The sequence below is a fragment of the Anastrepha ludens genome, chromosome 5 (genome assembly GCF_028408465.1).
Source record: "Anastrepha ludens isolate Willacy chromosome 5, idAnaLude1.1, whole genome shotgun sequence".
NCBI classification, from domain to species: domain Eukaryota; kingdom Metazoa; phylum Arthropoda; class Insecta; order Diptera; family Tephritidae; genus Anastrepha; species Anastrepha ludens.
The window spans coordinates 75504089-75647268 of record NC_071501.1 but is presented as its reverse complement, the minus strand read 5'-3'; the positions used below and the strand labels follow the sequence as shown (position 1 = coordinate 75647268).

The 143180-nt window shown below is 37.1% G+C and overlaps 12 protein-coding genes and 1 long non-coding RNA gene across 23 annotated transcripts; 6 read left to right on the top strand and 7 right to left on the bottom strand.

Moving 5' to 3' along the window:
• Positions 1-11718: 11718 nt before the first annotated feature.
• LOC128863594 (endonuclease G, mitochondrial-like) lies at positions 11719-14039 on the top strand. The gene is made up of 2 exons (XM_054102827.1): positions 11719-11949; positions 12008-14039. The coding sequence occupies exons 1-2, from the start codon at positions 11788-11790 to the stop codon at positions 12845-12847; spliced, it is 1002 nt and encodes a 333-aa protein (XP_053958802.1). The 5' UTR covers positions 11719-11787; the 3' UTR covers positions 12848-14039.
• Positions 14040-16133: 2094 nt separating this feature from the next.
• On the top strand, positions 16134-22074 carry LOC128863056 (protein transport protein Sec24C). The gene is made up of 11 exons (XM_054101955.1): positions 16134-16743; positions 16940-17347; positions 17406-17861; positions 17922-18145; positions 18209-18450; positions 18649-18764; positions 18829-19077; positions 19144-19593; positions 19660-19828; positions 19907-20697; positions 20768-22074. Exons 1-11 carry the CDS (start codon positions 16480-16482, stop codon positions 20906-20908), a joined length of 3510 nt encoding a protein of 1169 aa, XP_053957930.1. The 5' UTR covers positions 16134-16479; the 3' UTR covers positions 20909-22074.
• Positions 22075-29170: 7096 nt separating this feature from the next.
• LOC128863461 (uncharacterized) lies at positions 29171-29559 on the bottom strand. The gene is made up of 3 exons (XR_008454604.1): positions 29503-29559; positions 29315-29442; positions 29171-29237 (listed from the first exon to the last, which is right to left on the bottom strand). It is a non-coding gene; the product is annotated as an uncharacterized LOC128863461 (long non-coding RNA).
• Positions 29560-34912: 5353 nt separating this feature from the next.
• Positions 34913-49873, bottom strand: LOC128863574 (Golgi phosphoprotein 3 homolog sauron). The gene is made up of 5 exons (XM_054102804.1): positions 49204-49873; positions 36589-36716; positions 36277-36395; positions 36045-36220; positions 34913-35979 (listed from the first exon to the last, which is right to left on the bottom strand). Exons 1-5 carry the CDS (start codon positions 49420-49422, stop codon positions 35731-35733), a joined length of 891 nt encoding a protein of 296 aa, XP_053958779.1. The 5' UTR covers positions 49423-49873; the 3' UTR covers positions 34913-35730.
• Positions 49874-51153: 1280 nt separating this feature from the next.
• On the top strand, positions 51154-53735 carry LOC128863198 (uncharacterized). The gene is made up of 5 exons (XM_054102218.1): positions 51154-51470; positions 51533-51691; positions 51767-51905; positions 51979-52787; positions 52856-53735. Exons 1-5 carry the CDS (start codon positions 51281-51283, stop codon positions 53440-53442), a joined length of 1884 nt encoding a protein of 627 aa, XP_053958193.1. The 5' UTR covers positions 51154-51280; the 3' UTR covers positions 53443-53735.
• Positions 53736-53810: 75 nt separating this feature from the next.
• On the bottom strand, positions 53811-68577 carry LOC128863199 (ATP-sensitive inward rectifier potassium channel 15). 2 transcript variants are annotated; one of them, XM_054102220.1, is made up of 8 exons: positions 68431-68577; positions 68150-68357; positions 63238-63302; positions 63062-63183; positions 59632-60027; positions 54386-54492; positions 53976-54315; positions 53811-53912 (listed from the first exon to the last, which is right to left on the bottom strand). In XM_054102220.1, exons 2-8 carry the CDS (start codon positions 68347-68349, stop codon positions 53865-53867), a joined length of 1278 nt encoding a protein of 425 aa, XP_053958195.1. In that variant the 5' UTR covers positions 68350-68357; positions 68431-68577; the 3' UTR covers positions 53811-53864. The 2 variants fall into 2 exon arrangements, with proteins under 2 accessions (XP_053958195.1, XP_053958196.1); XM_054102221.1 differs by having other exon boundaries at positions 68150-68577.
• Positions 68578-70986: 2409 nt separating this feature from the next.
• LOC128862944 (DEP domain-containing protein DDB_G0279099) lies at positions 70987-103988 on the top strand. Of its 5 annotated transcripts, none has more exons than XM_054101787.1 (3): positions 70987-71100; positions 101893-103545; positions 103678-103988. In XM_054101787.1, the coding sequence occupies exons 2-3, from the start codon at positions 101957-101959 to the stop codon at positions 103973-103975; spliced, it is 1887 nt and encodes a 628-aa protein (XP_053957762.1). In that variant the 5' UTR covers positions 70987-71100; positions 101893-101956; the 3' UTR covers positions 103976-103988. The 5 variants fall into 5 exon arrangements, with proteins under 5 accessions (XP_053957762.1, XP_053957761.1, XP_053957764.1 ...); XM_054101786.1 differs by having other exon boundaries at positions 70987-71231; XM_054101789.1 differs by lacking the exon at positions 70987-71100 and adding an exon at positions 71279-71669.
• A 4363-nt stretch (positions 103989-108351) lies between these two features.
• On the bottom strand, positions 108352-114492 carry LOC128864236 (PRKCA-binding protein). 2 transcript variants are annotated; one of them, XM_054103801.1, is made up of 5 exons: positions 114315-114492; positions 114019-114069; positions 113732-113950; positions 110563-110674; positions 108352-110501 (listed from the first exon to the last, which is right to left on the bottom strand). In XM_054103801.1, the coding sequence occupies exons 1-5, from the start codon at positions 114359-114361 to the stop codon at positions 109122-109124; spliced, it is 1809 nt and encodes a 602-aa protein (XP_053959776.1). In that variant the 5' UTR covers positions 114362-114492; the 3' UTR covers positions 108352-109121. The 2 variants fall into 2 exon arrangements, with proteins under 2 accessions (XP_053959776.1, XP_053959777.1); XM_054103802.1 differs by lacking the exons at positions 113732-113950; positions 114019-114069 and having other exon boundaries at positions 108355-110501; positions 114315-114491.
• A 364-nt stretch (positions 114493-114856) lies between these two features.
• LOC128862899 (putative nuclease HARBI1) lies at positions 114857-116391 on the top strand. The gene is made up of 4 exons (XM_054101706.1): positions 114857-115073; positions 115163-115598; positions 115660-115804; positions 115876-116391. The coding sequence occupies exons 1-4, from the start codon at positions 114952-114954 to the stop codon at positions 116247-116249; spliced, it is 1077 nt and encodes a 358-aa protein (XP_053957681.1). The 5' UTR covers positions 114857-114951; the 3' UTR covers positions 116250-116391.
• LOC128862902 (uncharacterized) lies at positions 116329-117480 on the bottom strand. Its single transcript, XM_054101714.1, has 3 exons — positions 117312-117480; positions 117065-117251; positions 116329-117009 (listed from the first exon to the last, which is right to left on the bottom strand). Exons 1-3 carry the CDS (start codon positions 117320-117322, stop codon positions 116425-116427), a joined length of 783 nt encoding a protein of 260 aa, XP_053957689.1. The 5' UTR covers positions 117323-117480; the 3' UTR covers positions 116329-116424.
• Positions 117481-117897: 417 nt separating this feature from the next.
• Positions 117898-119082, top strand: LOC128862901 (39S ribosomal protein L4, mitochondrial). Its single transcript, XM_054101713.1, has 2 exons — positions 117898-118639; positions 118703-119082. Exons 1-2 carry the CDS (start codon positions 117975-117977, stop codon positions 118920-118922), a joined length of 885 nt encoding a protein of 294 aa, XP_053957688.1. The 5' UTR covers positions 117898-117974; the 3' UTR covers positions 118923-119082.
• A 1070-nt stretch (positions 119083-120152) lies between these two features.
• Positions 120153-142556, bottom strand: LOC128862900 (uncharacterized). Of its 5 annotated transcripts, none has more exons than XM_054101710.1 (4): positions 142312-142556; positions 141522-141958; positions 120612-121358; positions 120153-120473 (listed from the first exon to the last, which is right to left on the bottom strand). In XM_054101710.1, the coding sequence occupies exons 2-4, from the start codon at positions 141619-141621 to the stop codon at positions 120301-120303; spliced, it is 1020 nt and encodes a 339-aa protein (XP_053957685.1). In that variant the 5' UTR covers positions 141622-141958; positions 142312-142556; the 3' UTR covers positions 120153-120300. The 5 variants fall into 5 exon arrangements, with proteins under 5 accessions (XP_053957685.1, XP_053957687.1, XP_053957684.1 ...); XM_054101712.1 differs by having other exon boundaries at positions 142418-142556; XM_054101709.1 differs by lacking the exon at positions 142312-142556 and adding an exon at positions 142028-142305.
• On the bottom strand, positions 125417-139003 carry LOC128862893 (protein chiffon). The gene is made up of 2 exons (XM_054101700.1): positions 138775-139003; positions 125417-132247 (listed from the first exon to the last, which is right to left on the bottom strand). Exon 2 carries the CDS (start codon positions 132226-132228, stop codon positions 125653-125655), a length of 6576 nt encoding a protein of 2191 aa, XP_053957675.1. The 5' UTR covers positions 132229-132247; positions 138775-139003; the 3' UTR covers positions 125417-125652.
• Positions 142557-143180: the final 624 nt, after the last annotated feature.

Genomic DNA, 143180 nt, shown 5'->3' with positions numbered 1-143180 from the left:
AAATAAATACATCTATTTCTCTATTCCAGCCTATCTTTTTCCTTGTGTTACTTCTCTCCTTTCCTCCTCGACTATCCATCCTTTCACTTTCCAGAGCTTTAAATACAAAGAGCTGTTCGGCATGACTGTTTTAGGAGTTAACACATCTCTCGGTGCTTCTTGCCTCGACTTTTCAAATTTCAGCACTTATTGGGAAAAGAGACCCTCCGTTTGATTTCAAGTCCAGCATTATTATTGGTGTTGTATAGTGACGCGAGTGCCGATACGCGAGTGCGCCATACCTGCATGTTTGATGGCAGGAGGTACTTCGTCTTATCATTCCATTCTATTAGCTGCGTTTCGTTATCCAGCTTAGAAAAGATAGAACTAACGGTTGGTTGGAACTGATATTAATGTCATCGGCATACTCCAGCTATGTACGTTCATTCTTAATCAAGGTCTCATGAAAACCCTTACTATATGTCCATCTAAGTGGAATCGATTTAGTTTCAAATTGAGCTATCGATGTGGGCCCACACTGGCAATTTTACAATTAACAGATAAAAATGATTTTACTTTGTTAATGATGATTTCCTCCGCCCGCTCTAGTCATAAATGCAGCCAAAAGTTTCAGATCTTTAAAAAAATTTAAAACAAATTGATTGTTTAAAATTTATTTTCATTGAAATTTTGCTTCAATTAACACCCCATCAATATCGCCTTCCATTATTCATACAATAGAATTTTTTTTTAATTTTTCCTAAAAGTAACGACAAACTAAGGGCAGCATTCCACGCCCAACTATTCGATGAGAGAGTGCCTGCGGCCGCGTAGCATGTAAAAGTTATGAAGAAATAAATAAAAAATAACAAAACAAAAAGCTTTGAGTTGGAGAATACCGTAATTTTTAGTGACAAAAGGAATTATATAATAACATTTTTGGATCGAATGGACATTGTATGGTAAAGCGGAAGAGCTTCGAATGAAAACCGCTTATTAAGATGCCTAGCTAAATCATGCCAGGCTCAGGTAGTCAGAAAACTAGTTTTTATAGATAGCACAATGGGAAATCTTCCTTATTTGTCCATTCTTAAGCAAAAATTTTATTACAGTGCAGAAAAATGGATACGCCAAGGAACGAGCTTCTACTTCAACAAATTAAAGATCCCAAAAATTAAGCCGCTCCTTAAACTCTTGACATACATTTTATAGAAAATCTCATCTAAAATGAACCTCGAGCCTGTTTTGCTCGAGGAATTGAAAAAACTACCTACCGACTTTTGACGAATGTTGGTAGAATCTATGCCAAGACGATTAGTGGTTGTTTCCAAAAATATTGGTTATTTACATTTACTAGGTATACAAGCACACATGTGGCACGAAATTAAATATCCAATTTCGATTTTGAATAAATTTTTACTTCATAAAAAAATGATTTCGAATAATGGAAATCTTTATTATGACTTTTACGCGTTTTGTGAGCTTTGGCCATCTGCATGTGGGACTTCCATACATCTCGATCGCTTGCGACTTTTTTCCAATTCCTTATCCCAAATTTATTTATGCCTTGGTCTTCTTCCTGCTCTAGTGTTGAACGCTCTGGCTTCTACAATTTTTCTCTGCGCCCTCGTTCCTTCCATTCTTGTTATATAATATGTATGTATGCCCCAGCCATCTTAACCGGTGCGCTTTGATCAAACGTATAACATTTTCGCCATTTATAAGCTAGAATAGCTTCTCGTACAACCTCGTACGTCGCTCGCCGTGAACTTTAATAACTCCAAAAATTTTCTGCGCATTTTACATTTTCCGATAGGGTGATTAATTTTGCGCCACCTTGTATGGTATTTATATAGGGTTTTTCAGTGAGAGCGCTTCAACTTTTGAATTTTTTTTAATAAAACACAAACGGTTTGACTTTTTTAACTAATTTTTTTTTATTATCGAGTTTGAACTATACATTTAAGTATGAAATTCGATTTCTTTTGCATGACCACCGGTGCATGTTTTACGAAGTCCAATCGTTGAACCCAATTTTCGACCACTCTTTTGCATAAATCGGCCGAAATTCCAGCAATTTCGCGTTCAATATTGGCTCTGAGCTCACAAATCGACCAATGACTTCACATAACCCCAAAACGGGACGGCTTGTTAAATGGACCGTAAAATGGCCGTAATGCTCTTAAAGTAGCAGCAACAGAACGATTACTTTCATAAAAAATTTACACGATTTGCAATCGTTGCTCAAGTGTGTAGCGTTCCATGATGAAATGTATACTAATGAAGTTTACAAATGACAAGCGAAAAATAAAAAATAATGCGTCGTTCGCCCTCCCTATCGGAAAAAAGTTGAAGCGCACCTATTGAATAACCCTATACATCACTCAACTACATTTGTGAGCAATGAATTGTGATTGTTAAGTTTTTATGAAAAGTAAAATTTATTTTTAAGTTTTCCTGAATTATTAATGTAGTATTAATCTTTAGTTTTAGTAACTTGTAAAATAATTTATAAATAAATGATAGGAAATTTAATGATTTCAATATTTACCTAATCATCATCGCATGCAAAATACTTATGTATGTGAGCCACTGTATGTAGATATCTAGTATTGTACTTTTAATTAGCTCACCGAAAAATTACTTTCATAATTCATGAAATGAACAAATGCAAAATTAAATTACTTTGTAGAACTAAATTGATTAAGCTGCGGATTTTATATGAATGTAAATACCCAACCCTACCCTTGTTGCCGAATTTCATTTCAAATGGAACAAGTCCCTCTGGCTTCCAAAAACAAATAACAAACACATTTTACTTACGCTCAATGAATGTAAAAGTCAAATGTTTAACCGCTTTTACCGTTGTTACATTTTTTTTTGTTTTCATCTAAATGCCGTCTATAATTTGTAGGTTTGGTAAATATCACACATAGATGGATACGCACATACACACGTGCATATTAATATACAGTTATGTCCATACATATATTCATGCGATTGAACAAATGTAGGTATAAATAAGTAAGTAGGCCCCAGTGTGATGTGTATACGACAGCAAAACAAGCACAACAACCGCTTGTGTGCGGCCCAGGCGCGCAACCAGGATTATTTTTCGGGGGAGTTTTGTATAAAATTTTCTCAAAAATATAAATATGTATAGTAGATATAATTAACACTTTGTGCATGGAAGAAATACACTCGAAGGTTCGCCTTTTCGGCCGAAGAGCGGCCGCTATTAGAAAAAAATATGAATAAAAAATTTGCAAAATATTATATAAAATAGTAAAATTAAAGTAAATATTTGTAGGTTTTCTTACAATTTAATGAAAGCATAGATAAGCTAGTTTATGAATCAGTTTCAGCATCAGGGACTTTATCGAAAGCTTTGGATAATTCCGTGTAGATGCAGTCGACTTGACATCCAGAAGAAAACGCTGAGATTCACTAAAAACCGCAAGGTTCAAAAACCATGTTGGTTAGAGCAGATTAAATTTGTAGCAGAAAAATAAATCTTATCCTTAACTACGCATTCTAATAGCTTAGAAATATTGGAGTTTCGATATAGGCCCGTAATCGCATAAAACACTATTGATTCGATATTTGTAAATGGGAGCTACCGAAGCAACTTTCCTAACTTTCCAACTAGAGGTACAACTAGTGCATGCCAGCCTTTAAAAAAAGGGTCGATATACCGTCAACATCTGTGCACGGCATTACGATAATCCTAATAATTTCGAGACTACTTCCTTCAGAGAAATATCGGTTTATTTTATGCTACGTTATAAAGTTATTTAAATTTTGTAGAAGCAACGCATATTTTATATGACAACGTCAGTTAAATCTCACTTAAAAAAGTCAGTATCGAAAAATAAATAGCATCCCCCGTACGCCCCTATTTATATGAACATAAGTAAGTAAATGTGCACTGTGTGTAGCCATCTTCTTTTCCAACTACTCCCACACCTTGATGTCGCCCGTCATACATCAAATGAAATTGAATTTTGTTTTGTACAACCACACCATGTCACACTGCGTTAACACTGTTTCAATTCTATGAATATCAGACTGAAAGTGGCCTGTAGGAAAGTAGCGGCGAAATTGCTTAAAATTCCATTGATTTACATACGGAAACCTTTGCGGGAATCGAACCTGAATCATCACGTTTTGCCGATACTTAGACACTTCGCCTTTCAAGGAGTTATTTCGTTTTACCTCTCCCAATATACAAGGTGGCACAAAATTAATCACCCTATCAGAAGATTTATAATTTTCCAAATGCCGTTGAACATTTGACACTTGCGCACTAGACAGCTGCAGAATACAAACAGACAAGTAATGGAGCGCGTAAATGTCAAAATAGAGATTTCCATCACTCAAAATAATTTTTTATTCAATAAAAATGTTATTAAAAAATAAAATTGGATTGAAATTGGCGCTTGGCATAGTTCGAATTATACAAGTCAATCCATTCGGAATTCAGAGAGAACGTAGGGTCTAATATCGGTGAAAGACCAAAATGAAGAAAAAAATTGCCTCGGCAGGCAATGGCAAACCTCCGAGTGTATTTCTGCCATGAAAAAGCTCCTCATAAAAATATCTGCCGTTCGGAGTCAACTAGAAACTGTAGGTCCCTCCATTTGTGGAACAACATCAAGACGCACACCGCAAATAGGAGGAGGAGCTCGGAAAAGCACCCAGAAAGGGTGTACGCTCCAATTATATATATACCATGTATACTCTGTGGGCAAAAAGTAAGGTGAATTAGGTTGTAAAATGAAAAATCTTTATTTATTTTTGTAAATCAATTTTATCCCCATTCAAAATAATCCCCTCTCGATGAAATACACTTATGCCAACGATTTTTCCAATCCCCGAAACATGCCAAATAGTCCATTTCCGGTATAGCCATCAGCACCTTCTTCGATTCAGCTTTTATCTTCTCAATCGACTCGAAACGCGTTCCCCGGAGTGGTCTCTTGAGTTTTGGGAATAGCCAGAAGTCACACGGAGCCAAATCAGGCGATTACGGTGGTTGCGGAACGATATGCTTGGAATTTTTGACGAAATGGTCACGAAGAACGAGTGCAGTGTGAGACGGTACATTATCGTGATGCAAAAACCAAGAGTTGTTGGCGCCTAATTCTGGTCTTTTTAGACGAATTGCTTCACGTAAACGACGCATAACGCTCAAATAATATTCCTTATTAACAGTTTGGCCAGGTGTAAGGAATTCATAGTGCACCACAACACGAAAATCGAAAAAAACTATCATCATGACCTTTGTTTTTGAACGACTTTGACGTGCTCTTTTCGGTCTGGCCTCTTCTTTAGCACGATATTCGCTTGATTGGTCGGTTGTTTCAGGGTCGTAAGCATAAATCCAAGTCTCATCTCCCGTAATGATGCATTCGAGCTTGTCCTGATAGTCTGAAAGCATTGTTTCACACACATCAACGCGACGACTTTTTTCCAAGAAATTGAGAGTTTTCGGTACCAAACGAGATTTGACTTCGTAGACACAAATGGTCTTTCAAAATGGTTTTCACAGATCCTTCTGATATTCCGATCATATCAGTAAGGTCTTTAACAGTCAACCGACGATTTTTGAGCACTAACTCCTTCACTTTATTGACGTGTTGGTCATCTGTTGACGTCGATGGTCGTCCGGAGCGCCCCAAGTCATCAACACGTTCTCGACCCTCTTTAAAGTAGTTGTACCACTTATACTCGTAAACATTTTTCTGCAACATGGTCGAATCACCAAATGCCTTCTGCAACATGCTAAATTTAAGAAATTTCATTCCGCAAACAATCAAATCAGACATTGTAAAAATCGAAAAATGCACTCTTGGTCGTTTGGTAAACACAATCGTAAATATATTACTGATAATGACATTCACATGAAAGTTGGCCCATATGTTATTAACAGTGCTGCCAACTCATGAAAAAAATAAGTAGAGCGAAATTTTAATCCCGCGAAGTTTGACAAATAAATTCACCTTACTTTTTACCCACAGTATATAAATTAGTAAACATATTTATTTGGAAACGAGCTCCTCTCAAAAACGACGCTTTGCGGTAACCACTATAACTCTGAACTAGATCCTCTGAAATTAAAAAAACCAAACAGATTTCGTTAAAGTAACATTAAATCTAGTAATTAATCGAAGGAGTAAGCAAAATAAATTTGTTTGACAAAATGGTGGTTTATCAAAAAAAATCGATTTTTGACCTTAAATTGTTTATAAAAAAAAAATATTTCTCGGCGAGAAAAAATCTTCGATCAATTACTAAAAAATATATTTAAGAAGCTTGTTTTAAAATTTGAGACTAATCGATTTAACCGTTTTCGAGTAATGTTGGTTACCGACTTTGAAAACACCATTTTGATAAGAACGCGTTTAAAGTTTGAAAAACACTTTACATTTCCTCTGAAACGGCTTTTCAAATTTGCGTGTAACTTCGAAAATATTCACCGGAACGATATTAAATTTTCTGTGTGTATTCTTAAATATATGTACATTAACAAAATGAAATAAAAAAAACGATTTTTTTGAAAATTCTAACTGTATATAACCCCTTAAAATACAATCTTATCTAGCATTGGTATATAGTACTTATGGTGCTCACACTCACCATCGTAAACGTACGCCCGTATCAGCTGACACGATGAAACTAATGAGAGCCCCATATAAATGAATTCTCACCACCATTCCGTAGTATCGTAGATCTTTGTTTCATTGTGTCAGCTGATACGGATGTACTGACGTACGTTTACGTTGGTGATTGTGAGCACCATTATACAGTAGAGCTCACCTTTTTAGGTGAAGATTAGTTTTTATATTTTAATTAAGCTTAAAACCCTTGATCTGAAAATTATTATGACGGATATTTTCTTTAAAATTTCATTATTAACTTCATTTATTTCCAGGTCACAGATATATTGGGGAAAGCTGCAGAGCACATAAGCTTGCAAGGAAAGTAGTGGTTATCCAAATATTACATATGTATATTTTCAGAGGAAGATTTGATAGGCATGACCTTTGTCTCGATTAAATATGTATTTAATGAGGACTGGTATTGGTTCTAATCAATTGAACCGGTCTACCTATTCCCAACAAGAGCTGAATTTTGTAAGTGAATAAATGTCCCTAATTACGGATAAAAACAAAAAGAGGCACTCTCTTTAAGCTACAGGAAAGGAATTGCGTAGCTGATGCAGAAATTTCCTACTGGCCTTCATGCGAGTATGACAGTACTCGTACCTATCCATCTATCCGTGGTGTAACGTGCATGCATGCATGAATATATAAACACCGGCTTTGTCGCTTATGTACACTTGCGAAACAAGCTGTGATCCAGTGGATGGGTCGACCAAAAAATTGAATTTGTTCCGTATTCAGAAAAAAGCTCTTGGTCAAGAGTTTACACACACAATGGCATAAAATTCCCACTATCTCTACTAAATACATTTGCATTTAGGCGATACAACCGAATGTATCGCTACAAAATGTAGCGGTGAAACAGCCGATATCTTCACTTGAACAGCAAATGTCATAAAGACGTCAATCCTGTGTCAAAAGCGGTGAATGTTGACGCATAGGCGAGAGCGACATGTATTTATATACATACATACGTACAAAACACATGCACGACCTTAAGAATGATATGCTATGGATATTAGTGGCGATTTTCTTTTTCGAATTAAAGTTAAAAGTAAGATCAGGAGTGATTCCAGTTCGAAATGACAGTAGTAGATCTATATAGAAAAGCCTCCAAATCCTTTTGCTTTCTCAAGTAAATATATTATTTTTTTTTTACCTAATTTAGTTTTAAATTATTTACCTGTGTGTGTAGAACAAACTGTTAAAATACATATCTAAACCAAAAACCTAGTTCGCGCGTAGATGGTGCACTTGAAGTAAAATTTCACGAAGAATATTTCTATAGAAACTGTTAGCTCATGAATTCTCTCATGAAAAATTGGTCTCCCTTTTTTCTTTAAGTTTCCAAAATAAAAACTTGGGAAGCCATTAGAAGATTCACATATTCCAGAGAAGGAATTTTTTTCTAGAAACATTCAACTAACTAATTTTCTCGTGAAATGGTCATTCTCCACTTTTCTGTAAGTTTTCAAAAAAGAATTTGGGAAGCCGCTAAAAAGTTCAAAAGTTCTAGAGAAGGATTTTTTTTTTTGGAAATTTCGAACTCAACTCTGATGAAAAGATAATCTCACTCTTTTCTTAAAGTCTGTCAAACTTAATTTGCTAGGTTGCTAGAAGATTCACATATCCCTAGAAAGAAGTGTTTTCTAGAAACATTCAACTCATTTATTTTCTCATGAAGTGATCATTCTCCACTGTAAGTTTTCAAAAAAGAATTTGGGAAGCCGCTAGAAGGTTCAAATGTTCTAAAGAAGGAATTTTTTGAATAATTTTAACTCATCAATTCTCTTATGAAAAGATCGTTTCACTCTTTTTTTTAAGTCTATCAAACTAAACTAAGCCTGTCAAACAAAAACTAGTTTGGATGATCGCTAAAGAATTCAAAATATTCCAAAGAAGGAATTTTTTGTTTTTCTCGAAAATTGTAAACCAGTTACTCTCCTATGAAAGGATCCTTCTCAAACCCTTTCATTAAATTTGGCTAAAATGAGTTTCAGAGGCTTTTTTTCAGGTTAATTTTACTAAGAATTTTTATTTAAAGTTTCGGAGATCACTACAACTCCTCCAATTACAATTTTGTATTAAGAATTGCAAAAATCACCTTAACAGATTTCATTATTGGCTTTAAAAATATCAGACGCTATTAAACTCAAAAAATTCGTATTACCACTCAAAGGCGTATTACGCCCAAATTATAATAAAAAATACATAAGGAAAAGAACTTTTTCCCAGCGTTTTGCTCAGAAAAACTTCAAATATGGTATACCATTATTCTGAATTTTCGTTACTTTGAAAACTTTATTTGAATAACCACTTAAATCTTTTTAGGAGCTTGCTGAATCTGCGCTTTGCTCTAATTTTATTTTCTGTAGTTTCAACGCTTCACTTTCTCTGCAATAACTCGTAACTTTCTTTTTGTCGCTTTGCGCGCTTTTCCTTTTGTAATTTCCTTTTTGGCGCTAGCCAGAGCAGAGAATTTTTTTTTTCCAAATTCTTTGGAAACTTAAATCTGCGCTGAATCCGAACTTCACGCTTAGCTATAGTGAAAAACTGTTCATATGAATCTTTTTAGAGAATTTTACGGTCATAATCTTTCTTGTAGTTGTGTCCGCCTTTATTTTATGCCTGTAGGCATTTTTTCGTGCTTCTAAAGTATTTTACAAGCGTAGTTTAGGTTAATGGCATTAGAAAATGGCTCTACAAATACGAAGAGAAGTAGCGAAATATAGGAATGTGGGTGCATACACATGCATATGTACGTCCGCATTTAAATATATGAATATACATACATATTAAAGGTTATATTTGCGAATTAAGTGAATTTATGGAAACGTTTCTCATAATTTTTACTTAAGCTGACGAGGAAAGTGTCATCTAAAAATTAACAAGAATTTCGCCGAAATGAATTTCACCTCGAATCGGCTGGTGTTGTTCGAACATAGGAATAGCAACTTTGATAGATACATGAAAATTTTAAATTTTCAATGGATTAATAAAAATCTTATGAAAATTTAAAACGCGTTCAATTGCAAAGCGAACTTGGCTTAAGGAAGAAGAAAATGTAGAACATCGGACAGCTAGCAGACAGCTGAGAGACAGTTATAATACCTTGGAGCTGCCTGAAACTTTGTAGGTATAGTACGATTTATTGTTTGTGTATCTACCTAACAAATTAAATATTTTCAGCGGGGTGGAAGCGCCCTTCGTAAAATCTAGCGCAGTAAAAAGTCACTTGTTCTGCACTCTCATCTTTGCTGCTAGATTAAAATGGTGGAGATACGCAAGAAAACCACCATGTCGGCTGAGAAACTGGCTTAGATAGAAATTTGTTTCGCCGTGTTCTTCTACGAGTATGGTTATACCTCATAAAACTGGTATAATTTACTACATTCAATGCTGTCAACTCTCTTTTCCGATATTAGGCAAGCCTCGTTAGACTGTTGTCTAGGTTGAGGTAGGTTGTTGCGGCAGCTCGTAACTTTTCATACAGAGGTCGGCGGTGAAGGGATAGAGGCACCGAGTTTTCCGTGCTCTGACAAGAAACTTTGCCTTCTGGTTCATCTCAATGTTTTTGATAACTATAAACTAAAAACAAAGCAAATGCAAGCAACCCGATTACACGTGTCTGTTTGCAGTCTTGCTAATACTCGTTAAGTGCTTCTAAACAAATGTCATTTTCGGCAACTATTTTCCTGTATTTCCAGCATTTATTTATTTATTTATAAGGTGCGCAACTAAGTTCTCGCTGGTTATTGACGTGATAACGTCTTATAATTCGATGTAGCCGGCTGCACGCACCAAAAAATGCGGCATTATCTTGCTCATGCGTCGTTATCTTGCTCACGCGGTGTTATCTTGCTCATGCGACGTTATCTTGCTTATGCGCCGTTACCTTGCTTGAACTGCAAGCGAGAGCGCGGAACGAACGACAAAGAGGCACAATCGGCCCCCGCGTTCGGCAACGTTCGACATTTGGATATCTCCTACTTGAGTGAGCACATATATGTATGTATATGCGCATTTGTATATAAATTCACATACTTGTATTTGCATATGCCTTCTTCCTGTGTGCATGGTAATGAACCATTTCTCTGTTGAGAATAGGACGATGATAGAAAAAGTAGGAAATGAAAGGGACTGTTTCGAGTGTAGTGTCTTGAAAAAGGCAAATCGATGATGTTGCCTCTTAGTGCTGTTGACTTATTAACGTCTGATGCACAATCGAAATTGAACATATCTTTCATGAATTTGATAAATGTTTCGTAATTTTTCACGTTTGTGTAAATGTAACTTGACCTATTTCATTGCGATTCCATTTACCTCCTTCTCTATATCCGTACAAAATATCTATCAAAATATCAATAAAATTAAAATTTTGTTTTGAAAAATGGAACCATTCCATCAGTATTTTCTTATGACGTTGTCACGTTAAACTATCGTCAGTAAACCGGCTTTACAGACAACCTCTTTTTTTTATGAAAATACAACTTTATTCTGAAAAGTAGTTACAAGAAAATCATTATAAGTATTTCCCATCGCTGGCTATTACTTTTTCCCATCTTTCTGGTAGATGTCGTATACCGTCGCGGTAAAGCTGTTCATCTTATGAGGCTATCTACGGATCACGTCATTTTTTGATGTCTTCATATGAATGGAACTGCTGGTCAGCTAGACCATGTGCCATCGATCAGAACAGGTGATAATAGGACGGCGCAATATCTGGAGAATATGGCGGGTGGGGTAGGATTTCCCATTTCAGTGTTTCCAGTAGGTTTGGCAACGTGAGGCCGAGCGTTGTCATGCTGTAGAATCACTTTTTCATGCCTCTCTGCATATTGCGGCCGCTTTTCGCGCAGTGACGTAGATGCATGACCGGGCAGTCCCCATGACTTTCTTTTCTTTGGATTGCTGTAATGAATCCATTTTCCATCACCCATCGCTGGAGTAGTAGACTTCGGAAAAAAGTAATTAAACTCTTAGCTAAAAATTTGTGACGGCCTGTGTTATCCAGTTTCCCAAATTCTATTTTCAATGCAATTTTTACTATTTTTCGTTTGTCAAAATTAAAATAGTTATAATTTTTTTTTTTTAATATTCTAAAATTTTACTATTTAATAAGTCTGTAGGAGAAAAGTGTGTAATGCCGTTCGTGGAGGTCGGTATAACGCTTCTCGTACTCACCGGTAGCTGCTTTTTCGTATTGGGAGCCTACTATCAACACAATGATTTCTTGTATAAACTCCATAGGCTCATACAGGAAGATCCATACGCTTTCTATATACGCGAAAAGCTGTACGATACGGTTGGTAACGACAATAGACACGAATTTGAAAAATTCTCAAGCATTTTCCCTAATTTAGCTCCAACTTTTCAATCCCAACTGTTTGGACCAATCAGATGTATCCAATTCGCGTATGTCACAGATCATGAAATATGGCTTCCCCGGCTTAGACGACATACGTGTCTATTCGGATTTTATACTCTCATACGACCGTCGCAATCGTGTTGCTCATTGGGTTTACGAACATTTACGTGCCCCCTGTGTTAAGAATACTGGAAATGGCGTAACTAGTCATAAAGCTAACTATCAACCTGATATGAGTGTCCCTTCCAACTTTCGTTCTGTTTTGACCGACTATAAAAATTCGGGCTTTGATCGTGGACATTTGGCAGCCGCAGGCAATCATAAATGCCATCAAACACATTGCAATGAAACATTTTATCTAACCAACATTGCGCCACAAGTGGGAAGGGGTTTCAACCAAGACGCATGGAACAATTTGGAGATTTACGTACGTGAATTAACCGAAAACTATGGATCTGTTTATGTTTGTACCGGCCCAATGTATAAGCCAAAGCGTCAGTTGCAAGATGTTACTGAAGTGAGAAATACCAGAACGAAGAATGATAAGTGGTGCGTGGAATATGAAGTAATTGGTGAGAATACCGTCGCCGTGCCGACACACTTTTTCAAAGTTATCACTGTGGAATCCAAACTATCAGGCGGATCACCCTATATGGAAGCGTATATAATGCCAAATGAACCTATTAGTAGAAATGCGAATATACGAAATTTCCTTGCTGACATCAGAGAAATCGAACACATTGCAGGGCTTCAGTTTTTCAATGGCTTACGCCGGAGCTTCTTTTTTGGCACTAACTATACCACTACTCCGGAAATATATAAAAATTTCGCGTAACTTCATTGTCGTAAGAATATATTTGGAATGGGCGATCAGAATGCAGAACCATAGATTGGCCACAATGTTATGTTTTTTGATTCAAAATTTCTGTTTCAAAGCCACATAAGCCACGCTATAGATTTCACTGATCCGTATACTGTTAAATTACTTTATAATTATCTTGTGCGATCGAAACCAAAATATACTGTTTTCATCTGTGAACTATACGATGATTGTTGTCATATCAAAAAACTTGAAGAAGTTCAAAAAATTCTACCATACAGTTGTAGATGTCTGCTGATAAACTTTTAATGGTGGGAAAAATATATAGGAAAATATATAAGTGATAAAAAAATTCAGCATTAGAAGTGGGTCTACGCGTAAACACAGAGAAAACGAAATATGTATATGCACTTCGCAAAGAAATCGAGTTATGATGCATACTTTGAAATCGGTGGTGAATGCATACAGAGAGTCGTCAAATTTAAATACTTTGGTATCAGCAGTAATTCTGACACTTCTCTGGCAATAAATGGCCGAGTAAGTGCGGCAAATAAAGCATTCTTTGCACACATTAAATTATTCAAGTCTCGATTGCTATCAAAAGCTCCAAAGATGGCAATGTATGATATAAAGCGCTTGTAATATACAGCAGTGAGATATGGGTATACATATACACACGACAATGAGGTTTGAAAGAAAGATACTGCGAACAATATATGGTCCCTTTTGGCGAGATAACGGGACATAAACGATAAGATACAATCACGTGCTCAACGCATTGCTACATAACGGAAACTTAATACGCGTTATAAAAAGTCAACAAATCAGATGGCTGAGACACGTGTACATAATGCCCAAATGGAGAGCTGCCAGTATAGCATTCCATAGACAACTAATTGGACGGAGAGGTCGAGAGAAACTAAATAAACGCTGGGTTCACCATTCTTGTGGAAAATGGGGGTCACAAACTGGAAAGGGGTAATAGAGGATCGATCGAAGTGGAGAACCATAGTTGTGGAAGCAATTGTCTGCACAAGGCTGTAGTGCTAATTATGATGATGATGGTAGAGAACTACAAGGTCCGGCACTCGAAGTGTAACCAATTATAATGGTCATAAATTTAATTTGCAAAATTACCTTTATTCAATTTAAAGTAAAAAATGTGTGAAAATAATACAAAATTAAGAATCAATTTACTTTTGCTCGATATGACCACCTTTTGCCTTGACTACGGCCTTGAGACGGTCCCGAAACGAGTCGCAAGCTGCCCGAAAGTGGCTTGCAGGTATTTTGGCCCACTCGCGGACAAGGGGTTTTTTTAGCGCTTCGACACTGGTGAATCTTTTAGTTCGGACCAGCTCTCCAAAATGACTCAAAGAGAATAATCCATCAGATTCGTGTCTGGTGAATTTGAGAGCAATTGTGTGGACGTTATAAAGTTCTTAACGTTGTTTTTTACCCATTCTTGGTTCACTCGAGCTTTGTGAGACGGTGCCGAGTCTGACGGTGAAACTTCCAATGGTCTGCCACCGAAATGCTTACAACGGCCCAAACCATTACCTGTGGCGGGTGCTGCCTCTTGGTGGCCATTCGATGACTCAAATTCTCGTATGGGTCAAATAAACCCTATCGATTTGAGAGTTTACGAATTTCTCAATTTGAAACAGTTTCTCGTCAAAAATACAATGTTTGGAAATTAAAAGCTTTCGGCCAAGCGAAGAAACTCATTCGCTCTCTCAATTCTGACTTGTTGCTGCTTTGGTGTGAGATCGTGCGCTTTTTGGATCTTGTAAGGTTTAATTTTGAGATCAGACCAGATATTTTCAGTTCTCTCGCCATTTGATTGGCACTGCGTCAAGATTTTGCTCAACTCGCTTCTTCATACATTTCACGTGTCGTTGCCGTCTTTTGATGGCTATGTCCATGACGTTTCGCTACGCTACCAGTATCATTGTAACGAGTAATGGTACGATAAACAAAAACGCACAACTCTGGACTGCCATTTAGCCAACTAACAGACAGCTGATGCCCGTGCATCAATTCACTTGAATAATAGCCAGTAATAGTTAAAAAAAATGTGTTGCATAAAATATGAGTCCTTTTTCGTAGGGAAATTAGTTTGGCACTCTGCATCGATTAATCATAGTTTTGTCTATGAATTCTGTGTCAAGTATATGGATTTCAATTCACATCTTCGCACTGCGTAGATATATGCCATCGGCTCATTATCGACCTTTCATAGAATTTTTAAAAACGGATAAGAACAGTATTATCGACCGCTAATCTTTGTACGAGCTTTAACGTTTGCGTTTTCCCCGCGAAAGAGGCAGAAATTCAGATACTACAACGAATTTCCGTAAGGTAATATAGAATAATTTCAATTCAACTCTCATTTAAACCGCTCAGCAGAGAAAATATTGCTATAGTCAAACTTTCTGTTGCCAAAATGATGCACGCCAAAGGTTTTAGTGACATAAAAAAGTGTTTCAAAATACTCCATGAAACTATTAAAAAAAACAGTCGCAAAGTCAGTCCTTCGCAGGCTGGAAAACTACTTAGTTTCGATATATTGTTGTGAGTGAAACATTTTCATACTGCTGTTGTTCTAAAATCTTAAAACAACGAAGCGAGCTAAGTGATTGAGTTTCGCAGGCAATATTGCAATGACGAAATTAGTCGGCGTTTTGAAAACCCTAACAAAATTTTAGCTATAGGGCACAAAATACCATGAAGTCGGTGTGCAAACCTCATATAGAAATTTTAATTATTCATATGTAAAAAAACCATTTATATTACTATTATGGGTTGTTGTTGTTGCAGCGTCATACACGTTCCCCATTCATGTACGGGGAATGCTGCTAGAGTAGCAATCCTTGGGCGAATACAAGTCCGTGTGGTTCCGATAAGGTAGAACCGACTGTCGTGGGATCGACATTACTATGGGTTAAATATCTTTTTTGACATTTTTGTATTTACCCAATGCATTTCTTTACACTTTCGCTATCTTCCTGCACTGAACACACCGCGTAATGCAAATTCGTTGCTTTTGCAATATTACCACATAACGCCAATTTTCAAACAATTTGACAATACCTATAGTATCAACTATTTTAGCTCCTCTCACTCATGACATCAAGTTTTTAGCAATTTTCCTTTTTTCCTTTTGTTTTATTGAGGTTTTACAATATATTTACACTAGTCTAGAGCTTTTGAAATACTTGTTTCATTAAATACACCAAAATCACGTCGTGATTATATACGGACTGGCAACTCTGTTTACGTGGCAAACGTCAAATCCGAATTTAAAGCAATAGGAGCTCCTCTGACGTGGAAGTGACATTTTTTCTCAATTTCTTCTCGGTTTTTAAAAGGAATTCAAGCCTTTAATTGTAGATTAATAATTTAAAAAATACTAATTACGCGAGTTTTAGCCCTGCACTTTGGATTAACTACGATTATAAAATATTATTTGCATTATCTATTAGCTAAGTGGTTTCGAATTTTCACACATTACCAACGAAGTGCTGTTCATATTGTGAGAAAGTTCTGCAACAAAGCCTCTACACCTTCCGCGCACTTCTTGTTTTATATATTTGGCAAACAAAGGAAAACGCAACTGACAGAAAAACTTGTATAAGTGGAAAAACATGAATCCAAACGTTTATGGGGCACCACCACATCAACAACAACAACAATATCCGCCAGGTTGGCCACCGGCACCACAACAGCCAACACAACCAGGTGGAGCACCACCTCAAGTAGGCGCACAGATTGGTGGTTATCCAACTAGCAATATGCCGCCAACTTCGGCAGCACCCACACAGGGTGGTGCTCCTGGAGCACAGCCACCACAGCAAAATTATGGGCAAGGACATCAACCGGGACTGCTCAATGGCAACTATCAACAACAGGTTTGTCTAAGGCTTGATTTAAGGCATAATGATAGTTTTGAAAGAAATATGAATGTAGGTTTTTGTGATAACGCCCGCGGCAAAAGTCAAGTTTTGAGGTCAACGAAATCATTAGAGATAACGCAAAGCGTTTTAACAAAAACCATGTAGCACAATTTCCGGTAACATATAATTTTATTTATTATTTCTTTCACAGTTAACCTCTGCAATGGGTGGTCTTTCCATGAATGCGTTAAAGCAACCTGCATCTGGTCCTCCACCCAATACTCAATACTCAAATGCTAATACACCTGGTGCGCCCATTTCCGCACCACCCACTAGTATTTGCGGTTCGGACGCGCTGCCGTTGTCAAATGGACCCCCAACTGGTGCACAATTGCAACAACAGCAGCCAACATCAATTAATAATAATCATTTGCTTTCGGGACCCTATGCAAATGGGCAAACAGCCAAACCATCGCAACCCCAAGGTCCAACTTCCATGTATCCACCAGCTCCACATACAGCGACTCCACCTATGCAATCCATACCTGGTGGACCCAACCAGATGACTGTTAACAGCGCAAGCCTTCCCGGATTGCCACATATGCCACCAAAACCGGCAGTAAGAATTGTCAAAAAAATGTCTAATATGTATTATAATAAGACCGACTAATTTTCAGGCTGGCCCGTCATTACCCGGACAACCACCAAATTCTGCTGCGCAACCGTCATCAGTAGCTGGTGGTATGCCCCAATATCAACAACCAGGTGCGCCCCAAATGCCGCCTAGACCAGGACAGATTCCAACACAAGCCATGACACAGCCACTTGGAGCACAGCAACCGATGACAGCGCTGCCACCTCAACCGGGCATGCCACCAATGCCTGGTTATCCTCCACAGCCACAACCTCCGGGCTATCCACCACTGCCGCAGCAGCAACAACAACACGCGGGTTATCCCGCACAACCACAACAACCTGGCTATCCACCACAACCCGGACAGCCTGGTTATCCACCACAACCGCAACAGCCGGGCTATCCTCCCCAGCAATCTTTGCAAGGTGGCTACGCTGGCCAAATGATGCCACCAACACAACCCGGGCAACCGCCAATGCCCGGTCGTCCTGGCTTTAATGTATGTTAGCACAGATATTATTAATTTAAATGCGACCGCTAATTATTATTCATGTTTTAGCAACCACCAGCACCGGGTGGCATGTACCAACAGCCGCAACAGTATGCCCAAGCTCAACGCCGTCTCGATCCCGATCAGATGCCAAATCCCATTAGCGTCATTATCGAAAATCAACGTAATGCTGGTGGCCCTTTTGTGACGAATCAGCCAGGTCTATTGCCGCCATTGGTAACCACAAAGTATGTGGTGCAAGATCAGGGAAATTCATCGCCACGCTATGTTAGGTACAGATAAATGGTCTTTATATATTTATTTATGATTTTTCATACAACTTTCTACTATTTCAGATCATCTTTATACTGCATCCCTGCAACTGCTGATTTATTGAAAACCACAGCTTTGCCATTTACACTGCTCGTTTCACCAATGGCACGTCCGGTAGAGGGCGAATTCGAGCCACCGGTTGTAAACTTCGGCGAATTAGGACCTATTAGATGCAACCGTTGCAAGGCCTACATGTCGCCAAATATGCAGTTTGTAGATGCTGGCCGGCGTTTCCAATGTCTTATGTGCAAAGTAACCACAGAAGGTAAATTCAAATTAATATGAAATATGCATGCAATAAATTTATTACCACATAGTAAGAACTGGGTGCGAATATAGAGCGGTGAAAACATTTTTTCTCTCTCTTTTAAAATTGGACATTTTTGCTGCATTACTTCATCTTGTTTTTGAAAGTGTATGCAATTGTTTTTTAGTTGTAATGAACATATAATTTATTTTGCAGTGCCAACTGAATATTTCCAACATTTGGACCACACCGGCCAACGTGTCGATAAGTATGAGCGCGCCGAATTAGTACTGGGTACATATGAATTTACGGCAACAAAGGACTATTGCCGCGTAAGCAAGCACCGCTTTGTATTAAACACAATAATCAAATAAAAATGCTCTGCCTTTCTTGCAGAATAATACACCCCCGGAAATCCCCGCATTTATATTCGTAATTGATGTATCTTACAACACCATCAAATCGGGCTTAGTGCACCTACTTTGCTCACAAATCAAGCAAATCTTAAAGCATCTACCTATTGATCAAGGTCAGGATAAATCTAAAATGCGAGTAGGTTTTATTACCTACAACAGCACAGTGCATTTTTATAATATTAAAAGTAGTTTGGCACAGCCTCAAATGATGGTCGTGGGCGATGTGCAGGTAAGTTTCATGATTCCGGCAACATTAGTTAGCAGCAAAGATTAAAATATTATTTCTCACATGTAGGACATGTTTATGCCCCTACTCGACGGCTTCCTTTGTCATCCCGAGGAATCCGAAGCGTTAATCGATGCATTAATGGAGCAAATACCGAAAATGTTTGTTGACACAAAGGAGGCAGAAACTGTTTTCTATCCAGCTATACAAGCTGGTCTAGAAGCATTGAAAGCTTCTAATAGCGCAGGCAAATTGTTGGTTTTCAACTCCACACTTCCGATTGCTGAAGGACGTGGCAAGTTAAAGAATCGTGATGATCGCAAATTACTTGGTACTGAAAAAGAGAAAACTGTGCTTACACCACAGAGTGTTGCATATAATACGTTGGGTCAGGAGTGTGTGCAGAATGGAGTTTCCGTCGATTTGTTCTTATTCAATAATTCATACATTGATATTGCCACGCTGGGCCAAGTGTCGCGTCTAAGTGGCGGCGAGGTCTACAAATACACATACTTCCAAGTAAGTCTAATAAGGTCAGATGTGTTATATTCCATACTTAATTCCATAAATATAAATTTATAATAGGCCGATCTGGATGGCAACCGTTTAGTTGAGGACATCATTAAGAATGTATCACGCCCCATTGCTTTTGATGCAGTGATGCGTGTGCGTACTTCGGCAGGCATACGCCCGACTGACTTCTATGGTCACTTCTTCATGACAAATACAACTGACGTAGAATTGGCTAGCATAGGTGAGACATTTTCTAAGTAATTGCTAAATGTAAGACATTTTTGTAAATATTTACTTTTCTATTTGGTCACCCGAACAGACTGCAGCAAAGCGGTTGCTATTGAAATCAAACATGACGACAAATTGCCCCCTGAGGAGAATATCTACATACAAATCGCACTACTCTACACGTCTGTCAGTGGTCAGCGTCGTTTGCGCATTTTAAATTTGGCACTCCGTGCTACCAACACAATTGCGGAGGTCTTTAAATGTTGCGATTTGGATGCCATGATGTTGTTCTTTGCTAAACAAGCTTGCTCCAAACTGCTTGAGCTCACACCGAAACAGGTCAAGGATAATCTTGTAAATCGCTCGGCCCAGATATTAGCATGCTATCGCAAACATTGCACCTCGCCAACATCAGCTGGGCAACTTATACTGCCGGAGTGCCTGAAACTGTTGCCGTTATATGTGTCATGTCTGCTGAAAAACGACGCCATCTCCGGTGGCTCAGATATGATGCTCGATGATCGCTCTTATGTCATGCAATTTGTGATGGCCATGGATTTGAATATGTCTGTCAGTTATTTATATCCACGTTTCATTCCAATTCATAACGTAGATGTGGATGAAAACGAATTGCCGATGTCGATACGTTGCACGCACGAAAAGATGAGCGAAGATGGTGCCTACATACTCGAGAATGGTGTGCATCTCTTTGTGTGGCTGGGCCAATCGTTACCACAAAGTTTCATACAACCCATCTTCGGCGTGCAGTGCACACAGCAAGTGAACGGGGAACGTTTTGCGATTATTGGCGAAACACCTTTGGCACAGCGTGTGCGCAACATAATTGATACGATTATGAAAGAACGCACTAGAAATATGAGGGTAAGTGGAAGGCAACTTTTTATTTTAATATTTTGCGGTTACTTAACAATATTATATTCCAACAAAACAGGTGACATGCGTACGACAGAACGATAAACTGGAATCAGTATTCCGTCATTTCCTCATCGAAGATCGCGGTACAGATGGCTCGCCAAGTTATGTAGACTTCTTATGTCACATGCATAAGGAGATTAAAGATTTATTAAGTTAGCTTGTGGGTTGTGAAACAGACAGCAGCTGCAACTGGTCGCAAAGTGGGGATGGAAAACGAAAAACAACACTATGCCGTAGCTATTCCCAGAATCGGGCACGTTTACATAGGCTCTCGCGTAAAAGATGGTAGATTATGCATAATTACATATACAAAAAAATGCTTGAACGCATACGCATACAATAGACGTTTCCATAAATTTATGGCAATTAACATACATACATGCACACAAACGATTAAACTAACTGCAATGTAATGTAATTGTGTCAATTCACTTAAATAAGATTTTGATTTGGAATTTGCATTATTCCATCTTTGCACTATTCATTCCCTTGCTTGTGCTTTGTTCATTCATGTTTAGTTTAGGTATATGTTGTGCACATTTCTATTATTATTATTTTAAATTGTAATGAAAGAGAAGGATAAATGTCATATTTGCAAAATATACACGAAAATATTCAATAAAGTAGTTAATTATATTGTGAAAAATGGTAAAAATATATGCCAATGTATTGAAATTAATCACATTCTTTTCCCCTTTTTGAGGTATTCACGTAATGATGCTGTATGCGGATGAGTGTAAAGTTTTGAGAAGTGATGAAATTGTGCAAGAACAAAAAGAAAACAACAAACAGTGCTGTTGCAGCATTGAAATTATGTGAATACCACTAAAGATAGATCCTCCTGGAAAATTACTAAACGATGAAAATTAAAATTATTTATTCCTGTCTCGGGCGCTCATATCCAAAACGTCACTATTGACTAAAACAAACAAAAACCTATGAAATCCAACTATAAATAAATTTATTTCTATAATCTATAATCTTGCTCGTACCCAATTTATGTAAATGCAAAGAAGTTCACATAAATTGTCATGCATACGCAGTTTTTTTGTATTCAATATAAAAACTATGCATGAATTTGTTTGAGGTTTGATAATCTAAGTTTGTTTCATGTCACTCAGAAACCGTTTATATGTAAACTGCTTGCGGTCAAAGGTCATGGTTTGTACAATGATTTGTTTAAATTTGTAATTAAAAAGTTGTCTACGTTGTTGGAGGTGGAAAAGTGTAGCGGTGTTATGATTATGGCGTGAACTACACATACATACAAACATTTAATTATAACATATAATTAAAAAATATAATATACATACATACAATTTATTCGCATTTAAATTAAAAACTGTTTATTATGGTTTTATTTATTGGCTTTAAGCCGGGGTTTTACGAGTAGGGGAGGCTCAGAAAATACCATCAAATGTGGGCAAATGGGGCAGGTGATGCGTATATATAATCTATCCCTCCCAAATAGCAACCTCGCCTTCACGCGGTACTCCCTGCTTCAAAACTAACGAGCCACATTTGAGCTGATTAATAACCCGAAGTCATTCAAGAACAGACATCACATCCTTTGAAAACAACCGTTTAGTGCGGCCTATGGGATCGAGGAATCATCGGCTCATATTTCTTCAAAGACGAGGCTGACGCCAATGTAACAGTGAATGGCGAACGCTATCGCGCCGGAAATTGAAGCCAGTGATCTCCACAACCGTTCAATGTGATTCCAACAAGATGGCGCTACTTGGCATACATCCCGTAAAATAATGGATTTACTACGTCGTCGTTTTAGTGAGCAATATATCTTTCGTCTCGGACTAGTGGATTGGCCACCAAGATCGTGCGATATCTCACTTTTGGACTCCTATTTGTGGGGGTATGTAAAGTCTTGACGGCCGCCGTAGCCGAATGGGTTGGTGCGTGACTACCATTCGGAATTCACAGAGAGAACGTAGGTTCGAATCTCGGTGAAACACCAAAATTAAGAGAAAGTTTTTCTAATAGCGGTCGCCCCTCGGCAGGCAATGGTAAGCCTCCGAGTGTATTTCTGCCATGAAAAAGCTTCTCATAAAAATATCTGCCGTTCGGAGTCGGCTTAAAACTGTAGGTTCCTCCATTTGTGGAACAACATCAAGACGCACACCACAAATAGGAGGAGGAGCTCGGCCAAACACCCAAAAAGGGTGTACGCACCAATTATATATATATAAATGTAAAGTCTAAATGCTTTGTGGATAAACCAGGCATTGGAAGCCAACATTACTAAAGTTATTCACGAGATGTCGACTGAAGTTCTACAGCGAATCATTCGAAATTGGTATTTACGGATGGCCTAATTACGACGCATTTTCGGCCAACATTTGAAAGTGACTATTTTTAAAAAAATAATGGCATGAATGGCTCTACACAAAAATAATAAAGATTGGCCAATCAATTCGAATTTTCCTTGTTTTATTTCAATTTAAAATCCGATACCTCTAAATTGATCACCCTTTAGAATATTCGCTTGACGAACATAAGTATGTATATACATATGTTGAGCTAGGCGAGTTCAATTCTGGTTAAGTAGGAATTTAACTATCTATACTATCCAGGGTCTCACAAGGCAGCCGAGGGTCTTCGCCTGCTAAGGGTAAACGTTGGACTCCGATAACAGCATTTAGAGGTCGAGCGCTCGAGAAGATGGAAGGAGATATCTGATATCACTCCAATTAATTGAGAGCAGCAACCGTCAGCGGAGGGTGAGGTAATTTTCTGTAAGTGAGACTTTAATACTCGATCAATCGTTTTTCCCAAACGTCTGAAGTGCCAGACAGAAAACGAACTGGTCGTCCTCGCGTGGCTCGAACCAGTGCAGCCGTAAAAACCGTTGGAGAAAGAATTCGCAGAAACCCCCTTAGAAAGCAGAAAAGCACCAGGGAAATGAATGTATTGACCAGATCCATGTAAAGACGATCATCTCTAAATCTCTGCACGCCTTCCGTCGCTCAACTGGTCATCTTTTGACAACGCACTTGAGGAAAATTAGACACGACAGGTGCAAGCAGCTTCTTCGGTGGCACGCGATAAACGGCCATGAAAATATTTTTTTTACAGATGAGAAAATGTTCGCTGTTGAAGAAGCTTTTAATAAGAAAAACGACAAAATCTATAACTTCTAGAACGTAAAAAATGTTGTTCCAAGGTTTTAGCGTGGCCACCATCCAACCTTCGTGATGATTTGGTGGGTAGTACCTGTGAAAGGCGTTACATCTCTTCATTTCTGCGAAAAAGAGGTTAAGACCAAGGCAAAAGTGTACCAGGCGGATACCTTGAAGGCGTGGTGAAGCAGTTGAGCGGTACTCTCTTCTATAGAGATCTTTGGACTTCCAGCGAGATTCCTATAAGGCAAAAACCACCCAGTAATGGCTAAAAAACAGTATTCCTTGGTTCATAGGCGCAGAAGATTGGCTGTCTGGAAGTACAGATCTGCATCCATTGGACTGCAGTTTGTGGTCAGAATTGGAGAACATGACCTATCGAAGACCTCACAGAAATTTGGAGAGACTCGAACAGTCTTTGGTTTGAGCAGCGACGTCAATATCCATGAGAACCGTGCGGGCTGCAATAAATGAACGGCCCAATCGTTTGTGAAGCAAATGGTGACCATTTCGAATGAAAATTTAAGTTCTATAATATTTGCATGTACAAATAAAACTAACTTCAATAAAAACGGATTATAATTTCATATCTATAACGGACTTAACTTGTAAACTTAGTAAAAGATCTGTTTTTTGATACTTGGTCTAAGTCTATAAAAAAGTTGGTATTTCTTGAAAATTCTTAAAAATTGTATCACAGAAAAATTATTTTGTCGGCTAAAACTTGCACCGTTTGCGTATTCTTACGGTAAACTGGCATAGTAAACCAGGTGATCGGACATTGAATAGGAACGTTTTCTGAATAATAAATCAGCTAAATGCGACGCAAACGATGGCCATTTGGCTTCAATTCTTGCACGAGCTGTATTTTATAAGCACGTCAGCCAAGATTCTTGCCTAAACTTTTTCACCACGCAGGCTAAGGACAAAGCCCAAAAACATGAGAAGTATGGTGGATCGACATTTGAGCTTTTTCTTCAACACTACGCTCTATGAATTTCGCGAACAGATTTTTTAAAGTAAATATTCACAATTTAAAATCGTTGTTCTGACATTATGGAGTTACATACATACGTCTAGCACAGCTGAAAATACGCTAAAAGAAAAACTGTTTTTAGAAGGGATAACATTAGAAATAAATGTACAAAAATGTTATACATTGTTTATTAGTACTTAAACTTTATAAAAAAATGTATTTTAATTTTTTTACTAAAATTAGTATGTAAAAAATCACGGTAACCCAAAGTAGAAAATTGAAAGAAATTGCTCCACGGTCTGCATCATTTCTCCTTGAAATGTTGATGGATCTGTAAAAAGTAAAATAATTCTTGTAAAATAAAGTTGTTGTTATAGTCCGTCGAGACGGACTTTTTAATGTCGACAAATTTTGAAATTTAGGCCTTTAAAAAAAGTATGCGTGTTACGTCATAAATGTCACACTTTAATTATGTTTATAAAAATATCAAAAATCAAATCTATAGAGGAAACACTTTCGAATATTACAAAAAAAAAAAAAACCGCACTGTATGAGACCGTGCCGGAAAATTAGTTTCGAGATAAATGAGTGTAAAGTTTAAAGTACAGGAGCACGCGGACCGCTCGCTGTCTAGTAAATGGGCTGTAGAAGCTATAATATTCGGAATTTCCGCATGAAAATTTCACGGTATATTCTTAAGATGCTATACTTTCGAAATATCGAAAAAACATCATTTTTTTTTAATTCTGGACGTATGTAACCCCTTGAACGATCCATGACGACTTGCCACACCTTACTGAACAGAAATGTCAAACAGTTGCACAGTTTGCCATTCTCAGCTGTCAAACCATAGTTATCGATATCGGTAGTTCTTGTACAGCTAAAAAAAAACACCTTATATATCAAATATAAAAAATAACTAAAAATAACTTTTATATGCGAAGTGAGCGGGGGAGCTATTACCCAAATAAGTCCAAATAAGGACCAACTCTCATTACACCAAGGGTAACATTGCACCTTGGCTTTCAAATGTTTACCCAAGTCGTTTTGTGTGCGAGGTAAGTAAAGAGTCGGACAATCCGATTGAAGTATGAATAGGAAAACGGGACTTCCACCTGTTTAGCATGAAAACTTCGCACGACTATTACCTCTAACTTCCTTCATTCGTATGTTTGCTGTGTTTTGTTTCCCCGTTGTTAGATCATCGAATTTTTCTGAAAGTTTCGCTCATTAAACTCTTTTTTTTAAGAAATTTAAAGCCGAGTTCAGCGTCCCAGTGGGAGACCATTCCCCTTTTTCATGTACAGATCCAGATGTACTAGTATTACCTCTCAATTCTGTAAACAAATCAGTATTGCCAAGCTTTAGTTCGCATATTTGCTGTTTTTTGTTAGAGCAAAATGTGAGATCAACGAACTTTTTTTAAATTTTACTTGAAACTTCCGCTCATCAAGTGTTGTAGATATAAAGAACGGGTGAATGTTGATGGCGATAATAAATAAATGTGGAAGCATATTTGAAATCTTAACAAAATTATTACATCTCCCGTTTCTATATAAATTTGTATCCCATATTCCGACTCAATAATCGTTAAAGTTACATATATCTCCCTACCTACCTGCCTTGTTGTTGTGACAGCATAAAACATTCCCCAATGGTTTTTGAAGTGAAACTTCTTAGGCGTCGATGGACGAGCGAGAATGGAGAGTAAAATTTCAAGGCCATGCAACGTTTTGGGCATTTTCGTTCCGCGAGAGAAAAAAAGATGTAACGTAGAGGAAAAGGAGAGAGAGAGCTATACCTTATATATATCTTAGATACACTTTAGGCTATTTTTCCTGAGTTTTTCCTTGTGGTTGCTAATTTGTAGTGAGAAATAATGCTGCCTACTTTTTGGCGCTTGTTTGTTGGTGCAAACTTGTAGGAAATATATTTTTGGTGCCTACTTTTTGGAGCTTGTTTCTGTTTCTTGACTAGTGCTTGTGCGTACTATAAAGTGCTATCCGTTCCGGCGTCGAATTTATTGGTATTGCTTTCCGGTAATTTGTGCCGTTGCTGCAGTCCTGGAATCGCTGCGTTTGTGCGGGTGATAAACGCTCGGAATAGTGCGCGTTGTGTCTATTTGTATTCTCTGCAAATGTTGTGCATTTATTTAGATATATATTCTTTCTCTATCTCTTTCTCCCATTCTCTCTCGGGTCTCTCCCTCTTTCTTTGTCTGCCTTGAAAGTTTCACTTCTGTTATGTGTACTAGGCTACACACACCTTTTTATGGAATGTTTCTGAAATGATAATACTTGGCCGGGTTTGAGCCCAGGCTGTTCCGGTGACGTTGACTCGACAGTCCAAGGGTATACCCCCGATTGTTTCGTTTGGTTTCAAAAGAACTGCCTCCGTGTCGTTGGAATGAAAATAATTTTTTCCATCTTACTCCATATAGCAAAACAAACACGAAAAGTGTAAGGAATACACTCAAAAAAAAACTTCGGTTCAAGTTAAAACGACTATTGAAATGAGGAAATATGGGAATGATTTGGCGCCTATGAAAAGGCATCCTCTTTTCAGTATCTAATATTTTCTCAAAATGAAGAAAAAATGTTTACATGCTTTCGAGAAAAACTTTCCCGATTTAAGGAATTTGTTTTTATATTTGTAATAAATTTTATGTTTGAAATAGATAATATTTTGCTAAAAGAAAATAAAAATATTACTCATTTCAGAGTAAAATTTGCTGGAATTAGGAAAACTGTTATTTTGTTTCTAGTAAAAATTTACTAAAAGAAAAATAGCTTTTTTCTCAATTTTAAAAAATCTACCTGAATTTTCAGATTATGAAATGTTTTAAATATTGAATAAAAATGCAAAAAATTTGGTTTTAGTTTTTTATTTTTGAAACACAAACTGGAAAAATTCATTAAAAAAACTTTTTTGGCCGTAAGAGTTTTTCATTGTTAACAATATAAACATGAATTGGTGGATAGTTTAATTCATCTGCTTTTATAATTCTAAGACATATTAAATACCAGCATTGATGCTTCCTTCTTTAAACTGCCTCCAAGTAGTTAAGCTGTTTGAATCTTTAATGTAAATTTCTAGCAAAGGTGGAATCGCTTGGTAGAAGCTCTCCCATTTATCAAATAACAAATTTTGCTTTTCGGGGTACAGCTTCTTAAAATCCAGTTCTATCTAAGATAGGAATGAAGAACAATAAATTATTTTTTATGTAAATAAAACTCACGAATTATACCATTAAATGTCCAAAACTCTGCTTATACTGAGGCCATTCTTCTAAAATTGTATTTAAATTGGCATCTTTTTGTAGCATTTGTCGTCGCACAGCAAAAGTCGCTTCCCATTTTAGTTGAACTTCATCGAATGGTTCAACGTTATATTTTAACCATGATTTTTCTTGAATGCAATCTAAATGTAATTTTTTTATTAAATGAAGGTTACATTAAATGCAGATTATAATATTTAATAATCTCTCATTTAAAATTTAAATTAAACCAAAATATACTCATGAGTTAAGAAAGCCATATCGTCGTTGCGATTGCAAAACTGCATAAAACCAAAACGAATTAACCAAAGAAACTGAAGTTTCACGTACACTCTTTTGCAGAATTACTATTTGTATATTGATCTCTGTCATAATATTAATAAATTATAAGTTCAGTGAAAAAATTTAGCTATACTTTTGTAAAAAATCAGTTTTCTCTTCCTTCACCACTTATGTAGTTTTGTATATTGGATATACGCGGTATTGCTTTCGCAACGACGATATATGTACCTATGTACATATACACCTGTTAGGCAAGAATTAATCTCCGTTCCTTTTGTTGTTGGTTCTACATCTCTTTTGGAAATAAGACCATCCCGTCTAAGTTTCAATAATACACTGTGGTACTTAGCATACAGAGATCCACCTGGCTTTTTTCCTTTCTTATGAATGTAATATATATCCTGTGTAAATGAAATCGAGGTTAGAAAACTTTTTTTTAATAAAAATGTTAGGTTGTGATCAGACTTTAGATTCACTCGTAAATAAATCCACAATTTTATTGGCGAAAGCTTCAAATGTTTTAGGGTTTGGATGTACTTCAGCAGAAATAAAATAATTTGCAACTGTTGCCGCTAGAAGTTTCCTATACTTTGGAGTGAGACACTTTTTCTGCGCATAGTATTTCAGGATTTGTGATCCACCCGCCGACTTACTGAGTATTGCTTCAAAAGATTCCTTATATGAAGTACAGAAATGTATATTTAAAATAAATAAATAACTAAAGTAAAAGTAATAAAAAAACATTTACCTCGCCACGATATTCATTTGCCAATAAAGCGCATGCCTCAGTATGAATGGCTTGTGTTTTTATTCCCTAGTGAAGTAAAACGAAGATTATGAATTTTTGCATGCATATCTGTATGTGTGTATATGCACAAAATAACAAAATACCTGTTGCGCTTGCCAATTGAGCAGATTATGCTCAAAAATTACCCTTGGTACAAACTGCGATGTGTCGATCAATGTATCCAAATGGCTTGGCTTTAGGAGCTTCAATGATTCCTTAGTTAGACCGCTTTCTATAATTGAAATGATTAGCAATAACTAAAATGAGCAAAACAAAATATCCATAAACTTACCAATAAACACGTTCAAAAACGGTTCGCCTTCCAACTCAATTAAAATTTCTATTAATTCATCCATTGCACGACAAAATAAAAGCAATGAGCATTCGATAAGATAATTGTAAGTAAAGTAAAAAATAACAAAGAAGAATGTAACATCAAAATGAGGGCTACGGGTTTATGTTTCAAACACATTTATAGTCATTTAAAAGAAAAAATGCTCAAAAGCGATAAAATTTAATGAATTTGGAAGAGTTCAAAATAAAGAATGGTTTTCTTTATTTTAGGGAGGGAATTTTTTCTGAGTGTATTAAGTTGTTGGAAGATTTATAATTTTTGCAGTATACAGACAGACAGCCAATGGAGTGCTTCGGAAGTATAATAGGTTCCTGCTCTCTCAAAACTTGGGCAGAACCAAATTTCTGCTGTACTTGTCAAACGTGAGTTAAGAACTATTGGTTTTTCATCACAGGATTTATTCCACTTTATGAATAACTCTAACTTGGGATAGGGAGTTAACTTTGGGTGGTATATGCTTGGAAAACGTGTGCTTTGGCAGAATGATCCTCTAGGGGCTTTGGTCACATGGAGGAACTCTGCGAGATAGATCTTATTCGCTTCACTAAATCGGTTCTTTGTTCACTCGGTCTAATTTAAGAATTAATAATGAAAGCTGTAATTGTGAGTACATGATTTTCCACATATTCCTATAAATAAGGAGTTGGTATTTTAAAGTAATTCATATTTTAAAGCAATTTAAAATAAACTTTTGAAAACTATCAAAATTTGTCCGAAAAATATTTACCTATTGTATAATTTTCATAAATCCCAACTGATTGAATGAAAAATTGAGAATTTGTGCAAAACATTTTTCCAATAACTAGTCGCTGCGTGAAGACAATAATTTATTATTCTGAGAGGTTATTTCAGTAAAGACAATGGCGAACTTTATTGTTGCCCTCCAAACTGGCCTTTTATTATTTATCCACATTTGGTTGCTCATTCAGTGAACGGCTTGACAATATTATATTTTGTAAGATTAAACTAAACAAACTAATGAGAAAGAAGTGCCGTGTGTTAAATTGTGAAAGCACAAATTAATATAAAGCCGCCAAATGCAGTTCTTGCGCGTATAATTTCTTGTGTTTGGTTGTTTGTTGTTGTTAACAGCATAGGTGGCCCTGTCAGTGTAGGCATATCATCGTTCGTCTTCGTCTAGCTCATCTAGGGGTAGGCCCAGGAAACATGCTGTTTCGACAGGTTGGGTCCAAAGGGAGAGGGGGGTTAGATGAGTCGGTTTGAGGGGGCATGTGAAGAGGTGGTTAGTGTCGTGCGGGGTACCTTCACATGCCGGACATGTGTTTGGTATGTCGGGGTCGATTCTGGATATGTAGGAGTTTAACCTGCTACAGTATCCAGAACGTAGTTGTGCCAGTGTTACACGGGTCTCACGGGGAAGCTGGAGCTCTTCATCTGCGACAGGTGGTGGTTGGACTCCGATTACGGCATTCACAGGACGGGAGTTCAAGAAGGTGGTAACGGTCTCCCGGTGAATGTCGTTTATAGACTGTCTAAATACTGTCCGGTCCAGTAGGTTACGGTCAGTCTTGTCCTGGATTTCGCCAGCGTAGTCTAGGAGGTGTCTCCTGACGTGCCTGGGAGGCGGCTCGGGCTCAAGCAGGTGTCTGCAGGGATGAAACCTACGGTAACGCTGAGCAATTTGTTGTGCTCCGCAACTGGGAGCATTTGTGCCTCGTTATGAAGGTGTTGGATGGGTGACATCAGGAGGCAACCGGTCGCTGTCCGAATGGCGGTATTTTGACAGGTCTGTAGCTTTGTCCACTGCGAATCACTAGTTCCAGGCGACCAGACAGGCGCAGCATAGTTAAGAACCGGCCGGCCAATTGCCTTAAATGTCGAAAGCAACAGCTCTTTGTCTTTGCCCCAAGTGCTGCCGGCCAGCGATTTGAGGACCTTGTTGCGATTTTGGACTTTAGTGGCAATTGCGGTTGTATGCACAGAGAAGGAGAGCAGGCTGTCAAAGGTTACACCCAAAATTTTGGGGTTGTTTACCGTCGGAATTGGTGTATCATCGACTTTTACCTTAAGGGACAGCTTGACCTCCTTTGTCCAGGTGGTAAAGAGGGTCGCCGTGGACTTGGTGGGGGAAAGTTGGAGATTCCTCGCAGTGAAAAAGCGAGGAAGGTCGGTGAGGTAGTTGTTCACAGGCCATCGATGTCATTGCCCGACGCCATGATCGTGCAGTCGTCAGCGTATGAGATCAGGGAAACTCCCGCTGGTGGTTGGGGGAGCTTCGAGATGTAAAAATTGAACAGCAAGGGAGAAAGGACACCACCCTGCGGTACGCCTTGCTTAATCTTTCTCTGCTTTGAAGTTTGATCTCGAAATATTACTGACGAGTGCCGACCGCTCAGATAGTTCGCGGACCACCTCTTCAGCCCTGGCGGGAGTGTCGACTGATAAATGTCATCTAGTAGCGTGGAATGGCTGACTGTATCGAAAGCCTTCTTCAAGTCCAACGCTACTAGGACAGACCTCTCGCAGGGGCGGTTTTGGTTAAGCCCGCGATTTATCTGGGCGTTTATGGCGGTGAGTGCAGTGGTGGTGCTGTGCACTCGTCGGAAACCGTGCTGATGTGGGGCTGGGGCCAGGTGTTTCGTGTAGAGTGGGAGTAGGAGGGCTTCAAGTGTCTTCACTACTGGGGAAAGGAGAGTTATCGGCCGATAAGACTCCCCTTGGTTGGCGGGTTTCCCAGGTTACAGTAGTGGGACCACTCTCCCTGCTTTCCACTTGTCAGGGATGATGAGAGTGGCCATGGACAGATTGAAAACCCTTGTGAGGAATTCTACTCCCAGGGGTCCCAGATGCTTCAGCATCAGCGCGTTTAAGGCGCCAGGGCCAATGGCTTTCGATGATTTCGACTTGTTGATGGCCCCCTGAACCTCATCACCGGAGAAAGTAAGTGGCGCACTGTCGTTCGTCAGTTTGTGCAGCCTTCTGGTAGCACGACGTTTGGTTCTGTCGCCCGGAGGATGCAATATGAAAAGCCGGCTAAAATAGCTCGCGCATCTCTTCGGGTCCGACGAAGTGCAACCGTTGAAGGTGATAGCCACCTTGTCGTTGTGCTTCGTCGGGTTTGACAGGGACCTAACGGTGGACCAGAGCTTACTCACCCCAGAGGTGAGGTTGCAGGTCTTCAGGTGCTCAACCCATTTAGTCCGCTTATGTTGATTTACCAGTTGCCGGATCTCCAAATTGAGATCCCTTATGCGGGGATCCCCGGGATCGGCCTGGCGTAGGTGATCACGCTCGTTTGCTAAACTGGCTGCTTCGGCTGGGAAATGAGGACGAATGTCCTTATAACTTCCAGCTGAAATGAAGCGAGCCGCAGCAGCTGTGAGCACCTTGCGGAATGCGCGTTCGCCTACGCGCACATCAGTGGGGATGGGAAGAGCGGCGAAGGTGTCCTCGGTGAATTCCGTGAAGCCGGCCCAATTAGCTTTTTTAAAGCTAAAATAGGACCGGTGGTTCGCGGAAACGAAGTCGGCAGGTCTCTCGATCGAGACGATAATGGGCAAGTGGTCTGATGCAAGCGATAGCATAGATCGCCACGTTATGCTATTTATCAGACCAGCGCTAGCAATTGTTAGGTCAGGCGAGCTGCTGCAATTGCCCACTACCCTGGTGGGGGCGTCGTCGTTCACTGTGCTGAATGTCGAGTCGTCTATCTGCTCTGCCAGTTGTTGTCCCCTACGATCATTTGGCAGGCTTGAATGCCAAAGATCGTGATGCGCATTAAAGTCACCTACAACCAATCGGTTTTCACCTCTGATGAGCGCACCTATATCAGGGTGATATCCTGCCGGGCAGCAGGTGACAGGGGGTATATATATGTTAAATATTTCGAGCTCGGAATCGCCTGACCGGACAGCTATGCCTTGACATTCTAAGGTGCTATCCCTGCGGTCGATTCCTTCATCGATAAGACGATACTGCACAGTGTGGTGGACTATAAACGCTAGGCCACTACCATTGTCTCGCCCGCGATCGTGTCTGTGCACGTTATAGCCATCCCTGGTGATCAGAGATGACCTAGCGTGCAGCTTTGTTTCTTGGACCGCAGCTATCTTGATACTGTGCCGGCTCATAAAGTCGACTATCTCGTCTTCATTCCCATGGCAGCCGGTTCCACGTACCGGAATGACTCGGGTTTTTCCCGACCAAGGGCTGCCGCCCCAGTATACTAGCCCTGTCTAGTGAAACCCATATCATTCTTGTGTTTGGTTGTTTCCATTGCTTTCGCCCACTCTTCCTCTTCACAAAACAGTAATTCCCCTTCCTTTTGTTTGTTTATTCATGGCCTTCAACGACACAGCGAATTCGGAAGGCGTAACCATATACTCTATCATCCTTGGCCATAGATTTATTCGCATTTTTTTACTAAATGTCTTACCATAGTAAATGTGTACGCCTTTTTGAAGGAAACAAAACACACAACGTAATAAAATATAAGTTTTTTTTTGTTGTTTTGTATAGATGTATACTATGTACCTCTCAAATGTATTTTATTATTCAATTTAATTATCTCTCTTATAATTACTTCGATAATCAACTCAGTTTATTTATTATTATGTTTGAATTTTCGTCAATGGTTATGCCAGATGTGAGTGTGAATATGTATACATTAAGACATGTGCTCAAAATGCATTGAATATGTCTGTATAATAGTTAATATGTATGTACATATACATACACTTATGCATTTAGTTATGTATTCAAGTTTTCTAAACGCTTGTGTCGCAAGTTTTTGCATAAGTCATCCGATTTCTAGTTTGTCTATGTGTGTGTGTAAGTGTAATAGTTTTCATTAGCTCAGTTGTTTATTGTTTTTGCAGTGTTAGCAGCTTTTAACCAAGTGCAATACTACCAACGTATAAAAATTTTAGTTTTGCTTGTGTTAAAATAATCCATCATTTTTGAATTTCATAAGTTGTTGCATACATTTGCATTTGTGTAGATAAAATATTTATTTTGAACAAAAATTGTGTATACGTACTTATTAGTAACTAGCTTGGGAATGGGGCAATTTTAAGCATAATTTTAGAAATGTATACATTTTGGAAACCCTTTACGGTCAATAAAAACGCCAAGGAGTGTATTTGAGAAAAAACTTAACTTAATTACATATTTAAAACATTAATCAAAGAAAGAGCATGTGAAATAGAAAACAAAAAATCAACACAAACAATTAATAGAAATATTTAAACATTTAAGTTAGTAAACAGCAAAAAGTGGTTCTATATTTTATGACCCTCTTTCTAGCATTTTGTCATGCAAATTTTTTTAACTACCTATAATTCCAAAATTAAATAGGGTTTTTTACATTTAGTGCGTAAATTTTGTAAAAAAAATGTCTGCTTACTTTTTTTTTGTGGCTTACACTGTGACATCGAAAAAATTGCATAGACATTTAAGCTAAATTTTGCATATTAACCAAATTCAAAACCAATGCGCGGGAGTTCATGCAGAAAATTTGGTTAAACTTTTCCATTAAAAAAAACTTCCAAATTATGCTAATACTCAACATATGTATGTGGAATTTGTGTAGACTTTACTAATTGCTTAAGCAAAATACTAAGTCTGCGTCGTGTTTTGAATTCATCATTTTTATAATTGCTATTTTAACTATACAAAATTTGAAGATCAATTTAATTTTTGCATTTTCATTATTTTGTCTATCTTGCTTACATATACATATACAATATTATATATGAATGTATATATGCATGTCTGTGAGTTATGCAAAAAATTATGGGTATCTTTTTTGTTTTTTATAAATTTCAGCGTAAATTGTCTACATGACTTCAATTTAAAATACTTAAATATTCAAATTTTTCACTTTTCATTTGTTTTTCAAAATGTTTATCTATTTTCGTAAAATTATGTATGTATATATTTATTTTTATAATTTTTTTTTCTCTCTCTCTTTTAACAATGGTAAATAATGGAAAAGTATAGATTTTCACAAGAAAAAATAGATAATTTTATAATATAAATTTATTCATCATAATTATTTTCATATGTATATTAAAAAATCCTTTTTTTCTTTTGGGTTGTGTCTCTGTATTCTATATTGTGTATGTATGTTTATGTATATTTACGTGTGGCATTGGCAGATAACGCGATTGCTTATCATTCAATCCCATAAAAATTAACAGGATTTTATTTACTGAAAGCCATAAATACGGCCCAAAGTATTTCGTTTGCATTCGGTTTGGCCGCCTCCGCCTCAAAGTCCAAATCCAACAATTCTCTCACACGCTTCATGGCCAATTCATAGTCATCATCATTTAGCGGCGCAAACGCATTCTCAATTACATCACTAGCGTGCGCCAAAAATATTAAGGCCAAAATACGTTTATCCATACGCTGCGGATCATTGACCCATTTGGAAAGCACGGCATCTTGTATCTAACGTAAAAAGAGCCCATTGTGATGAGTAGTGCTTGTGACTTGCTTGATCTGTGGGAACTTACCTTTTTCACTAAACGGCATTTCACCACATTGTCGCTTAGCGGGTGTGTTGTCATGTCGAAAAGTAAAAAATTTTGTTTTTCTGTCGTAAGCACACCCTTCTCAACCAGATTCTTTGCCAATCGTTCGCGTACATTTTTCAGTTGATAGCGTAATTTCAAAGGGTTCCATGTTTCGCCTGGAAAGTGAAAGGCGTGAAAAATTTGCTGTAAAAGAAAAATATCACTACATTACCGCTCAAATATTCAATCCAACTTTGCACAGTTTCTGGTGGATCTGTTTCTTTAATATGTTTGAGTGCCTCGTCAAGCAGCACATCACCGGTCGGTTGATCTGATTTTAAAATTAGTTTTCTGAAAGCGATAATTTATAATCGTTTAATGACTATTTTCAACGTAATAGAACAATTAAATTTTGAATTCTAATTAGTGTGCAGTTTACTAGCGACAACTAGTTTTATTTATTTTGTTTTTTTTTTTCATGGGTGTGTATGCACCTGCAATACATATTCATATGTTTCGTTAATTGTTTTGTATTCTTTATTACCTGGAACACAAGCCTCGCCGGCGCATGCCTGTTTTCTCCATCATGACACGTCCGCGCAATCCAAGCTCAATGAGAATGCAGCCACGCAAGCCACTCGATATGCAATCATTCCAAAAGGATGTGTAGCCCTAGAAGACAAAGGATCAAATTTAATAGAAAAATAAAATAAATTGCTGCTGCAGTTGGTTTGAACAACAAAAAATCTTTACTATAACAGCAATTTGAATAAAATCAGCTATGCATGAATTTCACGCTCACTAGTGTTCGGTTGCAAGGTGCTTCGAACACAATTTTATTTTGAACAATACTTTTTTCTGCGCTGACAACTCTTTTCCGCTTGAAATCTTAGCTGACATTCAGTACCATAACTCAGAGGAACGAAGTGAATGGCCTGAGTTGCATTCATTGAAAAGCGAAAGATCAGGCCCATCTACTATACAAGTATATTTTTTATTCAACCCAGCTCTATCCTTAGTTTGATAAAGGAACTGGGTCTGGATAAGGTACTGTGATAAGTAGAGGGCGTAAAAGACCACGAGGTCGAAGTGCAAACCTCATAGTGAATATAATCTAATATTTTTTATCATGCATCAAAGTTTCAATTTCAATCACGAAAGACAAACAATAACATATTTGTAAGAAAACGAGGTGAAAAGTTCAGTTCTGTACTGTAGAAACAGCTTTTCAATATTTTTGATTGCACAATAAATGAAGAGCCAAACTCCAGAAAAGTGAAAATTGTTGATATTTTTGTTTAATATCAAATTAAGCGGCCGCCGTGGATTAGCATTCAATAGCATTCGTAGCCCAGATTTGAATCTCCGTGCATGCAATACCAAATTGCCTAGGCAGGCAATGGACAAGCCTTCGAGTGTATTTCTGCCGTAAAAAAGCTCCCCGTAAAAAATCATTTGCCGTTCGGAGTCGGCTTAAAACTGTTGGTCTCTCCATTTATGGAACAACTTCAAGCCTCATGCGACAAATGAGAGGAGGAGCTCGGCCAAACACCTAAAAATGGTCTAAACGCCAATTACATATATAACACAAGGGCTGCAAAGTCCCTGGCCCATCAAAGAAAACACGTTTTTTTTTTCTTCGAGATTAGCCTTGTTCATCAACTTAATTTCCAATGCAATATGCCCATGTGTTATGTAAGAAGTTTTTATATTTCTACATTTTTTTGCCTAAAAATCAATTTGTTCTCTTTGTATACAAAGAAAGTTCAACCGAAGAATTTATAAACAGCTTCAGATAAAAATATTTATAAATTTAATTGGTATTCAAAATTAGAAAAATTCAGAAATTCATCACATAGTTAACCCTAGAAGCGCAATCTACATACGTCGTTAATATAATAAAAATAAAAATTTAATTTATTAATTAATCAAACCGCTATTATTATGCATAATTTTTACGTGATTGGACTTTAAATCAGCAAAACTATGATTGGGCTTCTAGGGTTAAATCTATAATATAAAGATGAATGTCTGTATGGTGTCCGCGCATCACTACGAAACGACACCACCAAATGACCTAAAAAATTTTATTCATTCATATTTTTACCCAATGAAGGTTATAGGCATGTTTTTATGATGGAACTCCCTTCCCAGAGCCCCCAGGCCGCACTCTCATTCGTCACTAATAATGGAGTATTTGCTTAAATTTAATCTAAAAAATCTTAGTTTTTCCTATTTCCCACTATTTATAGCACACTCTAGACTTCATAATCCGCATAAGCTGTTCAACTATGATCCAAATGCAAAGTTCAAACACGGTTTGAGATAGAAAATTAATAAAAATAATTTTGCTTGATATTTTTCTGATTGGTTGTTTTGATTTTATTCAACGAGGCATAGCAACGGATGCCGGGTATTGTAATATGATGGTTATTAAGAAAAAATTATTTTCTATGAAATTATTGTTTGTAATTCTTTTATATACATAACCTAAGTCCCTCAAAACTACTCCTAAGCGAACGGGGCCGCGGGTTAAAGCTAGTATACATATAAGACTCCATAAATTAGAGAATCAGAAAACATTTGAGTTGCTATCAAACTTTACAAACACCTATACACAGCGGAAAGGGGAAAATTGCTGATAAGAACAGTAACTAAAAGTTTTGCAGCATTGAAAAATGTAGGCGAACTACTTAAACTAATTAAAATGACTTCCCTTATAGCAGCGACAAAAGTTCGCACTTTCGAACAAGTTTGTAAAACGCGCTTTTGAACAAACAAAAAAAACCATGTCACCAGAAAGTTGGTGCGGAAACTACAACAAATAGAATTTACAGTGGTTTTCCCACAAATAGAAACACCATGAGCAAAACAAATTAGGTGGTAATATTCTTTAAGCTAAGCTTGCTAAGTTTTATAGTAAAACAGACAAATACACACATGACAGTTTATTCAACTCCCCTGAAATCATGTTTTTTGTACCAAATAGGCCTGTGGAAATAATAGTTTTTCTAATTGTTATATTTTACAGCTGCCAAGCTGCTAAGTGAAGGAAACACAGGCGCCGCAGAGGCCAGTATCAAAAAATACGCAGACAAACCCATTCGGCGCTGATTAGCTGAATTGAGCATCGCGGTTAGACTAATTTTGCAGTTAGATTTGGGCCTAAATCCACATAAAATTGTACATACTGGCGCCAGATATGTTGGCCCAACGACCGAATTTTGGTCCAAGCAGCTATCCTTTTATCTCAGCGTCAAAGTGCTCGACCAGGCATCTGCAAAAATTTATTGAAAATTGGCATAGCACCTAACTTCTTTCGTAATGAGAAAAAATTCCTCGTTGGCGGTGTTGTTGTTATAGCAGCATACACATTCCCTATGTAGAATGCTACTGTAGTGGCAGCCATTGGCCGAATATAAATCAGCGTTGTTTCTGTAAAGTAGAACCGACTGTCGTGGGAGCGCCCGATACCGTCAAAAGGTCCTGGGTACAGAGCGATGTTAACTGTAGACTTTTTGTATCGAGAGCTCGACAATATCATTATATTCGAGCTATAATCCAACAATTTAGCGCTACATGCCATATATGTGACAGAACGCTCGGAGTTCTGAAAGAGAAGTTCTACGACTAGGTCATCTCACGTCGAACGTGCATCAAATGTGTGACAAGATCATGCAACTTAACACCGCGCAGAATAATGCGGAATATATCGGACCGAGTGATCAAAAACTCTCCCATGTAGAGCACACAATTGTAATACAATTTCTTTTCGTTCGTTTTTCTAATTATATGCTCAGCACTGTATAGCAAAAAAAAATATTATATATAAAGTAAATAAACCTGCACCTGTGCAAAAACCTGCACAAAACACTTAAAAATCTGTTTCTTGGGCAATGTTTTACTTGGCTTGCAGACCTATGTTCTGTTTTTCGAATCTAGTTGTGGTTGTTTTTAAAACAGAATAAAATATTGAACGAAAATGTTTACGAAATGTTGTTAAAATTACAATCTATAGCCTGCTTGGGTTTCGGTCGTTCCGGTTTCGTAGAAACAACCATCATGGGAACTTTAAAAACACTAACCGAAATAGCTTTACAGTCAAACCAACTTCATAATTTTTCTTCTAAACTAGCTGCTAATATTTATTTTTTTGTGTTGAGTTATAATGTACCTAAATGTGGGATCGAGCTAGCGGTGGTGAAGAGAAATAGTTATATAGGACAAATATTTTCGTTAAGATTTAATTTCTTGTCGTGGCAAATGCGTGATGTTTTTATATACATTTCACAGTTTGAAAGAAAAGAAATAATTTTCATGCGGGAAATATGCCAAGAGAAACGCAACTATCTACCGAGGAGCGCGCTAGTATTATGGCTTATCGGGAGCCTCAGCGCTAAAAGTAAATCGGACTAAAAATACCATCCACAACTTTTTGAAAAAACCTGACGTATATGGAAAAATTAAAACAACTGGCCTAAGATTGACGACAGGTGTAAGAGAGAAGGACATAAGACGTTTGGCTGTCAATAAAAACATTAGCCCTAACTAAATTAGATGTGAGCTTTCTCTCAATACTACGAAGAGAAAAATACAGTAAATTTTGAGTGAAAAACGAATTTAAAATATCAAAAAAAAAAAAAAAAACTGGCTAAACCGAAGCTTTCATCAGGCCACAGAGCACCGAATTCACCGATAATCATAAGTTCTAGGACGATGAATGGCAGTCCATAATTTTTAGCGACAAAGAAATGTAATCTCGATAGACCTCATAGTTGTCAGAAGTATTGGAGAGATAATCGCGAATTAATTAATTATTTAATTTAATATTAATTTTGTCCCATATATCTATCTTTTACGCCTTTGAAAATTATTAAATTTTTGCAATAAAAGGCAGAAATAAAGCCTTTAAAATATTTTATTCTTACGTTTGTTTTCTTCCCTTATACCGAAAGATAAAAAGATTTAACATCTGAGTATTTTAAGTTTAGTTTAGCGTATAAGCAAATTATCAAAATTTACAAATACAAAAATAGAAACAAAAACCATTTTGGTACATGGTGAAAAGATGTTTAGAAGCGTGTTACATAGCAGACCGTTATTCAGCTCTGAGCGAATTTGACAGAATCAGCAAATGGGCTGACGTCGCTTGGGTTTGTTTACAAAAAAACTGAGATTGTGTTAGTGATATACGAAAAAAAATCAACCAATGACAACACTTCGTTGCCATCTGAACAATGGCTGATTGGACGAGTGTGTGAATATGTGTGAAATTATCGCGCGAACTTCGGCTGGTGGTAAGATTGTGTTAGTGATGTGCGAAAAAAACATCAACACAGTTTCACTCATGTTGCTTCATTGCTATCTGAAGAACGACTTATTGGACGAGTAAAATGATCGTACAGAAATCGGCTGCTTAATCTCCCAAATAACTTAGCAGCCAAAGTTGCCCTCACATTTTTTTTTACCATAGCCACATAGCAAACCTGGTAATCTATCATCCTTGATTTTTATATCCCGTTGTTGTTGTTGCAGCATATTTTATATTCCGTGTTTTCCGTCGGTGGCTCAGAATCTCTCTCGAACTCTTTTAGAACCCTCCAATCCATAAACATCGTCTGCTACTTAGTCCAGTCTATTTCCCACAGCAGTCCGTTCTGCGTTGCCAGAACGACCTGGTTTTATATCCGGCCAAGGGCCAGAACAACAAACTTCAATCACCGAATTTGCTCAAATAAAGCTACCAAAACAACATTAGACTGAATTCAATTTGGCATATTTGAACACTCCTCCGGCCGAGATATACCTTGCCCAGCCGTTATGATTATTTTTATCTATGTACATACATGAGTGTGTATATATACATACATACATTATTCATACTCAACCAATTGGTCGCTGCGTAAAAAACTTTTTGATAAGAAAAGAATGGTAATAGCTTAGCTAAGCAGTGCATAAGAAGAAGAGTTGTACAAATAAATTAATATAAAAATTATACATATATAGTATATGTACGCACATACATATGTAGGTGCATAGTTCTTATTTCCGAATTATTTTGAAATATTGAAGTACATAGTAGTGAATAATACAATTGTATTACTTATTTACTTTTGGCATAAGTCGATATTAAATTTTTGTGATCAGGCACTAAATTACTTGGTTCCAAGGCAATATTTAATCAATTAAACTCTCATTATCATAACCTACGATTCCATTTTAATAAGGTTAAATAGAAATATTAAGCTTTTCCTTAAAAGATCAGGATTTACTGACTTAAAGGTATTTATTGTCAAAGTCTAACAAGTTATCTCGCCAAGAATCAATCTATATTTTTAATGTTTTTAAATTAAAGCCCACATTTTTCACAGCTCATCATCATCTTATAGTCCGTGGTGGGCCATTGCCTCCTCTACAATACGCCTCCATTCTTCCCGACAGTCCGCTTTCGCTCTATGCGTAAATCGTTTTCTACGTCTTGCAACCATCGTCTCATAGTCGTATATTAACCAACAATACCCGTCACAGCTCGTTTTGCCGTTGTTGTTATTGTAGCAGTATAAACATTCCCCATACTCGTAAAACCGGCTGTCCTGAGAACGAGCTCGTATTACTCGTGAAGGTCACATAAGGCCGCAATAATTACGCTCAGCTTCAGCTTCAACTCCATAATAAATCCCAATGCACCAATCATATATACACCCTTTTTGGGTGTTTGGCCGAGCTCCTCCTCCTATTTGTGGTGTGCGTTTCGATGTTGTTCCATAAATGGAGAGACCTACAGCTTCAAGCCGACTCCAAACGGCAGATATTTTTTATGAGGAGCTTTTCCATGGCAGAAATACACTCGGAGGTTTGCCATTGCCTGCCGAGGGACGACCGCTATTAGAAAAAACTTTTCTTTATATGCCCAATATATTAAAGAATCCGCTCAGCCTACTAACCCATCTTCACTCATCTCTCTCTGGCTCCAGTTAGACAACGTAGTCTTCCCAGAAAATTGTCTTGTCAATATTTAGTAGATATTATTACTATTGTCTTTATTATTATTATTTTTATTACTGTTTTTATTATTATTATTAGTATTAGCATTATTATTTTTTATTCTTATTTATTATTATTATTATTATTATTATTATATTTATGTGTGTTTTATAGCAGTGTTAGTAGATAAAATAAGATAACAAAGACTTTTTAGTACAAGAAGACAAAAAAATATCGAATAAACATTAAATAAAAAAATAATAAAAATAAAGCAGACAGCCGCCAACCACTTCCGGTACGATTCAATAATAAAATAACCATTTAATTTTAATTAAAAATCTTTTTTCGTTTTATAATTCTTGCATATTCACAATTATTATCTATTTTTACATAGTGTTAAATAATATCAAAAACGGTAAAATTAAACAAAAATCAAAATATAGTTAATAGCTTTTCAAACGTGTGGTACTCTGATTAGTGCTAAACTAAATTAATTAAGATGACCATATTCAACAGTAGCTTTAGTCGCATAACGAGTTTAGCTCGTCATTACGCAGTATGGCATGAAAATCTAATGACGAGCTAAATTCTTCACTTTCCCGGATGAGGTTAATTAAGTAAAAAAGACGACCTGATACCCACAGTTTCATTTGGAAGGAAATTTGATGTCAGATTTCCATTGCGCGAGCAATGGAGCCATCCAGAATGCATGCAGGGAGGTTTGACGGATATTTTCTATTTACCGATGGGTCCAAGAATGAAATAGGGTCTGGAGCCGTACTATCCATTAAACGATAGTAATAAATATCACTATGATATCGGGGAAATGGCAGCTGTTTTCCAAACGGAAGTTTTTGCCATTCTGAAAGTAGTCGAGTGGATAATCGAGAGGAGATGAAGCGGGAAACAGATTGGAGTTTTCAGTGCCAGTCAGGCTGCACTGCAGGTCCTGGAGAACGCGAATCAAACCTCAAGAATGTAAGAAGAAGCTTAATTCTGTCGCAAGACAAAACAGGCTTGTACTTATATGGGTTCCGAGACACTCCGGTGTTCAAGAAAACAAATTGCCGATGAATTTTCCAACCGTGGATCAGCGGCTCCCCCACAAGGGCCAGAGCCAATAATCGGAATCAGTTCCGCAGGAATCATGAATTGGATCAGCGATTATGTAGGCAATCTACATAAAGAGCAATGGTCCGGTCTAAAAAACGCTGCAGAACTGCAAAGTGTTTTGGGTTCCGATGTCCTGAGAATGAGTAATACTCGCTCTATAAAACTGGAGGATATTTACAGATTTGCCAAAGAATTTGGAAAATTCTCACAAGACTAACTATCTCTATTCTTTCCTATCTCTTTCTCTGATACTTTTCTCCTTCCCTCCTTGACTATCTATCCTTTTTCCAGAGCTTTAAATACAATGGGCTTATTAGCCTGAGTATTTTAGGAGCCACCAAATCTCTGGTGCTCTTTGGCTCGACCTTTTCAAATTGCAATTTTCAATTACAAGCAAGAAAATTAAAATCAGTTGACAGCTACATAAAATTTAAACTAACTTCAGAACGAAATAAAAACGTATTCTTGATTTGATATATCACACAAAAGATAATTGCATCACAACGGAAATAGTTTTTGTGTTAAAAATAAAATTCTTGTGATAAGGTTAATTTTTCGTCAACTGAGTCATAACTGACGCGTCAAATTAATCAATTCGTTATCACTATTATAAATATATAGATTCTTGGCGAGGTAAACTGTTTGACTTTGAAGATAAATACCTTCAATTCAGTTAATCCTGATCTTTCAAGGGAAAGTTTATTATTTCTATTTAACCTTATTAAAATGGAATCATATTTTATGACAATGAGTGTTGAATTGATTAAATATATCTTCAGAACCAAGCAATTTAGTGGTCGATTAAAAAAAATATATGTCGACTTATACCAAAAGTCTACGAAAATACACTTCTCACAAAAATTAAGGGAACAGTAAAATTTCCTAAATTTCTTAGTGATTTTTAAAAAGCTGTATCTCGGTGAAAAATGGTCGCACAGAGTTCCGACAAAAAGCACTTTGAAACTTTAAACTTCTAGTGTTAAGACCTGTGAGCAAAATTTTTGGAAAAACTTTCCTTTACTACCACGATATATTTGAATGGGGGGCGGAGAGGGAGGGGGCGTGGCACCACCCACCACGCCCATTAGAAAGAGCAAGGTTACACCATTATAACTGTGAAAGTCCCAACCTCCTAGTGTCCCTATAGAACTCCCAGGAGATGTTCAAAAATTAGGTTTTTTCCGACCGCATTTGCAGTTTGTACTGAAATACAGTTGAAGAGAAGAGTATACAGCAGTCGTCAACCCAGCAAGCATTTAACTTAGGTTTTATATTTCATAGCACTTATGAAAACGTTGTTTTATCGTAAAAGTTATGAGTGCCGATGGCGAAAATTTAGGTCAAAAAATGTTCGATTTTGCATTATTTCACTATTTATAAAATGTTTTTTTTTCGTAAAAATATTTGCTTTTGTAATATACATGTATATTTGAAATCAGAAAAGCGCCGCAGGCGAAAATTTGGACTAAAAATCGCGCGATTTTTATTCCAAATTTTCAGTATTTGTAAAAATATTTGTTTTTGTAATATATATGTATATTTGAAATCAAAAAAGCGCCGCAGGCGAAAATTTGGACTAAAAATCGCGCGATTTTTATTCCAAATTTTCAGTATTTGTAAAAATATTTGTTTTTGTAATATATATGTATATTTGAAATCAAAAAAAACGCCGCAGGCGAAAATTTGGACTAAAAATCGCGCGATTTTTATTCCAAATTTTCAGTATTTGTAAAAATATTTGTTTTTGTAATATATATGTATATTTGAAATCAAAAAAGCGCCCCTATAAATAATAAAAATAATAATGAAAGAATTGTTCCCTTTTGGTTGACTGGGTTTTTCTTATTTCGCTTTGTTCTTCTCTCTCTCATCGTTCGTTTGACAGTTCGCTCCTCAAATTTATTCTGCACGGTATTACAAACGGTTAGAAGAACATTTGTAATAATAGAATTTTAATAGAATTTGGACTATTATTTAGTAAAAATAGCTTTAAATCGAATGTTAATGTAATAAAGAATCTTTATGAGTGATTTTGTTACTTTTCTGTGTTTGTATTTAAGTGAAATAAGCCTCTGTAATGGGGCATTTTTTCAAGCTTATGAAAAAAAGATGCATTTTTAACGTTAAATATTGCTATGAATTCTTAATTTTAATTTATAAAAAGAATATAAATCAAAAGGCTGATATAGTGACTACATTTGCGTGTTATAATTTTTAAATTCGGTCCACGCACTTAGACATTATAACCAAATATATCGTGGTAGAAAAGGAAAGCTCAGCCAAATTTTTTTTTGTTTAACGGTTATTCTGTAATCGTCAGTTAAAGGGCGACACAAAATTTTTCTTTTTTTTTTTTGATTACAAGGGCTTGGCAAAATTTTTCCGACTAAAACTAGCCATACAGTCAACTAGCTTGATTATTTAGCTTCAATTTGGTTTTTTTGAATTCTCGCTACGATCATTTCTCCCTGCGATACCCGCATTTTACGAAAAAATACCATTTTATCTTTGATCATTGATATCTGAGCAACTAATAAGTAAAGTAAAGTAAAGAAAAATTTCCTATAAGATCCTAATTTAATTTTTTCAGAAAAAATTTTTTTTTACCCTTAACGTTGGTTTGAAGTGAACACAATTTGCAAAAAAATTTTGTTCAGCCACAATACTGATTTCTGTTTCTTTTTTTGCTTAGGTAACATAACGATGACGCAACTTAGAATTCATTCACAAAACATAAGTCTTGGATTAAGTTAAACCATTTTTTGTTTTAGTATCACACTTGGCCATAATAATAACTTCTATTTGTACCATATATTCAGTTATACACATAAACATGTACATATATAAAATATATTTACGTTGCCCATAAAATATGTTATTTGCATTCAAATATTATTTTAAATTTATTTTTAAACCGATCGCAGTTTGTTTCCATTCAAGTAAAAAAAAATTTTGCGACCATTTTTACCAAAACAGTTTGAATCGCATTACTACAATATTTGTGTGTTTTAAATTGTGAAAAAAATAAATAAATATATTTTACTTCGCTTTTTTATATTAGTAAAGTATTCTTACAGGTTATTTATACAATTACTCGCATTGCATCGCAGAACTTACTCGTACTTGCAACTAAATTTATTATTGGAATCACATAACATTCACTTTGGAGTCTCCACTGATTTGTAATATATTTTGTAATATATGTGTGCATGTGTATGTGTATGTTTCGTATCGACGTGCAACAGTATTTTCAATTTCAATAGAAAAACTCAAGCATGGTGCAGTGATTGAATTTTTAAGAGCAAAGGAAACTTATGAACGAATTTTCAAAGCGTATAAGGACTTTTCGCCATCAATTATGTATAGTAGTACAATAGAAAGATGAGTTGCTGGGTTTAGACGTGGTCTACAAGCCTTAAAAACGATCCACGTCAAAGACGTCCAAGAACAGCAAGAACACCAGAAATCATAGAAAAAATACGGGATATTTTATTGGAAAAATGTTGAGTGACTGAAATGGAGCAAAATCGCCCCATGCGAAAGTAATTTCGTTTGTTGATTGTTTGTAAACTGGTAAAACAATAAATTCTGAATATTATTGTAACCTTTTAAACCAGGTGAAGGAAAAAAAACTCGTGAAAAAGACATCACCAGAAAATGCACCGTGTCACAAGAGCATTTTGACAATGGCTAAAATCCATGAATTAAAATTCGAATTATTGGAGCATCCAAAGTATTCACCACATTTGGCCCCTAGCGGCTTCCATCTGTTTGCACACCTAAAAAAAACGTGCGAGGAAAGCGTATGATGAAGTCATAACAGCTGTAGAATCGTACTCAGGGATGGGGTTCATAAATTGAAATCTCTTTGGAACAAGTGTATTGATGTTCATCGAGACTTTACTGAATAATAAAGTATAAAATTGAGTTTTTCTTATCGAACCGCCAAACTTATTAAACAACCTGGTACATTAACATTTGGTAACACTGATGACGCGTTGGAAAAAAAATAATTTTTTATGCAAATTAAAAAATGAATAAAAATAGGTCATTAGTAATAAATATTTAGTGAAGTTATTTACATTTGAACATTTGTGAAAATATTTAGCATTTCGTTGTTTTTTTTTTAAGAAGAATTATTAAATGGGGTTCTGGGACGGCCATTTATTCGATCCTAAATTTGGTACTATAAAGCTTCCAATAAGCATGATCTTTGGGGATAAGCATGAAAATTAGATGAAAAGCTCGACAAAAAACCTACGCATTAGATATGCGCATATACATACCATATATAATATTTTTAATACTAGTATGTACTTCATTTTAAATTACCAACTACAAATTTTTACTTTTGGTTTGTTGAAACAAGTGTGCATCATATTTTCTCACGAAAAAATTTTGTATATATTATTGCAGATTGCCATAACATATATTTATTGTCACTTTTTTAATGTAAAAACCGAAAGTGGCGTTGTTTTTTTTTTTTTTCTTTATGAACAAATCTATGCTACTTTCAGCAACTGTCACATCATAATAGTGAAATAAAGAACACATTAAAACTTTATTGTAATTCCATCCAGTAAATACTGTCCAACAAGAATAGGCAGAAAGAAGAAAAATAACAGAGGAACTTAAAGTACAAACATTCAAACAGAAACGAGATGTGTCGACGTTGAATGTTAGCGTAGTCAAACTGTCAACCACATTTATAAAACAGCTGCGCCACCGCAGCAAACGCAATAGTAAAGGCATACAAACGTTCGTCATTACCATTATAATTTGATATGTTACAGGTAGATAAATAAGAAAACTGGAAGTAAAAGTGAAGAACGTGTTCTTAACACACTAAAGTCAAGCATTAATAAAGAGCAATTTTGCAGAAAAACTCTATGAATTTATAAAAAACACTACTGATAATACCGATGAAGTCATTAGATATATCGATAGTTGGTATATGAATCCCCAAAGATATTCCCTATACATTTTATCGTAACCAATTAGTTACCGTCGATCATATACAATCTTAAACAGACTTGCAAAATATCGCATAAAACATACATACCTCTTTGTCTTTTAATCCCAACAGTAAAACTTCTTCCATCAGTGTTAGACGTGTCTGTTTGGAATCACCATCATCAATATTTTCCTCCTGATCTCTATTACTGTTGTTTAAATCATTATCTTCATCCGTTGTGTTTGCATTTTGTCCGTAGGCACCACCTTCGGCGCCATTGTCCCGTGTTTTTACGGCGCGTCTCACCAAACCATCACTTCGATTCATTTTATATGTAATCTTTTTTTATTGCACACGCGAAGGCTCTTTTTGTGAATTATGTTTAATATGTTGCTGTTTAAATAACCTTTTTCTGAGAAAAATACGTAAATTCCATTTAACGCTATATTTGCAATTGGTGAAGTGGCGCTCCGCTACGATTTTGCTTTACACCTTTCCTTTGTTGCTGTTATTACTGTTCCTCCCTTTGCTATACTGTTTTCGTGTCACTTAACCACTTCTAATTATTTCGTTTTTATTCTAGGTATTGTACAATATTAAAAAATCATATATGCACATTGGTAGTTATATTACGGGACTCTTTAGGAAAACTACAATTTTAATGGTTTTTCGCGATATTCTCCAAGCAATGGAGGAAAAATATTTTTCGTTGTAAATTTTTTCCTCCTCTACTTTCTGACATTTCCTTCCACGACGAAAAACCTTTAACAGTCAGTACTGCCAACTTTTGACCAAATGTATGTCGTTAAACAGCTGTGCTGATTGGAAAAGATCAACGGCTAATAACAAATGAATATTCGACAAATATACGTTTTGTTGAAATTAAAAAGTTTCGACGAATATTCAAATTTGTAATATTTCTGTTTTCAAATGAGCTGATATGATACATATTTTACATATCTAATTATTATTAATTTTTTATTTATTTATTTATATGTAAGAGTAATTAATATTTATGAATAACCAATACACTAAAATTTGACAATAACGCTGGGTACTAAGGCCCTCGGCTCTAGATTTATACTTATAAGACTATTTTAGAAATATTTTACATTAAGTATTAAAAAAAAACTTGGTGATATGTTGGATGAAAGTAACAATAATTTTATATACTTAGTTTAGCTAAGATTTGAAATTTAAGGAAAGCGTTAATATTATCTGAGTTTGCTAATTTCAGATTACCAAAAATTGTTTTTCGGATCTGGCTTAGGCTAGGACATTTGCCCAGGAGATGTTGCACTAATAAATCTAGTCTATTGCAGTATGAGCATGGCGACTTCAAGGCTTCATTTAGAAAATGACTGTAAGTGGGAATTGAATGTCCAATTCTTAGACGCGCAAAGGTTCTGATACCTCTGCAATTAATTATTAATTCTTAATTTGTAGTAGTGCTGAAAGGGGCCCAATCATGCATGAGTTTCCGGCTAAGTAATTTGACGCATACATCCGTAGATCTTTAGGAGTGAGATGGTTAAAAATTTGTAATGGCTGCATCTGTTCTTTATTTGCACGTTCATCAGCGCCTTCGTCGCCTTTGATTCCAGCATGAGCACGATCTAATTATTCTATCAATCAGTAAGTTTTAAATAAAGGTAGTTTATTAATCTTGCTGCATCGATGTGGTACTTCAGAATCAGAGAAAAATGGCTATTGCCATAAATGAAGATTTATTTATTCAAATCAGCATCATATATTGTACAATTCAAAAGAATCTAAAAGCTGATTTGGTTTCAACTGAAGCTAATTGTTTTGAGCTTTACTTTCGCGAACCCGGATATTTTCTATTTCTCGTCTTTAGCCTCTTTTGTAGGTTAAAAACTTCTACTTTTGTAATAAAATTTCATGGAATTTTTTTAATAGCTCCCTATATTCTCAATTGAAATTTATCAACTTGAAATTTATTTGATATTTACACAAACCTGTAAACGGGAACGCAGATTAAAATGGCACCACTTGCTGGCTGTCAACGACTGTTGTTTCCCATTTTTGGCCGCCAGCTGGCGCTACAATATCTGTATTTTGCTGATTGACAGTAGTTTTGAAATTGAATTTTATTTCTCGTATATTCGATTAATTTTTTGCTTATTAGTTTTGTTTGCCGATTTAATATATAAACCATCTAGAAATGCATTTAATTTCGACGGGGAAGACAACTGTTCTCTCCGATTTCAGTAATTTGGAAACGAAATCCGTTTACCAGCACGCTAATGGCGAAACAACCGACTTTCAATTCTATGCGAGGCAACGCATATTCTTAGAGGTGAACAAAAAATCGGGTCTGGAAATAATGCGAATAAAGGACAAAGGCGATCACAGTAAGTTTGTAATCTCAAATATAAAAATGAATTTAAATGTGTAAATCGTATTTGAAAATAAGTTTTAGAAATTCAGCGTGTGCGCAAATTGAATATTGGAAATGTTTACTGTGTCGCCTGCGCCAAGCAATCGCTGGAAGAAATGGCGTTTGGTGGAGTAAATGGGCAAGTGAGTCTGTACAATTACAAAAACACCGAACTTTTACATCGTTTTAAAGCTGGTTTGTATTACCTCTATTGATATGAAATTATAATATATATCGAACATAAACACATTTCTGTTCTCTTGCATGCAGAAAATAATCGTAATAGTGTTCTGTATTTGGATTATAATGGAACAGATGAGTATATAGCCTCTGTGCTTGAAAATGGTCAAATCAACGTTTATGGTACTAAAACGAAAACAAAAGTAGATAGCGTCAACATAGACGGAAAGTATGTAAGCCAATAGCCAATTCAGTTAATATCATAATTAGATATTTTTTTATGTTTTTTTTTTTTTCTTTAGCTCCACTCTGGCACGTTTTCATCCTAACAAGCGCTTCCAATTGTCGATAGCATCTTTTAAAGGTGCCGTTACTGTCTACGATTTACAAACTAAGCGCAAGATATTTAATTTAAGCGATGCGCATGCTTCGCCTTGTCGCGATTTGTGCATGTCCGCTGCAACGCCTGATGCACTGATAAGCGTTGGCTACGATTGTATTGTTAATGTGTTTGACACACGTCGCAGAACGCCTCAAATCAAACTAAGTCATCCCCATCCATTATCTACCGTGGCAATGAGTAGTTGTGGTACATACTTCTGCGTGGGAAACTTGAAAGGGGAGTTGATTTCCTACGATATACGTAATGTTAAAACATGTTTAGTTACAAAAAAAGTACACGATTGCTCCATTACGCGGCTCTCATTTGTGCCACTGCCAGAAGATGATAACAGCATTATATCAAGTTTTTCCAACGCCACCGGAAATAATACATCTAACACCACCACCGACATGCCTGGCGAACAGCGGAAATCCTTAGCAAATACACGCCAACGGGACTCGTTTTGTGATTTTTTAGACTTTCAGGCAAACAAACTGGATCGCATGTCTGCACGTTTTACAATGCGGCGTGACAGCTTCGATTGGGACTCACTTGGGCGTAAACCGAGCTCTGAAGATAATCGCACAAATGTATCGAAGGTAAATGTCGGCAACGAAAGTGTCAATAGCTCAAGTGATAACTCCACTGATGGGAAATACAATTTAAGTTTTGATAACGTAAATACACGACGTGCCAAAACTCGTGAAGAAGGAAAACTGCCATTCTCAGGTATGCTCATACACATATACATATGTGCATGTAAAATATTTACAAAGTTGCTTCAATTATAATTTCAGCATTACCGACGGCGCCACTTCGTGATCGAAATAGTATTTCAAAAGTGATTACAAATTTGAAACAGATCGAAGAGGAAGAATCAGCACAACAAACTGAATTAAGTTGCGATAGTGACAAAGAGAATCCCATAAATATGGAAAAAGAATTTAGTCCAGCTGCTCAACTACATAAAGCATTAAATGCATACAATAGCACACCCAATCGTAAATCGTTGGATAGCTCGAAGGCGAGCACAATTAATCTACCAGAAAAAAATAAGATTACCGAAAATAAATTTCCAGAAACTGTAAAGACATCTGTGTCACAAGTGGATATCTTACAGCAAATCACTGATTTGCGTATGGAAATGAACGCACGTTTTGAACACTTGGAATCAGAAATGAAATTTAATGCAGAGCAAAATAAATGGCAAATTTTTACACAGACAGCTGATATATGGGCACGGCAAATGAATAACACCGAAGATATACGTGATGCGCTGAGCTATTTGTTGCAAAGCGATCCTTTTGTCAACGAGTTTTTGCGTCTAAAAGACGAGAACGAGTTACTAAAGGCACAATTACAGAAATTCATAGAGCAAAAGTAGGTAAATGATTGTGTTTTAGTTAAAATCTATTTAAACCTATAATTTGTGTCTCTAAAGACCGTAGAAACTAAACAATTGTAATTAATTAAGAATTCGCACTGAATAGATATGTGTTAATTTGAACTTGTATTTCATTTTATAATGCATAATTGTAACAAAAGACTTTATGCTGCCAAACATACATCTATGTACTGATTAAGAATAAAAGGACTATGATGTTAGTAGATATACCTTGTTAGTGCAGATTTTATATTTGCTATTGAATAAATTTATTTTGAATAACAAGAACTGAATCCATTGATTTGCCTTAACCCGAACATGCATACACATATGTTCGTACATTAATTAATAATAATAACAAATTGTTGTGGTGACCTTGCAAAAATATTTTCAAATACATATTTTCTGTATGAATTACAGATTTATTCAACTTTTTCCAAACCACATTCATCGCTTGATTTCATGTCAACCTGCAAAGTGTATAAAATTGAATTTCCACACAATGGCTATTTCAATTTGTACCTAAACCTTACCGATATCGTTGTATTGAAATTCCTGTAGTCTACAACGTAATGCTCATTACGGCCATCATAACTGATAATGTTGACAAAGCGTTGACCCCAGAAGATATCTTCGCACGGCACATACGAAGTGCGTGCTTCGGTTACCATTGCAGTAGCAGCCGAGGTTCCCACAATGGACACGTACAATTCAAACTGTGCTTCATTTAAATCTTTTGCCGACCTCAAATAATTCAATGGACTTGTCTCGTCAATGGCATGACACACAATTTCGGGCCAAGTAATAATTTGCTCACCGTCGCCATCCAATTTTAGCTCAGTGCGCGTTTGAACGAACTCTCCTTCGCGGGTGCTAAGTTTCGTTAAATATATTTAAAAAGAAAAATTATTTGCCTAGTCAAAAGTCTGAATCTCTCTTTTACCATTTGTCCGTTATGAGATAGACGCGTATTTTCGACTCAATCGTTTGCTGCTTGCGTGGATCGCAAACTCGAAATAGCAGGCAAAGCTTCCCATCGCGAAAGCAAATCTGCGAAAATTAATATAACAAATTTTATTTACCATACAAATATGTTCAAGGATCATGATTCAATTATTAAATCATTGAATCATGTTCAAGGATGATAGATACCAGGTTTGCTCGTTAGGTGTGGTGAAAAAAAATTTTTTGAGGGGCACTTTGGATTCTAAGTCATTCGTTTTGTGGTTCACTAGCAAAAGCTAAATTTTGTGAAACACAAAACGAATGATGTGGCATATCGGTCAAATTCGCTCGGAGCCGAATAACGGTCTGCTAGGTAGTACATCTCTAAATATTTTCACCATGAAATATGTTAAAGCTAATAAAGCTTTAAAATTCTACGTAAGTTTATCGAAAACGGAAATTAAGAAAAAGTGTAGCCAAGTTAAATTTAGTTATACAAATTTAACCGCCATATTAGTAGACAAGCATATCCACATTCCCATGGCAGCCGGTTCTACGTTACCGGAATGACTCGGGTTTTTCCCGATCAAGGGCTGCCGCCCCAGTACACTAGCCCTGTCTAGTGTATCGTATATCACCCCACCCCTTACGTCACAGGAGCAAACTCCCGCAGCTAACCTGCTCCAAATACTTCTCCTCAGGGCTGGAGTCGAATCCAACCCTGGGCCAGAGGTATTCTACTGCTGCGTCTGCCATCAACGGCTCCACCCGAACTCCACCTCGGTTAGGTGCAATAAGTGCAACGGGTGGAGCCACCTTAAGACCTGCTCAGGCCTTAAGTCGCACAGGGAGTGGTCCACACGGTATGTGGCCACGTGTTGCTCCCGCCAACAGGCGTCTGATGCCTCCACGGCTACCACACCCCCCTGATAGGCCGGCACTACCAACCGCCACCACAACCCACACCTCCACGGTGAGGAGCCTATCGGAGCAACACAACTCCCCTTTAACCCCTCCTATCCCTTCCTGCTCCAACCCCAGTGCGGGGACAAACCAGCAGCTCCTGGTCCCCCGTACAGTCTGTTCCGTGTGTCAGACCATAATACCTCGGAATCTGGTATCAGTCCAGTGCAATTCCTGCAATGGCTGGTGCCATTTTCGGAGATGTTCCGGCCTGCGCACCACCCGTGAGTGGACAACTGCCTACGTTGCCCCCTGCTGCAGAGCTCTGCACCCACTACCTCCCCCGGAGGAGCGGCCGCCCTCCACCATCAGGCCGCAACAACCACAGTGGATTGCACAGCAGGTCCAACGTAGACAACCCCACGCGTCTCTCACCCCCCGGATTACACTGACCTCACCGAGAAGCTTCAAGCTTCTCCAGTTTAACTGCAACGGACTTACGAGTAAGGTCGACGAGATAGTCGACTTTATGAACCGGCACAGTATCAAGATAGCTGCGGTCCAAGAAACAAAGTTGCACGCTAGGTCATCTCTGATCACCAGGGATGGCTATAACGTGCACAGACACGATCGCGAGCGAGACAACGGTGGTGGCCTAGCGTTTATAGTCCACCACACTGTGCAGTATCGTCTTATCGATGAAGGAATCGACCCCAGGGACAGCACCTTAGAATGTCAAGGCATAGCTGTCCGGTCAGGCGATTCCGAGCTCGAAATTTTTAATATATACATACCCCCTGTCACCTGCTGCCCGGCAGGATATCACCCTGATATAGGTGCGCTCATCAGAGGTGAAAACCGATTGGTTGTAGGTGACTTCAATGCGCATCACGATCTTTGGCATTCAAGCCTGCCAAATGATCGTAGGGGACAGCAATTGGCAGAGCAGATAGACGACTCGACATTCAGCACAGTGAACGACGACGCCCCCACCAGGGTAGTGGGCAATTGTAGCAGCTCGCCTGACCTAACAATAGCTAGCGCGGGTCTGATAAATAGCATAACGTGGCGACCTATGCTATCGCTTGCATCAGACCACTTGCCCATTATCGTCTCGATCGAGAGACCTGCCGATTTCGTTTCCGCGAATCACCGGTCCTATTTTAACTTTATAAAAGCTAATTGGGCCGGCTTCACGGAATTCACCGAGGACACCTTCGCCGCTCTTCCCATTCCCACTGATGTGCGCGTCGGCGAACGCGCATTCCGCAAGGTGCTCACAGCTGCTGCGGCTCGCTTCATCCCAGCTGGATGTTATAAGGACATCCGTCCCCACTTCCCAGCAGAGGCAGCCAGTTTAGCAAACGAGCGTGACCACCTACGCCAGGCCGATCCCGGGGATCCCCGCATAAGGGATCTCAATTTGGAGATCCGGCAACTGGTAAATCAACATAAGCGGACTAAATGGGTTGAGCACCTGAAGACTTGTAACCTCACCTCCGGAGTGAGTAAGCTCTGGTCCACCGTTAGGTCCCTGTCGAACCCGACGAAACACAACGACAAGGTGGCTATCACCTTCAACGGTTGTACTTCGTCGGACCCGAAGAGATGCGCGAGCTATTTTAGCCGGCTGTTTACACTGCATCCTCCGGGCGACAGAACCAAACGTCGGGTTACCAGAAGGCTGCACAAACTGACGAACGACAGTGCGCCACTTACTTTCTCCAGTGATGAGGTTCAGGAGGCCATCAACAAGTCGAAATCATCGAAAGCCATTGGCCCTGACGGACTTAACGCGCTGATGCTGAAGCATCTGGGACCCCTGGGAGTAGGATACCTCACAAGGGTCTTCAATTTGTCTCTGGCCACTCTCATCATCCCTGACAAGTGGAAAGCAGGGAGAGTGGTCCCACTATTGAAACCTGGGAAACCCGCCAACCAAGGGGAGTCTTATCGGCCGATAACTCTCCTTTCCCCAGTAGTGAAGACACTTGAAGCCCTCCTACTCCCACTCTTCATGACCCACCTGGCCCCAGCCCCACATCAGCACGGATTCCGACGAGTGCACAGCACCACCACGGCACTCACCGCCATAAACGCCCGAATAAATCGCGGGCTTAACCAAAACCGCCCCTGCGAGAGGACTGTCCTAGTAGCGTTGGACCTAAAGAAGGCTTTCGATACAGTCAGCCATTCCACGCTACTAGATGATATTTATCAGTCGACACTCCCGCCAGGGCTGAAGAGGTGGTCCGCGAACTACCTGAGCGGTCGGCACTCGTCAGTGATTTTTCGAGATCAAATGTCAAAGCAGAGGAAGATTAAGCAAGGCGTACCGCAGGGTGGTGTCCTTTCACCCTTGCTTTTTAACTTCTACATCTCGAAGCTCCCCCAACCACCAGCGGGAGTTTCCCTGATCTCATACGCTGACGACTGCACGATAATGGCGTCGGGCAATGACATCGATGGCCTGTGTTCCAAAGTGAACAACTACCTCACCGACCTTTCTCGCTTTTTCACTGCGAGGAATCTCCAACTTTCCCCCACTAAGTCCACGGCGACCCTTTTCACCACCTGGACAAAGGAGGTCAAGCTGTCCCTTAAGGTAAAAGTCGACGACACACCAATTCCGACTGTGAATAACCCCAAAATTTTGGGTGTAACCTTTGACAGCTTGCTCTCCTTCTCTGCGCACACAACCGCAATTGCCACTAAAGTCCAAAATCGCAACAAGGTCCTCAAATCGCTGGCCGGCAGCACTTGGGGCAAGGACAAAGAACTGTTGCTTTCGACATTTAAGGCAATTGGCCGGCCGGTTCTAAACTATGCTGCGCCTGTCTGGTCGCCTGGTACTAGTGATTCGCAGTGGATAAAGCTTCAGACATGTCAGAATACCGCCATTCGGACAGCGACCGGGTGCCTCCTGATGTCACCCATACAACACCTGCACAACGAGGCACAAATGCTCCCAGTCGCGGAGCACAACAAATTGCTCAGCAAGCAGTTCCTGCTGGGCTGTTACCGCAGGTTTCACCCCTGCAGACACCTGCTTGAGCCTGAGCCGCCTCCCAGGCACGTCAGGAGACACCTCCTCGACTACGCTGACGAACTCCAGGACAAAACTGACCGAGACCTACTGGACCGGACAGTATTCAGACAGTCAATAAACGACATTCACCGGGAGTCCGTTACCACCTTCATGAACTCCCGTCCCGTGAATGCCGTAATCGGAGTCCAACCACCACCCATTGCAGATGAAGAGCTCCAGCTTCCCCGTGAGACTCGTGTAACATTGGCACAATTGCGTTCTGGATATTGTAGCAGGTTAAACTCCTACTTATCCAGAATCGACCCCGACATACCAAACACATGTCCGGCATGTGAAGGTACCCCGCACGACACTAACCACCTCTTCACATGCCCCCTTAATCAGACTCATCTAACCCCCCTCTCCCTCTGGACCCAACCCGTCGAAACAGCATGTTTCCTGTGCCTACCCCTAGATGAGCTAGACGAAGACGACAGATGATATACCTACACTGACAGGGCTAACTACGCTGTTAAAACAACAACAACAAGCATATCCATTTGTTTTAAATACTTTCAGTTTTAACTTTAACCTTAAGGGGTTATACACAGTTTCAAAAATCGATTTTTTTAATTTTATTTTCTTAATGTACAAATATTTAAGAATACACACAGAAAATTTAATATCGTTCCGGTGAATATTTTCGAAGTTACACACAAATTAGAAAAGGGGTTTCAAAGTAAATGTAAAGTGTTTTTCAAACTTTAAACGCGTTTTTCTCAAAATGGTGTTTTCAAAGTCGGTGACCAACATTACTCGAAAACGGCTAAACCGATTCATCTCAAATTTTAACACAAGCTTCTTAAATATATTTTTTAGTAACTAATCAAAGATTTTTTTTCACTGATAAATATATATTTTTTTATAAACAATTTAATGCCGACAATTTGGTCAAATCGATTTTTTCTCTTTTTGAGAAACCGCCATTTTGTAAAAAAAAAAATTATTTTGCTTACTCCTTCTGTTTAGTTTTTTTAATTTCAGAGGATCCAGTTCAGAGATATAGTGGTCACGCAAAACGTCGTTTTTCCTTTCCAAATAAATATTTTTACTAATACTAAGTCTTAAAATACAGTTAAAAGATAGCATAATATGTGTACAAATTTTTAGATCAATAAATTTAAAAGTTTTTTCAGAAAAAATTCTGAAAAATTCGCTTTTATCGGCCTTCTAACTGTATATAACCTCTTAATTAAATTTTAGTAGAATATAAATAATATAGACAGTAGAGACAGCAGGCACAGTATACTCACCACCGCTTTGTCGCTAAACTTCAATTTCGTGATTTGTTTTGCTGGTCTTGCGGTCTTCGCATATACCATACTGACCAGCATTCCTTCGATGCCAATAGCAAAAATCATTTGCATAACAAATAGGAAAATAGCCTCTGGGCATTCATCGCTAGCATATTTCTCACCGAAGCCAATTGTTGTCTGGGTTTCCACGGAATAGATGATCATCGAGACGAAATTGTAGACGCCTTTAATGCATGGTTCCTTGCCCTCGCCCAATCGCTCGCCGGTCACTTCGTCAAACATTAGATCGCCATGCGAATAGGCAACCATGTAATTCAATAAAGCGAAGAAAAACCATGTGGCAAAGTAGGTTCCAATAAAAATCGTCAACATATATTTCCAATCTAATTCGATCTATGTAGGTATGTATGTAAATATATGCAAATAAAATTGTTTTTCTTTTTTGTCATAGAAATGTGGTACGTTGTGCGATTTACTAGCCGTATTTATGATAAAGTATTTTACAATTTATTGTTTTGAAATGAAATTAATTTCGAATTTTGAATATATTTACAAAAACAATAGAAGTTCCTGCACCCATACAAGGGAACTGTACAATATGTGTTCAAAAAAGTTCGGTAACAAATTGTGAAGTGAAAATTTGAATATGAGTGCAGGTTCTGTACATTTTCGCCACATTTTGCTTTTTTACTTTAAAAATTGGAAAGAATGCAGCTCAATCTGTTAAAAAATTTAATGTTTACGGGCATAAAGAAATAACCAAAAATTAGTCCCTTTTTATACTGAAAAACTTAAAAAGCTGGCAATGAATCTTGCTCCGATCCCCAAATTTTTAAAAAGATTAATGAAATCAAGTACAAAATTGAAGATCCAGGGAATTTGCAATGCATTTAGATTTAAAGCACAGAATTCCCATCTGTGAAACTCTTCTAAATGCAAAGAAATCGTATTCGTATCATGAAAACGAATGGTGAAAAGTGGATCACATAAAACAAGCACTGCTGGGTTTAACAGCCTTGTTAAGTTTTTGGTAGTATTGAAATGATGTAGTACATTATCTACTCTTACCGTCTGGCTAAATAATCGCTCCTGATATCTATATATATGTGTGACCTGATCTACGAAAAGAGGGTTTACGTGTAAAAGCATGATTCAATAATAAAAGGTTCGCTCAGTAAGCAAGTTTCTCGTTCTCTCTTGTCCAATCGGCTCCCTTAGCAGGACTTTGGATGGCTAACTCTAGAAAAGAAAAAGTAAAATTAGTATGTTTTCCATGCCGGGGGCTTCGAACTCGTGCGTAGTCACGCAATAAACCATTCGGATACGGCGGCCGCCGCCGTTATAATAATAATTAATTTAAATAAGTACGGATAGTTTGTCAAGTAGTAGAATAATCTTGACGGGGGGTCAGAACTCCAAACTTACATGGGCAAAGCATAGTAAAGTAAGGCGTGAGTATGTTCAAATCCGCTTCTTCTATACAAGAATTCATTGTGGTCATAATGCTTAGGCAACATACATAATATAGTCATATTTTCGAAACTTCGCGATGAACTTTGAATTAAAAAATTAAATCACAAAATATAATTCTGGATGTAAGTTAAACCATTTTGGTTTTTTTAATATCATATTTGGCAATTTCCGTTTGTGCCACATATGTATATATTAAAATTTAAATAAAAAAAAAAAACACTTTTTAGGTAGGCATTTCATTTTTCCACTTCGTTCGGCCTTCTTTGGAAGTAAGAATTCTAATGTCACAAACGAGCAAACCTTTAATAATTGAATCATGATGCAAAAACAAGTTTTTAAGAAAACAGCTGTTAAAGGTAAACAATTCGTTTCATCAGTTTATTCTCCTTCTTTTCCTTCCCTCTTAGTAAACTTTCCAACAAATTATGACTTTCTGGTTTTCACCATATGAAAGAGTTCTCAAACTCTATCCGAATCAGCAAGCCTGCTTTTCGTAGACAAGGACACATATTTATATACCATTTTGTCTTTGATCTGGCCCCTTTGAAACCGCACATTTCCTTAGCCTGCAGCTATCTGGCGTCTACGACTACAATAAATAGACTAACTGACCCACGCAGCGCTATGTAGACTACTGCGGCAAAAACAAATACATGAAAGCGACAGCGCACACTTTATAAACGAGCCTGCAGAAACCGAACTGACTTGACCTTTCTTTTCACGTATTTAGGCCCTATCCCCAACCTATTATTTGTTTCCATATTTGCAAAAACCGCTTGCTGGGATAAAGTTGAATTCAATAAAGGGCTGCGAAATGCACTTGAAACAATACTCGCTCAGAAACACGAAACGTTTTACATTGTTGGATTAATTACTCTACCCGAAGCATACTAAAAGATCAATACCCATTGGTTCCCACGACAATCGATTCCACGCTACCGGAACGATAGGGATTTATATCAGGCCAATGACTGCCACTTCAGCAGCATTCCCCGTACATGTATGGGGAATGTTTTTGCTGCTACAACAACAATCAATACTCCATGTGGCACATATTTGGTCAGAAGAACTAATTAAGAAAATGCTTTGATTTTGCTCAAATTTGTTACTGAACTTCTTAGGCCACGCAATATTTGTAAAGTGCAGTTAAAAATATCATCACATTTGTTGGCGATGCCGATAAGTGCTGTCAATTAGTGGTTGTGAACTCTCCAAGTGGTGCGAGCAATGCAGCTATAGAGTGAATAGTGCAGTTAATTTCAAATATTCGTTCTATGAATGCAGTGGCTGGTAAATGGTTTTAAATTTAATACATTTGCCCATTCGACGTTACATTTCAAACTTAACTAGAAAAAAAGCAGGGAATTAGAAGTTAATGATGACTTATGTATTTTAAAAAAGTTGTATTTTCTATGTGTTTATTTTCTACATGTTAATGTAGTGTACACATATAACTAATCACATATACATAAATATATACATTTCGTTGTTTTTTATGTAAACCGATAGCTACATATGTATTTACTATGATATTAAAATAAAAGAGCTTAATTTCGACGAAACCACAGACAATTGTTTGTATATATACATACATGCACATACATTTTCGGTGTAAGTATTTTATATATGTACATACTTACATACATATGTGTATTTGAACAGACATGATTTAATATTTAGCTATTGGTATACATACATACATACATTCACATATGTAGATTATTACTTAAACTATCGATTAATGTTTGTGTTATGGCTTTATGCTGATTATAAATACTATTTTATGTTATTTTGCTTTTGTGTCCAGATAATCGTATGCATCTTCATCTGCACACGACCCTATGTCCGATTGCTCGAAACTTAAATTAGTTGGCACTGGTGTTATTGTATTGTTGATATTGGAGGATGCTGATGTAAGGCATTTCTTTGGGATTAAACGTGATAATGCGCTTACCATTGTGGTTACCAAATCTCTAAAATAACGCCATGACTTCTGCGGTATTCGTCTGAAATTAACATTTTCATGGCCACTTTTTTCGATGACCCGATGATGTCGACGCCGAGCACACAAAGGATCTAAATATAATATAAAAGTAAAATTTAAATATAAAATATAAAAAAAAAACTTACCACTGTAGCGAGAATCTAGATTCAGTTCAATTGTGCTGCCAACCCAATCGCTTGTACAAGGCACACTAGACAGATAAAAAACATTGTAGAACAGAAAGGCGAGCATGTAATTAATTAAAAAAATCTTTTGTAAATATTTATTTAGCCACATGGGCTAGTCCAAGATTTAAAATTAATTTGTAGGATAAATAATAATAATAATAACAAATATTTATCATTTATTTAAATCTAAGACACTTTTACAGATGATAGGTTAGCGTTAAAAATCAAGATTATGTGGAAAAGTCAACAACAAATATTTGTAAGAGTTGTTAGAAATGTGCTCACATACTCGCATATACTCATACAAACATATGTATGTATGTACACATGCACATTTGGCTGCATCACTCCCCATACAAAAAGGAATCGGTACTTTTTTCTCATCGAATTTTTTTTTATTTTGTATTTTAAGACCTCAAGCTGGACCAATCTGAAAAACAACCGATTTCTTTGTAAATAAAATTAGTTTTTCCAAAAATCACCTCAGATGTCAGAAAATCTTAAAAAGCTTTGTCAGCAGAAACAAATTTTTTATTTTAGATTTTAAAACCTCAAGCTGGACCGATTTGAAGAAAATAGATTATTTTTAAATAAAATTTTTTTTCAAAAACACTTTTTCCAAAAATTCCCTCAGATGTGAGAAAAGCTTAAAAAGCTTTGTCAACAAAAACAAAATAGTGAAATGTGCGAACAAAATTCGTTAAAATTAAAGACATAGTTTTCAAAAAAATAAAAAATGGTGAGCAAATACCTTTTCAATGATACTTTAGAAGTCTAAATCGGTCAAGAATTGACTGAGTTGTTCAAGTTTTTCTTAAACCTATTTTATAAGAAAAGTCCAAAATAGCATAAAAAACGCATTATTTTGATTCCGTTGATAAGATCTTAAGCTTAAACTCTTCTACTGTCGTAGTTATTTAAAAAAGGTATTTTATGGATTTGCATCCGACTAAGAAAGTATATAATGTCACAACAACAACAATAAAGTTTGCGTACCTCTACTTCATATCTTACTTATCTACAATCGACTCCGACATACTCAATATATTCCGACATGGAAAGGTACACCGCACCTATTCACATGTCCTCTTAAGCCCACCCACCTAACATTCCTCTCCCTCTGGACCCAACCTGCTGAAAAGTACGTTTTATGGGCCTACCGTTTAGATGAGTTAGACGATAAGAATCGGTGACTACACCGCACTGGCAGGGCCTAGTAAACCTAGTAAACTACTACAACAACAACCTCATATCTTACCTCTTATCTATTAAATCAAATATTCGAACTCATTATACATTCTTACATCTGTAAGAAAATATTACCCCACCACAAAATTCAGTATTATAAATTTAGCCTGAATTTGTCAAAAAACAAATATACATTACACTGCAGTATAATTAATACCCCTAATTATACTGCAGTTGCTGAGCTCGTTGCTTCGTTACATAACAGTCTTATGTATATTTTGTTTTTGTAAATAAATCGAAGGAGCCCAAGCGTCAAGTAACGAAAAGACGGGATGGCAAGCTTGGCTTTTCGATCGATAGTTGACCAAATAACAATCAGATATTTGGCATTAGTTTTTGATGATCGAGCGCAAAGTTTAAGTTTAAAATATCAAAAAGTGAATGAATAAAAAGTAAGTAAGTTATTTTTGTAGTTAAAATATGATATTTCAAGGATATTTCCTTCCAGTGGATGAAACGAAGCTAATTCATAAGCGCTGGAAGCCAAAAAAAAAAGTATGAGGAGCAGAGTCTTTTTTAGAATGTCGAGAATGAGAATGTCGAAATTAATTGACTCCGTTCTCGCTATATCTCGGTATATTTAGTTTTTTGTTTTAAATTGTACTAGCTTACAATGAAATTGCTATAAATCAGCTGGTGCGATAGGGCATTACCAAATTAACAGATATAATTCAAAAAGGTCGTTTACAACAAAACACATTTGCCGGTTTGCCAACTAATAAATCGCCAAAGTAACGAAATTGGTTTGAGTAGCCCTATTATTATGTCGAACAGTTTATCACTCTCACTTACACCCAACTCTTTTTTCACGCGGTCTATTTTTTACACGATTTTGAAATAAGGTTCACTAATACATTTTTTACAAGAACTTTTCGTTCTAACGCGAATCTCAAAACAATAGGTAAATGTTTTCACAACAAAACATAACTGATCAAATAATGCCTTATCAAGGGGACCCGGGGGTCTAGAAATATCAAAAAATCAATTTTTTGTTTTTTAAATATGTCGAAAGTGTAGTATCTTAAGAATATACTGTGACATTTTCATGCGGAAATTCTCCATATTATAGTTTCTACAGCCCATTAACTAAGTAGAAGCAATCCGCGCACTCCTGTACCTAAACTTTAAACTCATTTATCTCAAAACGACTTTTTTCGACCTGGTGTTGTCAAAAGAAAAAAAAACTATTCTACCGAAACGTCTGAAATTTTAATATGTTGCTCATGACATCAATGGCTATCGCCCGTATGATTCTAGCATTTTATTTTTTGAATTATTTCGTATTTTTTTATTAAAAAAACTGAAAATAAATAAATAAATGTATAGTGTCAAATTCAAAACCGCGCCATTTTGTCAATGTTTTTTTATTCTAGTACGGGACATGGCTACAGTCAAACTAATTAATATTTTTGTTTTGTTTATGTGTTTCAGATAAATAGAAGAGCTAAAATAGGCAACATCGTTCAGGTTCAATTTTTCGGGAGGGTCAACCTCACCGCCATTTTTTAAATTATTAAAATTAACAAAAAACAATTTTTTTAATTTTTGTATGTAAAAGAAGTTAAATAAAAAGCCTACAAAATTTAAATATCGTTTTTCATTTTTTTTATTTAAAAAAAAAGTCTTGAAAATACCCTAAATTTTCGAACTCCAGACCACCGAGACCCCTTAAGTAAAAATTATTCGCGTACGATTAACGATGCCGAAAGTACATTGCAGAATTAACCAAATCCGACTGCATTAAAATTATCAACGTAATCTTTAGGTCGCGTGTAATTGGGTAGAAAGTTTTGTACAAAGTGGCGCGATTTTTTTTAATCACTTTTTATTGAATAAAAAAGTAATGTTGAGTTATGGAAATCTTTATTTGACCATTGGTCCATTCCTCCACAGCTTGTATGTTTCTATACGGCAGTTCTCTAGTTCACAAGTGTCAAATATAACTGACAAATGGCGCCTTTAAAAAAAATTATAAGTTTTCCGATAGGGTGATTAATTTTGTGCCGTCTTGTGTAACAACTCGAGAAAGCCGAAAACAGTCGCTATTGATAGACTTTGTTATAACGATAAAACCAACAGAAGCTGTTAATAATTTGAATTCCTAATTCCCTTTTGAATTTTTATATGTTTTGAGCTTATGAATTGAATTTTCACTGTATACTAATTTTATTTTTTTGTAATATAAATGAATTGTTTTTATTTATAGTTATGTAATATGGATTTCATTATAACTTTTTTTTGCACAGTTTTTTGAGAAACTATTTAGTATTTATTTTGTAAAATTGTGGAACATATCCTCCCCACAAATTTACCATATGTTGCATGTATTTTTTTTACACGGGTTAAGTGTATACTGTACTTCATTATCAAATTAAAAAATGTTTCTATATACAGTGGAACATCTCAATGACGAACTTCTGCACAGCTCTTGTTCTACTATTTAACGCATTCTGATTCACCGAAAATCCAATGATCATTTCTAACCTATTCGGATCTGTCGTTGCCTAAGGGCAATTTCGCGTGTTAGCAAGCTTACCAGCCGCATTGTTTCTATTTTTGTTTAATGAACCGTAATGATAACGGTAGTCAAATGTGTTTGCACAAAGTATGATGAAATAAGAACTCATTTGTCACGCATTAAGAAAAGTAATTAAAAAAAACTGTAGCAGTGTAGGCAACAATTTTTTTCAGAATCCAGCAAAACATTTTTAAATATGGCATATTTTCTGTTAATTTAAATATTCATTCAAGTAATTATTGTTTCGAGTTAATTTTATACCACCATTATCCAAATTTGCTCACAAGTAACTTTCTATATTGCCAAAACGAATGAATTTTGGTGCAGACGCTTCGGTTGTTGTTGTTCGGTTCGGTTCGGTAATACAATGCGATTACAGCATAAAAAATCGTGGTGGAAACGTTTTCCTAAAAGCTAAAATCTAAGGCAGTTAGAAGTTTGATTTTAAATAGTCAGTGATCAAAGACTGTCACAGTCGAAACCGAATTTATTTATCGACAAGAACAAAACTCGTAGATAATATTCTGTTAAAGAACAAGGCACTGATTAACATTGTTCAAGTTGAAGTGTTCCCACGAAAGTTGGTTCTCCGTTACCAGGACGAGCAACATTTGCATACCTATGTATATCCGACCAAGAACTACTACTACCGCAGCAATACCCAAAAGTTCATGGAGAGTGTTTGATGTTACAATAATAACAACAGCACGGAAGTTGGACAATTCACATATTCCAATCCTCTTAAATCGCTTAACTATCTAAATCGAAAAATTATATCAATAAAAAATTGCCCGTTATTTAAATAAAAAATGGAGAAAACGCACATTTTACTCTTCTATTGTGGCCAACTCATTTTCTACAACCTTTTATCTCAAAGTGCTCATATTAATCATAATGAATAATGAGTCATTGACAATTTTAAAGATTTAAGAAAGTACTTTGCATGAAAAGTTTAATAAGATTATGCCATAAATGAGTAAATCAACACAAACTTTTCTAGTTTGAATATGTATGTGTATAGATATGTATACATATATGTGAATATTATATCAATATACATATGAATATGTGAATACATGGAGTATATGTTGAAACTCTACTCACTTATTTGCACTCCTGCTTAGGTGACTACCTAATTCATTTTTTCTGCGACGCTCCACAATTGGACTCTCTGGATAATAGTCGCCCGAATCGTTAATTTTCTCCTTCTCCTCAGAACGTTTAAGAGATTTAGGTTCAATAGGTCGCGGTTTAACTGGCATCGATATAGATCGACGTATTTGTAAATTATCCGCTTGATCCATACTTGGTTCTTTTAAAAAATTTTATATAACAAGAAATGTAATTGACCACCCACTCAAGCAGTGACAAAGCTTCAAATTTACCAATTGAAGGCAATTAGTAACGAGTGTTTAAATTAAATCAGCTACAAAGTACACATCAAGCATATTTCTTGCTTCTTTTTTTCAGCCGGATGCCTTCCGCTCCACGATGCTGAGGGTTGAAATTCAAAACACAAACTAACGTCTGAAAAGATTATTCTCGTCTTGATCAGACGTTCTTTGTACAGATGATAACCACAATCACTGTGCAATTGTAAATAGTATTATCTTAAAAAAACACACACACGCGAATTAGACAAACTAAAAGACTTGCCGTTGACACAGTGTCTAGGAATATTGATATGTGGCTTGGGTATACTGTTGGGCTACTTTGATATATCCTTTAAACTAATAGAAATTATTTATAGTTATAGTTAATAATATGAAAAATATTAAAATAAAACATATTTTAATGTATAACCGTGCTTTTTAATATTAAAAATATAATTTTGAGAAACATTATAGTACCAAATCTAATATTGTCTAATTGGAGAAAAATCAGTTAGTTGTACGCAGTGTAGTGTGCCTAAGTATCTTATCAGGTAAGTGCCCATCTAATTGGACTCATTTGTAATGCGACTTTCGTCCAACTGCTTCTCCAAAAAGTGGCGAGAGTTCTTAATTCTCCCCAACAAAGTAGATGACTTTACGTCAAATATTTTTCTCATGGCTAAACATTATTTCGTACCACGCCATTGGGCTAACATCCCATATGTCATTCATAATTACTCATTCGCTACGTCGCCCGCTCTTTTCATAAACTAAAAAATGCAATTAGTGACAAAATTTGACTTCGATTATCATAGAAAATTGCATGTGATCAGTGCGCCGCATTCTCTACACAAACAGTTTGAGCTATGAAGTGAAAAAAACACTTTTCCACCAAACGGAAATTCACAAAAATAATGTTCAATTTTACATTATTTTCATTTAGACTATAAAGATGGCTGAAATGTTTAATTTCAAGACTTGGCGTTATTTATGTCTATGGTTCAGACGGCACAGACACAGAACTTGTGCAACCCTTAATATGCATGTGGGATGGGTGTTTTTATATATTTAATACAAATATATTTTTGGATAAGCGGTTGTACCATGTATAGTATAGTTCTACAACCGATTTCCATGTTGTCCAACGGTTGCATTAAAATTAAAATGTTTTAATTTTTGGTGGGCGAAGTTAGCGGTTGTACAATGAGTTGCAGGGTATATACGCAGGTTGTACAACGAACTTTACTTACATTTTTCTTTTTAGTTATTTACACAAAAAATTAATTAAAAAATAATAATAATAAAATAGCAAGTAATAAATAAAATAAAAGTTCATCAATTATTATTATTGAAGAAAATTTCACTTGATTCTTGCATTTTGCGAAATGCTCGTGATGTTGAACATACCTCAGAATAATATGGAATTTGTATACAGTAGATTCTGTTTTTATGCGGTATATACGTTCCGTAAGAAACAGCATAAAAAAAGCTACCAGTTCTATAGTAAAACTATAGATACGTTTCAAAAGTGCAAAGAACCGCATAAATCAGAAATAATGTAATAATATCGCATAAAAAAGTGTACTAGTCCCATATTACAACTATAGATACGTTCCATAGACCACATGAATCTGAAATAATTAAATAAAATTGCATAAACAAAAAATTGTATTTTTGAAAATTATATCTTTATTTAAGAAACGTCAGAGTCGAAAAATAAATTTGCATCGTCAGAAATAGAATCAGACAATGCCCGCATGTTCCGCATTCGTTTAGGATTTGGCGTAAAATCACTTCCGTCACTTGAGGAAATGTACACGTCTGATCTGGATGGTGATGCAGGCGGTTCCATACTTGTAGGGTTAGCATTTTTGATATGATCTGGGATGCGTTTTTGTTTAGCTGGTTTAGAATTTTGTTTATACGTACAATTCCCGATAGGTCGACATGCATTTTTTAATTTTTTTAAAAACCGCATAAAAACAGAATCTACAGTACTGAACGTCCGTCCAACGCATTGTACAACATGTTGATACAACGGTTGGATCTTGTATACTCTTGGAATCATCACACCGTTCTTGCGACTTCATTATCTTTAAACATACATTTTAGTTCAGTTGCAATTTAATTAACCTCTAACACAGTTTTCCATACAACAAAATATTATATTAAGTTTGGTTACGGAATTTAAGTTTTCACTAACTAATTTTCAGTTAAAGCAGAGGTAGCTACAGTAGGGTTGCAATTAGGTTATTTTGTATTTACTTGATCTCTAAATTGTAAAATTTTGTTTAAGTTACTCTAAAGTATCAATCTTTGTCTGTAAACTTTTACATTCTAGAGACCAAAAGCAAAAACAAAACAAATCGCTTTTGTTGTTTTGCTCTAATGCTACTCTCTCCTTAATGTGTCTTAAATACCAACAAACTAAATGTTTGACGTTATCCATCACTGTCCTCCGAATTGTAGTTTATCTGGCAACGCCAACACAATGTTTCAATGAAATGCAACCGTGCGAACGAAATCGGCATACCTCTTTTATATTTTTATTCCAGTTTTTCAGTGCCAGCAAGTATGGCGTTTGGTTAAATTCGCAAAGTGTAAAGTTGTGAAACATTATTGTGAAAGCAGAAAAATTAATTCAGTTGAATTTTATAACTAGTGTTAATAATACGATTAAAGGTGCGAATTTAAACAATCTCTACAAATAAAAATGCACATAATTGTTTCGTGTAGACATATAAATAGCTAAATTGAAGAATACACTTTTTTTTGGATGAAGGGAAAGGAAGTGGGAATTACGGTTCATACAGGTAAATACTGAGGAATCGTAATCGGTTTGAAGAGCGAACTTGCAAAGCTAAAGAGTGATTTCTTAGAATTCAGTGCAACTCGAAACATATATTATAAAAGATATTTTCGCAGTGAAATTCGGGAAAGCTTTTTTTTTTTTTATGTCTGATATAAAAATGTGTACACCGAAAATTGAATATCAGTTAAACGCAAAAGGTTCCAAGAAATTTTACCGAAAGACAGAAAAACGGCCAAAAAGAGGCAAAAATTATTGACGCATTGAGATACCAATTTCCGAGAAGCGCATTTCTAATTTAGACCGAATTCTCAGAAGTGACAGACAAGACAACAACGGCTGAAACAGCCAGAGGCAAAAACAAATTATACATCGTTGTGTGGGGACGGCAAGACATCATGGCAAAAGCGTCAGAAACACAAACAACAATACAGTACGAAAAGTAAATACAAAAGTGTGAATGATAGAAGTAAATTACGCGGGGTGTAGTGTGGATAGCGCAAAGAGCAGAGCGCCACATCGCATTAAATGGCAAAGTACTACAATAGTGTGTGTGTGTGAGAATATGTCAGTGTATAGTACAATTCAAATTGGAATGAAAGAGCGAGAGCTTACTAGGCAGCTGAGAAAGAATTGACTCGCTGTTGCCAACTCTTGAAAAAGGTGTGCAAGTGTTGAATTGTGTGCATTGTATTGTATGAGTATCAGCGTGTGGCAGAGAAACAAAAAAAAAACTTCATGTAGTTTTATTTCAATTCGTGGGAAATTTTTAATTGTTCCCGTGAATTTACAATTGAGGCGAAATGAGTTTGTGAATGTCAAATTAAAAATTGAAGAAACAAAAGTATATAGCATGAATTTCATTTGTCCCGACTTAGCTAAGTGCAAAAATGATTTATTTTCATTATTTCCACGAAGAGCAGCTTGCTTTCTTTAATTCAGGTGCTTTATGAACTCCATCATACATAGTGTTATACCTTATTCAATGAATATACTATATATTTTGCATACTTGGAAAGTCATTCGCTTGTATAATCGTTTGAAGATACATATATAGCTATATACCTATCTATCATATTTGCTCAGCACACGCAAAAATGTTCATTTATAGTAGTAACTCAAGATGAAAATATGCGAGTTGGAGGCTTGTCATGGGTTGTGACATCATACTATTAGTACATATATGTATACAATATGACTCGTGCGCGAGCTCATTAGCACGTCTACATATATTTGTGACTACGTATATATTTTATTGTTTTATCGTGAAATGCGTTTCACTTTTACTATTTTTATTAAGTGAGACAATTTTTACTCTCCCGGAATAGTGGTTAACTAACATGGGGAATTCCTAATAATTTTTCTGACTATGTCTATAAAAGAGGAAAGTAATCATTCTCAGATAACGTGAGGGAATTCCTAATAAGCCTTATGGCAATGTCTATAAAAGAGCAAAAATAACCATTCTAAGATAATGTGAACTTTTTTAAGTGAAAAATCCATGAAGTGATAAGAAAATTGCTCGTGCAATGCGAACCTCCTTCTCATAAAGTTGTATTTTCCTGATATGTGTCTTATTCATATTGTAGTGAAGAGAATACAGAAAGTGGCGTTTTCCGAAATCTGCTACTTTACAACCTTTGTGTGCAAATGTATTTAAGTGCACATGTCTATGTGCAGGATTTATTCTATAATATTGGCTTTCCTCTCACTTTCGCTTATTCTTGACCAATTATTATAAGGTTGTGGAAAGAGGTACTTTTCGCGAGATAGGAGCAACACTGTCAGAAGAACGCAGTCCTCAGTCCAGAGAGATTAAGATTAAAAACTTTTAAAAAAAGTGAAGATTTCATATCCCGTCCACGAACTGGCCGACCTCCACCAATTACATATCGGTAGGGGCGATCGTGCAGCAAGTTCAAAATAAATTGCGGAAAACTTTAATTTACAATTTTCCAAATCTGTTAGCAAAGGTATTGTCGAAGAACTTTGAAAAAGGCTGGATTTTATAGTCGCGTTGCACGAATGAAGCCATTGGTATCCCCAGTAGCTTTGTCAAAGAATATGTAAATAAGGTCAACAAACAAACTTTAAAAGCTAGATAAATGATAGACACTTCTTCATAAAATAAGACGATGAGTGCTCTGGTACCTCAAGGAAGCGTTCTGGGCCCCATACTATACTTAGTATACACCGCAGATATAGGTACCAACGCCATCTACTCGAGGATCTGATAGCTACGTTTGCGGACAACAAGAACATTACAAGATACGCTATCAGCTACAACACAATGGTTTGAAAAATGAGGTATTGACAAAACATAACATGTAATATACGCGAAGAGAAAATCTGCAAGACATCCAATTAAAATTACCTAACGGAGAAGACATAAAAATATACTCATGGGCAAAATATTTAGGTATCACGATTGACTTAAAACTCACATGGAAACAACATATACTGATCAAGAGAAACTAGATGAAAAGCAAATTCCGACAACTCTATTAGCTACTAGGAAAACAATCAACCCTAAGCTTATTTAAGAAACAAATTATATATAAATCAATAATTAGACCGACATGGACCTACGGAGTAGAAATTTGGGGGACTGCCAGTAAATCAAACCTATAAATTATACAGAGAAGTCAATCTAAGATGCTAAGGACAATCACAAACGCAAATTGGTACATAAGAAATAACGATATTCACCGCGATCTAGGCATAGACACTATCACTGAAACAGTAAAAAGAAGTAGGAGGAAGCATATCTTGCGAATTTGGAGCACAAAAACTATGAAATGAGACTGATACCGGAAATGGAACTTCAACCAAGAAGACTAAAGCTCAAAACACCGACAGATCTTGCTCGTACTGTAATAAAAATAAAATTATATAAAACTATGTTGTGTTAGTAAAATTATAACTAATACCACAAAGACAATAATGTTCCCTTCCAAATGGGATATTTTAATTCCACACTCCAACACCAATTTTTTTTCTCTCTCTATTTGTTCACTCCTCTCGGGAGCATAGGGCCTCGACAAGACTCTTCCATCGTACACGGTTCTTATTATTTATTGTTAATATTAACAGGTTGTAATTTATAATGAGAAAAAAAGCTCAACGATTTCTGCATTTTTGGCGTTAAAAGTAAACAACTTGTGTGGAGAAAAGTAGGAACTACTCTTCATGCCCTGGTGGAGGCGGAGTTGTTGTTTTAACAGCATAGTTTGCCCTGTCAGTGTAGGTATATCATCTGTCGTCTTCGTCTAGCTCATCTAGGGGTAGGCCCAGGAAACATGCTGTTTCGACAGGTTGGGTCCAGAGGGAGAGGGGGGTTAGATGAGTCTGATTAAGGGGGCATGTGAAGAGGTGGTTAGTGTCGTGCGGGGTACCTTCACATGCCGGACATGTGTTTGGTATGTCGGGGTCGATTCTGGATAAGTAGGAGTTTAACCTGCTACAATATCCAGAACGTAATTGTGCCAATGTTACACGAGTCTCACGGGGAAGCTGGATCTCTTAATCTGCAATGGGTGGTGGTTGGACTCCGATTACGGCATTCACGAGACGGGAGTTCATGAAGGTGGTAACGGTCTCCCGGTGAATGTCGTTTATTGACTGTCTGAATACTGTCCGGTCCAGTAGGTCTCGGTCAGTTTTGTCCTGGAGTTCGTCAGCGTAGTCGAGGAGGTGTCTCCTGACGTGCCTGGGAGGCGGCTCAGGCTCAAGCAGGTGTCTGCAGGGGTGAAACCTGCGGTAACACCCCAGCAGGAACTGCTTGCTGAGCAATTTGTTGTGCTCCGCGACTGGGAGCATTTGTGCCTCGTTGTGCAGGTGTTGTATGGGTGACATCAGGAGGCACCCGGTCGCTGTCCGGATGGCGGTATTCTGACATGTCTGAAGCTTTATCCACTGCGAATCACTAGTACCAGGCGACCAGACAGGCGCAGCATAGTTTAGAACCGGCCGGCCAATTGCCTTAAATGTCGAAAGCAACAGTTCTTTATCCTTGCCCCAAGTGCTGCCGGCCAGCGATTTGAGGACCTTGTTGCGATTTTGGACTTTAGTGGCAATTGCGGTTGTGTGCGCAGAGAAGGAGAGCAAGCTGTCAAAGGTTACACCCAAAATTTTGGGGTTATTCACAGTCGGAATTGGTGTGTCGTCGACTTTTACCTTAAGGGACAGCTTGACCTCCTTTGTCCAGGTGGTGAAAAGGGTCGCCGTGGACTTAGTGGGGGAAAGTTGGAGATTCCTCGCAGTGAAAAAGCGAGAAAGGTCGGTGAGGTAGTTGTTCACTTTGGAACACAGGCCATCGATGTCATTGCCCGACGCCATTATCGTGCAATCGTCAGCGTATGAGATCAGGGAAACTCCCGCTGGTGGTTGGGGGAGCTTCGAGATGTAGAAGTTAAAAAGCAAGGGTGAAAGGACACCACCCTGCGGTACGCCTTGCTTAATCTTCCTCTGCTTTGACATTTGATCTCGAAAAATCACTGACGAGTGCCGACCGCTCAGGTAGTTCGCGGACCACCTCTTCAGCCCTGGCGGGAGTGTCGACTGATAAATATCATCTAGTAGCGTGGAATGGCTGACTGTATCGAAAGCCTTCTTTAGGTCCAACGCTACTAGGACAGTCCTCTCGCAGGGGCGGTTTTGGTTAAGCCCGCGATTTATCTGGGCGTTTATGGCGGTGAGTGCCGTGGTGGTGCTATGCACTCGTCGGAATCCGTGCTGATGTGGGGCTGGGGCCAGATGTGTCGTGAAGAGTGGGAGTAGGAGGGCTTCAAGTGTCTTCACTACTGGGGAAAGGAGAGTTATCGGCCGATAAGACTCCCCTTGGTTGGCGGGTTTCCCAGGTTTCAATAGTGGGACCACTCTCCCTGCTTTCCACTTGTCAGGGATGATGAGAGTGGCCAGAGACAAATTGAAGACCCTTGTGAGGTATCCTACTCCCAGGGGTCCCAGATGCTTCAGCATCAGCGCGTTTAGTCCGTCAGGGCCAATGGCTTTCGATGATTTCGACTTGTTGATGGCCCCCTGAACCTCATCACCGGAGAAAGTAAGTGGCGCACTCTCGTTCGTCAGTTTGTGCAGCCTTCTGGTAGCACCACGTTTGGTTCTGTCGCCCGGAGGATGCAGTGTAAACAGCCGGCTAAAATAGCTCGCGCATCTCTTCGGGTCCGACGAAGTACAACCGTTGAAGGTGATAGCCACCTTGTCGTTGTGTTTCGTCGGGTTCGACAGGGACCTAACGGTGGACCAGAGCTTACTCACTCCGGAGGTGAGGTTACAAGTCTTCAGGTGCTCAACCCATTTAGTCCGCTTATGTTGATTTACCAGTTGCCGGATCTCCAAATTGAGATCCCTTATGCGGGGATCCCCGGGATCGGCCTGGCGTAGGTGGTCACGCTCGTTTGCTAAACTGGCTGCTTCTGCTGGGAAGTGAGGACGGATGTCCTTATAACATCCAGCTGGGATGAAGCGAGCCGCAGCAGCTGTGAGCACCTTGCGGAATGCGCGTTCGCCGACGCGCACATCAGTGGGGATGGGAAGAGCGGCGAAGGTGTCCTCGGTGAATTCCGTGAAGCCGGCCCAATTAGCTTTTTTAAAGTTAAAATAGGACCGGTGATTCGCGGAAACGAAATCGGCAGGTCTCTCGATCGAGACGATAATGGGCAAGTGGTCTGATGCAAGCGATAGCATAGGTCGCCACGTTATGCTATTTATCAGACCCGCGCTAGCTATTGTTAGGTCAGGCGAGCTGCCACAATTGCCCACTACCCTGGTGGGGGCGTCGTCGTTCACTGTGCTGAATGTCGAGTCGTCTATCTGCTCTGCCAATTGCTGTCCCCTACGATCATTTGGCAGGCTTGAATGCCAAAGATCGTGATGCGCATTAAAGTCACCTACAACCAATCGGTTTTCACCTCTGATGAGCGCACCTATATCAGGGTGATATCCTGCCGGGCAGCAGGTGACAGGGGGTATGTACAGTATGTCAATTAATTGTTTGCAACATGATAAAAGCTTCTTAAATATATTTTAATAACTTTATTTTACCAACTTAAATAACATTTTCGAAATTTTAAATACACATTATTTTTGTCCCTTTTATTTTTAACATATTTATGGCAGAAAAGCTCAAAACTTCAGAACAATAAGTAAAAAAAAACATAAAAATCTGTAAAAAAGTAAATTCTGTGCTGTCAATTAATTGTTTACATTTTCAAATATTATGTGACTTTTGTAAGGAAAATAAAGGTGTGTGATTTTAATATTTAGTGTGACGGCCTTTAGCTTCCATTACAGAATGCAGACGACGGCGCATGTAATGTATAAGGTTCTTCAGATCGTAAGTCTCTGGTATTTTCTGCCATTCAACCTGAATTGCGTTGATGAGAGCGGTTTTATTAGATGGGCCGTGTTTGCTCACTTTCTTCTTAAGTACGCCCACAAATTCGCTATAGGGTTCAAGTCGGGACTCTGGGCTACAGTATCAATGACTTTACTGCAATTATAAAGTAGCCAGGTCCTGCAAAGCAACGACTTGTGTTTAGGGTCGTTATCCTGGTATAACTTGTATTTTAGTTTATTAGGGTTTTCTGGGTCAACAAATCCAAACTTCATCGCGCTTCTTGTCAAGTCATTTTTGAGAAAGTCACGGTAATACTCCTTTGTCATTATATCATTAAAAATTCGCAGCTCACCCACACCATTCGACGAGATGCAACCCCATACCATCACTGAAAATTTCCAAATTTTACTGTGGGTATTATATTTTTTTGTTGCAGAGCTGTGCTTGGCTTTCTCCAAACTTTACTGGGTCCATCATGACTATACAGCATAATTTTTGTCTCGTCACAAAAAATTACGTCATCCCAATATTCCAATGGCTTGTCTATATGGGCAACAGAAAAACTAAGCCGCTTTTCTATATTAACTGCGGACAGTAATGGTTTTTTTCTGGCTATTTGCGAAGAATATTTGTGCAGTCTTAAAACTTTCCGGACAGTCTCATGACTTACAGTTTTTCCACAGTCATTTTTTATATCAGATGCCAACTGCCTCAGACTCGTTTGAGGGGATTCGCTGATCTTTTTTAAAATTTTTGAGTGATCTCGTCTAGAAAGCTTTGGTGGTCTGCCTCCTGAGTGCTTTAATTCAAGCCTGTTTTCTTTTTCTGCGCGTTCAATAATATTATAAATAGTTCTGAGCTTAATTGAAAACATTTCCGCCAACTCTTTAGCCGACTTCCCCTTATAATAGTTAAAATAAACTAACAGAATAACATTTTCATTAATTCGTTTGCCCGGCATTGCTTAACTGATTAAAATGTTCACTTTTTAAAAGCATAAGTCATACTAAATGTGTGCTAACAATGAACGACTACGACACGCGTTTATTTGCGTTCAAAATAAAAGTACCGTTAGCTAGCTTCAGTTTAATTTCAAGTTGTGTTTGCATTTTGCAAAGAATTAATTGACAACGCAATATTTGCCGAATTGTAATGCTGCTTGTTTATTTTACTGTTATATTTTGGTTTTTGTATATGTTGTACGTAAAACGAGTAACGAATATTGCCTTTATTAATATTGTAAAAAAATTGTCTAAGAAAAAACATTTTAGATGAAAAGGCGTAAGCCTAAATATGAGCTTATAGAATTTTTTTCATTTTGCAAACAATTAATTGACATACTGTATATGTTAAAAATTTCGAGCTCGGAATCGCCTGACCGGACAGCTATGCCTTGACATTCTAAGGTGCTGTCCCTGGGGTCGATTCCTTCATCGATAAGACGATACTGCACAGTGTGGTGGACTATAAACGCTAGGCCACCACCGTTGTCTCGCTCGCGATCGTGTCTGTGCACGTTATAGCCATCCCTGGTGATCAGAGATGACCTAGCGTGCAACTTTGTTTCTTGGACCGCAGCTATCTTGATACTGTGCCGGTTCATAAAGTCGACTATCTCGTCGACCTTACTCGTAAGTCCGTTGCAGTTAAACTGGAGAAGCTTGAAGCTTCTCGGTGAGGTCAGTGTAATCCGGGGGGTGAGGGACGCGTGGGGTTGTCTACGTTGGACCTGCTGTGCAATCCACTGTGGTTGTTGCGGCCTGATGGTGGAGGGCGGCCGCGCCTCCGGGGGAGGTAGTGGGTGTAGAGCTCTGCAGCAGGGGGCAACGTAGGCAGTTGTCCACTCACGGGTGGTGCGCAGGCCGGAACATCTCCGAAAATGGCACCAGCCACTGCAGGAATTGCATTGGACTGATACCAGATTCCGAGGTATTACGGTCTGACACACGGAACAGACTGTACGGGGGACCAGGACCTGCTGGTTTGCCCCCGCACTGGGGTTGTAGCAGGAAGGGATAGGAGGGGTTAAAGGGGAGTTGTGTTGCTCCGATAGGCTCCTCACCGTGGAGGTGTGGGTTGTGGTGGCGGTTGGTAGTGCCGGCCTATCAGGGGGTGTGGTAGCCGTGGAGGCATCAGACGCCTGTTGGCGGGAGCAACACGTGGCCACATACCGTGTGGACCACTCCCTGTGCGACTTAAGGCCTGAGCAGGTCTTAAGGTGGCTCCACCCGTTGCACTTATTGCACCTAACCGAGGTGGAGTTCGGGTGGAGCCGTTGATGGCAGACGCAGCAGTAGAATACCTCTGGCCCAGGGTTGGATTCGACTCCAGCCCTGAGGAGAAGTATTTGGAGCAGGTTTGCTGCGAGAATTTGCTCCTGTGACGTAAGGGGTGGGGTGATATACGATACACTCGACAGGGCTGGTGTACTGGGGCGGCAGCCCTTGATCGGGAAAAACCCGAGTCATTCCGGTAACGTAGAACCGGCTGCCATGGGAATGGAGGCGGAGTAATGATTTGTGGTTGCATGTGTGCAAAAGGAATGGGAAAATTAGAAGCTATGGCTTCTATATAACGCTTAAAACTCCTCCACAGTCACCTGATATAGATTATGAGGATTTATTGGAGTGTAGAGTTTATCAGTAAACCATTACATCCAAAGGAATGCTCATGAATTTAATGATAGATGTAGGGAACAGAATCACATCCGAAGAAACGGTGAAGTTAGTGGAATCTATCCAAGACGTTTACTAGAGGTTATCAGAAGGCAAGGTTATCTACCGGCTTACTAACTGTAGTCTAAGTGCTTGGTATTATACCTGTCTTGATTTGTACGCAGTCTTTTGCGGCGTCCAAGATCCCTGAAGTATACTCGAATACCTCCTTTTTTTTTTTTTTGTTTTTTTTTTTAGCCAGAAGTTAGATCAGTTCCACGTCACCAAACCTAACATTTAGCGAATATTGCTTTCGAAACGCTATTGTCACTCTATTTAGTTGAAGTTATAGAGAATTCGAGCTATAGAAGTTCGATTCTACCTTATAGTCACATTTATTTTACCAAAATCTGAGGTCGGTTTTACGTTACATTCCCCAAACATTTAGGGAGATGTTTATGCTATTACAACATCAAGAACCAATTATCCTATTTATCCTTGCTAAAAGAGGACACAATTTACTTCAAATTCACCATCACTCAATATTAGTGTTATGGAGATGTGTACAGTGGCTCAATAAAGAACTCGGACAAACCTTAGTTAAAACTTTGTTTAAAAAACACTGCTAAAATAAAGGCAATTTGAAACAATATTTTTCGATTTCTAAATGCTTTATTTATATAATTTAAGAAATAACAAAAACATAAGATAAGTCGTGTGCACTTCTTTTACAATAACTAAAACTTTAAAAATGAGGAGAATTCACGCCAAAAAAGAACTCGGACATCTGGCATCACTTCGTAATTTCTGACAGTTTAAATGGGGAATCCCATTTTTTAAATTACTAGCAAACCCGGCCCCCGGCCTAAAATAGAATAGATATGGTTTAGAACAAAAAATATATGGTTTTCATATTATTTATTTCTTTATTCTTTATTCAAGCGCTTTGGCATAAACAATATTTTTTGTTTTTCTCTTTGTTTTTGAGTAAATATAAAATATAAATCAGGAAAAAAAAGATTGTTTTTAAGTTTCAAATCATCGCAAATGAAAAACTAAGAAACAATCGTCTTTTTTCCTGATCATCCACGAATTTTTCGTTTCAATTTATATGTTTTATTAAGCATTGGAGCTTTTATAACCATTACCCATTTATATTTTTCAAAAAAAAAACACATCATTTCATTTGAACATTCGGATTTCACATTAAATTCTCAAATTTCGTAAAAAATTATTCACTGTTCCAAAATCCACTCCAAAAAAATTCACAAAAAATGTTTACACTTTGCACTTACGTCTTCTCCTTATGGCGTCCAAATCAGAAAGAAATATTGACACATTGTAACTCGCACTCAATTTGACAGTTCAGTTCCGCCCCAAGCGTTAAAAAAGTAAACGGCATTATGGCTGGTTCAAAAGAACGCTGTATACGTTGCCGGAGTTCCGAATTACAACCAAACTTTACGAAACCCATTTTCAATACTTACTTAACAATGTGCGTAAGTTTGGTTTAATTCGGTGCAAAGACACGGCGGGTCCACGTTTTGGCATATATTTCGAGACCCTAGACATCAATAGGTATGAAAATTACCCCGTATTAAAGCACTTATCAACAGCTTTCATTTGATACCCATATTGTACATACACAACCAAAGGTTACCCTGGTCCACGTTTTGACCTATATCTCGAGACCCTATCTACCAATAGGTATTCAAACTATACGGAAACCATCTACAATACCTACTTAACAATGTGCGTAAGTTTGGTTTAATTCGGTGCAAAGACACGGCGGGTCCACGTTTTGGCATATATTTCGAGACCCTAGTCATCAATAGGTATGAAAATTACCCCGTATTAAAGCACTTATCAACAGCTTCAATTTGATATCCATATTGTACAAACACATTCTAGGGTCCACGTTTTGGTCTCTATCCCGAGACCCTAGTCACTGAGCGGCATGAAAAATACTCTGAACTAAAGCATTCATCAACAGCTTCCATTTGATACCCATATTGTACATACACATCCGAAGGTTACCCGGTTCCACGTTTTGACCTACATCTCGAGACCCTATCTACCAATAGGTATTCAAACTATACGGAAACCATCTTCAATACCTACTTAACAATGTGTGTAAGTTTGGTGTAATTCGGTGCAAAGACACGGCCGGTTAGCGAACACACAAAAAGTTGACTTTATTTTATATGCAATATAAGATAAGATTTTTTTTCAGTTTGTGTCCGAAAAATCCATATATCTTACGGAACCCTATTTTTTTCCAAAATAAAATATAATCTATGTTACTCGTGGATAATGTAGCTTTCGAATGGTGAAAGAATTTTTAAAATCGGTCCAGTAGTTTTTGAGCCTATTCATTACAACCAAACAAACAAACAAAGTTTTCCTCTTTATAATATTAGTGTAGATATATAGTTAATTGAGGAACGATCGACAGTTTTGGAAGTAAATTGTGTCAAGTACGCATTTTCTTTTCTCTTTTTTGTAAAATGAGTCGACAACGTGGCCAAACTTCGGTGGAAGTGCGAAAAATAATTATTGAGCAACATAAAAATGGAAAAACCATGCGTGAAATCGGCAAACTTGTAAATCGACCGCGATCAACTGTATGTGACACCATAAAACGCTTTAAAGAAAAAAAAACTGTAGAAAACAAAGTGAGAACAGGACGACCAAAGCTTTTTACGGACGCTAACGAGCGGTGGATAGTAAACCAAGTCAGAGCAAATCCTCATTTAAGTGCTCCAAAACTTACAACACAAGTTAAAGAATATCTTGAAATTGACTGCAATCCAGAAACTTTGCGATTAGTTCTAAGAAAAAACAACCTCAATGGCAGAGTCGCAAGAAAAAAACCCTACATTAGTAAGGAAAATAAAACAAACGAATTAATTTTGCAAAAACCTATAAAAGTAAGGACATTGAATTCTGGAAAGATGAGATATTTTGCGACGAAAGCAAATACAACATATTCAAATCAGATGGTCAGTCGTAGGTATGGAGGAAGCCAAATGAGGAGTTGAAAGAGAAAAACCTGCGTGCCACTGTTAAACACGGTGGCGGTTCAGTGATGGTTTGGGGATGTATGTCCGCCTCCGGACCCGGAAATCTTTGTTTTGTTGATGGCATAATGGATCACAAGCAATATTTTTCAATTTTAAAAAGAAATTTAATTCAAAGTGCTGAAAAATTGGGTATGAAGGAACAATTTTATTTTTACCAAGACAATGACCCCAAGCATAAGGCGCTTGATGTTCGCTTGTGGTTGATGTATAACTGCACCACAGTCCCCTGATATAAACGTCATTGAGCATTTATGAGCGCATTTGGAGAATAAACTCAAAAATCACAAAATTTCAAACAAAAAGGACCTCGAAGCTGCTCTTAAGGACGAATGGGCTAAAATTGATCCTTCCGTTTGCAGAAATTTGGTGGAGTCAATGCCGAAACGACGATGCTGTTATTAAATCCAAAGGGTTTCCCACAAAATATTAATTTTTATTTTTATTGGCCTTTAAAGTAAAATTAATTTCCATGTCCGAGTTCTTTTTTGGCGTGAATTCTCCTCATTTTGAAAGTTTTTTGTTATTGTAAAAGAAGTGCACACGACTTATCTTACGTTTTTGTTATTTCTTAAATTATATAAATAAAGCATTTAGAAATCGAAAAATATTGTTGCAAATTGCCTTTATTTTAGCAGTGTTTTTTTATACAAAGTTTTAACTAAGGTTTGTCCGAGTTCTTTATTGAGCCACTGTATGTCGATTTCTAAAAAATGAAGATTAGTTAAAATGTGAAAGTTTTCCCAAGCAACGGCAATTTCGGGCTAATAAATGCGGGCTGATGTGAATGCTACTTAAATTTAATTTTCCTACACCAAATTGGAAACAATTGATAACTCGGGTCTAATTTTCCGAGGAAGATACATATGTAAGTACGTGTGTCCATTTGTTTTGCACTCGTCATTATACAAGTATTTCTTAGAATTTCGATACCGAACACACAGATATGTACATACATATGTATGTGTGGAAATTATACGCGCGCGTGTATTACTTAAGAATTAATTCTACTATTCCGTTTGTTCTTAACACGAAATAAATGTTCCAAACCTACATACATACGTAGATATGTATGTATGTAATATATACTTGTGCAACTTCATCGATAAGTATTTTCTATAAATTCACATACATATGTACATACCTACACATTCACATACAACAAACTTGGTAATTACTATGAATGGCTTTCGTAAATTTATTATATAGTTAATCTACAGCACTTAACATTATTTGATCAGATATCGTTTCCTAGAAGTTGGAGCAGTATACGTTTCAGTAATACATAGGCACATATGCATATATGTAGATATGTACGTAGCAGGCTTAATAGGCAAGCTTCTACGAAAAAGCTTATCAGTCAGGTACCTTTTTAAAAGTTCATAACCCTCCCCAATTTCAGAAATGTGTATGTATTACTGATTGGTTTATGCAAAAATAATATACATGCATCCATTGCTGGAAGGGCGTCACAACTTAAAAAATCAAAAATTGGGCGAAAACGTCTTTAATTTACTATGCCTCACTAAGTAAAACAAAGTTCAATTTATTATCTGATGAGGCACTATTAATAGATACCGCCATTCATTTTTATCAACGTCAAATAAGGCCAATTTTCTGCGTACATATTTAGCTAAAGAAGAAAAAGTTTTTGTGTTATGACGTTTTCCCAGCAAACGAGCGCTGTGTAATTTTGTTAATTGAACTTTTAGATATTTACAGCTACTCAGAACGAAAATAGCACATAACGATAGTTATTATACGGTAGAAAATATCTGCGTACATTAATAAAATACAATGTATTTTATGTTCATTAATAAAATACAATGTATTTTATGTTCATGGATTGTTATTCAGTTGACATTTGCCGATGCCGGAGTTCCCCGAATAAGAGATCTCAATTTCGATTCGGCAACTGGTCGCCCAGCATAAGGGGGTAAAATGGGAGGAGCACTTGAACACCTGCAATTTCACCACTGGTTTGAGAAAGTTCTGGTTCCCCGATAGGAATGCAACAACGACAACCGTAAGATCCCATCGAATTCGACGAAGCACAAGGACTTGGTAGCAATCAGTTTTAGCGGTTACACTTTTTTTCATCCTCCAGTCGATAGGTCCAAGCGTTGTATCACTGACTTTCATCAGCGATGAGGTTCAGAGAGCTATTATAAAAATAAAAGCTTCTAAACGAACTAAATATTCTGATACTGATAAAACCTACAGTGTCGGACAAAACATATTGGACTGACACCTATTAGTGAAGCTATTTCTTTTTACTCTTGCAAATATTATTTAAATAAGAAAAAATATCACAGAAATGAAAAGCAACCAGTTGTTATATGAAAACATACAAAAATATTTTCTAAGATAAGGCTGTATTACATTACATGCGAAAAAAGGCAAACATATACAATATCCAGTGCGACAAAACATATTGGACTCGCCTCAGTTTATCGAAGTAGGCGACCAAAATTCCGTTATTTCTTTGCTACTGTACAAGCCATGTGTACTAAGATATATGTATTTTTTTTTTATTGTGTGTTGAATAAGAGTCAATAGTAGTTTCCTATTGAAAATCCTAAAATTCTGTACTTTTATTTCAAAAACCTGCTAATGGCGAGAAAAAAACATTCAGTTCAATTGAAAAAAACTAATTATAAACAACTACAAGCACGGTTTATCGCAAAAGGATATTTGTCAAAAGTTCGCAATGAAAAAATCAACTGGAAGTATTGAAACTCTTCATCGTGGAGGACGACCCAAAGGTACTACACAGCACGAAGACTCGGAAATATTGATAGAATTGAAGAAAGATCCAGAGAAGTCGGCAGCAAGTATAGTTAAAGAGCTAAACTTAAAGCATTCAAGAAATAAATAGTTCGTCTTAATTTCTGGGTATTTAATTTATATTTGAAATGGCATTTCACGTTAAGAAAATATAATTACAGTTTAAGTACGAATGAGGTCAATATGCTTTGTCCGACACTGTAGGTCCATTGGGAGTAGGATGAGCTTCTTCAAGCTTGAATCACAGCCGCAGTGTTCCATGATTTGTGAAAGTATCTCATTCGATGTAAAATTCTGGCAACATTATCAAACTGATCCTACTACTGAAACCTGGAGAAACCCGCCAACCAAGGAAATCTTATCACCCGATAACCCTCCCTTCCCCAGTAGTTAAGATTCTTGACTCCCACTCTACACGAAACGTCTGACCCAATCACACATTAGCATGTATTCAGCATAGTGCACAGTACCACCACAGCACTCACTGGTATGAATACGCAAGAAAGCCGGCTCCATCGAAACCATCCCTGCGAGAAGACTGTCCAGGTAGCGCTGGGCCTTAAGAAGGCTTTCGACACAGTCAGCCACTCCACGCTATTATATATATGATATTATTCGTCAGTCAGCTTTCGAAATCAAACTCAAAACAGGAGGATAAAGGTACCGCAGGGTGGTGCACTTTCACTATTGCAAATTTTAGGAGGGAGTCCCACTGGCCTCCTATGCTGAGGATTGTTCGACAATGGCGTCGGACAATGGCATCAATGGCTTGTGTTCCAAAGTGAACGTTTATCTCACCAGCCTTTCTCACTTTTCCACTGCGAGGAATTACCAACTTTTCCCCTAACTAAATCCAAAGACAAAGAAATGTTGCTGACGCACATAAACTTAAACCCCATAAAACACGTTTTTAACAGAACTGACATCAACAAGTATTGGGGTCTGGTAAAAATGTATGACCGCCTACGCTTTGTTCCATTTTAAGTGTGACTAACTATTATATTTAGATTCATAACTATACACAAATGTACATACATATATTGTTATTTCCTTTTTATCATTTTAACAAGTTCCGAGAAGAATCCGTTCAATATTGTTAACGATTCACTTGAATCTTGCGCCAACATGCACTCACTACCAACCCAAAAACGCATACAATTTGATGAGAATTTCCTGGAATGCCGAAACAAAACACAAGCGGCGTTTTCGCCATAAACCACCTGCCCTCCGCAGGCGAATGTCAGTTTAAATTAGTTTGCGAAATCACTGCTTCAAAGTATGTATGTATGTATGTAATTTTCATTTCCAGCTAAAATTAATTTAATGAATGTGTATGAAGCTACATGCATACATACATACATGTTTATGGCTATGTGGACTGGCACTGTTCAATATGCTTAATTTTCCAAAACAGTTGAATTAATAAGTACAAATAATTTACTATATTGTACATATGTATCTACATATATACACTCATAGTTTTTTTTAAGCGGTCGGTAGCTTTCGTTGTTATTAAGAATGGGTACTGTTAGATAAATAAAAATACCATTTCGTTTACCCACTGCTTCAATACGCGAACAAATAATTCGATCTCCTTTTATAAAATCGCTTTTCAATAAAGAACTCGGACAAACCTTAGTTAAAACTTTGTATAAAAAATACTGCTAAAATAAAGGCAATTTGAAACAATATTTTTCGATTTCTAAATGCTTTATTTATATAATTTAAGAAATAACAAAAACATAAGATAAGTCGTGTGCACTTCTTTTACAATAACTAAAACTTTAAAAATGAGGAGAATTCACGCCAAAAAAGAACTCGGACATCTGGCATCACTTCGTAATTTCTGACAGTTTAAATGGGGAATCCCATTTTTTAAATTACTAGCAAACCCGGCCCCCGGCCTAAAATAGAATAGATATGGTTTAGAACAAAAAATATATGGTTTTCATATTATTTATTTCTTTATTCTTTATTCAAGCGCTTTGGCATAAACAATATTTTTTGTTTTTCTCTTTGTTTTTGAGTAAATATAAAATATAAATCAGGAAAAAAAAGATTGTTTTTAAGTTTCAAATCATCGCAAATGAAAAACTAAGAAACAATCGTCTTTTTTCCTGATCATCCACGAATTTTTCGTTTCAATTTATATGTTTTATTAAGCATTGGAGCTTTTATAACCATTACCCATTTATATTTTTCAAAAAAAAACACATCATTTCATTTGAACATTCGGATTTCACATTAAATTCTCAAATTTCGTAAAAAATTATTCACTGTTCCAAAATCCACTCCAAAAAAATTCACAAAAAATGTTTACACTTTGCACTTACGTCTTCTCCTTATGGCGTCCAAATCAGAAAGAAATATTGACACATTGTAACTCGCACTCAATTTGACAGTTCAGTTCCGCCCCAAGCGTTAAAAAAGTAAACGGCATTATGGCTGGTTCAAAAGAACGCTGTATACGTTGCCGGAGTTCCGAATTACAACCAAACTTTACGAAACCCATTTTCAATACTTACTTAACAATGTGCGTAAGTTTGGTTTAATTCGGTGCAAAGACACGGCGGGTCCACGTTTTGGCATATATTTCGAGACCCTAGACATCAATAGGTATGAAAATTACCCCGTATTAAAGCACTTATCAACAGCTTTCATTTGATACCCATATTGTACATACACAACCAAAGGTTACCCTGGTCCACGTTTTGACCTATATCTCGAGACCCTATCTACCAATAGGTATTCAAACTATACGGAAACCATCTTCAATACCTACTTAACAATGTGCGTAAGTTTGGTTTAATTCGGTGCAAAGACACGGCGGGTCCACGTTTTGGCATATATTTCGAGACCCTAGTCATCAATAGGTATGAAAATTACCCCGTATTAAAGCACTTATCAACAGCTTCAATTTGATATCCATATTGTACAAACACATTCTAGGGTCCACGTTTTGGTCTCTATCCCGAGACCCTAGTCACTGAGCGGCATGAAAAATACTCTGAACTAAAGCATTCATCAACAGCTTCCATTTGATACCCATATTGTACATACACATCCGAAGGTTACCCGGTTCCACGTTTTGACCTACATCTCGAGACCCTATCTACCAATAGGTATTCAAACTATACGGAAACCATCTTCAATACCTACTTAACAATGTGTGTAAGTTTGGTGTAATTCGGTGCAAAGACACGGCCGGTTAGCGAACACACAAAAAGTTGACTTTATTTTATATGCAATATAAGATAAGATTTTTTTTCAGTTTGTGTCCGAAAAATCCATATATCTTACGGAACCCTATTTTTTTCCAAAATAAAATATAATCTATGTTACTCGTGGATAATGTAGCTTTCGAATGGTGAAAGAATTTTTAAAATCGGTCCAGTAGTTTTTGAGCCTATTCATTACAACCAAACAAACAAACAAAGTTTTCCTCTTTATAATATTAGTGTAGATATATAGTTAATTGAGGAACGATCGACAGTTTTGGAAGTAAATTGTGTCAAGTACGCATTTTCTTTTCTCTTTTTTGTAAAATGAGTCGACAACGTGGCCAAACTTCGGTGGAAGTGCGAAAAATAATTATTGAGCAACATAAAAATGGAAAAACCATGCGTGAAATCGGCAAACTTGTAAATCGACCGCGATCAACTGTATGTGACACCATAAAACGCTTTAAAGAAAAAAAAACTGTAGAAAACAAAGTGAGAACAGGACGACCAAAGCTTTTTACGGACGCTAACGAGCGGTGGATAGTAAACCAAGTCAGAGCAAATCCTCATTTAAGTGCTCCAAAACTTACAACACAAGTTAAAGAATATCTTGAAATTGACTGCAATCCAGAAACTTTGCGATTAGTTCTAAGAAAAAACAACCTCAATGGCAGAGTCGCAAGAAAAAAACCCTACATTAGTAAGGAAAATAAAACAAACGAATTAATTTTGCAAAAACCTATAAAAGTAAGGACATTGAATTCTGGAAAGATGAGATATTTTGCGACGAAAGCAAATACAACATATTCAAATCAGATGGTCAGTCGTAGGTATGGAGGAAGCCAAATGAGGAGTTGAAAGAGAAAAACCTGCGTGCCACTGTTAAACACGGTGGCGGTTCAGTGATGGTTTGGGGATGTATGTCCGCCTCCGGACCCGGAAATCTTTGTTTTGTTGATGGCATAATGGATCACAAGCAATATTTTTCAATTTTAAAAAGAAATTTAATTCAAAGTGCTGAAAAATTGGGTATGAAGGAACAATTTTATTTTTACCAAGACAATGACCCCAAGCATAAGGCGCTTGATGTTCGCTTGTGGTTGATGTATAACTGCACCACAGTCCCCTGATATAAACGTCATTGAGCATTTATGAGCGCATTTGGAGAATAAACTCAAAAATCACAAAATTTCAAACAAAAAGGACCTCGAAGCTGCTCTTAAGGACGAATGGGCTAAAATTGATCCTTCCGTTTGCAGAAATTTGGTGGAGTCAATGCCGAAACGACGATGCTGTTATTAAATCCAAAGGGTTTCCCACAAAATATTAATTTTTATTTTTATTGGCCTTTAAAGTAAAATTAATTTCCATGTCCGAGTTCTTTTTTGGCGTGAATTCTCCTCATTTTGAAAGTTTTTTGTTATTGTAAAAGAAGTGCACACGACTTATCTTATGTTTTTTTTATTTCTTAAATTATATAAATAAAGCATTTAGAAATCGAAAAATATTGTTTCAAATTGCCTTTATTTTAGCAGTATTTTTTATACAAAGTTTTAACTAAGGTTTGTCCGAGTTCTTTATTGAGCCACTGTACATAGTTTTACAATTTATAGTAAAAGGTCTCTCTGAAATGACACCTAAGTGTCAGTAGTGAGTAATTTCTAGACAGTACCTTTTTATGTCATCTTTGACATTTTTCGAGTAGAAAGATGCGCAATTTTACGCGATAGAACAACACCGTAAATTATTGAAAGTTATTATGAAAATGGTCGATCTTCAAGAACAACATATCGCGAAATTCGAAATTGTTTTGGTGGAAATAATCGTTGTTATGAGTCAACAGTTCAAAGGTTGGTGCAATTTCAAGAAATCGGCTCTGTCGAGGATAAAAAGAGGAATGGCAGACCAAAAACTGGACGTGCTGTTAAGAATATCGCTGGTGTAGCGCAAAGTCTGAACAACCTCCAAAATCGATATCTCGATGCTTTCAAAAATAAGGCATTGTATGGATTGACTCATTTTATCTTTATGTTCCCATTACAGTCGGTTCTACGTTACCGGAACGACCTGTATTTATATTCGGCTAAGGACTGTCACTCCAGCGGCATTTCCCGTGGATACATGGGGATTGTTTTTTCTGCTACAACAACAACTGTTTTAACTTGTCGACGCGCTTATGGTGGGCAATTAAATTATGTAATTTTTCACATCTTTTGGAATACGTAAAAACAGTACAACCTGAAAGATTCTAAATTTTTTACGTTTTTAAACATATTAAAACAACATCTAGGCGTGTCTTTTGAAGGTCCCATCAGACATTGTTTGACGACGATAGAACTTTTGAAATATTATTCCCGAATATACTTTGTCCATTAAAATCTTCATAAAATTAAGTATTTTCAACTTTAACTATTAAAGCAACAAGGGGTTTCTCGTGGAAACTTGTACATATGGTACATTTTCAATAAGACAAGTCGACAAGAAAATTTACCATATGCGAGAGTATTTTTCGAAAAATGTTCGATAATCACAACTGCTCTGGTGATGGTTTTGGTTTTATTCCACTTTCAACCCATGCCATGCCATACCACACCCAATACCATATGGCACTACGTATGTAAAGCCATTTACTCCACACTTTACAAAATTATGGTTAAAAAATGGAATATCTAAAGTTAATCTGGCTTGGATAATTGTCTGTTCAGTTCTTTCCTTGAAGTCCTTTAATGATTGCGCTCGTACCATCGACTAAATCGACTTCGCAAAGTTTAGCAACAAGTTTAATCAGGAACTCGATTTTTGAGGCCTACCAAACTTCTCTGATGAAGTTTTCAGCCGTTATATATACATACATATATTTTGAATGAGGTATTCTCAGTATCTTCAAATTTACGCATAATTATTTGTATGGATTTTTTTTTTTTAAATAAATTGAATTATTAGTAAACATGCAAACAATTTCCTAACCTAAGCTAAAACTGTTTAATACACTCGACTATTAGAAAAGGTGTGATCTGGACACAATTAAGAAAAAATATATGAATATGTATGTACATACAAACATACATACATACATATGTAGCAATATTTTGAAGTAATGGGATTCAATTTATACAATGAAATGAATACATTTTTGTATTTTATGTTGAGAAATGAAATAAAAAAATAAATAAGATGTCTGGATACTCTGTTTTTCCATTTTCGCAAAATATAGAACACTTTCTGTATCAAATAAGTTGTGAGTCCAAGCAAATTGTTAATTATTTACAATTTCGCTATTGGATTAACTTTTCCCTCTTTGTCTTAACTGCACTCAGTAATAGGTACATAACATTTCTGTATCGTATAAAATTTTTTCTTGCTGTCAAAATTACTGATGAGCATGATTGTCTGTGTTTTTACAGCTAAGGGGCAATCAACAAATTTCTAAAAAGTAAAACCAAATAGAATTTTCGATTTAGGTTTTGAGACTTGTGCAAATGATGGTTGATTGTATTCCCAAGAAAATTTCTCTTACGCACATTTTCAGCTTATAAGATGCGCACACATCTGTACAACCAACCAAGCAAACACAAAGCAACATCATTTACTTTTCTATAGAATGCATTCTTATTCCAGAAACAGAAAATGAAGTGGGTTTGAAATTTCATATGAATTCCGCGTAGTGCAAAGGCAAGGCGGCATGCGCACACATCTACAAACGATCTAACAAGCACACATAGATACGAGTATGTATAGGTGAATGTATGCTCATGTATACAAACATATGGATATACCAACCACCGTTTTCAAGGCAAATTTCGTTTTGTGTGAAAACGTTAACTGACCAGAATTTTACAAGGAAATTGGAGGAAGCATTTACGGAAAAAATCCATTAAATACATTTCCGCGGAAGCAATTCTGATCGAAAGTGGTGAGCACGAATTACGAATAAGCGACATCATGTGCATATTTATACTGCCACATCATGCATATACATAAATATATGGGCATGCATACATACATATTCACTGGTATGTTATGTGGCCGATTTCTTTAATAGTTGAGTATAGAAGTATGTGCATACATATTTAACATATGCTTAAATTAAAGTTGACATCGCCCCAGCATTATGTGTGCATGTATGTACATACATATGTATCCAATATATTAAGCCACATGCATGATGAAATACTTGCTGTCTTTCTGCGACTCCAAATTGAAGTTGACTACTTACATCCAAACGTAGTACATGCATATGTATATGTAAATATGTGCATACCAACTACCCTGTAGGGTACATAGTGGAGACGGAAATTTTTGACAAGATTTTAATTAAATGCCTAAAAATACTGAAATCGCAACCGAATATCAGTGACTTGAAAAAGATGACCCCTTTGCAACACTTTCCTCAGCTCCCACGTTGTCGTCAGTGCGTACATTTCAGTGAATAGCCTTCCAACCCTCCGGTCGGCAACGGTGTTCAGTTCCTCAAAACGGCCAGCCAAACCTCTAATCATGACGGTTGTAGGAGCTGATCTTAAATTGCATATTTGATTTACCATCGAAGAGATACGGGACCTAGACAGAAATTCGTTTAATTAATGAACAAGAATATTTCCAATTTTAATAAAATAAAAAAAATAATAACAAAAAAACAGCAACAAAAATGCCGCTCTCAACCCTGCCTGCCCAATGTTAGTTGCTGTTGTACCAGTATAAACTCTCCCAATATATTTGCAGCTGGAGTGACAGTCCGTTCAGTCTGTGACAGTTGTTCTAATCACTTCTTGTGAAGTAGAGAGACCTTTTTCATTGTTTAAGTCGATTTGAAATGATAAAAGGCAAAGGCTCATTAGAAAAAGTAGTGATATTGCACTGTAATACAAAATATTATTTTGGTTATTTGATTTTTTATTTTTATTTGTTAGATCAGTCAAACTTGTGTTATATGGGATATGTACTTTGAAAAATAACCGCACCTGTTCTAACAGTTGAACCGCTTTATCAACTAATAATATGAATGATCAACTGATGTATGCTGTTTAGGTGGAAAAACACTTCCAAATTTTGTTAAGGTGTCTCCAAGGTGGATTTATTAAGGTGACAGCATTCACCCAGCTGAATGTTTCACCGTAGGTATGGCTTACGTCAAAATGATATGCTTTGTTTGTATGTATTTGTATGTTTACATTTGCTTGCTGATTTTGACGTGATGGTTGGCCCAAACGCAACAACAAATACATGTAGGGTTTTAGTCAAGAATGATAGAAACAAGATTGCGCCCATCAGAGCGTACGTGACGTCACGTTTGCTGAGTTGTGCAGTATTGCCAACCATTTGCTTTTCGCAATAAATTTAGTGCTTTTTTATACCGAAAATGCGACAATTTTTAAGTTTGGTGTTTGTTTCTTTTTGTTTTTAATTTAAGGCTAGCGAAACTTTAGGTTAAAAAAAACTGTATTATTATACAAAAGAAATTTAAAAAAGTCCACTCTGAGAAGATTTTAGTGCTAATGAAAATTTTTTTACTCCTATAAAATTTGATAATTTGAAAGTGCAAATTTAATTTTTGGCTCCATTTAAGGCTATGCAAAAATATTAAATGCCCCGCTCTCAACTCTTCTTAAGATTGAAATCCTTTTTACATATTTTAAAAAGCCTTTGAATTTATTGAGTGCGAATTAAAACCATAGAGGTGTAATCGTTTCTTCCGGTCATCAATCCTTAGTGAGACATAGAGCATCAAGAGGTGTATTCATAGTAAAAATAAGCCACAAAATACTAAAGAAACCATACTGACATTTTTACAAAAAGAGTACCTTATCTAGTTACATAACTTCAAATATAGCAAAAAATCGTTCCCTTAATAAAAGAGTCTCGCTTAACAAAAAAAACTCATAAATTAAATTGTACATAAGCATAACACATTTATTTAAAAAAACGCACATTCTACAGACAATTTGTCACGCATACAAAGTTCTTTAAGTAACACAATAAAAATTTCGTGTTTTATTTTCTTTAAATGGGCATTTAGTGCGTTTTTATATCCAAAGCTAGGCAACCCTGCAGTAGCGAGAGAGAGATTTGACTGCCGAAAGCAGAAGAACACCGGCAATCGCGGGCAATGCCACCAGATGTTAAAAAAAAGTAAAGCTAAATAAAACTGAGTGAATTATTTAAATAATTATTAAAAAATGTATATTTTACAAAATTATAAACATTACTTTTAATTAGAATAGGCTAGAAAAATGTCATGTGGAATGAACTAAAACTCCGAGACAAAAAATAATAAAAATAACAAAAAAAAATGCTAAATCAAGTTACGAAAATGATAATCTGGCCATACTGGAGCTAAAATCACGTAACTAGTTGTCAAATTCGCTGAGCGCAAAGTAACGGGACCACGATGGGCGCCATCTCATTATTCTTTGCATCATGGGTTTTAGTTATATGTGTTTGCTGTCACCTGTAATAAATTCGCCTTGGGTGTCTCAGAAAATTTACATTTAGTTCGAGGTGATTACCCCGCTAGTAATGAAAAAAAAAACAGTTATACGTACTTAGTATTCATAGGTCTTATTTGGTATATTATTCATAATTCAGTTATTTCCTACAGGGTATACTTTTACATGTATGTATGTGTGTGCATGGGCATGTTTGTCAGCATGTCATGCAGACACTTTATGGTGAACGCCAGCAGGCAGCAGATGGTAACTATTTAGTATGAGTCACTACTATTGTTGGTGCCAGCGGCGCACATCACACCACCACAATATTCCTCGAAATCGGCATTATTAACTGTTGAGCCAACTGTCGCATTGTTCTTTGGACTCGCATATTTGCAGTAAAAGGAAAAAAATAAAAAGCACTATCAGGAAATTCGAGGGTTTGTCCCTTTCACATACATCCATATGTATGTATGTACATATACTTGTGTACCCCGTATTGCAAATTCATTGTTGAATTTGGTCGTATTATCTTGGCAACAGGCAGCAACAGCACGTGAGCACTCCACATTGCAGAGTGTAAAGATGATGAGTACACCTACTCAAAGAAAGGTAGAGGATTTTAAAATAGGATCACTTGGAGTCTTTGTGGATGCTCAACAATTTTGCTTCTTCTGCTTTTTTACACCACGTCTGTATCAGCGATCGGTAATCGCAACAGAACTGTCATCTTACTTGCATGCTATGACACATTCAAACAGGGAAATGTTCGTTGTTTTAACTGTGCGAATTGCTCTGTGCGGCAACTGTCTTGTTTGCTATATTAGGTACAACGAGGACGCGAAGCGTGTTGACCGAGCAGGACCAACTCAACTCCTCCTTTCCACGTTTCCCCTTTTCCACAAATTAATAGTTGAACCAACAAAAGTTACCCTGTATGAACACGATCTTAGGGGTATAATTTTCGTAGATATTTCATAGCATGATTGTTGATTAGAAATATGTACATGTGTATGTATGCATGTCGCTCAAAGCATTAAATAATAAAAAAATTCGAAGAGAGAGAGAAAAGCGCAGATGTTTATTTTTTGTTTGCACAACGTTTCTACGAATTGTATCGCTTCTTGGTTTCTTGGAATAAATATAGTAAATATGAAAAAGAAATTGTCAAGCTTTCAGATTGACAGTTCGTGGTATACGATATCGCGTACAGGGTACCGTATATTTTATGCTAACAAATTTGCTTGATATCGATCTTGTGGTTTATGGTAGGTGATGGTCATTCGCTGGTATATGTGCATATGGCCTCTGGTGACGATACACCATGCTTGACTGCGCTTTGTATGTGTTAGTGCAGTCGGGTGGCGTCGTGTCACACATACTTGTTGTCGGTAAAAATCAAAAATTTTAGATATTAGCGTCAAGCACCCGACACGCACACATATAAAGTTCTTGTCAAACAATGCTTGACCGTTACCAGAGGCCAATAGATCATGAGTTGGGTAAGCAGCTGTTGAAAAGGTATTATGATGTACAGCGATGCTTATAAGCGGGAGGTGCTTTTTTTGAAAGTCGTATACTTATAAGCTCTGACTTTGCATATATTCAAATTCTAGGTTATAAACATTACCGGTGCATTTTATTGACCTGAACGAACGACTACTTCTATTAATTTACATTGAATTTAAATTTCCTCTTAAAGGGAAAACAAATTGAGGTTTCATTCATTAAATATAAATATATGTATGTATGTGTGTTTGTGCAACAAATTTTCAAGTGCACAGAAATCAATACACAGTTACATTGAATTTTAGTTCGTTCATTGCGTTCTACAAATTTATACTACATATGTACGAATTAATTAGTTGATAAAAAACTATGCAATTTTAACTAAATTCGCATTGTAGCAAGACCGAAATTGTACTGTTCAATATTATTGATCTAAAGCATACATTTATTTGTACGGATAAGTGCAAAATTAAATTTCAGTACTAAAGCGGGAAGATTACCAATTTTTTAGTGATTGAAAGCTGGATAAGCCCAAAAGCGGGAGCTTATATCGTGATTTTTTTTTCATATTTAAATACGTATGAAGGTGAAATTTTCGTACAACTTTTCTAGTGGTTATAAGCGTGAAATGCTTATAACGAAATTGTAAATATGGCACGCAAACTCCTATCTCGATTAAGAGAATAAACTGGATTTCAGTGAATTGTCTTGACCCTAGTTTTGAAATGTGCTCTTCCTTCGGATAAACAAAGTGAGTGCTGTTACTTTATGCTGAGTACAAATAATATTCTTCACTGGAACTGGTAATACAAAATCTGTCCTTCCACGGAAATAATAAAATGTGGCACAATGAAGTCAACACAGTCACACATCTGTAGTTCACAATAAAACTAGATGTCTCAACTTTGTTCGAGAAAATTGGTATTTTACCAGTTTGTATGGCATTGTCAAATTCAGTTGCCGCTACTGAAAAATATAAACTGAACATAGGTGGGCACTTTGCAGTAACAGTAAAAATGCAGTAAATATAATATTTTACTGATATTGCAATTTAATTTTCATTACCAGTAAACTTTTACTGATTACTGAAAAAAATTTGCAGTAAAAATATTTTTTTACTGATTACTGAAAAAAATTTGCAGTAAAAATATTTTTTTACTGATTACTGAAAAAAATTGCAGTAAAAATATTTTTTTACTGATTACTGAAAAAAATTTGCAGTAAAAATATTTTTTTACTGATTACTGAAAAAAATTGCAGTAAAAATATTTTTTTACTGATTACTGAAAAAAATTTGCAGTAAAAATATTTTTTTACTGATTACTGAAAAAAATTGCAGTAAAAATATTTTTTTACTGATTACTGAAAAAAAATTTGCAGTAAAAATATTTTTTTACTGATTACTGAAAAAAATTGCAGTAAAAATATTTTTTTACTGATTACTAAAAAAAATTGCAGTAAGAATACTGTTAATATAATTTGATTTGCTATTAGCCTTTCTTAACACAAGCATTTCAAAATTTCCATCGCTGAGTTTTTGCCTTCTGGACCGATTTAAAATTCCAGCGAATGAAAACAACCGTTCTACAGGTGCAGATGACGGTAATGGGGTATTATATTTTAAAAATACGTTTTTAATAGCCTGATATTTATTTACTGCAATTTTTTTCAGTAATCAGTAAAAAAAAATTTTTACTGCTAATTTTTTTCAGTAATCAGTAAAAGTTTACTAGTAATGCAAATTAAACTTCATTATCAGTAATATTTTACTGATTACTGCTTTTTGTAATGCAGTAAATTTATAATGCAGTGTGCCCACCTATGAAACTGAACAACACAGCAAAAATATTGGTAAAATCCAGAATTAACGCAAAGATCTAAGCTGCCACTTTTGATATAATAAACTCAAATAATTCCTTTCTCTATTATTTATTTGTATTTTTAAAATACACTGAAAAATTTCCAAATATTTTTTGTTTTTTTTTCTTAATTTTAAAGCACAAATTCCTAATATTACCTAAAAGATATCTGCGATGAAAAATCCAATTAATTAGAAAAGTGTATGATTATTTACATATGTATGTATCTATCTCTAATAGAGAAGTATCGTAATATCCCTAGCCCTGTAGTTTAGAATCTCAATGGTCATCGTAATTCAACATATTTACATATAGTACATATAAATAAATTTGTTGATGCCTGAAGTTGTGATCAAACCTTAGCTCGCGTACAAACGCATTGCTGCGATGCAATAAATCGTCAAAGAGATGCATCAGTTGTGTAATTTATATTACACGCCCATAAAACAGTCTCGCCCTCCGCTTAATTGTATGGCAAATGCAAACAAAATATAATATAAAAAAATTGTTTATCAACGAATTGTTTTGTTGTAATTCTTATTTGATTTTGGTTTGTGTTTTAGTTATTTGTTTTTTTTTTTTTTAATTCTAATTTGTTTTTTTTTTTTAATTCCTTTTTTTTTTATTAATTCTTTCTTTTTATCAATTTTTTTTTTTTTATTAATTCTTTTTTATATTTGTTTTATTTCGTTTTTTGTTTTTTTTTTTTTAATTATTTCATTTGTTATTTTATTCTAATATAATTTTTTTAAGTCTTATTTGTTTTTTTTTTTCTTATTTGTTTTTTTTTTTTCTATTTGTTTGATGTTTCTTATGGGGTTCGTTAGTTGATAAATCTAAACAAGTGTTCTTTTTATTGTTGCAAATTCATTAACGCATGTGCGAACAGATATGTACTTACATATATGTATGTGTGTATGTGTGTGTGTTTACTTTGTTATACAAACTCATGAACATGTGTATCAAACTCGAAGCGTTTTTCATGAATGAATGAATGTCGTAAAAATACAACCAGTCATCTTCAAGGAAAAAAAAATCCAATTTCCAGTTGTGTGCGATTGTTTATCATTAAAGGTGGAATTCGTTGAAAATTGATAAAAAAATGTCGTTTGATTGTGAACTGCCCTATAAAGACTTCCATAGTTTGCTTTCGCTGCACAAGTGCGCCGATCTTTGAGGTGTGTTAAACGTTCCGCATTGACATAAATTAAGTAAATATTTGTAGTGTGTAGTGTAAATTAGTACTGGCATTTTAAGGTCACATAAAGGGTGGTCCAAATACGTGTTTTTTTTAATCGAAGGTTGTTTTGATAATGACATTTCATCGCCGCTCGAGGTCTTGACTGTTAAATTTATTATATCAATCAGTTTTCTGTTTTTGTTTAAACAACATTGGAGAGAGATTGCTAACTTGTTGTCAAAGTGAGTGCTTGCTTTACACAAGTTTATGTAAAAAGTCGTGTAGCCAGCGACCAGAACAGTGGTGTCTGTTTATATATTGCAGCTGTCTAGTACACAAGTGTCAAAAGTGATTGACGACGATGCCATTTAAAAAAAAAAGAAAAATCTCCTGATCGGGTGATTAATTTTGCGCCACCCTTTACATACTTATACAGTGAAAACCACTACAATTTCTTAACAGTATAAACTTCACATTGGCGCCTTATAACAGCAAAACTGATTGAAATAAATGAAGGCAAAATTAAAAAAAAAAATCCCAGTAAGATTTTTGCCGTTCCTCGATTTTTCATAAATTAAAAAAAATTCCATGAACTTTGATTTATACTGGTTTTGTTACTTGATGAACTCTATTTTGATAGTAAATTAATGAAAAAAGTGAATATTGCAAAAATACAACTTTCATTGACTCTTCAACTCTTACTTTATATGTCAAAGTGTTCTGTATTGGTTTCATACAAAATGTGCATGCATACTAAAAACCTTATAAATCAATATTCCTAACTTTGTACAAAAATTAAAAAAAAAATGTAACATATCTCAAAAAATTATTACCAAAATTTTCAACTCCCAGAAGTTCAAGAAAATTTTTGTGTACTCAGTTTTATAGCCTATTAAATTCGAGAACAAAAAGTCGCACGAAATTCGCCTTGTTTTTTGACATTTTTTTTTTTTTGCATACGTTGGGCATTTTCTTCCTTATAAAAGATTTTCTTACGAACATGTGATTCTAAGAGTTTAGTAAAAAAAAATACTATTTGTAAACGCCTAATTTGACATGTGTTTTGTTTTTGCAACTCAGTCAGCTGATTATTTTCCATGTATTTTGTTTTTGCAACTTAGTCAGTTAGCTGATTATTTTTTCCATGAATACCGTAAATCCCACGAATTTCAAATAACGCTTAAAATCCACTTGATAAAGATTAATTGGTTTCAACAAAACAAAAAAAATGCTTTCACAACTCTTAGAAAGAACACACGTTAGCTTATCGTACTTTCTCCGAAACTAATTTGATCGTTATTGCCAATTTTCAGTTGAACATGTCGTTCGATTGCTGGAAAAATGTCTTAACTCAAAAAATTAAATATTCAATTTACTATGCTTCTCTAAGTATATAAAAGTACAGACACTCTTTCATCTAATGAGATACTGTCATTATTATGAGATATGCCATTCTTGCAGCAAATGAGGATAGCCACATATACATATGTATTTAAAAATAGCTTTAATTTTATGTGCGTACATGCATACAAACATACATTTCCATTCATTATTTTTACTCAGAAACAATTTTGTTTACTTTATTTCAGACACAACTAAAATTGCTGTGCCAGATTCAATATAGAAATTAACAAATTGTGTAAATATATTCCGATGGGGCACCGTTCCAGCAAACTATCTGCTGGCTTCACCAACGGTAACACTAGCCTCAACAAAAGTTCAGCTACAGACACAACGTCATCGGCTAAATTGTCCAAGCATTCAACTCGCCGTCATTCGTCACGTTTTCCAAAGTCGCGTTCAGTAAATAGCGACTGTAATAAGAATTATCGCAATTCAATTGCATCACTCACCAGCAATAGCACTAACGTCGCCACTGTGTACGGAGGCAACAAGTTCTTGCCCATTTTGCGATTGGACAGTGGCGATTCAGTAACCGAAGACAGCGGTCTAACATCAGTGTCCAACAACACACCAGGACAGATTATTATAAAGATACGCTTCAAAACGCATTCGCAGTGTGAGATGGATAATGCACAACAGAGTACACTGCCGTCAACATCCCACACGTCCACCCAAACTGAGGCAAGGATCGAGAATTATCGGCGCTTAGTGGATACGAATTCGAATAAGGTGCTGCACATAGATGCTGAAAAAGTGGAAATCACTAGAAGTTCGGACAACTCATCGTTAAATAATAATAATAATAGTAGAGCATCACTTCCGGTTCATTTAAATCCGCTACGCATTACTGAACCGCTGCCGGAACAAAGCGCAGACGGTGGTGTTGATCCCGTGGAGTACTACGAGGTTACCGAAGAGGCTTCTGCTGCCTCCATACGCAACCGGCCGGATAGTAGCCGGCGTCAGAGAGCTAAGTCGGCTTTTATGAATTTTAGAAGCATGTTGGAATCGTCCAGCTGCAGCATCAGTAAATCGCATTCGAATAAAATATCGAATGGCAATAACAACAATAATAATAATAACAGCAGCACTAATCATTCCCACAGTATTCCACAATCGCTTCCAGTATTGTCAGTTGCACCAACGCGTCAGCAGCAAATACGGCCGTTTGATGGTGAGACAACAGGATTGTCGAATGCTAGTGCTTCCAGCATTTACCATAGCACACCTATTTGTAATCCCACTCCTGCATCAGCTTCCGATGCAATTACATCCACTCCACTATCAATTACTACCTCAACAGCAACACTTCCACCACAGACCTCAGCAACCAATCAGCTGGCCATATGGACATCCAACAAAGATGTCATCATTTCCTCCATAAACTTGGTGGTATGCCCATCAACAGCGGGCGGCGTCACATTGGAGCGTCTGACGGCAACAGAACTCGTTGCTGGGAATAATGACGGTGGTGGCTCTATTGTAAACTGCAGTGCTGATCAATTAAGCCAGGAAGAACGCGAGAACTTGAATAGCACAGCGCACACTTCGTTGACGAAGAGTAGTATACATGTCGCACCTAGAGCGCTGTGTCCCATTGTGCACTCGCAAGTGGATTTTGTGCACTATCTCGTACCTGATTTAGAGCGTATTTTCAACTCAAGCTTTTACTGGGGCAAAATGGATCGCTATGAGGCTGAGCGTCTACTGGAGGGCAAGCCCGAAGGAACATTCTTATTGCGTGATTCGGCACAGGAGGAGTACTTGTTCTCGGTGACATTCCGCAAATACGGACGATCGCTGCATGCGCGTATTGAACAGAGTGGCCACAAGTTTAGGTAAGCATCTTAAATATGCGCCATAAGTTTCGAAAAATGCACTTCATGCGTTATTTGGTTCGAAATTTTAGGGTAATGGATATGCAAAATAAGTAAAAAAATATTTACACTACTTATCTTCTATCTTAATAGCTTCGATTGCCACGATCCAGCCGTTTTCAGCACTTCCACAGTGACCGGTTTGTTGGAACATTATAAGGATCCCGGCAGCGTCATGTTCTTTGAACCAATGCTGACTGTACCATTCCATCGCGGAACAGTCTTCTCCTTACAGCAATTAGCGCGTGCCGCCATTGTATCACACAACACCTATGATGGCATAGCTAAACTAGAGCTGCCGGCGCGCCTAAAAGCATACCTTAAAGAATATCACTACAAACAGAAGTTGCGTGTGAAGTTACTCGATGAGACACTACTTACATGCACCTAGTGTCCGCTAAATGCGGCCCATTACCGCAGCGGCGTAGGTGATGGTGGCCGAATAATGCTGCATGCAACTACTGCAGGTGCATTTGGCCTGAATTTCGAATCTGGTGTTGATGGGAATGGCAGTGGTACGAGCAGCAACGTCACCGCACATGTGGTTGATGGTTTGTTGAACATGCGTGTGGTGTCAGTGGAGACATTACATGACTTAGCCGAACTGGAAGATTTGCAACATGCGAGCTCATTCGTAACCTACGTACAACATTCAGCTGTTGTGGAGCAACTCAATAGAAGTTGTGTAGGCAATGAAGTGTGCAACAAGGGACAACGTCGTCAACAACTGTTTAAAATACCAAATCGCATGACAGAGTTATTAAGTCGTGTAACAGCTAACTTAAACTGTTACAACAATGCGCAGCGTCATAGACGACAACGGCAGAAGCAACGGCAGGAAGAAGAGGTGCCATCACCAGAACACCCACAACACCAGCAAAACTAACACGTTTAGGCTAGATAGGAAATAACTAAGACAATCCCAGTGAATATGAAAATCAAAAATGCAAACAAAAACTCCAAATCATATATGAAGGCAACAGTTGAATGTGTACACAAGTGTAATGATGTGAAAACAAAAAAGTCTACCTACCGTCGATTGCACTGTTTAAATTGTGCATCATCAAGTATCAAAATAGTATTAAGCAACAGCTACTTATAATGATATTTTTTTAGTTTTGCGTAACAAGCAAGCGGAAACTAACAAAATTCACGCTCTGAGCGTGCTTTTACTTTTGAATTTGTTCAGCAGCACGTTTCTATGGGCCTACATACCGCTGTTGGTTACGCACTAAAACGCATTTGCTAAAATAGTATTTATGCTAGTTTTTGTGGTAGCTTAGATTAAATATATATATATATATATATATATGTAGTATAAAACTATTGAAATTGTATTAAATACAAAATGTAAATATGTTATTTGCTTGTTACTATTTTAATTCATAGAATTTTCTACTAGTTTATTGTAATATAAAAAATAGTTTTTAAAAGTTTAGTTAATGAAATTATTTATTTTCTCATAAATGTATGTAAATTTATTTATTACATATCTGTTTTCATGGTGTGAACTCAACTCCTCTCCTCTTCTCATTACCATCATTTACATTATATTATATCACTTTTTTCTTCACTTCCTACATTTATTTATTTATTCTTCTTGGTTATGTCCATTACAAATTTATACATCAATTGTAAATACTATTGCATGTACACATACTATTGTTGAAGTGTACTTTGATATTCCTATATAATTTTTATTTGGTTGCTGGAACTTTATAATAATTATTGTTAGTGCCAGCAAAGTAAAAGAGCGAACAAACAGTTTTAAGATTTTTGGGAGAGAAAGTACAATACTTTGCAGTCATAATGTTCAACTGTACTTACATATCCATGACTGTAAAACTGAATTTATTATAAATGCAATTGTTTAAATTCGTTTTGAAAATATTAAAGAAATACAACTAGAAGAAAAAAAAACTCAAATTTGACGTATTCATAAATAAAGCCGCATGGGATTTATGGGGGCGGGATGGAGGTAAATCCTGAAATCGATTAATTTGCAGATACGTAGATGGGCGTAGCATATCTGAAAATTGAATTATGGTAACACTACAGCATTTCTGCTATCAGAACAACTCCGATTGTAGACATAAGAAGCGGTGGGGCGAGGTATTTTGTCTCAAAAAGTTCCACTTTCTACTCCACTCCACTTGCTAAAAACAAAAGTAGCTCTGGAAATGCAGTCGATATGGGAACACTCAACCTCCTACAAAACTGCCAAAATTGTGTTAAATTGGAATTGTGCGACTTTGAATACGAAAACTGCAAACTTTATTTAATCACTGTCTAGCAAAATAATGGTTGGAGTACTGACGGGACACTCGCATCCCACATCACGCAGCCAAAATGGGATTAGTCCAGAGCGATGCGTGTAACACATGCAACGAAGCGAATGCTAGGCGTACTGTGCAAAGCACATACTTTCCCACTGCCCTGCTCTTTGTAGGACTCGACAAATGTGCCTAGGATCAACATATTTTTATCCCTTGAAATATATTCCTGACAAAAGGCTGAGCGGTTTGTTAAAACTCGCGAAGACGTGCATTAAGAATTACATAAAATAACACAATAGACCATAGAGGTCTAAGAGATTTTTTTTACGGATCAGTCAGCACTACCTAACCTAATAAACTCCGCTGCTGCAGGGCGGACACATATTACGAAAACTCCGCTTCGAAATGGACAATTTTACGCAGCGCATTTAGTCGTCAAATACACTCAGATCTCCTATAGGTATACACATTTTTTTGTTGGTTTCCATCTACATAGTGTAAAGCAGTGAGAATAATTCTTCTGTCATACGAATGCCAAGTTACGCGAAAAGAAACGACTGACGCGCTCTATCGATCTTGGTCGAAATTGCGTGTCTGACTAAACTTTTCTATTGAAGTATCTCACTACTTTAGCCTCTAAAAGTCCAATAAAATGTGTGGTCTTCGGTTGAGTTGAAAGCGTTTCTGGTGTCAGTTGAATTATTTTCTGCATGTGGAGAGATGTGCGATGTTTTGTAACCCGTTTCCGAAATTGAATCTTCGGGTTCGAGTTGGCTTAGTGTGGAACTTTTCCCTCGTGGTAGATAGAGGTTAACACTTCGAGCGTACATTTTGGCCTTTACTCTTCGCAATACCTAATGCAGACCCAGTTCTTTTAAGAAGCCTGAAATGATACTGGACTAGGCTGGGCATATGTGTCTGTTTTCCGACCGTACCAGGCTTTACTTCTTGTTCTCTATATGGCTCACAAGCAAGTAAGATGATGTTTCTTGCGACTGCTGGCATGATTGACAGATGTTGTTAGACAATACCCTAAGTCTGTGCAGATGACTTCGCACTCTACAATGGCCAGTTTGATTCTCTAATGATTTTAGCCCCCCAGTAAGAACTTTGCTTGGCATAGCAACCCAGTGTGGTTTCAGATTGATTTCTTGAGCTCTTCACATCCCAACGTGTTGTCCCAACGCCACGAAATGCTTGAGTGCTATTAGTTTTGACACCACAGCTGTTCTAGCTAATGCATCAGCTAGGGCGCCTCCGGATATACTCTTGTCGATTCCAATTGGAAACGACTGGCCGAAAAGGACGCACCGTCTCGCGTTGGATATTCAATTACTCGAGGTATTTCTTCCTGCTCAGCGGAGTTTCGAAGAGCTGTTTTTGCTGTTGTTGTTTTTGTTGTAATTGCATAAATGTTTGGGGACAGCCCATGGTCGTCTGGAAACGATAGACTGTCGTGGGAACGTTGGCGGAGCGTTTGCTCTTCGCTGCTCTACCGTCACTTTTGTTTAGAGATTGTGAGTCTTGTGACATCTTAACTAGAACTGTCTGGAAAGAAGAGGGCGTCTATTGTTTTGGGGTGCCTCGATGCTTCTATGTAGTGCGTCATCTACACTTTGGCCATGTAGTTCATTATAGACAGACTGATAGCTTTCTGGATTATCTCTGTGTTTTCCCAAATTATTACAATATGACGAACTTATTCGTCACCTCCGTGTTAATAGGGGTTATGTTACAGGTACCACTTGGAATTACACCCAGTTCGCAACTGTCAATTCAGCATCATTCAACAAAACTTTATTCTGTTCAACAATAACAAAGCTGTCGACCGCGTTTATGAGAAACTTGGTATAGTGGGCAGTTGGAGGACGAAACTACAGTAACATCACCAAATTAATTCCTGTAGGCTGGACTTCGGCGATTACATCTGTCTCCTCTCTCCAAGACCAAAGCTAAAAGTGTAAACCACAATAAAGCCAGATATATAATAGTTGACGGGTGCCCGGTGGAATTTATCGAAAGCTTCTGCTGCCTCGGCGGGACTGCCACGGCATACGGCGAAACAGATGAAAATGTCAACTGCCGCCTAAACAAAGGCGGCGTTTGAGTATGCGTATATTATATGGGCAAGTTAGCAAATCTCCAGGCGATCTAAACTGCGAATATTCAGCTTATGTGTGAAGTCAATATTGTTGTACGGAAGTGAAACATGGCTGGTCTCTAACAACATCACATAGAGGCTACAACCTTCCGTCAACAAATTCCGCATCATCTGTGGAATATTCTGGACCAACACCAGCAGCAACGACGCGCTGTAGAGATTAATGGATGAGGAACCCATCCTATGGCAAATCAGACGCAAAAGTGATGGTGAATAGGTCACACGCTTACAAAACTACCGGACTGCATCACGAGAATAACACTGGACTGGAACCCGCATGGGAGTAGAGGTCGCGATCGGCCAAGGAATACTTGGGCGCAAAAACAACAGCACAGAACCGTGAACGATGGATGAGTCTTGTCGAGATGTTATGCTCTCGAGCGGAGTGAACAAGGAAAAAAATCCTGTAGGCTAAATTTCCGTTAGTCTATTACAAACAACAGTTATGTGAAATTTTTAAACCAAATGAATCGAACTTCCTGCATGCGTAAAGTAATTTTATATATGTACATATATATATATATATATATATATTTAATTTTATACATTTTATTTTCCCATATAATATAAATAATATTTATCAACCTGATTTTTAGTTTATAACTAACTACAAAGACATTTGAAATGATTCTCCAATTCAATTCATAGCTCATTCTCTAATTTATAATAAACTGATTCTCAACTTGAGCTTCGCTGCGAATTGGATATATTTAAAAGGTGTGAACGAAGATTGCAGATGGTTGTAGGCTCACAAATTTCTCGAAGATTGGTGAATTAGTTTTGTTAGACGTCCGCAGAGTTCAGAATAAAATTAAGGCCATTCAACTTATTCGAAAATGTATGTTACTTTTCAAATAGTATTCCGCATAGCTATGGCGATACAGTTACATACATAAATACAAGACTCCAATTTACCCATACCCGGTAGCATTGACAAGACATTCATTTGTACTGCAACAAACGTAAGTGACTTTGGCAGCCGAGTTGGAAAGGGATGCACGATTGATTGGTATTTTATTAACCATTTATTAATCAGGTATGATACTATTTTTATTGTTTTTTGTTTTCGCAAAACTCATTTCCTTCACCTTGCAACACATTCACTGCAACAGTAGATCTGTTTCCAGTGCGTTGGCAGACATCAAATCCTGTTCCAATTGCGTGGTTGTTGCTGCAGTTTGATTTAAAAACAAATCAAAATCGTAAGAGCCATTTTGTGCGGCAACTGAATCTGTCTGGTTTGTTAAAGTTTGTGGATTTGACATAAGATCAACACCAAATAGACCCAACTCTTTTAAAAGGGTTTCATTACTTTCGACGCCTTGATTATTCGCCGAGTCAAGATCGTCTAAAAGAGATCCCTTTTGCTGTATATTCATCACTGGCGCTGGTGCTTCAACAGCTTCTAGACCGCAAACAACTTCCGTACTCGTCGCACGCAGTGTATTCGCTTCAGTGCGCACGCTAGTCTCCTCATCTTCTTCATCCAAATCTTGCGGTTTAAGAGTGCTCGACTTATATTGGAAATCGGTTTCTTTGAAGTCAACCTCGATGGGGAAAAGTGGTGGCAAGGCGTCCATACGCTCCACCACCGAACGATTCAATTGCGCCAAACTGTCAAGCAAGCAGCGCAATTGCTGATTCAGATCTGTGGCATGTTTGCACTCTAGCAACTCCATCTTTTCTAACACATCGGTACGTAGTTTGGCGAATTTATTGCGCGCATCCTGACGACAACGCAAAATTAGTCTGTATTCATAGTTGCCCGTCTCAACGCGATAGAGCGGTTCTTGCAGCGCTGCAAAACTATGCTCCTCATCGTCCATTTCCTTCACCTTCAGACAGTAGGAGAGGTAAGTGAATTTTGCATCTGCATAACGGCGTACCGTCAATTTAGTGTCCGGTATAGCCTTGTTCAGGTACGTACCCAGGTCAGAGAGCACTGGTTTGATTTGTTTTATAATGCTGAGGCCATCCTTTTCCAAATTCCTGTGGAATTCGCCAAACATACGAAACGCCTCAGAAGCGCGCTGCTGTGGTTCACGCGCACTAATCTGGCTGAAACAATCGCCAAAAGCTTTGTAAGTTTGCAGCAAATCGTAATAGGCTTTAAGCATGCGTCGTGCGTGCTCCACCAAACCCTTGTACATCAGTTCGGTACCCTCAAGTTCTTCCAGACGCTTTACCAACGAATCATTGCATAGGATGGCGCGCGAGAGTCCCAGTGTATCCGCTGTATTGCTCGACATATTATCCACAATGCGATGCTTTAATTTTTTAAGTATAATGTCCAACGATTTGCCTTGCTCCGGATCAGCATGTAGCTTATTGTAGTGTATGGTAACGGTAGTAGTGGGTGCTTGTATCATTTTGGCCACCTCCACCTTGGTTTTGCCCTTCACACTGACCGAATTGACCGCCAACAGTTCATCACCACTCTGGAGGGAACCTTCACGCGCGGCTGGCGTGCCATCGAAAACCTTTAGGGAGACAAAAACTGTGTACTCATATAAAACTTTACTAATTCAATTTTAGACTCACTTGCACTATGTAAAGGCAGGGACACAATGGGGCACCGCCGCCAATGCTGATGCCTATCAAGTTGCTTTGATCCTTGTTGATCATCACCGAATTAGTTGTCACTGTCATACCCCTGTGTGTAATGGTGGATAGTTGCAAAATGAGGTTTAGTTTTTATTTTGAATGTTAAAAATGTATATATGTACATATATGTATATATATAAATGTGTGTATGTATTTGTATTATATATGGTTGTGATAAGCTCTACGAATGCTAAATATGCTTTTTAGGATGCGATATTGATGCATTAGACAATTATGATGGTACAAAACATATACACACTAATGGAGTACACAGAAAATGCAATACCAAAAACAATAAAAGCTTTATGGTGTAGAGGAGAACAGAAGAGATTATTAAGCGCTCATGAGCAGCATGATTGGGAACCAAAAATAACTATCTAATTTATAGCCAATTAAAATTTGCATATACAATGTAATTCACACATATTTGTATTTAATCCGAGCCAATGCGAACTAGTGTATAACTAGTTCGTTATGGAACGGTACTAGTACGCGCTCTATTCCCACGTGATGCTTTTAACAGGCTACTTTCACACGATGACGTACTTTAAAACGGTTGTAGTTATTGCTGTAGCAGTTCACAGAAGAGGTCTATTATTTTTGCGCAAATGGTTTAAAACTGTTTTACGATCGATTTTTTGCTCCTGGGCGATGCTACGACTACTAACACGCCGGTCTACTTCGATTATTTCTCTGTTTTTATCGACCTTTTCGAAATTATGGGGTTATATGCAGTTAGAATTTTCAAAAAATCTATTATATGTATATCTATACATATGTATATTTAAGAACACACATAGAAAATTTAATATCGTTCCGGTGAGTATTTTCGAAGTTACACGCAAATTTGAAAAGGCGTTTCAGAGTAAATGTAAACGTGTTTTTCAAAGTCTCAAGCTTTACCACGAGCTTCTTAAATATATATTTTAGCAATTAATCGAAGATCTCACCAATAAACATATTTTTTTTATTAACAATTGAAGGCCGAAATTTTGGTCAAAAATAGTTTTTTTTCTTTGAGAAACCGCCATTTTGTCAAAAAAATTTATTTTACTTATTCCTTCGATTAATTACTAGATTTAACATTACTTTAACGAAATCTAATTGGTTTTTTAATTTCAGGTCCAGTTCAGAGATATAGTGGTCACCGCAAAACGTGTTTTTAGAGAGGAGCTTCCGGAGATCAGCTGTAGCTCTTTTCCAAATTAATCTTTTTACTAACACTAAGTCTTAAAATACAGTTAAAAGATAACATTATATGTGTACAAATTTTTAGATCAATAAATTTAAAAGTTTTCTCAGAAAAAATTCTTGAAAATTCGCTTTTTTCGGCTTTCTAACTGTATATAACTCCTTATTGACATTTTTGATAAGAGCAAAAATGCCGCAACGGAATCGACGAAACGAAAATTGCACGTAATTAGCTGTTACACTAACGGCACCATAAACATCAGTCACTATTTCAGTGGCCTGTCTTACATTTTCGCCTTTATAAATAAAAAAAAAAACTGTTAAATGTGCCGAATTTTCTCTTTGTTGACTTCCAATGCTAACACCCTGTAACTCACAACTGAATGGAACAAACAGAAAACAGCAAAAGCATTTTTTAGTGCGAAATGTCACCTTGACAACGAACATAAACTTTAAATTGTTTGATCGATACTTTACGAGATATTGATCACTTCAGCCATCTACCGAGAAAATAATGGATTTCTTTTTCTCCAAACTAATATTTATTATTTTTCAAATCTATATAAACCTAAATTTAAACATTAAAAAAAAAAAAAAAAATAAATAATTGGCGCGTACACTTCTGTTAGGTGTTTGGCCGAGCTCCTCCTCCTATTTGTGGTGTGCGTCTTGATGTTGTTCCACAAATGGAGGGACCTACAGTTTCAAGCCGACTCCGAACGGCAGATATTTTTATGAGGAGCTTTTTCATGGCAGAAATACACTCGGAGGTTTGCCATTGCCTGCCGAGGGGCGACCGCTATTAGAAAAATGTTTTTATTAATTTTGCTTTGACCGAGATTCGAACCAACGACCTCTCGGTGAATTCCGAATGGTAATCACGCACCAACCCATTCGGCTACGGCGGCATTACATTATAAATTTTGAATTACATATTATAAATTTTGAATTGAAACTTTGAATTTTCTCTGTGCAGACGATGGCAATACAACATGTGCATCTTATATATGTATATTATGATTGGGAGCAATACTGGAAAACAATTCAATAAATATTATATATTGATCGAAATTAAATATATTATTTTTCGGGACTGTTAGCAATACAGATTTGTATAATCTAATTAAAATTACATTTTTATGTGGATTAACTCGACATTACAACACAACGGAAGTCAATGATAAAAATTTGTATCTTGAAGTCAAACAGGCTTTTTCAGAAATGGCTATTTTTTTCATATCGATTCATGTCAAAAAATTTTTTAAAACTTCGTCGGGGGGTGGGGGTTTGAACCCTGCAACCCCGCAGTTCGCACGGGCCTGGTGTATGCACACGTTTTACGCATTTATTGACACTCTGGCATTAAATAACACACTTCTAGCAACTTAGAATCTACATAACTACATTCTTCGTAACATATGGCATATTTCTTTTTGTCGGTTACAAACGCTTATTGAAAAAAATGCTCATTTTGGATTTTAAATTCGGCCGAAATAAAAATATAGTGCTATTTTTTTGCGAACAAAATAAATCAAACTCGGAGGGACTTGCACTTTTATTGGAAGTTTTCAAAATCAAAACTGTAAAGTTAAAAAAAGGGCTCTGATTTTTACTTGATTTTCTTTCAAATCCAAATGTAAATGGAAACGAAACTAAAAATTTAAACTAAACTAAAAATAAAACCAATTTTGCAAGCAAAACTAATTTTCGTTGACGTTATGAGTACATAAATCATAATTTAGCTATATTGGACTACTCCGACTTCGTATATCCGAACTAGTTTGATATCTACCATAGGAACACTCTATATATTTATGCATATATATGTATATAGTAATATTGAAATTATAAGATCGCTACACTTATGCCTATGCTTTAAGTAGTTATTGGCCGTTTATTATAAATCAAAACTTACAGCCGCTCTAACTCAAATTTCTGCCTATCGAAATCATTTATACGGTCGCCTAAAAAGGGCACAACAATACTTGTCGCCGCGGCATCATCACATGCAGACGCCGCTTTCCGTTCGTTGTCAGTCACTAATTCTAGTTCAAAATCAAATGTGGCATCATCTACATTCAGCTCACTCTGTTGCTCCAGTGGCTGCTGCTGCTGCTGTTCCGAGCGTGTAGAACTTGGGGAAATTTATGCGGTTTCATACAATTCGTTCAGCCAAGGAAATGCCTCATGACTTCTACTTACTTCTCGACGGGTATTAGTGGTGTGACAGTGGAGTCCGATCTTAAGCTTTTACTGTATCAAAGCATTTTGTCAATAGGATTTTTAGTTATTTTTTATTTTTAAAAGTTTTCAAACAAAAAATGTTACCAACCAGTTTATAGACACAAAGAAATTGAGAGAAATTTGTTTAATTTAGAACATAAATATACGTCACATATGTATGCAATGATATTGATTTATTACACAAACCACAAATGTTTTAAAACAGACAAACATATGTTATGGCGTTAGCTTTTCAGATGTGATCTTTAACTTACATTTTATCCTCCTCAAAGAAGAAATCGTCGTCTGTATCCGTTAGCATTGTTGCAGATTATAAATAACGAATTAAAGCTAAATTTGCTGTTCCGCTGATTTGCTGTTAAGATTTTATTGAGCAAATATTAGTGCATACTTTCTAGCGATGCCAGTAAATGCAAACAAATTCATTCACAATGAATTTGATGACACAACAAAACAAGGTGAAACATGTGTTTCATTACAAATAAATTAGTGAGTAAAACAGAAAAAATTTAAACAGATAATGTTAATGAAATTTTAAATAAGATTTTTTCGAGTTCTAAATTGAAGATTCTCTGGGAAGCGAATCTCCACGCAAGTGAGGGAATATAGTGAATAGGTGGTTATATAAATGTAAGAAAACTTTTTTGATTTTTGATATCATATTTTCTGCTTTAAGCTGATATTGTCACTTGCGAAGCGACCAAATGTGGCGAAGCGCACGGTTTGGCGAACACACATAACATTTGCATTGTGAGTGGCGAATGAACTTATTCGCCGAGATTATATCGTTGCCATTTAAGAAAAATAAATTAGTTCATCCTCATTTCACATTTGTGTAATTTATACTTAAAAATGTGTGTATTTATACGAACTTAAACGAAAAAAACAAAAATGTTTAAGAACGTAGATCTTTATTTCGAGGATAGTTATAATGTGGAGCCGCGTGTTAGCCTTATTCGCCAGAGGCGTTTCATTAGAAATTACTCCAATCCTATGGAGCTGCCGGCCACAGCGTAAGTATTTAGTGAAAATTATCGGTCCACAGAAATATGCATGTTTTTATCAAATCATTTTTTTAGTACTTACATATTTGCATTTGTAGATTCATAACGAACTTTCGGCTAAATAAGGAAGCATTTATGTTTGTGCTGGACAAAATTAAGAACAAATTTCATTGCCACCTTTCATCTTCCATAACGCCAATGCTAAAATTGTGTTGTGCTCTAAGATTTTTCGCACATGGCAGTTACCAACAAACTGTGGAGAATGAATTTCAATTGGGTCTTGCCCAGCCCACAGTTTCGCTTATTTTGAAGGAGATACTACCTATTTTAGAAAGTGAAATTTGCAGTGTTTTGATAAACACAGAAATGACTGAAGAAGAGAAACAACAAGCAAAAAGCAAATATATCTCCAGATCGGGAATACCAAATGTGATTGGCTGCGTTCATGGAATGCATATTGCGATTTGTGCCCCTAATGCGAACAAACATCTTTATCTGAATAGAAAAGGGGTTTTCAGCATAAATGCGTTGATAGTAAGTTTTTTAAGAAATAATGACCTTAACATTGACAAACAATTTGTTTTGTAAATTACAGGCTTGCGATCATGATATGAACATTCGGTTTGTGGATGCGAGGTTTCCTGGTTCCACGCACGATTCGTTCGTGTGGAATAATAGCTCGTTAAAATCATATTTGGAGAACATGCATCAAACCGGAGATCACAAATCTATTTATTTAGGTAATATTTGTTATGTGTATATAAAATCAATATTATTGCATTGCTTTTTAACAAAATTCACTCATTTGCAGGTGATTCTGGATTTCCACTCAGTCCTTATTTACTGACGCCCTTCCGCCAAGCAGAATCTGGAACTAGAGAATCAAGTTTCAACGAGAAGCACGCGAAAGCTATAAACGTTGTTGAGCGTGCGATTGGAGTTTTGAAATGTCGCTTTCGATGTCTCTTGAGTGATCGAAAAATGCGTTACGATCCTGCTAAAGTAACATCAATTATAAACATATGCAGCGCTTTACACAATGTTTGTAAGAAATTTAGAATCAGTGATCCAGAGGAAGCTGAAATTTTGATTGACTCCTTTGTGCCATCGGACCCAATTAATGAAAATGCCATTGATACACTAGGAGAGCGCCGTAGAAGACAAATAGCTGATGCTTTGTTGTAGAATGAATTATTGAATAAATTCAATTAATCTTACTTTTTTGTGTTTTTTATTTCATTTAAAGCTTTTGATATCTGTTTCTTATACAGGTAAAATTTAAAATTATTCTATGCTCATTAAAAATTAAATAAAAATTACAAATTAATTTTGTTCACTTTATAAAATATTAAACTAAAAATTACTTCTTCACATATTCAGATGCTTTTGGTTGGATTTTCATTAACTGTAGTTCTTCATATTTGAGATCCAGCTTTTTTCCCTTCATTTCCATTTTTTCTTTGTGTTGTCTTTTTTTCTCTAAATTTTCTTCTTTTTTCCTTTCTTCTTTTATTTCTAATAATTTTAGTTCCTCTTTTTTTAACTCGTACATTTTTCTAGTATATCTAGCCATTTCTGCAATTTCTTTTTCTATATTGGCAATTTTTTGGCAAAGGATGTCTTGGGCTTCGGACTGTTTCTCTAACGCTTTCATTCGAATGTTTTCTCGATCCTCAACAGTCATTCTAGGTCGGGAATTTGATGATGACGGTGCTAAATCTGTATCCTGTTGTAAATTCTCTACCGAGGGGGTTTCTAGGTAATTTTCCTTTTCACTTTCCATGCCTGTGGGATTGACTGCTTCCTGCAGGTGGAGCAACTCGTCTACGGTTCGTTCCAATGGCGTTAAGCCTCGCTGCGTATACGATCCTCCTCCTGTAGCCATAGTTTTGTGTCGGTTTGTCGAAATTTTTCGTTTAAGTTTCAGTTTGTAGTCCAACCAAACCTAAAGAGTACACGCAAGTAGGTAACTACGGTCGCACAAGTAATTAAATGGTTACCTTATTCCACTCGCGCCCGCTCCGCATTGGAGGGCCCATGGCGTTAAGTTCGGTAGCGAACTTCTCCCACAGCTCTGCTCTGCTCTTTTTAGTTGGGACAAATTTTCCCACTCCCCTGGCGACGTCTGGGTTTTTCTTCATTATTTCTACCAGCTTTTGGAACTGCTGCGCTGTTGTCCGTTTTGTACTGAAAATTATAATATATTATTTTAAATAGATTATATCCATAAAATTAAAGTATACTTACGTCCTTTCCATTTTTCCAATGCGAACAGTAGCCAAATTTGATGTTAAGTAGTTTTTTCGCCAATTATATTACACTAAATTCATTTTCGACACTCGTTCGCCATTTTGTGGCGAATTCGCGGTGATTCGCATCTCACAATTCGAGATGGCTAAATTCGCCTATTTTTCATTTGCTTCGCAAGAGACAATACCAGCCAAGGTGAATTTATAAACCACCTTGATACTAGCCGTATCTATAATATCCCCATATGAGTCGCCCAGTCGCACATATGTATGCATACGGAATTTATCAAATCTGACCTTATAAAAACGAGTTGCTGTCAACTTAAAGCGCAGGGTATATAACAAAAAGTCATTATTTGGTGTTGGAGAAATTTACTTATATCGAATTCATAATTTTACATAAACCACCTTAAATATTTATGGCTTAAAACCGCGAACTGCTCCAAATTGCTGTTTCATTTTAATTTATTTGTATTGTTTGTGTATACATTGCACACCTTTCGTTTATCAATAATCAGAGAACCAAAGTGAATCCACACAATAAATTCGCTTCGCAGAGTACGTTTCACTTGCCACAGAAGAGAGAAGCAAGTTCTCTAATAAATGTCAAAATAAACAGCTGTGTTTGTGTCACGCTTTTAAATTTAACATAGTTTGGAAAATGTTAAACTTGTTAAATAAAACCAAAAGTATTTTAACTCCTTCCTTGCGTAGCATCGCAAACCGCGCCACACACGATGTTGCCAAAGATGCGCCATCGCAAATACCTCCGACAACAAAGTCTGCGACCCCGCTTATTTTGCAACAAAATTGGCCGCAGTATGAACCTATGAATAAATCAACAGCTCGACAAGTTTGGATTGAGAATATCGATGCAGTACCAGAACGCAAATTAGGTCTTATCGAATTGCATCCTGACGTGTTCGCGACACAACCCCGCGTCGATGTCATACATGAGAATATAGAATGGCAACGCAAATATCGTTATGTAAGTTTTGCTCACACCAAAACGCGCGCCGAAGTTCGTGGCGGTGGACGCAAACCGTGGCCACAGAAAGGTATGGGTCGCGCTCGCCATGGCTCCATACGTTCACCTTTGTTCCGCGGTGGTGGTGTTGCCCATGGTCCACGCTCGCCCACTACACATTTCTATATGTTACCGTTCTTTAAGCGTGTAATGGGATTGACGGCAACTCTTAGCGTGAAATTAGCACAAGATGATCTGCATGTTATTGATAATGTTGATATACCCACGCGAGATCCGAATTTCATTAAGGAGTTGATTAAAGAACGCAAATGGGGTCCATCAGTGTTATTTGTGGATAGGTATAAACATCTACACATGTTGTCAAAACGAGTTATACATTAAATATGTTTTTGTAATTTTAGAGAGGACATTTTTCCAGAAAACATTTGCTATGCCACTGACGAACTGGGTTATGTGAATTTAATGCCATCATATGGTCTCAATACATATTCGATGCTGAAACACGATACATTGGTGCTAACCGTAGATGCAGTAAAACATATTGAGGAGCGTTTGTTGTACCAACTTAATCGTACTGACGCGACGGCGAAAGGGGGCAAATTCAAATTGGATCAAGTTTAAAACAGTTTTCTTTTATTTCTTTTTGATTTGCTGGATTTGTTCTCTCTCCTCACAAAGGCATCATTACTACCAAGTAATTTAAACATTGTACAAATGTGAGAAAATTAATGCAATAATGAGCCTTTTACGATCAAATAAACTAGTGAAATTTGAAAAACAATATAGATATAATCTTGCCCTTGCTGCCCGCATTCTGTTTAACTTCTGCTGTGGTATAGCTATCAGCCTAGATCGAACGCTTGGAAATCGGCTCCTAAATTCGGGTAAAGGCTACATTGGTAACAAAAGGCTATCCGAACTCATTACTTGATTATCTGGGGGGGTTTCCTGGAACGATCATTTGATTTTCTTTCATAATTTGAGTTTTGATAATCTAAGAACAAAGTAATTCATATAAAAGTTTTCCAAAAAACCCCACGCATAAATGCGGTATATCCATATTGTACACAATAACCGGACATCAAACTAATTCTCAAAACTTCGCAAAACATCACGTTCGTATTATTTTGAACACGTGTGTAATTTTGGTTTAATTTCCCAATTGGATTTGGTGAATCATATCATTACGACAGCACCCATTTACAACCCATTTAGGCCGGTATATTGTTCCAATGATCTTAACTTGTCTAAATGGGGTGTTGTGAATCAGCCGGTCTATTTTGCAGCAAGACAATAGTTAAAATTTCTCAATTCACCGAACATAAAATATTATATGTACACTGCATTAGTGAAAATTCGGTTGTAGAAACATTAGAAAATATGGCACTCAAAATTGTTAGCACTTATTTCAGAAACTAAATTTTAAATTTGATTAAATATACAGACACGACCTGGGTTTAAATTCTACCAGAGACTGTCATTTCAGGAGCATTCCACAAACGTTTATGGAGAACGATTTATGCAGTTACAACCCTAACGATAAAAGTAGTAGAAGTTGAGCACATTCCTCTAGCCCCAACATTAAATAGGTTTTCGGGAAAACTCGTGAGAAAGAAGAAACTCGGTTTCAGTTAACAGGATGTGGAATACTCATCCTGAATAATTAGTAGCCGTAAGTTAACAGCCTATTGCGACATCACTCATCATAAATGTCATCTATCAGTGCTTCGCATGAAGGAATCGAACTTGATAAGCTTGAAAATTAGTCATAAAGCCGAATTCTTCCAGTGTTGGTTCGATGGACTGTTCTAGCTACCAATCTGAATTAATATATAATTATAAGTTGTCAAATTTATTTATGAAACGTCGTTTTATTTAAAAATAACATGAAATTGAGTCTGAAATAATGGTTTTATGGATACTAATTTTTATCCCAATTTCTTAACTATTTTTTTTTTATCTCCCTCCTTTCAATCTGTCATTCTTCAAGGGTGTCGTTTTAATTGGGATCCATTAGTCTCGCACGTATTAGCCAACGCAGGTCCGCGTGCGAACTCTCGCCAGGAATTTGTTCCCGAAAATAATTCCACTCGCTTTGGTAGTAGTGGTATAAGGCGACCGGATCTGTACTTAATGGTCGGCGGCGACGTGTTGCTGTGCAATGACGTGGTACTGCAATTGAACGAACGAACTTTATATCATCAAATTTGATAAATTTCGCAAGCACGTATGTATGTACTTATACATATGTATTTACAAGAATTCAAATCAAGCTTTTTCCTAGTTAAGATTGGTAATTTCTTTACTTACTGATAACACCCAAAGATTTGGCTGTGGAGTAACTGGCTCCACTCGGACTGCGCGATGTAGCACCGCGTTCTTGAATTGGATGTCTAGCACGCGTACGTCCACGGCTCGCATCCCTTATCGTTGGCACTTGATTACGCTGCGTATCACCATCTTTTGCCATTCGACCAGATTCTTTGCGTCCGCCTGCTCTAATACCGCTTGTGGTTGTTGGAGCTTGATCTTTGGGGCTAGGCTCTCTTATGGCTGCTGTTGTTGTTTTTGTTGTACGCACCGCACTACGGTCGGTCGTCTCAGATTGAGAACCACGTGGCTCGTTACATTCGCCAAAAGGTGCTTTACGATTACCTGAATGTGTAGCTTTCTCGCGCGATAGATTCCCCAAACCGGGAAGATTTTTAGGCATCCCAAAGCGTTGTGGTTGTTTTCCATTGTCACGGCGCGGCATGCTATCCCCATCTGGGGTCGTTCCAGAGTGGAAGGCGATTGCATCATTGCGAGCAGATTGGTTTTGTCTCTCCTTTTTCGCCATTGCCGTTCCGGCTTTCGCTTGCTGGTTTAGTGGCCGCAGCACATGTTGATCTTGCTGGTGCTTGGACTTTTCTTTTAAAACGCGATCGCAGCGCACATTCTCTTTTCCCACTTTGGCGCGAAAGCTGGCAGTTGTGCGTTTGAAGAGGTTCTCAAAATAATTATCTTGATTGGCATTAATGCCTAGTGTATCCTCGTATTTGATGAGTTTGCGAAGATCTATGAGCAAAGGAGGCAATGGATATGAAAACAAATTTGAAATTTTAAATTTTTGTAAGGAAACGTTTGGATTTTGAATTTTTAAGTGTTCTTGATTTAGGAAAACGAAAGTGACTTTGAGTAAATAGTGCATAGTCCTATACTACATACATGTAAATACGAGTAGATTAGGAGGAAAGTAAGTATACATACCGATTCAATTTTTCCACACCTGGTGGGTTGATTATTTACTATATTTTTAATTTATTTAAACAGTACATATTTTTATACCCGAGCGCATTAGTGCACAAGGGCTTTGTAGCTTTTTTCTGCATGGTAGTTGTTGGCAACAGTTTAAGGCAAGATTGACAAATTGAGCTTTGGGCCGACTTGGTGCGAAATGCATCGAAAAAAAAGAATACGAATTCGTTATAAATCGATGCAGCGAATCGAAATACTTATACAACAAAAGACTTGTGGAAAGCAAAATAGAGAGGTAGAAAGAAAATACTGAGTAGTTACTTCTTTAAAAGTCTCCTTGCACGAAAAATATGTTCAAGATCGGGAGTCAAGCTTTCAATTGATATTAATCCAACTCTAATCGACATTAAGTATGAATTACATTTCAATGCGATTGGTTTAGACATCCATTCTAAGAAGTGGGAACCCCTGATTGGATATGTAATAGACACAAGTTCTCTGAGCGAAACAAAGAAAAGTTCGGAGCTGCGACAAAAAAAACAGATATTGGAGCAAATGCAACAGCATTCGAAAGAAGTCTTGTACTTTATGTACCTGTATGATGCTGCGCATTGGTTTATTTTAGAATACGAGAAATTGAAACAATCTCAAATATGAGCCAAAGTCGAATTTTTTTAACATTTAGGTTCAAGTATTTCAGAAACCTGATCTATCAGAGCAATTATGGCCCCCCCAATTTGCACACAATAAGTCGAATGTCATAACGAGGCGTTACACCTATTTTCTGAATTGACGGACTCATGAGTAAGTTTAATGGTTTCAATTATAGAAAAGATAATGTTGCTGTTTGCAATGGAATGCGGGTAACATGGATTTTTCAGCAGGATAGTGACCCAAAATGTAGTGAATGATACTGAACTTTGTATTTCAAAACATTATTATGGCGCTTTTAAACTTGTCCTCTCATGAATCTGACATAAATCCCATAGAAAATCTTTGAACACACTTGAAGAAAAGTTTCGATTTAACAAATTAGAAATTTTGATGAGTTGTATGGTTAAGCCAAACGCCTTCCATGTTTTAACATAAAACTTGATTGACGGCTATACTTTGCAGATGTTAATATCTAGAAGGAATATTAACTTTTCATTGAAAAATGTTGCTGTTGTCCAATCTTTTCGGACTTCCAAGTGATAATGTCACCGTATTTTTGTAATAAACTTGTTCAAAAACGCAAGCGTCGTAATATTTCAAGAAAAATATTATTTCTACTTATTTGGTCTCTAACCTGTTAATCTTTGTTTATAGATTTGGACATTTTAGGGATCACATATATTGCTTTCGTTCTTTTTACTCTACTACTACTACTACTGCTACTTCAATGTGCCTTGGTATTTTCCAAATTTTAAACTTTTGGGAACCGACTTAAATACCGACAATTTCGGGTTCGACTTTACGCTGTTGTTAATTAATTGCACGCAACTGTATATCTACAAGATTTTTTCAACAAACTGTTAATCTTGATAATACACATTGCGTTTGACCTTATTAAATGAGTTTGAAAATTATTAAAATCTGAAAAAAATCACATCCATACGAGTATACCTAAAATGCAGTAAAAATAACTCAAGTGAAATTTTAGATACTTTAACTAATTCTAGTGTACATTTTACTGACATGAATGCTGAAATGGGCGGTCTATACTATAACGGTGTTTTGTGAAGTTGCCAAAAATGTCAAATTTCCATAGCGAAAAAAGATTTATTATAGTTTAATTGTTTATTTACAGAAGCAATGTCACTGTGTGAAGGCTTTGAATGGCATTCACCAAGAGTCTACTATATAATCACTTTCACGAACTCTCGCCCCTGAATGCCATTGTCGCAGTCCGACCCCCAGATATAGCAGACGAAAAGTCTCAGATGCCTCGGGACACGCGCTACAATGACACGATTTGCACTTACTGCTGTCGAAACAGCTTATTTCCTGGGTTTAACGTTAAATGACATTAACTTTGATAACTCGTTACCTCACCGATGCTGGCATGGATTTGTAAGCTGTTAGAATAACAACTCTTCAATGTGCGTTTCTTTATACTTGCGTTCATTTATGCCCAAGGGTATTATAACTTTGTTCACATAACGGTAGTACGCAACACCATATAGGAATCGAGACGGATATAGACATATGTATACATGCCAAACGGATCAGAATGATAGGAGGATTCGATTTAATAAGTGTGTCCGTTCGTGAGTCCTCCATGGAAAATAACCGAAATCGATCGATAAAACACACATATATGTACATATGTATATATACATACATATATGTATATATTTCTACGGATGATGCAAAAGTCGAATTTCTCATGGCAGTCGAATTTACGGTACCATAATGAACTGAACTTTTAACCAGCCGCGGACTGTCAGCCGCTATAGTGGTTATTGTTGTTTTAGCAGTTTATCAAGCCCTCCTAGGTACGGTACAAGCACCGGTCGTCGATCTCATCTAACGGTAGGGCATAAGAAACATGGTGTTTCGACGGGATGGGTCTAAAGGGAGAGGGCTTAAGTGGGCTTACATGAATAGGTGGTTCTCGATAAAAATCTCATTTAATTGTCTGTTTATAAACTGATGGGTACAGTGAGTGTGGTGTAAAATCATGGATCTCATCAGTTAAGTGGCAGAGAAGCTTGTAGGTGCCTACAGGGGGTTCCTGCGGTAGCGTCCCAGCTCCTGCTTACGCAGCATCCTACTATGCTCCTGAGCTGGGACCATCCGGTGGCTGTCCCGATAGCATTACCTTGACAGCTTTGGAGATGAGCGCTGCATAATTCAGAATCAGCCGGTCAATTGCTTTAAATGACACCAGCAACACTTTTATTTGTGTTTGAAATTTATGCTTATGAAATTTACTCACTTTTGATAACTCGTGTAAAGTAAAACGAATTTACGCATATTTTTTAAATTAAATAACGTTCGACATTTTTATTTTGTTAACTTAAACATTTAGCAGTAGTTTGGTTTCATCAGTTTATCAATGTCTTCAACGTTCTTGTACATATCAACATACATATTTATGAAGTAATGACACAGGTTGCATGATTATGAAATTTAATAATCAACACTTTATATGGATTATCTAGAAGAAATGTTGTCGGTATGTGAAAGAAGACCTCTTTTAAACTGCATTTCGCCTTATTATTGTAGCATTATGATTTATGTTTTTTCCTTTTCTTGTATTTAAAGTTAAGTTCATTTGATTTTTTGTTTTACAGAACATATGAAAATTATGTTTGCTTCGCTTGATACAGCAGCAACACATACATACATATGCATTTCGCATTTTTATTTTATTTATTAAAGGTATACAATTACAATATGCTACTTAACACTAAACTTCACATTACATGTTTATGCGTAGAAAAAATAAAATTATAAGAATCAACAAAATCGTTTTTTACTTCAACGGATAGTTTTTACGAAAAATTAGACGGTCATAATAATATAAGCTGAGGGTTTACAAAATTCAATTAATTAATTAATGAAATTACATACAAAATAAACGCTAACTTTATTACATCATACTGTACAAAGTGGAACTTGAGGCTAGTGCATGGGGCAGCTGAAAGTTTGTGGGACTTAGTTTAAAGTTTAGTTTTTTTCTTGCTTTTATTACAAAATGTATGTATGTATATATGTTTATGTACTTTTAGTCAGACAATTAGTTAAATTACATTTGTTTCCTTTATCTTCTCTTCATCTAAGCCTTTTTACATTATCTGTTGGTTTTTTTACTTTTCATTTTATTTTTTTCTTAGATTCCGTTTTAAAACATAAAAGTTCATAACAATTTACAAGTACGAAGTACAACTAGCTTTATGAGAGTTTTATTTAGTACTCCTTCTGGGAGTTTTTCCGTTTTTTTTTTTTTGTAATTTAATTCGTATATTTTTATAAGCCTGTTTTAAAGTAATATATATGTATATCCAAACAGCTATGGCGTCTGTGCACGCATTGATTCCTCCTCTCTTGCTGCCTCCTGCTCGCCGATGCTGTAACATGAGTGGCAACGCTTGCCAGTAGTTGAAGTACTCAAAACACTTTGATCATTCTACCTGCGATAACGATAACGGCGGAATGGCGCACGCAGCCGCCTACACGTCACCCGAACTTCTTTTTTAAGAAACTGCGATATCGCCAAAGACTTGACAGCGGCAGTCGCAGCCTCAGCTGCGCAACTGCTTGATGTGGCATTATTTGGCGCATATTTTGACAAATCGAACTTGCGTTTGGGCGTTTGATGATTTGCACATTGGTCTTGATGGTGATGATGATGGTGATGGTGGTGATGATGGTGTAAATGTTCATCGTCACATTTATGCTGTGAATTGCTCATATCCAAATCAGTATCTAGTCCATCTGATGACACTGTGAAAATATCCGAATTATCGCCCGCTTTTTCGCTGGGACTTATGCAGCTGCCTAAACTGCCGTTGAGCAATTGTGGCGTACGCCTTAAGCCACCACGTAGTATTTGCGTTGACGGCGTAGAGGTGGCTGCCGTGTTGTTGGTAGTGCTGCTATGCGCTGTTAGCGAATTCGATGTTACGAGCTTTTCTTCAAGTGGACTTGCGTTGGTGCAACGACGTGTGCGCTTGCGCGCAGGTACGAAATTACTATCATCATCCATGTCATCCTCATCTTCGCCTGCCGTCACAGCCACATCTGCATCTAAGTCAGCATCTTCTTCGTCCTCTTCATCGGCCTCTGCCGCAGCATCAGCGTCGTGCTCACCTCGTGTCTGCGTGTCTTCTTCAATTGAATCAGCCATCGTTTCGCCATCATCTTCCATTTCGTCCTCATCGTCGTCCACTTCTTCTTCCTCCTCCTCTTCCAATATGCTCTCAGCCGCATCCAATTCTGTGTCGTCGTCCGCTCCAGCTTCTTCTTCGTTCTCTTCGACATCATTCTGTATTGCGCGTTTACCATGCGATTTCACCTCTGCTTCACTTTCTGGTGGCGTAATAACCCCGTTCCCACGCCGCCGTTGTATCTCCCTGCATTTAACCGTTTTATCATCTCCTTCCTTTCCTTCATCTTCCTTATTGCTTTCCATATAAGGTTCTTTCTTAATACCTTTACTTGCCAATTCACCAATGTCTTGCAGAAAGCGTATTTTTTGTGCCAGCAATTGTTGTTGCCGCGCGGAAGTCTTTTTCTTTTGTACTTTCGGCCAACCCGTCCGGTTGGTTTTAAGATTCTTCCTCTTACGGAAATAATTTTGCATCGATAATGAACTGTATAGAGAGAATCCTTTACTTTTACGCTTGCTGCCAACTTCCGGCGTCTTTTCGTCATCAGATGCACCGCCTATCGCATTCGTAAACAAATCGCATAGATCAAAGTCGCTGGAGAAACAGTCGGTGGGTGGCGGTGTATTCGAGTCGAAAGGCGCTGCAAATACTGCTGATGGTCTTGAATTCCGTTTATCATCCGCATTCGCTGAATTGTTGCGCCGCAACGCTTTACTAGTAGATGCTGAAGCCGATGTGGTTGCTGTGCTGTTCTTTGCTGTGGACGTAGTTATAGGCGCAAGTGGTACAATATCCCGACCTTCACAAATACTTAGTGGTAGATCTTCCTCTAAATCGTATTCCCTACCATGGAATTGAAGATATTTATCAATCTGCCACTCCAGCTGCCGCACATTAGTGTATTTTGTTGCTGCGTCAAGAGCTTTTAATGCTGTCGCATCCACCTCAAATTCAAGCACACCCTTCTTTGAACCAGTCTTACGTATACATGGTAAAGCCGAACCTTGTGCGAGCAGTCCACTGTAGGAGTGATGTCTCCGAGCAGTATGTGACGTCACTGCATAGGCGCCGACATGCTTCACTCGTCTATGACGCTTTGCTGTGATTAGCGTGTTGGGTGTTTGGCTTCCTCTGTTGGATGTGCGCCCAGTTGTGTGCAGAAACTTTTTCAAACCACAATAGGCTCGCGGTGGTCTCCCCAGCGGGGATTTATTTGGCTGTCGGCCGCCCCGCGTACTTTTTCGTGGTTTTGATGACTGAGACAACGTTACCGGCGGAGAATGATCATATTTGTTCTGACCGCGACGCATGCGTTTTACATTCTCAGATATTTCCGTAGTGAAACGTAACTCTTCGACTGGAGTTACAGCTGCTGAGCGTGTGTGACGTGGAGAACGCAAGACTGCGGGCAATTCACTGCTAATTGTTGGCGCTTTTACACTTCCTCCTGGCTCTGTCACTAACGTCCCCGTCGCCAGCTTTTGCGTCGTGGTTGTTGGTATTGAATTTATCGCGAGCGCTATCGCCGCTCCTGAAGATGTCACGGTTGTTTCAGTAACTGGTATTGGCGTAGGCGTAGTGGAGGGCTCATCGGTCTCTGAATTGGGTTTACTTTGCGAATCTTGCCGTTGCTTTATAATGCAGCTGACCAAAGCAAGGGTTGAAGCGTGCTCTCGTGGTGATTTTCGGGGCGGCAGCTCTAAATTCAGAAAAGCGGCCGCAGCTTTGTTCAGATGCTTGTTGAGGTATCTGTTTTTGCTGGTTTTGGTAGTGGCCGTACTGCTGGCACAGCTCGTAGTGCTCGTTGTGCTATGTGTTGAACCGGCGCGTTGTCGATCAAGCATTCGCTCTTGAACTGGTGTACTGGCTTTACTATCACATTGCAATTGGTTAGAGTTGTCGCCCAGCTGTGCACAGACCTGTTCTGTTTGTCGTTTCTGCAATTCCTGTTGCTCTTGGCGATAACGTTGCAAAATCTGTAGCTTTTTATGCTTATGCTTGTATTGTGTTGAGGAAGAGGCAGAACTGGAATGCTTTGTAGATAACTCCGACTGTATATTAATGGCAGCTTCCGTAGAAAACGAGTTTAAAGCACTCGCAATCCCATTCGAATTGCCGCTACTTGAATCTCTCGATTTGGTGGCATCTGCTTCTAATTGCTCCATCGGCTCCGTTTTTACTTTGCACGTATTTCGCGAAGTTAAAAAATCTTTTACTACTTTCTTTGATGTAAAATTGGAGGTTTTCTGTTCTTCACAGAGCTTGCAACAAGCACCGGTGTCCAGAGTGTGTGCGAATGGTATGGGTCCCAGTTCATATGGCAGTTTACGGTAATTCGTTGAACCATAATATTCGAAAAAACGTTCCGAACAGTTATCCTGGCGCGTGAAAACTCGATACCAAAGGTCGGATGCGGGTATGCGTTCAAACGAGTAACTCATGTGGTTCAGGCGCAAGCTGGTTCCGTAATCGAAACACGATTCTAAGGATCTTTGCTTCGATATTGATATTGTTGGCGATGAACTGGCAATACTTTTATTCTTGCTGGATGCATTAGTATTCAGTTTCTTCGAGTCTGTTTGGATTTCATTAAATTTTTTCCGCTTACCTCCAGTATCTATCTTGCCTGTGTTTTTAGTTGATGAATTATCTCCTCCTCCAATTGATAGCATAGCCAGTTTAGATTTTTGTTCTTCGCGTTGTACTGCCCGTTGCCTCCTCGAGATGGCACCACTGCATCCACTTTGCCACATGGTTGGCAAACTCTCAAATGCACAGGATTTACGACGACTTTTTTTGCAATGTACATAGTCTTCATCCTTTTCGTCATCATTATCGACCTCTTCGTCGTCATCATCTTCATCATCATCATTATCATCACCGATATCTTTACTAAAAATATACTCCAACCTTTTGTGGTTATCAACATCACGCTCTTCGTTATTAACGCCAACAGTGGTATCATCGGTTTCATCTTCCTTATTTTTTTTACTTTCTTCTTTTTTTATCACCCTACTTTTTTTATAATATTCAACATCCCCCATCCGATCCTCCACTTTTACAACTGGTACATGTTTACGGATCTCCGTCGCGGTCTCTGTCGGCAAGGACTTTGTCGGTTCTGAATTGGCATCACAATTTTGCCGCCCGCTTTGCAATAAGTCGTTGGCCGCCGCCATTTGTCGACAGTTATACTTCGCTGCTTCCACGGCCGCGCGTAGTAACCGACTACTTGTAGTTGCCGCTGTCACAATAGCAGTGGCAGTGCGGCTACTTTTCCGTGTAGCCTCTGGCAAAGTGATAGCCGCAAGTGCAGCTGCGGCGGCGTTCGCTTTCACTGCTGCTGCTGACATTACAAATTTTGCTGGGTTTGTGACATTGCTTATTGCGGGCATCGTTGATGTTGTTGTCGACTTTGCAGACACACACTTGCGTGATCCTTGCTTGTCCTTCAATTGTAACTCTGGCTGGATGGGGGTGGTTCGAAAGCGCTGCTTTGTAGCAGCAGTCGCTTGACTTTTCCGACGCTTTGCTGTGGCAGTTGCACGTTTTCCTATCTTTTTTCCTTCCTTTGATTTGTCGTCAAGCTCTGTCGTTACGGTTAACTCTACATCCATTGGTCCATCGCTTGTGCTATCTATGCTTGTTGATGAAAAGCTAGAACGTGCATTTTCGGAAGTGGTTTGACGATCCATATCGGTGGGCAGCTCACTAGATGTACGCTGCTTAGGGAACATAAAACTTTCAGCTTCTCCATTTAAGCGGTGCAGTTCGGTGGAACGTACTTTTTTAAATTTGACAATAAGCGAAGGTGATGCTGCCACTGCTTGATCTCCGGTCAAGGGTAAGTCACCCCGTGTTTTACGTATTGGCATGCACACTGTTTCCGGCGTGCCAACTACTTTGTACAACGACGAGGGCGGAAGCATGGCGCGTATAGGTGGTGAAACTGCTGCTGTTGATGTTGGTTTTCGGCGGGTTGGTGCTGTCGCAGGCGCTGTCGTGAGCGACGCAGGCCTCGTTGCGTTTACAGTACCGGTTGCACACGTTTCAATGCGTTGAAGCTCCAACATGCTGGATGTGGCAGTGTTGAGCGCCAGTTGCTGTTTTATCGGACTTGTTTGTGATTTAACGGCTGTTGATGTGGCCTTAAGAGACTTTGAAGCGCGAACGTTTTGAAATTTCTCCGACGAATGTTTACCTTTGGTGCTACGCTTCGATTTCTCACGTAGAGTTGGTGAAGGTGTCTGTTGCACGCCACCTGACATTCGATGCTTGTCTTCTGTAAGCTCCAACAACGGTATTGCCAACAAGGGCTCTGATCCTTCAAGTGGATCAGGTGCATTTGCATCAGCCACTACCTCAATATTTTCAACTTCCATCTCTTCTAAATCAACTTTCTTATCCTCGTTCAAAAATTTATTCACGTCCGCTGACGTGTGTATGAGCGAGTCCAACGCAATAAAGTTCTGCGAATTCTTGGCAAAATATTCGTGATCTTTAGTCTTCAGATGAATTGTAAGTGTGTCGTATTCGATTTTACAGATCTCACAGACGCCACACTGCTTGTCGCTGGACTCTTTTACTTGTTTACAACCAGCCACCACACCGCCAACAGCGCCACCAGCGTGTGAATTGCGCTGACTACTTTTCACCGTTGCAGCGGAATCTGCCGCACCGCCAGTGCCTTTTTTTAACGATTGCACGGCAGAATGTAACGGCCTTTGATGCTGTGATGAACGTGAGCGTGATTTGCGAGTCATTTTCTGATCTTCGTTACCTCCAGCTTTTGCTTTCTCCTTTTCCCTTTCCTGAACTTCCACAATGACTTCTGCGCTTGGTGTGATTTTCTTTTTTGGTGAAAGTCGAAAAGCACCGTCTTCACGTGTCAGTTCAATTTTCGGCCACTCAGTCCCAGATGATTTTCGAAACAGTTGATAATAAGGTCGATAATTCCGTTTAACCGCTTCGATTTTTATATATCCACCTCCTTTAAGATCTATGGGATCAGCAGTATTCCTACCTTTACTCAATAGCTTTTGTTGATCGTGACGTGAATGGACACCCAAGTAATCCTTCAACTCGTGCTGAACCTTCTTGAAAAAGTGCAATGCGTATTCAGTTTGCCAAACAATATAAGGACTTTGTGTTGAGCCAATTGGCGATTGTTTACCAAGGTCTTTTAAACTTATTGGTGTTGGAGAATTTGGCGGCTCGCTAACGCTGACAGCATTAACATTAATAACGCTGGCGGTTGTGCTCGCGCGACGTACGCGATTTAAAATCGCATTGGCACGTGTTTGACGGGTGTTGACTTTTCTAGCCGAACCAGTTGGAGTATTACTGCCACTACAAGCATTATTTTTACCATCCTGTGCATCGAATGCGTATGGTGTTTGTGGTGTATTTGGAGTTCCTGGTGTTTGTGGTGTACCCGGACGGCTGCTTAGCGAATTATTATTGTTATTGCTGTTGTTACCAACAATTGGTGGTAATATCGCCTTATCGGTTATGAAATGGGTAACACTTGTTGTTAGAAAGAATTCCAGCGCTCCGCCCAGCGTACGAATTTGTTCTTCAATTCGTTTGGTGAGTTGATGATCGCAAATGTCCAGATAGAATTTGAAATGGCACAATGGTTTTTTGCATTTAATTACTTTGACAGTAGCGCGACGTTGCGGTAAGGGCAGAGATTTACCGAGACCGACAACGGCTGCTTCCGATCCTTCTGCTGTTGTAGTTGCACTGGTCGTCGATTGTAGTAGCTGATGTTGACGATGTTGTTCACGCCTTTGGGAGTGCTGTTGCTGTTGTTGATTGTTCCTAATTTTTTCTTTGAGTTTGCTTTTGTAAATTTCCGATTGTGATTGCATACCTTTAGGTGCAGATTAACTGTTGCCGTTCATAGACAATTGCAAACGAAATTGTTGATTATAATTAGGTGGTGTGGTTATCGTCGTCGCAGCGGTAGGTTAAGCATATCAATAGTTGGCGCACACACCAAGAAGTAGAAGAATAAAATAGATAAAAAAAAGTTTTCACATCAATTAATAAAACTTTGTACTTAGAAAACTTTATTTTACGTTAGTTTTAACATACTTATTAAATAGTAAGCGGCAATATGTTAAAATAAAATGAAGGGTGGTTGGATTGGTTGAACAAACTGAAAAAGGGTCATAGTCTCAATTTGGCACAAGCAAATAATGAAGTTGTGTATCTATAAATATAGTTTACAGTAAAATTTTATGAGTATGAATTTTAAAAATTCAACAATACACACACATGTATACAAAACACGAATAAAATATAGTGAAAACTGATATATATGTATGAAAGCATAAGCGCACGCCCGGAAAACCCCCACTAAATGCGGTATTTTCATGCTGGTATGAACTGCTTTGTCCATACACCAAATAATCATATTGAAAATATAACAAAATATATGTGCATGGCTTAGTTTATCGATAGATTTGTAAAACACTACCAATCCCCAATAACGATACCTTTAATGAGAGGAAAACTGACTAAGCTTTTTTCAATATATTTGGAGTACCCTCCAATCGGATGCATACAAATTTTACATGTCTACATACATATGCATGTACGCATGTACACTGATATGTTTTTTATGTATGAATTAGTTATTTAGTGTCATAACAAAATTATTATACTTTTGCGTATATTACATGTTCAGGTACAGTATCTACATATGCATACATACATATGTCGGTAATTCGAATACTCCATTAGTTGCATATTCACATACGCACATACATATATGTATAATAATATGCACAAAACTATTTGAGTATGCAAAAATAGTCATTCCTAACTAAAAGAGTGTGAAGGGTAGTAATTTTAAAGTCACCCAATACAAAGTGGATAGATATCTGTGGTTTGTACTGCGAACTAAAATATGTATGGATTTTCTTTTTACAACTCTTCGTTGGGGCTACTTTTAATGTATGGGCCTTAGTCCATTAGGCAAATCTAATAGATAGATCGCCCGTTCTTTTCTCTTTGTAATATGATTCGTTTTTAATTTAAATAATACATTTTCTTTATGCCTTTTTGATCTTGATCAAAATACGCATAGCTGGGTTTGCATATCGAGACTTCGTTTCTCGGTTTGACCACGAAACAGGGGTCTAAAAAACAGGAAACTTCGTTCCAATACGCCATAAAATTTTCGAGGAAACGCATCTTCTCCTAAAAAAAAAACTTTAAATATTTGTATCAAGGCAAACACCCAAAATTTGAGCAGCAACTCTGCTTAAACATATTTTAAAGGTGCCGCCGTAGCCGAATGGGTTGGTGCGTGATTACCATTCGGAATTCACCGAGAGGTCGTTAGTTCGAATCTCGGTGAAGGCAAAATTAATAAAAACATTTTTCTAATAGCGGTCGCCCCTCGGCAGGCAATGGCAAACCTCCGAGTGTATTTCTGCCATGAAAAAGCTCCTCATAAAAATATCTGCCGTTCGGAGTCGGCTTGAAACTGTAGGTCCCTCCATTTGTGGAACAACATCAAGACGCACACCACAAATAGGAGGAGGAGCTCGGCCAAACACCTAACAGAAGTGTACGCGCCAATTATTTATTTTTTTTTTATTCACTACATTTTCGATGTGGCGGCTCTGACAAATAGATTTATTTTTAACTAAGTTTCTTCAAAAGTGACGCTAAGATTTGTGTAAATCGGATATACTTTCTTTGTTGATAGATGGTTAGAGGTTAGCAGTTCAATCTTAAGATCTATTGTGTTCTTTTACTCTTCAATACTTAATTCCGACCCCGTTTGTTTAAGAAACCTAAGATGATTAGCAAATCGATTATTGTGAACTAGACGACAACAATTTTTAGTGCGGTTAACACAAACGGGAAAATAAGAATTAGTGGTTTTAATCGAGTCGGTGAAATTACATTTTCAAAAAGTTAAAAAACCAAATCCCAAATATGTCTTTCAAATATTTGGCTTATAATTTAACACGCTTAGAGGAGGTAGCGACCCTCAAACAGTGGATCGTCATTTGCTACGGGATGTGGGCCATCTTTCTGACTGCAGGGGAATTCCAAAAACTTGGCTGAAGACCTAATTTTTCAGCTTGACAGTCAACTTAGAGATTCCAGAATATAATAGCAATTTAAACTGAAAAACAAGTAAATCTTGTAATCTTCAAGCATATTCAATATTAAATTCTGCATTTATATTACTAGGCTCTAGTTACATTGCGACTTTCCGCAACTGGATGTTATCAGCGCCCCGTAGGTAAGCAATGGAGAACATTCATGATTCGTTATCGTGTAACAGATGCTATTCCATGTTTTACGGAAAAGAATTGGTTACCAATGACCCAAGTAAGGCGGCAAGCTGCAAAAGGAGTTTTAGATTGAGTTGCTCGACTGTGGCGTGGTTTCTTTTAGGAGCTGTCGATGTCATCCTAAGCAATTTACAAAAAGTATTAAACATTAATGTCAAATAAATAGTGATTTTTGCCAAACATAATCGAAAAAACAAAAACACCCAAAGTTGAATTTAACAGCTTAGCTATTATGTACACGTTACTTCTTTTTGCTATTTTTTGCGTTATTGGATATTTAATTTGATACAGATGCCACTCTCAATCATTTTGATTAAATAGAAGAAGACAATTCTCTTTTGGGTTTCTGCAATCTTTACTGTAATTATTTTCAACAAAAGTAACAATTGTCGGATCGTTTAAAGTTATTTCCATTGCACTCTTCTGCTCGATATAGTAACACATTCTAGAAGCAAATGTGATGATGTTTCTGGCGGCATGTCGGGTGGTTCATATAGCGATTTTGTAATCATGCTATTAAGGGCAGTATCATATCTCCATGGAGCACGATGAGTTATTTTACACTTGAACAACATTGGAAAGTACTGCAAAGGTTAAACGCTACTAACATGGCAAACGATTTTTTGTGGTCAAAAAAATTGGCGAGATGGCCATGATACAATCGGTCTCTTGCGCTTTAAGTTAGGTGCTGTGAGGGACCAAAGTTAAACGAACATTCTATTAACGATTCAGGCCTTTAAAACGACCATGAGGTAGAACCAGAAACCATCATAAAGGTATTGGAAATCTCGGTTAATAAAATGCGTTATTGCGAAGCTAAGAGAGAGAATTCCATGAATGAAATCGAGTTCCATAAATAATGGGACCATTTGCACTTTCGAATAAATTTTTGGATGTTCAAAATGAAAACCATTATATGAGACATTAAATGAAAAACAAAAGCAGACACAGTGCATTTTGCAATTACTTTAATTAAATATTTATGCAACCCTCAATATTTGCATATGCAAAATACCTATGCTAAATGCCCACACAGATATGTACTCGAACATACCTATGTTTTACACACGTTGTATACAAAAATGAACAACATACGTACATAGGTACTAGATAAATGCAATTGAGTACATACCTGAAATACATACAGTGGTCCAATCGTATAATCGGACAATAGGAACTGCCTTTCTCAAATAGCTATTTCTTCAGAACTACGCACGGTATTAAGTTAATTGTGTTCTTTATTTTATTCACTGTAAAGCCTAACCACCTATTTTCTATATATAACTGATTTTATATAAAAGTCGAGTTCGATCACACAATAGTTATTCCTAATTCTCGCAACGAACGCCTGTTTACGACAAAAAACTATCCGTTCACAAAATTACAGATCGGTGCAAGAAAACGTGTGATATGCCTATGATTGAATATTTTGTTAACAAACTAATTTTTGTTGTGGAATGCGTTATTCTGTGCCTCTTTTACCCTTGCGGCGGTGTGAAATTTGCAGTTTATAGTCAGAAACGAAAAAATTAACTCAGCTGATATATTATGTTTATCTTATTCTACCAGTTTTCCCGAGTGATAGCATATTTTCCGTTCCTTAAATTTTTTTGCTTTTACATATTTTGTCACCCAATACAAATATGTATTTAACAACACGTATATGTACATACGTTCGCCGCAAAAACAGCTGATACCATAATTTAACAGTGAATATTAAAGTTATTTGAGTAGATTAAAGGTATTATACAAATAAACAACGTAAACGAATAAACCTTTAAAGATAACCCAGATTGAAATGAATAGCAATACATGAATGTTGGTCAAATTAAAGCTTTGCTTCACAATTTTAAAGCGTTTAAAGTTTCAAATCACGCAGTTATATTTATCAGCAGTTTGATATTTCAACTTCCCACATTGTTATTCAGTTTTTAAACGTTTTTTAACATTTCCAATCGGGCATCAATTTTAATAATTATTTTTTATCAATTAACTGTTTATAGGTATTATGTTCAACTCTTTCTGTGAACAACGTTGAAATACACCATTTAGCGGTAAAAGTAAAACAGAGGAAGCAAAGGCAATAAAGCAAGCCTTCAATGGATCAGCATTATAGCCTAGAGAGACGGCTAAATTATGAGAATTAAGTCTAGTTTTCAATCCGCAATTGCACTTAATTTCTGAGATAATTCTGCATTAAGTCGTTAATCCCCACTAAAGCCACCATCTGTATTGGCTATTAGTAACAAAAAATTAAACGTCGGTTTGCTAGTACCACTATGATGCCAAGGCGAATTGAGTTTCTACGGTGGCGCCATTAAAAAAGGGTTACTTTATTTTTTGCGATTTTGACAAGTCTGACGTCAGCTCAGTTCGCAATACAAAGCAAACGAAGATAACAAACAAAAGTAGGAAAAATTACATATTTGTGAAAATTCAGTGAATGGCTTGGTAATGTGTGATTTATGAGATTTAAACTAATCAAACTAATGAAATCGAAGTGCCGTGTGTTAAATTCTGAAAGCACAAATTAATATAAATGCAGTTTGTTTGCGGAAGACGCAGTTGCTAGAAAGCATGTGTGTGTGTGCGTATAATTTCTTGTGTTTGGTTGTTTCCGTTGCTTTCGCCCACTACTACTAATATATTAACGTTCTCTGCTTCTTCTTCACAAACAAGTAATTCCCCTTCCTTTTGCTTGTTTATTCATGGGCTCTTACGACACGGCGAATTCGGAAGGCGCAATCTGTTTCTCTATCATTCTTGGTTTTGACCAAGGCGAATTTATTACAGGTGACAGCAAACACATATAAGTAAAACCCTACATGTATTTGTTGTAGCGTTTGGTGCAAGCATCATGTCAAAACCAGCAAGCAAATGTAAACATACGAATGTAAACATACCAATACATACAAACAAAGCATATCATTTTGACGTAAGCCATACCTACGGCGAAAAATTCAGCTGGGTGAATGCTGTCACCTTATTAAATCCACCTTGGTTTTGACCGAAAGAAAATCGCCGAGGTGAATTTGCGATTCGTTTCAACAGAGCTTAGCAGGGATGATAGAATACAAACAAGGTGGATTTATTAAGGTGACAGCATTCACCCAGCTGAATTTTTCGCCGTAGGTATGGCTTACGTCAAAATGATATGCTTTGTTTGTATGTATTGGTATGTTTACATTCGTATGTTTATATTTGCTTGCTGATTTTGACGTGATGCTTGGACCAAACGCAACAACAAATACATGTAGGGTTTTACTTATATGTGTTTGCTGTCACCTGTAATAAATTCGCCTTGAATACAAAGTAGCGCGTCCCGAATTCGCCGCGTCGTCAGGCTCCATGAATAAACCAACAAAATACTTGTTTGTGAAGGGGACGAGTATGCGTAAGCAATAAAAACTACCAAACACAACACACATTCTTGCCATTCGTTAACCGTATGAAAACGCAAAAAAAACTGCATTTTAAGGTATTTTTATAGATGGTGCTTTAACAATTTAACACACGGAACTTCGTTTTCATTAGCTTGTTTAGTTTAAAATAAAAATACTACCAAGCCATTCACCGAATGTTCGCAAACACGTAATTCCTCCTCCTTTTGTTTGTTTCGTATTGGAAAGGAACTTCACGTCAGACTTGTGAAAATCGCGAAAAATAAAGTATCTGTTTTGGGAAGACGCCACCTTCAGTATTAAATTCGCCTTGTATGTTTAGGTTAGGAGGTCGCCAGTAAAAACAAGGCAAAACATTATTGTGAAAAGCGTAGTGAGAAAACCGAACAAACAAAAGAAAATAAAGATAAGAGAAACAAGCGATAAATTTATTTGCACATTTATTATAGTACTGACACGCACCGATACAACTACATATCTCGAAGTAAAGCATAAACCATAAACAAATCACCGTTCACGCGAGTGTACAAAATAATTTAACACATTTTTTGTAATTTTCCACTGACCAGCCGCTATGTTTTGTTTCAATATTATCGTTGTAATACTATTGTTGGTAGATAATTTCAGGTATGTTCATCTGATTAGAAAATTATGTGACGCTTTTGTATTATAACGCATTTTTCTCCAACATGATTACCTTTCTTCTTTGGAGACATAACTCTGGTAATTTAAACACCTTTCAACCAACATCGTTGCTAACACCGTTGACTATGCTATACGTAAATTACTAACAAGTTGCCATATGACCCAGGTAACAAATGTGCCCGCTTAGTCATTGTCACGCTAGAAGCAGCAGCATTACCATTGCGCTTTGAACTCAAAGAGAATGCTCATCATATACTTCCTTTTGATTTCGATTTTCGTTAACATTTTTTGTGACTCAAATTCGACAACATTGCAGCTGTCGTTCGATGTTAAGCCGGTCTACCTTCGGTTGTCTATATTTTTTCAGTTTGACAACTCCTTTATTTCTTCAATGTGTCCTAATCTCGTATAAAATTCAGTTGACTCCTTACCGAAACGTTTCATAATTTCACGTGTTAATACACAAGTATGCATCTTCCCTTCTTCTATGTACAAATATATTGTATGTGTGTATGTACATACATATATACGTATTTTTTATTTATACATTTGTGAAGTTTGCTAGATATTGCAGCAAATAAAAAACACTGCATCAAAGAACCATCCTTTTCCTATTCCTTTCCACTCTTTGTTCCTTCATTTCATTTTCACACAAAATGTATTTATGCTTTTATGAGCTTACAAATACATGTGTACATACACACACACGGTATATACAAAAGAAAACTATCCCATTATCCAGAGTCAACATTTATTTATGTATGTACGCCGTGCATATTCTTTCAGCTAATACCAATTGTTGTTCTTATTGTTGTTGTAACATCATAAAATATTCCCCGTAAGTTGTGAGAACGACATTGCACAATTATTTGTTGATCCTATGAGGCAATGTCTCTTTGGTTTTTGTCACTATCTTAAATGTTTAACCCATTAAAATGGATAGTAAGTTTACAGTGGACAGTCCCTAGCTAAGTTCCCTAGTGAGGCATTTTTATTATGAGTAACAGCATCAAGACGCACGCCACAAATTGAAAAAGGAGCTCGGCCAAACACCCAAAAAGGGTTTACGCGCCAATTATATGTATATATATGTATAATACAAAGAATATTAATATTATTATTATTAAAGTCAAACATACAACCATAGGTTATTTTTACAATGATTGACCTTAAGAATAGTTTACATAAAAGGATATACTTTTTAAATATTTTACAATACATATCAGATGTTGGTAATTCTTTCCCATGGTAGTTTTACAATAAATCGTATTTCTATTTGGGATTTTCAGACGCATATTAGCTACTATGGATTTTTTTGACTATTCTTTCGAGTTTTCCTGCTCGGGTGAAGGATCTGGCTAAGGAAACAGACTTTTGCTATTCCGTGGGTTTTTATTGCACCAGCTTAGATACCTTGTAGAAATGTATCTGATACCGGCATACTCTGTATTCGTTTTCACATTTTTGTTCGTCAAACATAAACACTATTTTATGCATATTTAGGTAGGTAGAATTTTTTCGTAAAAAAATATGCATGAAGTTGAGTGAATAGTTTATAAAAATGTTTTAAACTAAACATAACAACGAAATAGTTCCACAAAGCAAAGAAAAAATAATGTTTCATTGGATAATAGCACGAAATTTTTTTAAAACAATCCGAGTTGTCTTCAAAAAATTTATAAGTTTATTAAGGTCATGTGCAAAAGTTGTCAATAAATATTTTAAGAAAATTTATATTTTCCTTGCAAACAAACACAATTATACTAAACTACTTTAGATTAATATGAATGTAGGAGGTATAATATATAAAAATTGATAGCACACCACTGCCGAACGATAACACCACATTTCAACACAACAATAAACAAGAAAGGTGGGAAACGCAAATTGGTCAAAAAGAAGTAATGAAGGAACGAAATGGAACGGCAAAAATATATTTGTAAAAAAAAAAGAGTATAAAATTGGAATAACAAAAAAGTAAGCACACAATGGTAAAGGCAAATCAGTAGTCAAAGCTAGCAGTCGCACATGTAAACTATAGCGGCTATTTGGCCTACAAAACGAATGAATTTCATTTTGGTGGAGGTTGATATAGCCTCACCGCATGCTTTGATACCACGGTGGTGGAGATATCGCTACTTTGGTCGCTGCCATTACCATCCGAACACAAATACCGGACTCATAGCATACAGCCAGCGCTCTACTACAACTAATCGTTGCTACAATTTTTTGTTATTGCTGTTGCTTATGCCTTTGCCAACACTCCCGGCCTGTGCTACTGCGGTCGACGTTGGGTCGGTTGCTCTGTCTGTCGAATGGTACATACTATTCATGCTTGATTTGCGTTTTTTATGTACTTCTATGCTTTATATTCTATTCGTAGCCTGTTATGCACAATTTTTGTTCTCTTCGTATTTGTATTTCCAAATTATATATGCGTGCAAGTTTTCACTTGCAGTATATTATAAAATACCTAGAATTTTAAATCGACCCCAGGATAGCACCGGGTTTGCGGGATTGCTATACAAACACTATGCTACGACAAACAATAAGAAACATCAGAATGTAGGTATGCTCAAATTAAACACATTTGATGAATTAAACTCAAAAAGGTTTTTCTAACATTTCTCAAAATAAACGATTTAAATTTTTAAATAAAAAAGGAGGCACGAAAAAAGGAGGAAAAAGTTAGTTCGTTTTACAAATGACAGTAAGTAACATGCTGGCAAAATAATATTAGTAAATAAGCTCTATATTTTTTATGCAAAGAAAATTTCTTGTACCATCACTGTTGTTTACCTTTCATGAATTCCTTGAGCTGTTCGGCAGATATGTTTCTGTAACCCAATTCATTTAAATAGTCCAAAATGGCGCGTGCATCCAATGGCAAATGAGACATTTTCCCAATAGTAGCAACAATAAAAACATTTGAGACCCTCCGCTATGGCAAAAGTCGTCGACGTGTGAATAAAATTCGCTGGAATTGTATTTTTTCACTTAGCTCACTTGATGTTGGAACTGTTTAACTTTGTGTTGTCTTTAGTTATTGAATTTCGTTTTGCTTAACTGTTCGAATTTATTTCTCCCTGGTTTCTCTGTTTTACACTTTGTTCTCCACTTTCGCTATATTTCTACTGGTACACCTTCATACATACAATTAGAAGGTTCCAACTTAACACTTTTTCATCTCGATTCTCAAGCGGCCATTACATAGCGACGTTCGCCAACTCGCGTTTCTACAACACAAAACATTAAAAAATTATCCAACAAATGCAATACAGAACAATAATCTCACGAAAGCGCACCAACTCACACACAAATTGGAAAAGCAAACGACGATTAAAAAAAAACCAAACCCAAACGCTGTGCTTTGATACTGGTCGTCGTCGTTTTCTTCGTTTTTCAACTTTTATGCAACTTTAAATTTACTATTCACGCCGATTTCACTTCCTTTACTGCAACTGTACGTTCTTCAATGCCTTTACAGTATAATTGTTAATTATTTGTGTGATTTTACAGCATTTTTATTAATAAAATTGCAGACGGCGTTCGTACGCTACTTCGCATCCACCAATGATGCCAGTATTACCATTACTTTCTCAGATTTGCCAGATTTACGTTCAAAACGCCGACCATCAAAATTATTCTCCACACAAATTCTACAATTACTTGTCGCAGGTTTCAAAACGCCTTACAGCTTATAAAAAATACGTCGAGTGAACCAGAAGAAAACAAATTCGACCTGCGAAATAAAACGACACTAAATTAAGTAAATTTTACACGGAAGTGGATACTTTTTTATGTATTGGCAACACTAAAGTAAACGACGCTCGGCTTTTCTTCTCCACTTCTTTTCGTTCGTTTCATTTCGTTAATTTTGTTCGTATGCAATCGTTTCTGCAGCTGCAGAAATTTTTCTTTCATTCTAGCGTTCCATTTTGTTTCGTGGTGAATTACGGCAAATATTGCCAAATATCTTCAAAATTTCGTTATTAGGGATAATGAAATGAATAAAGCTTGATTCAGCTATGAATGGAGGTGCAATGTGCGTTTGCTTTGCTACGATAAATACCAAAAAATAATAGAAATGTACTGTAATGTATAAAAGTTGTCAAAATGTCAGCTGTGCTTCAGACGACTTGAAGTTTCAAATAGCGAAATGTCTTATTTGACAGCGCTTTGTCGTTTTTTGACATTTAAATTTCAAGCGTCACGTTGTTAACTAATATTCTGATAGTATCAAAGTTCCATTTGACCATAGAAGCTTCAAAAGTTAAGCAAAACGGGTAAATTACGCCTGCGTTGGATCAACACATTAAGATCTGTTAGGTGAATAAAGCGTTGAAGGTCGTTGCTTAAGTTCTGTATTTACACAGATTATAACGTATGTGTATCATACCTTATAGTTCCCTTTACCAGCATGGCTGGCTTCATATTTCACATTTCTAATGTATTTTA

What these genes read in the sequence shown, in the direction of transcription:
- LOC128862893 (XM_054101700.1), bottom strand. Translation starts at nt 132,228, where the DNA reads ATGCAATCACAATCGGAAATTTACAAAAGCAAACTCAAAGAAAAAATT.
- LOC128864236 (XM_054103801.1), bottom strand. Translation starts at nt 114,361, where the DNA reads ATGCTAACGGATACAGACGACGATTTCTTCTTTGAGGAGGATAAAAT. An exon ending in TTCTTTGAGGAGGATAAAAT is followed by an intron (nt 114,070 to 114,314) that starts GTAAGTTAAAGA and finishes GCTTTGATACAG; the next exon opens with TAAAAGCTTAAGATCGGACT. An exon ending in AAATTTGAGTTAGAGCGGCT is followed by an intron (nt 110,675 to 113,731) that starts GTAAGTTTTGAT and finishes CATTACACACAG; the next exon opens with GGGTATGACAGTGACAACTA.
- LOC128863574 (XM_054102804.1), bottom strand. Translation starts at nt 49,422, where the DNA reads ATGAATCGAAGTGATGGTTTGGTGAGACGCGCCGTAAAAACACGGGAC. An exon ending in CGGCGAGGCTTGTGTTCCAG is followed by an intron (nt 36,396 to 36,588) that starts GTAATAAAGAAT and finishes TATCGCTTTCAG; the next exon opens with AAAACTAATTTTAAAATCAG. An exon ending in TTGGATTGAATATTTGAGCG is followed by an intron (nt 36,221 to 36,276) that starts GTAATGTAGTGA and finishes TTCACTTTCCAG; the next exon opens with GCGAAACATGGAACCCTTTG.
- LOC128863594 (XM_054102827.1), top strand. Translation starts at nt 11,788, where the DNA reads ATGCCGTTCGTGGAGGTCGGTATAACGCTTCTCGTACTCACCGGTAGC. An exon ending in GCGAAAAGCTGTACGATACG is followed by an intron (nt 11,950 to 12,007) that starts GTTGGTAACGAC and finishes TCCCTAATTTAG; the next exon opens with CTCCAACTTTTCAATCCCAA.
- LOC128862900 (XM_054101710.1), bottom strand. Translation starts at nt 141,621, where the DNA reads ATGTCTCATTTGCCATTGGATGCACGCGCCATTTTGGACTATTTAAAT. An exon ending in GCTCAAGGAATTCATGAAAG is followed by an intron (nt 121,359 to 141,521) that starts GTAAACAACAGT and finishes CTTTGCTCATAG; the next exon opens with ATCTTCGCAAACTCATCAAA. An exon ending in CAAATCTTTGGGTGTTATCA is followed by an intron (nt 120,474 to 120,611) that starts GTAAGTAAAGAA and finishes GTTCAATTGCAG; the next exon opens with TACCACGTCATTGCACAGCA.
- LOC128862899 (XM_054101706.1), top strand. Translation starts at nt 114,952, where the DNA reads ATGTTTAAGAACGTAGATCTTTATTTCGAGGATAGTTATAATGTGGAG. An exon ending in ATGGAGCTGCCGGCCACAGC is followed by an intron (nt 115,074 to 115,162) that starts GTAAGTATTTAG and finishes TTGCATTTGTAG; the next exon opens with ATTCATAACGAACTTTCGGC. An exon ending in TCAGCATAAATGCGTTGATA is followed by an intron (nt 115,599 to 115,659) that starts GTAAGTTTTTTA and finishes TGTAAATTACAG; the next exon opens with GCTTGCGATCATGATATGAA.
- LOC128862944 (XM_054101787.1), top strand. Translation starts at nt 101,957, where the DNA reads ATGGGGCACCGTTCCAGCAAACTATCTGCTGGCTTCACCAACGGTAAC. An exon ending in CAGAGTGGCCACAAGTTTAG is followed by an intron (nt 103,546 to 103,677) that starts GTAAGCATCTTA and finishes CTATCTTAATAG; the next exon opens with CTTCGATTGCCACGATCCAG.
- LOC128862901 (XM_054101713.1), top strand. Translation starts at nt 117,975, where the DNA reads ATGTTAAACTTGTTAAATAAAACCAAAAGTATTTTAACTCCTTCCTTG. An exon ending in TCAGTGTTATTTGTGGATAG is followed by an intron (nt 118,640 to 118,702) that starts GTATAAACATCT and finishes TTGTAATTTTAG; the next exon opens with AGAGGACATTTTTCCAGAAA.
- LOC128863198 (XM_054102218.1), top strand. Translation starts at nt 51,281, where the DNA reads ATGCATTTAATTTCGACGGGGAAGACAACTGTTCTCTCCGATTTCAGT. An exon ending in AAAGGACAAAGGCGATCACA is followed by an intron (nt 51,471 to 51,532) that starts GTAAGTTTGTAA and finishes TTTGAAAATAAG; the next exon opens with TTTTAGAAATTCAGCGTGTG. An exon ending in AGGAAAACTGCCATTCTCAG is followed by an intron (nt 52,788 to 52,855) that starts GTATGCTCATAC and finishes TTATAATTTCAG; the next exon opens with CATTACCGACGGCGCCACTT.
- LOC128863199 (XM_054102221.1), bottom strand. Translation starts at nt 68,349, where the DNA reads ATGGATCAAGCGGATAATTTACAAATACGTCGATCTATATCGATGCCA. An exon ending in CTAAGCAGGAGTGCAAATAA is followed by an intron (nt 63,303 to 68,149) that starts GTGAGTAGAGTT and finishes TTATCTGTCTAG; the next exon opens with TGTGCCTTGTACAAGCGATT. An exon ending in ATTTCAATACAACGATATCG is followed by an intron (nt 53,913 to 53,975) that starts GTAAGGTTTAGG and finishes TACACTTTGCAG; the next exon opens with GTTGACATGAAATCAAGCGA.
- LOC128862902 (XM_054101714.1), bottom strand. An exon ending in GCGGGCGCGAGTGGAATAAG is followed by an intron (nt 117,010 to 117,064) that starts GTAACCATTTAA and finishes TGTACTCTTTAG; the next exon opens with GTTTGGTTGGACTACAAACT.
- LOC128863056 (XM_054101955.1), top strand. Translation starts at nt 16,480, where the DNA reads ATGAATCCAAACGTTTATGGGGCACCACCACATCAACAACAACAACAA. An exon ending in TCATCGCCACGCTATGTTAG is followed by an intron (nt 18,146 to 18,208) that starts GTACAGATAAAT and finishes CTACTATTTCAG; the next exon opens with ATCATCTTTATACTGCATCC. An exon ending in CGTAGAATTGGCTAGCATAG is followed by an intron (nt 19,829 to 19,906) that starts GTGAGACATTTT and finishes TCACCCGAACAG; the next exon opens with ACTGCAGCAAAGCGGTTGCT.